The 144,179-nt window shown below is 38.9% G+C and overlaps 2 protein-coding genes across 3 annotated transcripts; one reads left to right on the top strand and one right to left on the bottom strand.

Moving 5' to 3' along the window:
• Nucleotides 1–43,795: 43,795 nt before the first annotated feature.
• STX18 (syntaxin 18) lies at nt 43,796–102,709 on the top strand. The gene is made up of 11 exons (XM_041402946.1): nt 43,796–44,080; nt 77,676–77,743; nt 87,179–87,294; nt 88,454–88,531; nt 88,632–88,698; nt 92,083–92,198; nt 96,622–96,710; nt 99,820–99,878; nt 100,636–100,705; nt 101,275–101,355; nt 102,594–102,709. The coding sequence occupies exons 1-11, from the start codon at nt 43,916–43,918 to the stop codon at nt 102,687–102,689; spliced, it is 1,005 nt and encodes a 334-aa protein (XP_041258880.1). The 5' UTR covers nt 43,796–43,915; the 3' UTR covers nt 102,690–102,709.
• A 355-nt stretch (nt 102,710–103,064) lies between these two features.
• Nucleotides 103,065–126,631, bottom strand: NSG1 (neuronal vesicle trafficking associated 1). 2 transcript variants are annotated; one of them, XM_041402947.1, is made up of 5 exons: nt 126,455–126,631; nt 125,883–126,034; nt 122,087–122,203; nt 111,422–111,532; nt 103,065–105,714 (listed from the first exon to the last, which is right to left on the bottom strand). In XM_041402947.1, the coding sequence occupies exons 2-5, from the start codon at nt 126,009–126,011 to the stop codon at nt 105,514–105,516; spliced, it is 558 nt and encodes a 185-aa protein (XP_041258881.1). In that variant the 5' UTR covers nt 126,012–126,034; nt 126,455–126,631; the 3' UTR covers nt 103,065–105,513. The 2 variants fall into 2 exon arrangements, with proteins under 2 accessions (XP_041258881.1, XP_041258882.1); XM_041402948.1 differs by lacking the exons at nt 122,087–122,203; nt 126,455–126,631 and having other exon boundaries at nt 125,883–126,011.
• Between the last annotated feature and the right edge of the window lie 17,548 nt (nt 126,632–144,179).

Genomic DNA, 144,179 nt, shown 5'->3' with positions numbered 1-144,179 from the left:
GTTCAACTCTGTACTGACTGAACATTTCCCATCACCAAATATTGCTGAGTATTCTTGGAATTCATAGGTGAAATGCTTGATTTGGTAACTATCTTTAGAAATTATGAGTTTGGTGGTTTTGATTAAACTGCCATATTTATGAGGTTTTACTAATGTCTTGTTAATATCTATTAAATGTTTTTATGACTCTTTTATTTTTCTCTGTCACCTAAACAATGAAGTTTCAAAGTTAAATGTAATTTCTGACTTTGTTCCAAGTATCTAGAATGAATTACAAATGCATTATCATGTGTACTTGTCTTCCCACAGCTATTGTTGTTTTTCCTTTTGCTGACCACCAAGTTACACAATTCCAATATTGCCTATTTATTGCAGATTAGCATGGAGGTTTCCCATACAAACAATAGTTTTATTACATTTTACCCATATTTACATTTTTTGAAAATCAAATCCTCTAGTATTTGATTCCATGGCAGAGAGGGAACATAATATGCTATAAAATTAGCCTTAAATCATGTAAATATCCCCTAATTCCTTTACCTCCAGGCAAAAGATGGTATCTCTGAGAGAAGAGATTTTTAAAGCTTAAGGACTCCTATTTTGCATCCAAGCAATAAAAGCCCCTGAAGTATTGCTGTTACCTTTGTATCACTATTTGTAAAGAACAAAGGCCTTTTTAAGCAGTGGAAAGCATATTGGTGCAATTAAAGTCTGCTAATAACAACTGAAATTATTTTCATAAGTCAGTGCAAACTGGGGTTTTAATCTTCGGTGAAAAGTTTAAATCAGGAATTTCTGTAGCACTGTAATTACTGTAAAAACTGCCAACTGGTAAGGAGTTAGAAAGAGATTTTATCTTGTGTTCATCTATCCTCTTTTTTTTCGCTTTATATTGCCTTGTAAGCTCCCTCTTTATCCACAGCTTTAATTTCATTCTTATACTGCTTTTAGTCTTTGGCAGAATGGAGTACGATCACAACTTCTGTCAAGTTTTAAAACTAGTTGGGCTGTAAGGAAACGCTGTTTGAAAGTGCGTTGCATTTTAAATGAAAGTGCAAAATAAAAGCATTAAGCCAGAAAGACACAAGATGAGATACAGAGTATAATGCAACGAGAGCACGGGGAGGCTGGACGTCACTTCAGTAGGGTTTTGTGGGAGCTGGCTGGGGGGGAAGTTATTCTCTCTGCTATACATTTTGCCAAAGGGACAAACAGTCCCTGACATTTGGGAAAGAGCCAGCAGCGTGCAATAACGCCAACAGACTCAGTTAAAATAATTTATAAATACTGGTATTAAAGAACTGCTTTTCTTCTAGGTGTTTGAATGGCTGCAAAGCCCTCATATTGCAGCATGCTGGGTAGGTATCAGGCAGATTTTTTTTTACATAGGCAGCCAGAGGCTTGCCCTCAGAAAGCTTTGCCTTGCAGAAGGTGTTTCCCATGCCATTCTGGCCTAGTTTAATGCTGAACTGCACTTCACACCAGCAGCCATGCTGAATTCATATGGGGCCTTAAGCCAAAGGACACAGGGAAGGACGGGAGGCAGAGGAGTCCTGGAGGCTGCCCTGCATGAGGGGTTGATGGGAATGCTCCCTTTCCCCTGCATCTTGTCAGTTCCTCTGCGTAGAACGTATGACCTCTAGACAAAGGAGTATCTGCTCACAGGCCAGCCTAGCGCCCCGGAGCAGGCAGAGGCACTTTGGTGGTGCCCAGCTCCCTCATTCCCTGTGTGTCCATGCAGGCCAGGCAGGCTGATGCTGCTCCACTGCAGAGCAGCCACCTGTCCCTCTGTCACCAAGGGCTCGGTTCCTGTGGGCACAAAGCAGAGTGGATTACCCAGCAAATCCACCCTCTACTTACAGAACAATTTTGGAGTGCAGGGTCAGTCTTTTTAAGTCTCCTGGTGAAGACATTTTCTCAATTTAGACATAATTTGTTTAAAACTGGTTGGTCCTACATGAAATTTAGTATCGGTGTCAGTGTTTTCTTTGAGTCTGGTTACACATAATGGTAATCCAAACATATTAAGATTAGGCCAGTCTGGCACCTAACTTTAACTCTGCCCTTCCCTGATACCACAAGTAGTGAAAACATAGGATTGGAGAATCTCATCTTCTTTTTAAAATTAATTATAAATATGAACCGCTTTAATTATATTAATATAATTACCACAGAGTTAAAGATGTGTGAGAGCCTTAATCTTTGTTGAGCACCTTAATGAGTGTATATCTTTTAAGTTTAATCATGTTTTCCAGCTTTGAATTTGACGCGATTGAAACAAATCTGAAAAATATTTTTCCTTGAATTAATTGTTTCCTTGGGTCTAACACCATCTCGATTTGGTTTTTTATGAGGGTATACCAAGTAATTAATTTCTAAAATCAGTAGCTATCAGCCTACATCAATGGAAAAACTCACTTTTCAAGAGATTTATACAGAATGTCAAAGAAAACTTTGCTTCAATTGAAGTTAATACACTAGCAGTAGGAAATAAAAGGAAATTTATTAACTTTATAGCTCAATAGGCATATCTTCATGTATAATACGAATGTTTGCTTTAAATACAAATCTCAACTGCTTTTCACATGATTTAATTTTTGTACATGTTTCCTAGTGTTACAATGTTATTGGAATTTGATAACAGGGTGTATTTCACTAGGCAGTTTATAAAGCAGTACACAAAAGTGTTATAGCAGAACACAAAAAGTAAGTTCTAGCAGGCAACATTGCAGTTTATATGTCTGTATCTTGGAATTGCCTTGTCTCTGGTGTAAATAGGTTCATTTTCCATATGTTACTACAAATTGGTCTGTCAATAAATGCCTTTGATCAATATCTAGGGAGAAGCACCACCCTTTGATTGTGATATCTATTTCTTTAAGCCGCTCAGTAGTAAATGTTGATAAGAACAGAGATGAAAGTTTACCAACAGCCTGAGGTTTGGAATGTAGTTGAAAGCTAAGATACCCACAAATCTGGGGGGTGCTGTTTGAAGAATGGGATCATCCACAAGAAACACTAAGAGTGAGTGTTTTGCATGTTATGATCACGAGTGCTATCCTTGCTTGTTATCTGTGCTGAATGACTAAAGACCAAGCACTGCACTTCGAAAAGGCAGAAATTTAAGGTGGAACTTTTAGGACAAATCATTTATGCATAAAACTGTTGTAGATAAACTTTTGTCTGTATACCAAAACCTGTCAATCTAGACAGGTTGGGCAGTAGCAATAACTGCATTTGTGGAGTCGCAGTCAACTGCAGGAACATGTAGAAAGGAAAGGTTTGACTCAGTGCTCCCAGGCCATGCTGCAGCCAAGAGGGGGGATTGCAGCCCCGCAGTCAGACCTGCCAGGTGGGCTGTGGCAGTGGTTCATACGACAGAACACTGCCTCCCTTTGAAGAAAATGAGGGTGACAATGACAGCCATTAGCAAGAACATTTATACAGATTTCCTTTTTGTCATAATTTCTTTCAACGCAGCTGGCAATGCAGTATGGTTCAGCCTGTGCCACCAAGCAATAATGGTACCTTACTCTCTGTGCTCCCATTGCTTGGAAAGGGGAAATTCAACCTCAATCCACTGAAATTTAGACAAAAGGCACCATCTACATCCTGATATGAAGTTGATTGTGATGCCTGCTTTAATGCTTTGCTGAATGAGGACTAAACAAAAAAGAAAGCCAAGCAGTATCTCAACATTATAGGGTGGATGGGAAAAATCAGTCAAGCTCTAAATAAGGAGACACAGTTCACTGCACTATATAGGAAATATCTAATTTTGGCAGAAGCATTTTACAAGCAATTGCATAATATGAAGAGCAATGACTATATGAGTAACAATTTGCTCTGTTCATGGCGTTCATTTTCTCTTCCCTGAAGCACTTTTTCACAATGAAAAAATATTTGAAACCTTTATTTTCTGATTATGTAAAACAACATAGTGTGCTCTAAGCTAAAATATGATCTACACTTAAAGTTTCTGCAAGAGTTTTCCATGATGTCTTTATTGCTTCCTCTGACAGGACACTGGGCATCAGTTTCAGGGGTATTTTTTATTGAATGCCCACAGAGGCCCACAATATGGTTGAACAAGTGATTATACCCAAAACCTGAGCCTGCTCAATACTCGTGCTGCAACAAAGCCGTGTCTGAGAGCAAAATTGGCCCTGCCTTCTGGCAGTTTCTAGTCCATTCAGGATAATTATTCAGGTATTCACAAAAGAGTATTAAAATTAATACTTTGTTTATAAATACATATTTTCCATGAAGCTCACCATTACTTCTAGTCACTGGGAAAGCTCTCAGAGTGATAGCAAAGCTTAAAGTATATCCCTAGAAGGCAAGAATATGAATATTAAAGTTAAGCTAAGAAGCAGACAGTAGTACAATAATTTTTCTGAAGTTGTGGCTGAGCTTGTTTTACTTCCTAGCTACATAGTAGTTAGCTATTTTACACATATGATTTAGTTACTATGCAGTGCAGACTGGAGTAGTCATTGAATAATTGTGTTTGTTTTATTTAGTTGAAGCTCATGGACTCAGCAGCTTTTCTTCTCACTTCAAAAGGGCTGAGTTTACCTCCAGCTTAGCAAGCTCCCTCAGCTCCCTGGAGGAAGTGAGAAACTGCAGATGGGATTTATCTTACCTAAATATAGCTGCCTTAAGGTGAGGAGTCTAGTCTGCACCAATTACCCAGGCTTCCTGTAGAGAAAAACTACACTCATTTTATGCAATAAATTCCATCTGCCTCCCTCGGATGCTTTATTACAGTTCCAGCTACACCACTATGAATCCCCAGCTATGCTCCCCTAGAACACCATGGAGTATGAGCTGTTCCTTCCAGCTTCTCTCAGCCTGCAGAACGCTTCACTCCAGGGTGCTCCTGAAGTGCTGTCTCTGTGAGGATAGCTCTGCATGGCCTTTCCTACCTTGCTTTTCTTTTCAACAAATGCTGGGACTTCAAAGAAACCCTGTTGATGTTCTTTGCTCCCAGACACAGGCCGTGAGACGATTAAGCTAGACACACAAATGTCTGAGGGGGCAGGAGGGGCTGCGGTCAGGATGCTGAACTCATGAGGCTGAGGCAGCCCCAGCGGCAGCGGGGCAGAGCCACGGCCCAGGCGTCTGGGAGCTGGGATTTTGTGTAAGACCAAACTGCTGAGAGGCCATACACGAGAGTTTCCTCCTTCATCTCTCCACTGTAGCTATGACTGTATGGATAATTTATTCTATTTCAGATAACAAATGGGTAAGTTTAAAGCTTCCTCCTCAGCAGAGACTTCAACTTCTTGGTTTGATTTTGTCTTAAACAGCCTTGTAGACACCACAGAACATGCTAAATTACTCAACTGAGCAGCTGCTATCTGAAAATCAGCATCTCTTAAACCATTTTCATATGAAGATTGTGTTTTCAAAGCCAAGCAAACCTGACAGGTTAAATTACTTTTGAATTTAAGGTAATATCAGGTTAAGCAAGTACTTTAAGATGTTCCTTTCTGCTTTCAGTAGTGAATTATCACTCCTCAGCAACCAATACATATGTATATGAGGACTCACCTGGGAAAACTAATGTGACAAATTAGCATAATCCAGTTTGGGGTTTAGAATATAATTGATTTTTTAATACTAGTTAAAACCTTTCTCTTTATAAAGACATTATTCCTGGTAGACTGAAGGCTCTTCTGCAGAAGAATTCTTCCACTGAAAACTTTTCTTCCTCAAAGCATGTTATTTTCATCTTCTTGTAGATCAATAAATGGTTTTGTAGTCTCTCTACCTCCTGTAATGAAGATTCACAGCTTTTGCAACCATGTTTTGAGAAGAAGGAAAGACTTGAAAGATTGCAGTCTTAAGGGACCATATAATCTGCTGTTTTACTCAATCTTATCTTCAAGGTAAACTCCATAAACTGCCTACTCATGCAGCATCTAGCCTTGATTGGAGTTTCCAGTTGCTGCTGTAAAGAAAAGAAATCAGGAATTCTCAGTGTTAACAGCTCTCATATTTAAGAACAATTACTCCAATTTAAACCTAAAGATGGGTGGTAGAATCATCAGGGATTTATTTGAATGTGTTCTACTATTTCAACATTATCTAGAAGAAATAATTTAAGTAAGATGTTTGTCTAAATTGGCAGGAAGTGACTACATAAGGCTGAAATTAAAGGACATGTACTTATTCACTGGGAGTTGAAAGAGAGTTTGATTATTCTAGCGTAGTTTGAAGTTACATCTAATGTTATAAAATTACACTTGCAACCCTCAGATGGGGTTGTTCTAATCTTGGAGTGATTCTTTCATGTGCTCCCTGCCGTGCCACTTGCTTGGACCTAACAACCAAGTGACCTATGTGTGAGTTAGCAGAGTATTAGTTAAAAAGCTGTTCCAGTGGAAAAGTAATCCACCAAAAAGAAAAAAAACATTTCTCTTGTGTCAGTTCACTGGACCATTTTGTACTCTGCTAGAGCTGTCACAAAGAAGCGAAAAAAGCAAATGTTCAGGAAGGGAATGTGACCAGTCACTCCAGAGGATGCAGAGCTTTGAGTACAACAAACCTCAGATCTCAGTCTTAAAAATGCTTTCATTTCATCTGATAAGAGATGCTGCCAAAAAAGCCCAATAGCAATCTCCATGCTGCTGATAACATGTTCTCACATGATCCCCTGTGCTGGCATTGCATTTAAGTATACCTGGGCCAGACACCTCATGTACAGCAAAAGGGCTTTGCAGCACCAGAAAACCCAACCACTGGACTGAAAGAAAAAAAAAAAAAAAAAAAAAAAAAAAAAAAAAAAAGCGCTTCACTTTTTGGAATTATTATAGGCAAAGTGAAATATTGAAATTCAGGTACGTGAGTTCCCTGGCCTAGATAATTGTGTAGTTATCTAATTGGTTGATCTGGCACAGGAGGAAATGCCAAGTTATGAGCAGAAAAGTTTCCCTTTGGTAGTTCATTCCTACATCATCTCAAAGCCAACATGAGATGTGAGACTACACCCAGGCCACAGTGGATATCAGGTGTATTTCTGAAACACAGAGGATGAAATACCATCTGTACATGCAATACCATCTGCTGTAATTTTGTTACATCTCTTTGTGAATGTTGCCTGTTTTATGCTTTTAGGGTTCATCTTCTCTGCAGCAGCTGGTGTGGCTGCCCCATCCCTGGCAGGGTTCAAGGCCAGGCTGGATGGGGCTCTGAGCAACCTGGTCCAGTGGGAAGTCTCCCTGCCCATGGCAGAAGGTTGGAACTATTTGATCTTACAGTCTCTTCCAACCCAAACTACTTTACAGTTCTAGGATTCTGTAGTTCTAAGACAATTTTCAGCACGTGTTTTCTTTTCTCTACTGCTATAGTCATTATTCTGAATATCAATAAACATTACACAACATTCTGAATATGATTTCTGGTTTTGATCTGTTGATTCAAATAAATTGTGTCTTTAATTAACTTATGAAAGAAAATAGTATATATGTTGGGTAAAAAAATGCCATTTTTACCAGCCTAGACAGACTCTGCTCTACTAAAAAAAAATACTGTGCATAAATCCACAGTATAACATAAATACTCAAGGGACTCAGCTGTACATAAAATATGGGTTACAGGCCAACAGCTCCATGATATATTTTTGTGTTTATTTTGTATAATTGATTTTTACACCATGTATTTCTTCCTTCTTTCTATTAAACATGAGGCATAGGCCCCTTAGTGTAGAAGTTTTATTTCTCCTATTTCACATATTCTCAGGACTTTCCTGCTACTGATCTATGTCCTATCTTGCAACTTCCACCTCTTCAGGGGACAGAGAGACTTCACCTTCCACTCTGCTGCACCTTCCTCACTTCTGGTTGTTGCTTGCAGATAAAACAGGTCTCTAATTTTCAGCCAAATGTCTGCCTTCCCAAATTTGAAAATTAAGTCCATCTAGTAAATATAATGATCATAATCTGGCATTTTAAATGGGTATCCTTGCATACAGTTCTCTTAATACTTCTTTCTTTTTGCTTCCTGTGACAACCTGTTGTGAAAAAAAAAGTGTATGTCAGCACTGAAAAAAAACCTACATGTTTTAAAAATATGAAAATGCTTTCCAAGGGTGAAGACAATGAGTACAGTAGTTGTTTCATTATATAATTGTTCATAAAATAGAACAAGAAATCAGTAACTGTTGTGAACCAAAAAATAAGACACAGAAAAGTCTTAGTGGAAAAAAATGTCTAAGATGAAATCCTGACTCCTAAAGCATGTGTTTCCCATTGATTCCCACAAGGTGAGGATTTTATCACTAGCATTTGTGCTAATTATGCTTACTATGAACTCTTTCATCCTCCCCATGAGACAGTAAACTCTGATTTTCTTTTTTCTGTCTTAGAGCAGCCTGGGGATGTGCAGTGCTCACTCTCACAGCTTTCAGCAGAATCCAGGCCAGGGGTAAGCATCATGTGAGTGATGTGGTCACATTCTGAAAAATGCTTGGTCTCAAGTTATTGTGTTTGTTTTCTACAGGAGCTGGAGAGAGGGGTAAAATACAACACTTGGAGTTTACCTGCAGATTCTCTAGTGCATAAGCCAGGGAAGGGTACTTGGTGCAATGAGCTACTTTTAGCTTCAAGTAGCTGAGCTTCTTCCCATTTTTTACAAATGAAACAATAATGTGGGGCCTTTCATCTTTGTGAGCTTTCATGGTTTTCATTGTGAAACAGTTCTTGGGAAAACATGGAGCTTGAAGTGGTTAACAAGGTTGCCCTGGTGCCATTAATTTAACAGAGAAGCACAGAAGATGACTGTCCATAGTAACCACAGAAAAGATGCAAGATACTACTCAGCCTCTTTCATCTTGTGAGAAAACACCCTAAAATAGCTCTAAAATACAAAAAGTAGAGAAAAATTAGGAGCAACTTGGGTATTCATACTTCATCTGCAGTGCAATGTAACACCCAGAGAATTAGCATTATATTTCTTAATTTTTACATAGTCAAATTACTATTGTCCATTGACTCTGCTGAATCCTCAGAGTACAGAGGATTGACAAATATTTGAGTATCTATTCTTTTTACAATGAAAATTACAGAATTATAGCTTTGTTCATGAACCAAACACAATCCCAGGCTGCAGATCTGTATGACCAGCCATGATGTTAAACTTTTAGCACAATCCCTGGGACAATTTTAGTCTGTGCCAAAAAAAACCTTAATCTCCCAAACTGCATCTGGAGCAATGAACATTATCAACACAGAGCCTGGATTTGGCTTCCTGATACCAAGAGAATTCAACCGTGAAGATGTGAGCTCTGTCACAACACTTAACCATGGGGCCTCTTTTATTTATGGCTATAGTTATAATCTAAGTGGCAAAGAAAAGGAACTATATTTTCTGATGCAGATAAAGAAACCAAGAAGACTGATACTACCACATTCTTACAGATGGCAGCTACAATTACAAAACATTCCATAAAAATTAAGTAATATAAAAAATACACTTTAATGTATCTTAATGTCATGTTTATTTTTTATTATTTTCATTGTTAAAATCTCATCAAAATATCATTGTTTTTGACAAAAATATAGGCAAGGAACTATATTTTCTGATGCAGATAAAGAAACCAAGAAGACTGATACTACCACATTCTTACAGATGGCAGCTACAATTACAAACCATTCCATAAAAATTAAGTAATATAAAAATACACTTTAATGTATCTTAATGTCATGTTTACCTTTTTTATTATTTTCATTGTTAAAATCTCATCAAAATATCATTGTTTTTGATAAAAATATAGGCTGGATGTTGCTTTAAGAGCTAAAAAATTTGTCTTCTGACTTGTATCATCATTAGAATCTTGTTTAGTATGTTCATTATGCTCATCAAAAATTGAAGCATGGTATGTTTAAAAATGTTTGTGATCAGCAAATTCTTGCCCTTGAGCATTAGCAGCATCCTACCTCAATGGAAAAAAGAAGTCTATGTAGATGTTCAGAAGGAGAACAAACCAGAGGATTCTGGTAGTCACATCACTTGTCATTTGGAATGGTGTAAAAGTTGCAGGCTATTCCAATATCAGAGTGGGGAGAAAACAAATCAAAAGTTATAAGCTAGCCAAGATTTAATAGCACTATAGAGAAATCAAAGCAGTTACCAGACACTGTGTATTTTACATGAATTCCAGCATGTTAAAACTAATGTAATTTGCTTTTTAACATAAAGAGTAACATCCAAGCATGCATGTTTATCTCTTTTGAAAAGATAAGCGTTCCATCTGCCAGTAGGCTCTGCCTACAAGGTTGGGGTTTATCTTATTGTGTCTTTTCCATATCTAATGATCAACAGTGATCTTTGCCATGTGGAACTGCTTTAGCATTTGATCATTTTATTTTTATTTTCATTAGCACTTTCACATATAAAAAGCAAAATTAGGTTGCCAGTGTCTGGGTCTTAGCCATCATTTTGTTATGTCTGCTTTCCTGCTTTCTAATAGTACATAAATCACTGGATTTAATACCAGTAATTGCCTGAGTAATTTCTTCTTCTTACCCTTCAACTCTTGTGATGGTGAGAATTATGCTGAATTCTTCATTGCAGAAGGTGAGAGAAATCTGGCAGCAAGTTTATGCAGTTATAATGCTGCTCAAACTGGAAGCACCAATGCATGATATGCATATGTGATAACTTTTCTGAGAAGAAATATGATCAGACAAATCATTATACAAGCTGTGGTTTCATTTAACCTTTTTAGTCCGTGAACATGCTTGATGTTTTCTTAGAGCAAATTCAATAATTTCAAACATCCTTAGACTTTCTGGCCACCACTGTCCTTTGCTGGCACATAGATCTCTGAAACTTGAATAGCTGGAGGTAACTTACACAGTCTGTTCATGCTACCTTTGCTACTTACACTTTAATCCAGTATAAAGCAAATAAACTTTCATCTTCTAAGCACTTAAGCTAATTACATTTAGACAGAATCTCAAGTCCTGGAATCAGTTCTATATACAGCCATTAAAAAGACAAACATCATAAAATCCAGATGCAAAAAACATGGCAACTTAGTCTAACAAATTTTCTTTGGCGTGAAATATAAACAAAACTGTATCAACCACTGCGGCCCTTCAGATGTTAAACTGTTAATCAATGTCTTCAAATAAAAAGTTCTTTTACTATGGTTGTTATACACATATACATTACTAAAATGTACTTTGATTCAAATACCAGTGGATGTTAGCCTAACTTGTAGAATCTTTGAAAGTATTTTTGAAGAATAGTAATCATGAGTTATAGAATAAATTTCATTTTAATTTGATACTGTCTATTATTTTTTCCATTTAAGGATTTTCTGTATTTTCATTTCTGTGCCACAACTATTGGAGAATTGTTGGTTTTTCAAAACCTACTACTAGAGTTCATAATTTTAAAGTTCTTTTCAAATCTATCCAAGCTTCAACACAAGTTAACCCTCCAAGCTTTGCAGTACTTGATTGTTCTCTCACATTACTAGTGTAAAACTGCCCCATCTTCAGTGCTTTGGTTCCCAGACTCACATCCTAGTTCATATTGTTGCTCCTCACCTTAGGTTCATAAGGCTGGTTGTATAAAATTAAGCCCCAATTACTCTATTAAATGTATAGGTTCTATAGTGTACCATTTGAGATAGCTTGGGAGTTTTATGTCTTATTAATTAATAGAAACTTGTTTACCATTGGGTTAATTTAGTAGAAGGTACACTGTGAATGAGTGTGAAGTCCATCTCCTTTTATGTTACAAAAGTAATTTAAAAAATTATCATCTGGCACCATCTTGAAGGCAGCCTGTGAGCTTTTGAGTCATTATGAATCCTCAGTGCCTGTGAAGTAAAGGTGACAACTAGAGTTCATCAGGGATTTCCTGTCGTGCCATTTTCATCAGTGTCAATCAAAATCAAAATTTCTCAGTGGGATATTTGAGAGAAAAAAGTTCAGGATTTATATCTAGTAACTTTTTTTTTTAAGCAGCTCCTATAAAAAGGCTGAGAAGATGGACCTCAGAAGAAGCAGATGGAGCCATTCATGCGGGATTCAGGAGCCTGAGGCAGGCACAGCTACAGCAGGACATGCTGAAACTGTTACTTCTCCTTTTTGGCTGCAGACTACTGCCCCAGAGCTCTGCTGGAGGAAAGAATCACGTTCCTGGTGCCTCAGAAAGAGTTAAATTAAACTGTGAGTTTTTGGATATAGTTTGATACAGGCTAGAGAGTGCTTTTGTTACTCTTCCCCATCTTGCTGCTGGTGAAGAGAAATGAGATGAGGCACAGCTGCTGTTGCTTGAGCTGGAGGACACCATCCCCACTGCCTCACATTCCAGTCCCTTGGCTCTCACACAGTGCACGATGCAGGTTTCTCCTAATGCAGGTTTGGATCATAAGTACTGGTTGTGTCATTTTCTTCTGCTGTGAGATAGGAAATGTTGTTCCTTATTGCTCTTCCTGGGAACCGCTGCGTCCCAGAAACTGACAGTGAAAGGCTTGAAGAGCAGAAAGGTGAGATATTCCAGGATTCAATCATTCCCATGGCTGCTGCACTGCAAAATGCTTAAAATTTGACTAAAATCTGCCTAATTAAAACTTCTAAGCATATTCCATGATTTGGGCACCAAACACCAAACTAAATGCCAAGCCTAACTTGACCAATCCTCTAAGCTCAATAAATTTCTGAAACTCATTAAACTAACTTTCACTGTAACACATTTGTTACAGCTTTAAAAAAGGACTGATCAGGATTTGTCATTGTTGCTGTTGTTATGTTCCTGCTCTCATGCCCTGAAACATGATCATTTCAAGCACAAAACAAAGCCTTACCCTTTAAAAGAAAACAACAATACTTGTGTTTTGAAAGGAGCCAATACTACACAGGTTACACTCCAGCTTCTTTACAGGACACCGCCAAATTTTTTTAGTGCTTAGGGGAACTCCTTCCTTCACTTAAATAAGCAATAAACCAGCAATACAATGTTTATAACTCAGTTCTAACAATATTCCTTTTCCCCAGGAATGCTACAGGCCCTGAGCTTCCTCACAACCTTCCTGTGAGATCAACTTCAGGCATTTTGCACAGGGAAATGCTAAATATGCTTTATTTACACACTGCCTTGTTAGCACATCTCACACATTAGTACACATTAAATCAAAATATTCTAAGTTTTGACTTTCCTTATGTTTTAATTCATACTGTGCCTCCACAGAGGTTATACTTACGGGCAAGCTGTCCATATTATCCACATCAGAGCAAGCATGATTTATAAGCTTCTTCAGATATACCACCTATATGTGTCTGAGGAAATCCCAATTTAAGTGGATTTGAGTACGGATAATGCCTTACCTATATCAGAAATTAACTAAATATGTTTAAATTAATTACAATATTTAAACATTTATGTAGTTGCATTGGTGCAAACCTTTACTAAAATAAGCTTATTTATCATAAAAAATTTAGGAGAGCAGGTCTGGCATTTCTCAGGTCAATACAGACTTTTGCACAGTGAGGGTCAGAATTAGATTAAGTATGTTAGCCAGTCTCAGAGCAAATTTTGACACCACAGATCTTCAAATGCATGGGTAGTGGGTAGCACTGGATTACTTTCCACAAAAAGCCAACATCAGTTGCATGAGTGGTTTCCATGGCGCGGCGCTCTCTTCCTGTGCAATTTATTTCTTATAGCCATTGGATTTCTAACTCACAAACACCTTTTAAAGCAAAATAAAAGTAATTTTTCTTTCACACACTGCTCATAAACTCAGAACTTGATTTCTCCCATGGAGAAAAGTGGTCTACAGGGAAAGATAAGGCCAGTGACCAGCGTGCAATCACTGTAGAATTAAGAATCTGATTTAATCTAAGTATTTGATCATATCTGAAGTACAATAAGCCATTCAATGTTTTTATATAGAATGCTGTTGGAACGGTGTACAGACACCTAGAAGATCCCTTCTAGCCATATATCTTATTTTGGGATCAATTTGATGTTAGCATACCTTTGCCATAGTGCTTCAGTAGAGTTAAAATTCAGAGGCCTTTTTCTCCTCTGAAGTCGGGTCCCTGATGCAGCAAAGTCACATCTCCTTTCTGGCTGGCTGTGCAAGAGGGACTGTCTGACACAGGGCATTCAAGGACATTTATAATGGATGTTCAGCCAGTGAAGGAGTACCAGGCTTGAGTCACTCAAGCTACAATTCCCATGAGGCTGCTGAAGGATTCCTAGGGCAGCATGCCAAGGCTGGGCTTCGGGCTTGTATCTGTAAAAATGCCTCAGCTATAATTGTCTTGGCATTAGTGACATTGCATTCTGAAGGAAGACCTATTTCTTCAGATGTCTGCCCTAATAAAGGAGTTACTTGAAAATACATTTTCCAATACAAAGCTAAAGAGCAAAATCCTTAGTGTACTATTGAGCCAGCCATGTGCTTTGCTTCCTTAACCAGAATGACAGGAAAAGTAATAGTCAGCATTTTCTTAGACACTCACACATTCAGCTTTTCCAAATGGCATGGATATCCCATTGCAATATTTGAACTCTGTTAAGAACAGCCATTTCTTCTAAGGATGGGGGTGAACTTTCGTAACTACTTTTCCTTTTCTTTGTTTTTTCCCCCAAAATACATAGTTTTAGTGAGGGTCCAGTGGGCCGTTAAGGACTGTCTTTATTTTGGCTTTCCTTTTGACTGAGCCCTTTATAAGAGATGTTGTGTGGTTTCCCTTTAGAAGAAGAGGAGTTTTGTGAGTAGTTAAGGGCAAAAAATTGAATTTGTTAGTGGTGCATTCCACACTTTTATGACTAAGCCCATAGCACATGTCTATGTGACTGGTACATAACATGATACTAAATCAGCCCGCATAGCTAAATTGCAACATACCGTTGATTTTAGTCACTAATAAAACACATACATGTGTTTCAAGTGGTTTTAATTATCTGTTTATTATTAAAGCATGTTTGCTTTGCTGTGTTTTTATAAAGTTTTGATGTAAGAAAGAATTTTTCTTCCAAATTTAAGCTCGATTACTTGATACGTTTTTGGACCAGGCAAACAGTGTCAAATGGCCATTTACCAAACTATTGTTCTTTAACTTTGACCTCCTAAAGGTGGCACAGAAATCATGCCTGGGACTTGGTGTTCAGGGAAAGATAATTAAAGGTCTGATGGATTGCACTGATAGGACTTTGTCATTAGCTGCACAGAAATAAACCACTTCTTGAGCTGCAGCCAGAACAATCTGTAAACCTGACTAGCAAACTCACAGCTCTCTGCTCACAGTCTGTTCCCTTCTCTCTCTGATCTGATAACTCCTGCCTCTGTTATTCCCTGTCTTCCACTCTTCATTTGGTTTTTATCCCTTCCCTGACAGCAGAACTCTAACTCACTCCCAGTGCTCTTTTCCTCTCTTCCTGATCTTGCGCAGCACAATGTGACTTGGGGGTTTGGAAGCCTTTCTGTATCATAGATGTGTTTTCTCTCCCAGTTTTGCCATTTTCCTAAGTAACACTGTTCAGAGCAAATCTACTTAATTACAGCAATTTTTTCCACATCTCTGATTTACTCCTTAAGCTCCCCATCTTCCTGTACCCACTTATCCCTCTACTCAGATGGCAACTCATTAAAATCTTTGGAGAGGAAATCAGCAAAGGCTTCTGCTTTGTTTCGCTTTCTCTCCTCCACAACTTTCCTTTACAGCTGAGGCAGAGATGCTGTAGTGCTTCTCTTCTCAGAGCTCTGCTTTCCTCAGCAGTCCCATCCCTTCATCTCACTCCTCCATTATATCTTTTACTTTTCTTACAGCTTTTGGCACTTTCCCCTTCCAGTACAATCCTGCTTCACTTTATCCCACAGTCACCTCCCCGCCCTTGTCTCTCCAGCAGGTGCCCTATTTACCTCCTGCTTTTCAGGATCACTGAATGAAAAACTGAGCTTCTCTACTCTGGGTCCATCCAAGGCCAAATTCTACCAAAATGTTGATTGACAAGGTCTTTTAAAACTTTTAGATGATGTATCCTTATCCTTCTTAGGATCCTGCTCATCTCCCTCAGTTTCCATTATTGGCTGACAGATATTAACAGAAACAGAAGGGTGCTCTCTGCAGCTTATACTCACTAATTCCAAAACAAGGATCTACATTCCTCTTTCAGCTTTGTTCCTTATGTTTGGGAGGAGCTATTGACAAACAGTGACAGGATGTGGTTTCTTTACAGTCAGAATTCTCTTTCCTTGATCTCTGTGGATGATTAGGCAAATGCTAGATTACTGGCCTGCAGAGACCTTTATCACTACTTTTGATAAATCAATTTGATATTGCCTAGTTTCCCTGAACTCATTTGTCTGCATCTGTTCCTTTGCCTTATCCTTAGATGATTTTTGAGGCAGGACTGTGGGGTTTATCCAAACTTCATAGAACTCTTCCCACGGTGGAGTCCATGACTAAGGCACCACTTGATTTTCTTAGTAACAGCCATACCTTAAAGGCTTAGCTGAATTTCAGTTGTACCTAAAAGCACATAACTCTCAATAAACCAGCTCTTATTTTTATTGGAATTGTTTAAATTTAAGGCCTTTTCAGTAATTTAGTCTTCCTTGTAATTAGCAATAGTGAGAAACATATGGTTACTCCTTTTGATCTGAGCAACTAGCCATATTTTGAGATCTCATAGGTTATTCCCAGGGGATGGAGAAATTATGGGGTAAATATTCTTTGATGTTTACTTTTCTTTATTTCTGAAAAGGTTTATTTCCAAGAAATAAATTACGTTTTTCTTGAAAGCATCAGGATTTAAGCTGCTAGAAATAATGCATCTCCAAGTCAGTACCCAAGCAATAATACACTCTGTGGACTTTTCCTAAGGCATACATGAGCATTAATTCTTTTTATGTCTTCAGTTATTACTGAGCTTTGCTCTACTTCTTAATTTGAAGTCTCCATACACATATTTCCATGCATGTTCCAAGCTAAGCAAAACTGCTTCACTATTTTTATTTGGATTTCTGTTTTGAATCTGGAAACTCCTGCTTGCCTATATGGAGGGCTTGAATGACCTCTTACACATATTATAAATAAGCAGCAAGTTCATCTCTATGCAAATAATGCATCAATTAAATTGAGGTTTCTTTCAATAATTATACGCAGATGCTTTTACTACGGATTTTGCTTCATGGTCTGTAAAATCCCAACAGATAATAAAACTGGGTTTGTATTTTGGCTTTGTAAATATCTGGAAAAACTGTTTAACTCAAAAACATAAAGGATATTTCACAGATGACTGGAAATGCAACATTTACATTGAGACATTAAGATATTTTCATTTTAAAGAAATATTTTTTTATGTAGTAAGAGAGGCAAAAGTAGTAGAAGAGTTTTACTAACCCTCACTGAGCTCCATTTCAGAACCTGTCAGAAACCCAGCCAGAACCTTTGCATGCAGCTTTAGGCTTTGCTGTTTGTGTGCATTTGGAAGACTCACTTGTGGCTATATGGGTATGTCATGTGATTTTGTGGGGTCATGAATAAAAGGCACATCACAGAATTTATTATAGCCTGTAAATAATGTAGTACAGCCCTTGCCAAACCATATGTAAGAGCTCTGTTAGTTTCACTCACACATTCCATGATAGTATTTTGCTGTCACTTTTTTGTTAGCACATTTTAACTAAAAGCTATCTTGTAAAGTCTAATATATTGTGATATGTTAAAGAATGCATAATGTATTTCTGTCAGGAAGAATCCTTTTCAATTGCCTTCGTTATTCCTTTGTACTTTCAATTCTAAATTTGTTTGTATAATCTTCTGTACATACCCTGTGTGCAATTACTGTCTCAGTAGCTGTGGGGTAAAAAAGCTAACTTGGGATTTGTATCAATACCTTGTGTAATTTCCTTGGATCTTAGTTCATGTTGAGACACCCTTTGCTGCATAAATAATCCTACTGTAGCATTGTCATTTTGGCTTTTTTATTCATCTTTAAGTTTTACACCTCTGCTAGCTCTGACAAATAAGGGTCAGTTCTACCAATGCTGAGTTTCACCAGGTACAGGAACATGTGAATATACCTTCACAGACCCAACAGGCAGGTGTGTGCCCTGCCCTGCTTCAGGGATGGGCTCCTCCAAGCCTGCTCTAGTCAGAGCTGGTTTGTGTTGGTGCCACGTGCTGTCTCAGCAGTCACGTTTGCTGAGAGGTGCAGAGAGTTTTGGGAACAGAGCTCCCAAGTACAGTGATGTGGCTTCCAGTGGATTGTGCCCACCAAGTTCGTGGCAGCTTGTCTAGGCAGAACCACAGTTAACATTCTGTGGTTTATATTCTGTGTTCTTCACCTGACAGTGTTCAGATCACTGGGGCATTGTCTTTGTCCAGCCTTACGCAGGGGGGATGATACAGAAAGTCGAGTGACACCTGCTACAGCTCTATATTGCATCCTCAAATTATATGTGCAAACTTCTGCAGGCCCATGAAAAACATTATTTTTCAGCCTTATTTATAGTATAACAAAGTAGTTGTTATAAACTGTAACCTTTCAACACTGATCTTGATGAATATGCAACAAAAAGATAAGGGTTTTGAGAAAAGCAATTGCAATGATCTAACCTAGCTCTTGTACTGTCCTTTTCATCAACTGATCTCAGAGCACTTTAGAAAGGAGATCAGTATCATTACCCCCATTTTACTCATTGGCTTCATTTTCTTACAGTGCATTGTCCTGATTTGCAAAATGTATACAAAACTCTTTATATCCATCTTTCAGATCCAATGTGAAGTGGGAGTTATACTCACTCTGGCATGAGAGGGTGCTTTTTGCCTTTCACATCCTCCAACCCCTACGCACACAGACCCTTCTATTTTTTCCTGACTGAGTGATTTTGCAGAGCAGAGATCAAAAGGAAATTTATCAGTATCTGTCTCCCTTCAGACCATTGAAGCCAGACTTCTGACAACGGTGTAGCAGCCTTAAAGCTGAAAGAAGCATCAAGAACGGGAAAGAAAAGAAAGAAAAAGTCCCATGGCTACGCTGCCATTGTCAGATTATGGCAGAGGAAATTGCAGTGAGAGAACCACAGATGCTTTGAAGGTAGGGAGGCAGGGGATGGGGAACTCTGGCCTCACTAGATTGTTGGTTTGTCCAACCCAAAAAACTCCAGAGCCCCCAGTCCCCAAAGACTCCTGAGCTCTGAAGCTGAAACAACATCCTTGTGTGTTATACAGTGGTTAAAGGTGACCTACACTGCTTCAAACACATACAATTCATCAGAAAGTACCAAGTGTGTCACTTAAACATAGTCCTTCCTTCATCTAGCTACTAAAACTGGGGCAGTAGGATTCAGAATTTCCTTTGCTAGGAAAACTCTTGTGTATAAATGCTGAAACTTGGAGTAAAAACTTGCTAGCCTGAACTTTTCAAGACTCCAAGGGATTCAGGCTAGGGATTGTCTGAAGCTCCTTGCCTAAATACTCAGCCAAGACTGCTGAGGTGATATTAGACAGCACAGAGTGTTCAGCTAAACCAGAGGAAAAGCCAGTGGCTCCTTTTATGTCAGACGTGCTCAGAACCCATTTAACAGCATCCCCTATCCACTGTATTCCAAGTGACTTCACTGAAGTGCTGGGGAGTGTTCTGCTTCTTCGTTGCTTGAAATAATCATGTTAGTTATGTGATTCACTGATGAAAGAGGAGCAGATAAATCCCTGAGCTCTGAACTTGGATAGCAGAAAGAAATGATGGATGAACCTTCTGCATTGGCAATTCAATTGAGTTCAGATAATGAATCAAATGTTTAGCTGCTTACCCAGACTGTGTCCCCCCAAAACTCTCCAAACAGTTATATCTGACACTGGGATTTCATCCAGCTCCCTTTGAAATCAATTAGCAGACTCTCATGACTTCAGCTGGGAGGCCATCAGCCCTAGGGCTCAAACAGGTTTGCTCTCGCGTGACTTACAGATTGTTTGGCTTTGTGGCTGAGAAGGGGACAAGGCTGACAGAACACTAGTCAAAAGACAAATCTCCAGTCAGGGAGAAATGGGACAAGTGAAAATTCAAAGGACTTTAAAAATCCTCTAAGAAAACCTCTGGTGGCAAACCATTATCATGTATTTATTTTCTTTAGAAAATAGTTGATTCAGTTTGGCTTTGTGGAAAAAGAAAACTAAAGCCAAACCCAGACATTCTTATTTGGACTACTCTGGTTCACGCACATCAGTAAAATGCATTACATTTTATTGTCAACAGATAATTATTTGGAACTTGACTACTGAGAGATGCATTTTGGTAATGAGTAGGACCTGAAAGAACCTTTTCAAAAAATATTCAGAATTACCTTTGAGTTAAATAATGGGAGCATATCTAGCAAATTCTCCACTTATGGTCAGGCAAGAGTTTATATGTTCCACATGGCACCTTGCACCAAACAAAGGGAACCTGGTCAAAGAGGTAAATTAGTTGGGACACATTATCTCAAAGTTTTGCACAGTGTCATTACTATCCAGAGATACACAACAGGATGTGGTTGCATTTCATCTTCTTGAAATTTCAGAAATGTGTCTGAGCATGCATTGTTGAACCTTTTCAGATTTAAGAGCTGTCAGTCCCAATAATTTTGTGTGACAGTGTAAATAAGAGAAGGATAAATGTTTATAGGGAGGTTGTCAACACAGTGTTCATGTATTTACAGGGGGGAAAAAAAGCTATACATTACTAGCCACTAGCAACAGAATTGTTTTTTTCAGGAAATAACATGAGGGTTTAATTTTTTTCTAAAGAAGATGTAAAACATTTCAAATTGAAATATAAAAAACTTTAAATCAACCATTTTCTCATTAAAAAATACCAGACTGATCAAAAAAAGTCACTTTCTGATAAGAAGAAACTTCATGGCAAGAAAATGAGCCAGTTCTATTAATAAATCCTTGTATCATCTTCTTGGCATTTCAGAAATGTGTCTGAGCATGCATTGTTGAACCTTTTCAGATTTAAGAGCTGTCAGTCCCAATAATTTTGTGTGACAGTGTAAATAAGAGAAGGATAAATGTTTATAGGGAGGTTGTCAACACAGTGTTCATGTATTTACAGGGGGGAAAAAAAGCTATACATTACTAGCCACTAGCAACAGAATTGTTTTTTTCAGGAAATAACATGAGGGTTTAATTTTTTTCTAAAGATGTAAAACATTTCTAATTGAAATATAAAAAACTTTAAATCAACCATTTTCTCATTAAAAAATACCAGACTGATCAAAAAAAGTCACTTTCTGATAAGAAGAAACTTCATGGCAAGAAAATGAGCCAGTTCTATTAATAAATCCTTGTATTTTCATAACTACTTGACACATATTTCTAGACTCCATGGTTTTCATTCCAAATTAACCTTCTTATTTGAAGGGGAGAAAAGAACACAGATGTGTTTTGTCTCTGTGCAGCAGTTGGGTCACAGTTGCAGATCCTTTTTATCAGTCCCTTTGTCTGTAGACACCCAAGAAGGAGTTTGAAAGGCCTCAAAGAATTAAAGTTCCAGGTGTGAGTGTGGTGGTACCACTTTAGCCACCTCTGTGAGAGCACTGAGCCCATTTGGCACAGCTCACAGCAGCAGCTGCAGGGACAGCCCTCCACACAGTGTGGCCATGCACACTCATAGGGAAAGGCTCTAGTGTAAAAGACTAATATAAAAAGGCTACATAGAGCTGAGACAAACAAGAGCATACACACCCTAAAGTACGCATTTCTGACCCTAGCCTGCTGCCTGAGAATGGCTTCACGAGCTTCTGTAGGGTGACTGTGATCTGAAGATTTTGGGGAAGCTACAATTTAGTGTATGCCTGTACTAGGAGCCCAAATGCCCGAACCGAGACCAAAATGTTTTTTAATCCAATTTTCTTATTATTACCTTCCACTTGAGTTAAAGGAAAATGGAAAACAGAGGGATCCATGTTACTTTTTTTATAGCTGTTTACTTGCTGGTTCATAGGCTGGTTCTCAGGAACTCACAGAGGGTTAGCTGGGCTCACAGCACCGAAAGAGAATGCTCAAGTGCAAAACATTTCCCTTTATAATGACCAGAGGTCATGGCAATATTTCCATTTCTACTGTCTTTCAAAAACCAGCTTAATGAAATGTAATTTGAGGCCTCCAAACACTTGACATAGTCCTGCTAGTGGTAAAAAATAATCAGAAAAAAATGCTGGTTTACTGACTAGTTACTATTTCTGAAAGTTATCCCATATTTTTAATTTCCACTGGGTTGTGGAATATGTGAAAGTTCTTTCCTTGAGGAAAAAGGCAGACCTTACACTGGTTCTGATAAGCTGGCTTCACTGCAACTGATGCAGGAAAAAAAATAAAAATCAGGACATGAAGTATGTTTCTTATGACTCTTCTTCTGTCTTCTCTGAAAGTAATTTAATACTGGTCTTATCAGTAGCAGGTTACCTCTCATGTCTGGATCTGTTACTTGTGGTACAATGTACACAGTGGTGTAGAAGAAAAAGCATGCCTGATGTGTCACATCAAAACCACAGGAATGTCATAAGACTTCTTCCTTAGTCTACCTCTGTCTGCAGGAATTGGCCATGAATCCCAGTGCCCTGAATGTGCTCATCCAAACATGGTCACTGTGAGGTGCAGGCTGGCAGATTCTGTATCCCACGTGGGTCCAAAGTCTGTTCCAGAAACATCTCCCAAAAGTGGGCACAAAAATTAAATGGTTTCTTCAGAGAGCTAAACAGTGGGAACCTGAGGAAAAGGAGTCCTAATTCACAGGAAAGACTAAGGGAGCTGTTTGCACTCTCAATAACATAACAACATAAGACAAAGATGATAGTCTGTTCAGAACAGTTTATTATGAATGTCCAGATTGTACAAATATCACCAAAAAATTCTTCATTCTCTTGTGGTGTTTGTCACAACATAATGAAAGTATATTTAAAACTGTTTTGGGCACTTGTAGAAAACCATTTTGTGTTGTGGGTAAACTCACAACAGAATGTGTCCTTCCACTGAAAGTATTGGAAAAAGTAGCTTTAGATATACATTATCCTGCTGGAGATCAGGTTATTTGGGAAGACTGTGTTGACACTGTAGTTTCGAACCTGATGTCACCAATTCTCAGAAACATCTACTCTTTTTGTCTAAGATATGTATATGAAAAAATGACCATGCAATTTTGCTGATGGAGGATACCTTCTGAACTTCTCACAGATGTATTTCAGAAGAAATTCAAATGTAGCATAGAAACTCTATGTTCTTTAGATTAATTAATTAATTAGTTATAGAAGATGGTTTTTTACAAGGCAGTAACTGCAGCCACTGGGACATTTCTTTGTCTTGAATGTCTCAAGTGATGTAATTCCTAATAGCCAGGTCAAATCACACATTTGTAAGTCTAACTGCTCCCTGGAAATGCATCCATGAATGAATAGCAATTAAATTGAAAGTGGAAAGGCAAAACTGGATAGAAGAATGGCAACATTATGTATTATAGGCCCTTTTATTTACTGTCTTTAGCAGGCCATATGCTGAAGTCCTGACTCAATCCTTACTATCCTAGCTAAGCAAAAATGTCATTCAAGTCGAAAAGTAATAATTAAATGATTAACCAACAAAGGAGGTAGATTTGGGGATGGAGGGAATAAGTAGTAAGATTGATATTTTCACTATTGCATGCATTAGAACTGCCACATTTTTAAGGACATGACAAAGCGAACCAAATTTTTGAAAACTGGAATCCACACAGGAATCAATCTTTTTTCAGTTGGAAAATTCCTTTTTTTTTTTTTTCTTATTGTCTCCAGAACACTCTTCTCCTTTCTTCTTTGGCATTCTTTGCTTATTACTATATTCATCATGATTGTGGTGCATTTGAAGAAAGAGTATGTGTTGATAAACCTCCTCATTCATTATGGACCCAAAATACAATTACAGCAATTACATATAATAGTGGCAATATATTTTTTAAAAGCCTTGCTGAGACAGCTTTGAGACAATAATGAACACCCATGATTTAAATCACTTGTGTCTGAAATTAGCTCTTTTGCCTGACTTATTTCCTAGAAACGTTATGGGAAGTATTTAAAACAGAATAGCACAGAGCTGTCATTAAAGTTTTGTGGCAAAACATGCAAAAAGAATACCTAAAAACAGATGACAGTCACCTACTGCATTGCTCTAATTTCTTAACAGCTTATTCCCACATGCAGAATTGAGGCTCTTAGGAAATGTTTTAGGAAGACATTAACTCCTTCTGTGCCAAAATAAGTGTCTGATCTTCAAGGATTCAGCACCACTTAACAGAAGAAAATCCCTCCCTGAAAGTTGTATTCTTTGATCTGCTGCGTGCCAAGAACATTTGAAATGTAAGTCTCTTACCTACTTACCTGGTAGGTAAACTTTCCTTCTAGGTGGGTGCTGAGTTTATCTGAAATGCTGGTTCACTGATATTCTAGTGAGGATCTCTAGGAAAATGAAAAAGTTACAAATGCCTGTTTCCTGTGGTTTAGACTACAGCATATATTCAGGAAAAAATCCTGGTGTTTATTTCCTAAAAACACATTTAACTCTTACTTGAGCTGAAGAACTATCTGCTGACTCCTTACTAATGCCCATCAATCAAATATGTTTTCATCTTCCTTTATGTCAATCGATGGACATTTTATCAGACAGATTTTTCTGCAGAGAGGGAGCATACAATCAGCATATTGCCACAGTCTCTGCATTTCTGTGGGCCCATATTGCCTGACTCACTATATCTTTAGTGATCATCACCTCATATTGTTAGAAATTTTATAATTAGCACTTTACAATGCCTGGAGACTTCTGGAAAACTTGGGTGATACTAAGCTATCACAACCTGACAAAGCTTGCACATCCTTTACTCTGCCCAACCTGATGTAATGGCAGAAGGCATCTGCTTTAGATATGTATTGATTTGTGTATGGTTACAATGACTGCAGTATATACTGATGGTGAGGGTTTTTTCCATAAATAGGGAATTCTACTCCATAAGTGGCGCTCAGGTAGAATTAGCAACATTCTGTCTCACGCATTCTTAACCTGTAATCACCAGATAATAAACTGCATCTTTCTTCCTCTCTCATTGCATTTTTTCTTTTAAACCCCATTCTAAGTTATTTAACTTTGCACTGTACTGGAAGCCTTGCAGTATTAAGTTCTCCAGGTTATTTCAGAAGACAGATAACAAAATGTCAGCTACAGCACCATTTAGCATTATAACTGCACCTCTTATGAGACACAGCTCCTAAAGTATGGTAGGAGAAGCTTTCAGAGGAAGAGCAGGTAAAGCAAGATAAAAGAACACAGTTGAACGGTAATGTTTAAATCACAAAATTTTAGTCATGAAACATATATTAATATGTACCAGGTGATTTATATTCCCATGTAATTCAAATGCATTTGCACGTGATGAGGAGGGCATTGGAGATCAGGTGGGGATCGGTAAGTATCAGCAAGATTAGATTCATGTGATGTTTTCCTTAGAGTTACTTTTTTACTCACCACTAATCACTTCTACTGCCTTTTCTTTCCTAGTCACTTTATTTGTTTCAAGGGGACTGATAAGGCCCTTAAGGCAGTCCCATAATGATACTAATTAATTAATAATTGGTAGCAATTTGGGTGTGTTGAAGAGCTGACCTCAGATAATTCATGCATTGTGACATGATGTACTTGACAGTGCCAGCAGCAGAAACAGCAGGAGTGCCATCCTCCAGCTGCCAGAACTAATTATAAGCAGTTTGTCTTTTCCCTTAATGGCAGATTCTGTTTGTTTTACAACAGCCAATTTAAAAGTCACTTTTAATATCATCATTAACAAAAGAATACCTGGGAAAAAATGTGTTCACTTTTGACCAAGAAACTGCAAAATGAGTTGGATTTCCATGGTCAATTTTGCTAATTCCAACACTGAACAGAAGCTAAAAAGCAGATGCAAAGTTGAGCACAGGAAAACATAGAAACTGCTCTTGCTTTTGCACAGTTGATGTGGTGCTGATGAGTTAGTTAATACAGCAACTTAACATAAAGTCCCCTCCTGAAGCTCTTAGATTATGTGATCAAGCTTATGACAAAGGACCATGGGCTACATTTTCCATGAAAACTAATTCTGTGTAAGTCTTAGCAGGGATAAGGTGCTGAGAAAGTCATGTAGTCTTACAGAACTATCCCAGTGTCAGCTGAAGGTAATTCACTGCTATGAATTCTCATCCTTCCTATTACTTTGTAGGCTCACACCATTAAAATCCTGTCTTAAAATTTCATCCTTCTTCTATAGTAAGGTGAAAAGGTTAATTCCCAAGGGACTAATCCTGTGAGGTGCTGGGCTCTCTCAGCTCCCACTGACTTCAAAGCTAAATATTTGCTTCACATGAAAGCCTCTTTAATTCCCCATTACTGTAAGGTATACTTGTATACAACAGTGGGAGCAGTTGTCATTATAAATCAGACAGTTTATCAGGGGAGCTATTCTCCAGGGCAGAGCAGATTCTAACACACCAAGACATACTTTATTTGTTAGCCTTAGTTCCAGAGGAATTTTATTCAGGCAGACACCTCAAGGCATGCATCTTTTCAAAGTGTTTAGGCAGGAAGGGAGATTCAAATTAGATACACTTACGATGCAAATGCATTATTATTTAGTTCAAAACGACTGAGGCTGGGGGTTGTAAATCCTGCCATAAAGAGATCTTTCAATTACCTTCTGTTCAGTGAATCAGAGAAGAGGAACCCTTTCCCTGGCTTTTTCATGCAGAACAAATTTGACTCCCAAACAAATATCAATCACCATAATACTCTATATTTTAGCCTCTGTAGAGACCTAACTCCTAGCTGTTTTATATGGGGTTTTCTTTTAAGATAGTATCAAACCAAAACCTTGTATCTTTAGTGTGACTGAATCTGAATCCAGTCTTTAATGGCTCCTCCCTTTGTAAGCTCAGCAAAACTCCAGAGGATGTGCGAAACCTGGAGCCAGATCTAGATCTGATTTAGGAATTTTTTCTTTCCTTTGAAATTTCATTTCTTCCTCAGCTCATCCCTGTCCTTTGTTTCAAACGTCCAAACTACAGATAAAATATATTACTGCTTTCCCTGCAATATTTCCACAGTGTGACTTTTTCTGATGGTTCAAATTTCCCTTCACCTGTTCCTTGATATTTGACTTTTCTAACATTCTTCTTCTCTTCCTTTACTGTCCCCATCTGATACCACCTGCCTGTTTAAAACATGGCTGTTTTGGTCTTTACCTTGCATGAAATCCATTTGTTAGTTTCTCTCATTCCACCGCACCACATTCACACCTTATTTCCCGTCAGAATACCTTAAACTTTTCCTTTTCATTGCCTCTCTATTTTTGTGTTATATTTATCAATCTCACCCTTCTGCTCCCCAGCAGCCAAATTTCACCTTTCCATCCTTGAGTTTTGTGGCACAAACCACTGGGAAAGTTTTACGTTTGCTTCTGCTTTGATCTTCTGAGGAGGCAAAAGAGCAGACAAGCACAACATCACTTTTCACAGGTCTTTAAAAAGCGTGTGAACACCTGTGTCCACAGACAGTGCCCAGGCTGGAACTGTTCCTCTGCAGTCAGCATAAGGCTTCAATCAGTATAGTTCTAGGCATGTATATCCACTCTTTAGATTGTCTGTAGGAAAATTCAGCTTTCTCATTGCACAGTGAGAATTGCGGAAGTGGTGGTTTAAAGCTTCTGTATGACACAAACTAAAGGAAAGAAACAATTCCTCAGATACACAAAGCTGTCCCAATAAAACTTTGTAAAAAGTCTATTTCTCTGACATGGAGAGCCTGCAGACTCAAGTTTTAATTTGCTCATATTAAAAAAAAAATTCCTTAGATCCATATTTAAATATCATTTGAGGACACATTTATAACAAAACATATATTCCAGCAACATTTTTTTGCAAATATATATTGTATCTATGTTAGAATAACATTCAAATATATCTTCTTAGCAAAACCTGCTAGTGAAGCTCATATTCATCAAACAAAATATTGGTTTCATTCATCAGGTTAAATATTTAGATGTGTTCTAACTGTATATATGTATTTTCTCACAGAATAAATGAATAGTTACAGTTTTCAATGTATTTGAAATGAGACCATGCTTTCCCAAAACAAGACTGTGTGACTGCAGTGCTAGTGAAAAGTGCCAAACAAATGTCTGCAGAGCCTGCAGTTTCCTGTGGCTTTCATCTAGAGACTATTGCTCGACATCAACAACTGCAGAAGGTGCAGGTCCCGTGGTCAGGGAGTGGAGGCTGTGTCAGGAGGTCAGGCTTCCCTTCCCCACCCTGCAGGACCTGCTGCTGCACCTCAGGCCGCTCACCTGAGCTCTTTGGAACTCAGTTTGCCCATCCGTGAGGGGCCTTAATCTTTCCTACCTACTCCACAGGGCAGTTATGGAGCTTATTTTGCTAATTTGTTCATTAAGTGCTTTGAAATATTTTACTCTAAAGCAAAGCTTTTTTTCTATGGTGTTGGTTTTTTCCATAGAATTGCTACTACATTTAAAGTCATGGTGCCACCTATACAACACCACTAATAAACCTGAGTCCTAATGAGAAGTGTGGCTTCCATAATGTAAAATGTTTTTGGTTTTTTCTGTTTCCTCTTGTCCTGTCAGTTTAGGTGATGATTTCTGTGGTTCTTTTCGGGGGGTGGGCGTTGGTTCTTTTGCTTTGCTTTTTCCAGACTGAAGTCACGAAGGCTCAAAAGCAAACAATAAATCTTTCTTTCAACCAAAAGAAGGGAAATAAAAGTTTGGACTGTGTACATTCCCAATTATTTTTAAATTAGCCTTCATGAGCATGTATAGCAAGTAAGTGTAACCACAGTGCCACAGCTTCAAAGATAATATCACTGCTTCTTGAGGTTATGCAGGCCTGCTTAGGTCTTTATCTGTGATCCCACTATCTAAACAAAAGCTTAGCTTTCTTTTTCTGTCCTTATCTTGTTCGTCAGTTGATTGTTTGCTAAGTATCTCAGTGAACAAGACCCAAATGAAAATGACTGTTCGTGTATAATTTGTTTGGATCAGATTAAATTGGAAAGAAGGTAAAAGTGAGAGAGAAAGTAGAATGCACTTACAAATGAGTAGTGAAGGTCAAAATGAATAACCAAACATCGTGCTTGAAGCTTTCTCTTCCTCTTGTCTGACTTTTCTGGGCACTTTGTGGAAAGGGGTAGCTACAACAATTATGTGAATTTGAAATGTCTTGGTATTGTAATAAGAAAATATCTTGTGAAGAATAAATTAAAGCTAACATAGTCGGTTCCTTTGTCACACTGTTGCCTGCTGACAATTCTTCTGCCTGCTATTACTTTCTGTTATACACTGCATTTCTCCGCTGATTAATTTTAATTGCTGTATCAGTGCAAGTCTTTCAAATTGATCCTAAATTTTTTGCAATAAGTCTCAGAAACTTGACTGGGATGTGATTTGGAAGTAAGACACTAAGCACGTTAAAGTTCTCTGGATTTGTTCTCTTTTTGTATTGCAATAAAACCTGTTTGTGAGAGTTCAGCTGCTTTTTTCACAAGCAGCACTCTTACGACTTCATTTCAAGTAGATAAGATAATCACAGGATGCCTGGGGAATTAAAATCCTTGCAAGACATCATGACTTGCCAAAGGCACAGCAGGCCAACAGCGTCAGGGCCAGGATTCCAGAGATCTGTCGTGCTTCAGCAGAATCTGCAAGCTGCTATGTATATATATATTGATATTTATATATATATGTATACATTTTTCCACTTCTCACTCCCTCCTCAGCTCCTCTTTACTTCACTCTCTCATAAAAATAAATGCTGAGGGGAAACACAGTTATCTAGTCAATGCCCCTTCATCATCATACAAGCTGGATAATTTTATAGTGGCACCCTTCTCCCATTCCCTCTGACCTATTTCTTAATTATTACAGACTCAGACTTGTTGATGTAAAACCAAAACTCAAGCCACGTCACCCCTGTGTAACATTGCACTCTTGTGTGACGTCTTTCAATGGTACATTTTTTTTTAAATGCATGATTTTTTTTTTTTCCTGGATTTGGACACTTTCAGTTTCCAGATGTTGATTCTTGTTAAGTATTTTTCTGAGAGATTAAAATATCTCAACTAAATTGATGACTTTGAATGGTCTTAAGCTTCTTTTAGACAAATTGAATAATTAGGATGTTTTTTGTCATGCACACATCTTTATAGCTGTTTTGTATAGCTGGCTACCTTGCCAGTATTTCCCTTTGGTAAAACGAGTATCCAAACTTAGTACAATATTCTCTTTCTGCAGCAGTTTCAGAAAGACCACGCACAGTTGCAATATTTGCTTGTGTTTGCCTAGTCATCTGCTGACACACCTAGAGGTTTTCCAGCCATACCATATTCAGCTCATTATTTACCATGATGACAAAAAGCAGATAACCTGTACATGCCTCTGTCCACACAGATGTGCTTGTCTCCCACTGCTACAAGTTACAGATACTGCTTGAAGTATCTGATTTGACCACCCCATTTAAATGAATCCTCCATCAAGTTACCTTCCCTCCCATCCTAATCTCACAGCTCCCTATGTCCTAATTCTTTCTCTGCCTGGGCCTTCACTGAGCCCCAGAAACTTCACAGGTGATTTTTCTTCCCTGCTGTGAGCATGTCCAACAAGATGTGATCAGTGCTATCTGTTGGAAAATCATTTACATCAGACACAGCCCAAATAAGAAGCCCTAGCTATCATTGCTGTGTGTCTCCAAAGTCTTACTGTGTAGAAAGGAAAGGTCAATGGGAAGTTAACAGAAGACAAGAGGAAAGAAAAACACGTAGCAGTGTTCTTTCAACAAGATATTTCATCTTCATTTGTATGCTGTATATGCATATACTTTTAAAAATTTGCAGGGCTGTCAGTTTCCTTTTTTTGCCCATCTCATGGAGACATTCTCAGGCTTATTTAGTCTGACATGTGGTTCTCAGTTGACAAAAAACCATACTTATGCATTGACAATTTATACAATATTAAAACAGAAGTCCCCATCACTCGCAGGATGATGAAATCACAAGTAATATTGAATAGCCTTCAGTGCAAAAATTGCCACCCTAAAGACTCTGAAAGGATCTACTCTGACATTTCCAACACCTTGATCATCTCTTTAGGACTTCAACATCTACCACAGGGCTCGTTTCAGTAATTGAGCTCCCTCTTTGAGAACTTTAAGAGTCAGTGGCTCTCTCCTTAACTCCTGCAGGATGAAAACGACACAGTATATCCTTTTCCAAAATAATATGGATCAAACTCGAACATAAATTGGATATTTTCTTCCTTGTTTACTGTGATCTTCATGGAGAAGACTTCAAAATTATGCCAGAACATTGTATCGTGGGAGAGTTTATTTATGGAGAATAGTTTATTGTGTTGCAGCAGAGGACCAGTGAGTGAGACCCCAGATTGCCTTGGTGGTAATCGACTTGTTCTGACAGGTTTGTGCCACTGTGTAAACAGGAATGTTTATAACTATGCTGGAAAAGTGAAGAGTTTTTTAGTGGGACAACATTACACATGAATGCCAGCCGGGGTGAGTCAATTTTTGCCAATACAATTCTTCACACAGCCCAGGCCCTGGCCCTTTTGTGCCAGTCTGACTTTCCCAGCAGTGGTTTCATTAATCTGATTTATGTCCCACAGCCCTGGCAGCACTGAGCCCAGCCCCAGCTCCATCCCCAGCTCCAGCCCCAGCTCCATCCCCAGCTCCAGCCCCAGCTCCAGCCCCAGCTCAGCCCCAGCTCCAGCCCCAGCTCCATCCCCAGCTCCAGCCCCAGCTCCAGCCCCAGCTCAGCCCCAGCTCCAGCCCCAGCTCCAGCCCCAGCTCCATCCCCAGCTCCATCCCCAGCTCCAGCCCCAGTTCCAACCCCAGCCCCCAGCCCCAGCTCCATCCCCAGCTCAGCCCCAGCTCCATCCCCAGATCCAGCCCCAGCCCCAGCTCAACCTCCATCCCCATCCCCGCACAATGGCCCCGGGAATCTGGAGATCCAAAACGGCAAAGCTTCCTCTGACCCCTAAACCGATCATTATTCACTTGAAAGGCAGGCTTGCACAAACAAATATTTTGTGTAGCTGTTATGATTATTGTAAGTATCTGTCCCCATTGTTGAGGCGCAGGAATTCCTTTGGTCTCATAAATACTGAGCCCGGCCCTCCCCTCCCCCCTTTAACTGTCAGATAATTACACAGTTGGCTTTAGAGTTTAACTTGTCAAAGGAGTTTCATTACTTTGTTCCTTTTGGGCAGCTTCCACTATTGTGCTTTCTGAACACTAAACAGAACCTATATTAACTGTCAGTTAATTACACACCGTTTTTCTTCAGTATTTACCAGTCAAAGGGGCAGGTAGGCTGCAATCCTATCATCTCAATCACTGTCTCTGCTCACAAAAGAATCAATAAAGATGAGTCACTTAGTGTCACCCAGTGTCTGATACTCAAAGCCACCCATTCCTAATTGCCTTTAGAGATGGATGATAATACAAACTTTGAAGTGATAATCAGCCTAATGAGTGGCCTTGCTGAGAGGGTAGATCATGTGTCAGAACAGTTTGCAGATGCTTACAGGCAAACAAAGCCAGCTTTCCTTTTAGACCTGAGAGGACCATGGCGAGTCTGGTACCCAGAGCCCCGCACAATGGCAGAGACTGGAGCACAGCAGGACGCTGTAGCCTGCTGATCACAACTGACTCCATCCATCTTGCTCTTTGCCTTTAATCAGCACAGTCAGAACAAGTCCTCCAGATCCCTGCATGTTTATGCTGAATGTTTAGGCAATAACTGTGTAAAAGATAAGTTCTCTGATTCTGAGTCATTGGATTTAAATAATAGCGATTGGACTTGATAGGTAGTGGCCGGGGATCCCGGCTAAAACTACTGAGTAAATGTAATTAAATACAATCGGGTGCAGTCAGCCAGGCAGAGCCAGAGACCATAAAAGGCTCATTCAGACAGCAATGAAAACAAACAACGTCAGCAACAAAAACAAAACCAGTGTTTGGTTTGCTAATAAGAGCATGATCTGAGGCCTGATCTACACTCAGTTTTGGCACCCAACAATTTGACCAAATCAATAATTTGTAAAAAGCCAGCAACAAACAAATAAACAAACAAAAAGACTAATTAAATTGCTATAATCCCTTAATCTGGATGCAGTTATGTTATCATAAAGACATTTTCTTTCAAAAATAGTTAAGCTGTCATAAATTCAGTCAAGTGTGAACAAATAGTCTATGACCATGTTTGTGCTAATATGACTGTCTCAATGTAAAAGGGTTCCGTTGATTTGACAATCCTTTAGGAATTTAGCTAAATTTTGACAAGAGCTGACCATGGACATTGCTTCAAAATCAGCTCACAAAGACTGGGAATCTGCAGGATTGCATCAATTTGACTTCTAAGTATAAAGGAAATATATGTGAAAGCACATGTATGACTGGGTTAGCATGCTTAACAATTTGGATGCAACAATCTAAAATTCTTTTGGGGGCAAATCTGTAGTCACTTGGTGAAGGCTGGTGAAAAAGCTGAACAAGTGGGTTCAGGATTTACACTGTTTTAATTAGAAGCTGTCAAATTTTAATATTTTGTAGTCAACCATTTAGCTTGTAAAACCTGTCATGCAAATAAGGAAGTAATGCAATAAAGCAAACAGAAATTTTCATAAAAGTAAACCTACCCTTTAAAACTAAGACCAAAATTATTGCTGCTGTTTCAAAAACTACAGAATGAGGCCTCTTCAGACAAAACCAATCATATTTTCATATTTTACTAGCTTTATAACTGTCTGGCTTCCTTTCTTCAAGTCAGTGAGGAAAGTGCAATCTTTTGGGTCTGAAAGTACAGAAAAAACAGTCTTTTATTTTGTGTAGTTTGTGTATTAATATAACACACGTGCCTGTAGAAAGGCTTTAGAGTTTTCTGATTCGAAGTTTTGTTTTGAGACAGCATTTTCCAGTAAGTGATGTCTGGTAATACTTGCTGCATGCTGAAATGAAAACCTATGCCTTCAAGCTCTCTGCTGTAACTAATATCAGCAATTAGCCCAACCTAACACTATTTAAAACTGAATGCACTGAAGAATTTAATTTATTTTGCCAGAGAGTATGAGAAAGAAAATACTTCACGGAACTAGTAAGTGGGCCTTGAGGCATGTGTCCATGAGCACTCATAAGTTGCCCATGATCACACAGGTTATTTAAGGTTCCTGAATTCACAAAGCTGGAAACACACATGACTGTCTGCCAGTGCCCTGCTCTCACTCCTGTGTCAAACAAACTCCACTCTGCTCAGCTCCCTCAGTGGCAGCTGTGAACAACACAAGAGTTTTCCATGGGTTGAAGCTTTGGGTTTGCTCCCTATAGACCTACAGCTCCTTCATCTCTGCTCCCAAAGCACCCCAGAGAACCTCTCTGTTAGAGGCTTCTCTAACAACGCTACTTCAGAACTTTTGGGAAGTGGTTTTGAGCTGTGGAGGAGCCTCATGTTCCTTCTCACCTGGTGGAAAAGACCACCCTGCCCACACTTAATATCCTTCTCCAAGGAAAATTCTAATCCACAGTCATATTTCTCCCACAGGAAATATTTCTTTTAAATTCTCTTAACTCACATATTTATAGTTCATATGATTCAAGTTAATTGTTAAGCAATAAAGTCTCTGAACATGTTTTTTAAAATCACTGTATAATTCCATAGGCATATGCATTGGACTATATGTACACCATATATGGTTTCATGGTAATTTAGTTCTACACAAAGGCATTCACAAGCATGGAAGTCTAAAAATACCCTTTCAAGCACAAAATATTGCTGTCATTACATATTTTATCACTTGTAATCACATTCAAAATCTCCATTCGAGTTCTAAAGTGTGTTGGACTCAGGGAAAACTTACCTGTAGTCAGAGCTATAGAACTGAAGCTGATAATTTGTGATTAGTTAATGGAAATGTGTTGACAAATGAATTTGCATTTGCTAGTTTAAGCATGTATGTTGTAAGCAATTACGAATTGGAGAGGAAAGGAGACAATGAATTGAATAAATGGGTTTGGTGATGCATGATGGCTGATACCCACTCATTCTTGATTCAAAGTTTGGATTACAGGCAGAGATGTTCAAATTCACATTACAAAAGACACTGCAAGATATATCTTTCTAAATTTTCTAACTTTTCTTTTAAACTTTCCTAACTTTTAGAAAAGTTTCTATTTTTTTTTTTCAGAACAAAACAAATGGGACTTTTAATGTCTCTGATACTAACCTTAGAATATGAATTAAGTGTTATTTTGTTATCTCATATTTGTATTATAGCATCACATAGTCATAAAGAAGAGGGTTTTGATGCCCAGCTCTGTGTAGGTAACAACCAAATAATCCATGTCTAAAAGATTTCCCTAACGATAAAGCCCTAAGAAAAAGAACTGTAGCCAAGATTTTCAGAAATGTTGCGTGTGAGCTAAATTTGGGAACCATAAAGGTATCTGATTATCGGAGGATTTTAGACTTCACATGTTCTAAAAATATCTTAAATTAGACACCCAGAAACAAGGGCAGCCATAATCAGTAGTCATTCCACAGGTATGGTTTCTCTCTCAGTTCTCATCACCCTTGCATGTGGTCATTGCTGGAAAAGGGATTCCTAACCTCCTGGTCGCCTCTGCTTGTGCACCCTCGCTGCATTAAATATGCTGGCACTCGTGAGCGAGCCAATCCGACGGAAACATAAACCTGTGGAAAATGCAAGGCGATCCGCCGGTCTGGGCAGCCACACAAGCTGTGGCAGTGAGAGCCCAGGGCACAGGCTGCCCAGGCACAGGCTGGCAGGGCACAGGTTGCCAGGGCACAGGCTGCCCGGGCACAGGCTGCCAGGGCCGGAGCCGCATCAGCCCCGGAGCAAGGGAACTGTATCCCGCGCCTCGCTCCTCCCGCCAGCCCAGCAAGCTGCTGCTGCCTTGCCAACGAGCAGCCAAAGAAATAGAAACAGCACCATAAATAGTAACCTGTAATAAAATAGAGTGAGGGAAAATGTGAAAAAAGAAACTACTTTCTTGCTTTAATATTTTTATTTCATTGAGATTTCCAGTGCTTATGAATTTAAACTAGCATCTCCAAGGTCTTTTTTGAACAAGTAGCTCTAAGTGTTTCACTGATACCTACCTACAAATTCCATAAATCTTTCCATGAGGCAGCAAAACATAGCAGGAGCCAGTCACCTGTTAGTGGAAGGCAAGTACATTTTGAGGAAAATGCAGCAGGGGTAGTAAAATCTAGCACCACTATAAATAATGGAAACCACAGGATGAAATGAAGGTAGTTAAACCGCTACTGGAGATGAAATTTAGCCAGCACATGATGGTCTACAATCCTTTTCCCAGTCTCAGTCCTGTTAAAAACCGCCATGAAACTGGTAATTACAAAAAGGAATAGGAGACTTCTTTTGTCTCATCTGAGATCTATCTCTGGAGTAAGAAGCTTGCTTTTAAGATGGTTTGCTTTGTATTTATTCCCTCTGAGCCAGTGTAAACTTTACCCATAATTTTAATTGGACCAGATTCTTAGCATGTTACTGAATAAATTACCAAACCCACTTCCTACTTTTCTTGGAAATGTCTCCATACCCCATATCCACTCAGTTCAGCTCTTCCCTGAGCTGCAACTCAGTCCACTCTTACAAACTACTATGGCAGGAAAGAACTGGTACTCTGGAACTCTGGAACTCTGCACCACATTTTTGCATTAACATTTTTATTTAACACATGCTGCATGGCAGTATGGCAGGATTTTGAGCAGGTAAACTCTACAGCAAAAGTCACGCACAGAAAACCAAATGCAGCTTTTGCAAAGTATTTTCTTATTTTTTAAAAACCCCACTATATGATTGCTGTTGTGCTAAAATGCAGCCTGATTCAGCGCTGGGCTGTACTGCCTTCCCTCCCATTGACTTCAAAATGAATAAGCTCAGCCTGGGTATTTGAGAATTCATTGCTGTGAAGACATATTCTGGCAGGTCAACACAAGCATTATTCATAGGCCTCAATTCAGTCTGTCATCTGAAATGAAAGAGAGCCTTTCTTTAAAAAGCTAAAATCCATCTTTAATTTGTTATCCTAGTAACTGTATCAAAAAGTGTTATAAAACAAATATTAAAAATGAGACCAAGCTGATGAGCAATTGAAACACAGTAAAATAGATCTGGAAGTGCTGCAGAGCCACCAAATCCTTGCTCCAGCTATTTCAGACAACCAGTTTATATAACCTTTTTCATTAATATATCAATATCTCTCTTAAAAGCAGCCAGATTTATTTCTTAATTTACTGCTGTGGTACAGTTATTTGTAGTTCTTCCAGTTTGAGTTACAGATTCATAGATTATATGCCAAAGTGGACCACTGTGATCATCAAATTTGACCTCCGTAATCTGCAGGATTGCCCTGATTTCATTTAGGAAGCCAGTGATTTTGTAACCAGGAAAGGGCACAAGAGCCGTGATATCAGTGTTGACTGATGGGATTAATCAGCTCATGTTAACACACTGATTATCATATAGTAAAGGGAAATGTTTCAAAAGAATACTCCAGTCTGAAACATAAAGCAAAATCATTTGGACTTCCAGAGAGGTCATGGTTGAAATATCACAAAACTCTCTTTACTCAAAGCAGATGTTTATTAAGATTAATTTAGTGTGAAAAATGAACCAGAATGCATATAAAAGACAATGCCTCCTCAATTATGTAATAGGACACCTCCTCATTATATTGTGTTCGCTGAAGATGATGGTATTTTCCTAGGGGATGTATAACTACAGTTTGCCAAAGTCCTTCTCCCTCATTTTAGATTAAATATCAGACTGCAGAGCATGAAGCCAAGTGAACAGAAACAAGAGAACTCAAATAAACATAATTTAAATGAAAAAGAAAAGGCCTCTGAAGCATGTTTTCTGAGTAAATGTGTTCAAAATAGAAAGTTACAATGATGCCAGGATACAAATACAGAGAAAAATCACCAGAATTTAATATAAGCAAAAATACTTCTTTCCTACATTTGTACATGTATTGAAATGAAATGCAATCTGTAAGTGTAAATATTCACTGAACTTTTCACAGAACTGAAACAACTTCTCTTGCTTCCCACCTTTTCTCTTTTTTTTCCTGTCTCTTTCTGTGAGCTCCCTCCAGTGTTCTCAAGGAAGTACTGAATCATTTCATTTTGGTATATTACATTTTTATCACAGGAATCATAATGATAAGAAAGATTAAATTAATCTAATCTCCAAGGATGCCCAGTCTGGGTTAAAGGTCTGATCTAAACCTGGTCGTGAAAACAGGCACTGGAAGAGTAAGATGCCTCTCACCCACCACAGATGCCCCTTAGAATGAATGGCACAAGTACCAAAAGGGCTGCTGGCTGTAGAGGTGAGTAGAGAATGAGCTGACACTGTGTACCAACTTTGAGATTATTTAGAGTTAAGGAATATAAATGATTTCCTTATTTTCCTCTAGGGACTAACAAGAAAGATTTCTCCTCCAAACTGCAGGTTCATCAGTTGGAAAAGAAAATGACCAGGAAAACCAGGTCACTGACTGGTTCATCAACATGAAAAGACCCTGTCAGGTAAAGTACATTCCATATTGCAATAATAATGCCTTTGTATAAATCTAAGCTGAAAAGGGATATGATTACACTTTGGCAGAAACCAACCAGGGCACTGAATCCAGTATGCTGTGGACATGCCAGCCTGCTTGGAGCCAGCTCAGGGATCTCTATACAGAGCTGTTATGCCTGCCAAAAGTGCTCTAACACCTATTTACATCTAGTTCAACTCCTGCTCCTACCAAGACAAACAAAAACAAATACTTTATTTCTATGCCTCTTCCACTGGTTTTGTGGAGTTACTAAACAATCGAGAATAAAATTATTCTCTGTGAGGCTACTCTGCCTGGTTTATTTCTGCTGGTTTGTGTTTTAGTGTTTGTTCACTGACAGAACAAACCAGTCTGACCTGGGGCTGTTGCAGAGCCTTCCTACACTTTCTTCCACAAGCTATTTGTTCCCATCCCTTCCCTTGTACCCACAGTAGTGCTCTGGGCAACTGAGCCATGAAAAGGGTCAGAGAGCCAGGGAAATATTGGGAGAACATAGAGAAGCTTAAAGTAATAGAACTAAAGATAACTTGATTTTGAGTACTGCAATGTCAATTAATTTGTTGCCTTTATTGGTTCTTTAGTTACTGTAAAGGTGACTGGACAAGCCACCCTCCTGCTAATCTGCATGACATCCAGCAGATAGTGAGGCATTGCCTAACCTCAGAAATGTCCAAATGGAGCTATGGAATTACTCCAGTCCTTTGTGGGTTTGGCAAAAACCTTGTAGGATTTCTAGTGACGTATGCTGGACCTGACTCAAATCCCAGCAATGGAAATTTCTTTGATTTGGCTTATTGTTATTTCTGACCCTGTAAATGTGGGAGGCACTCAGGCATTAAGAAAGATATTGTTTCCCTGACATCAGTTGGTCACTGCTCATCAATCAATTGAACAGAATTGAAACATCAATTGAAACAGAATTAAAATTCCAGTTTGATTTTTCCTCTTTCAAAGCGCATAAAATAGCATCAATTCAATGCCCGTCCAGCTGTCATGTTGGATGGTTTGTTATGTACAGTGCAGGATTTGAGTTTCTTATGAGAAAATTGAAAAAAAAAAACGGTCAAGATCTCATAACTTCCTCCTATCATTGTCTGTAAATAACTTCAGAGACGCTCTTTCCATTTTTTCCCCTCTTCTCCTTTACAACAATTCTTTAAATAGGTTCTTTCTACATTTTAATTTTTCTACCCTTTTTGCATTTTTGTTTTACCCATCCTTTTGTAAGGGCCACCCTACCATCACTTTTGCATGTTGTTAACAAACTATCAATGGAAGATCACTCTCCTGCCAGCTGAACTGGTTTCTAGCAGCCAATATTTGTGACCACAGACAACACAAGTTGCAGTTCATATCCATTCTTTCCACAAAACTTTGTTTTAATGAAGTGACCATACTTTCCTTGCACAGGTTGTACTGTCTCCTAGCCTCACTTTTAAACACTGAAGAAGATTTCTCTGCACATCCACGAAGTTGTATTTACTTTGATTGTAAGCCAGTAAGTATGCGCACTACTGGCTTCAAATTGTCATCAATGGAGTTTCTCCCTTTCTGATTTGTTTTGGTTACAAATGTGCACTGTGAGCAAACTGCCTTCCTCTTGATAGTCTCTTCAGTTTGCAACACTGCCATCACATAAAGAAAGCTACTGGGTTTATGCCAGAAAAAATAAAAAATGTATAAAATGGACCACATGAAGCTTTCTATTGCCTGTGCCAAATTAGGACCTTTGTAACATTGGGAAGAAGTTCAGGAGTTTTTTCCCTCTTGTTTGTCTTTCACACCAAAGGAAATACAATTTGAGGAGTTACCTGTCTCTGAGACAGCCCCACCAGCCCCACTTTAATGGGCAATTGATTGATAATCACAGGGAAACATAAACTTTTCTCTGGCAGATTTTCCTAGGACTGCCTATTAAGCAGGTAGGTACACCAAGACCTGATGATCAGTTTGCTGTCCTCACACTGAACACAAAACTGTTGTAGTTTGCAATGTTCTAATTTCTTCTCTTCCAGACAGGCTCCTGCTAGGACACAACAGAGTGCACAGTGCATGTGGCCTCACCAGTTCACCTGCATTGCTTGTGGTGGGACTGTAGTGCTTTGTGTGTGTTTTTGGAATTTCACTCCAACCTCAAAATCTTAAATTTCAAGGTGAGTGTTTTTAGCAATTACAGGAAGCTCCAGCATGTACTATTGAAACATATCTGCTCCAAAGTAAGCTCTAAGCTTTTAAAAGAAGGTGGCTGTGGAAGTGCAAATGACTACTGAGGAGATGCAGTTACTGTATACAGGAAGCTCGGATCAAGTTCAAATGAAAGCTCTGGGCACCAGTTCTTAGCAACTGATTTTAAAGCAGTTGTAATCTCCAAAGGTATCTATCTCTACAGCAGAGGCCCTGGGTATTATATACCTAATGAGTTAGACCATTTGAGCAACCTTCTTTCACATTAAAAAGGTACTTTAACTTTTTCTTTTGCCAGATTAACTGTTCAGTCTATTTCTGACAGATGAGATCAGCTATATGGAATTTTAATATTCTGTTTCTTCTAAAATGTGTCTCTGTTTATTTCCTTGGGCTGGAATTGAAGTTTTAAGACTGTTGAGGTTCAAAATTGGTTGTGTAATATTACTATTACTGTTTCAGGGTGTTTTTCAGTAACTACTGGTCACATGCATAAAGCACAAATAAATAAGTAAAAGTAGAAATAAAGACATGATCTTGTTCCCAAAGAATTTCCAGCTAAGATCCTGATCCAGTAAAAGAGTTATGTGTGTGCCTTGTGAGGTTCCACTGACCTCAGTGGGAGTATTCAAAGTAGTTTAATATGTGTATAAACCTTTGCAAAATTAGGAGGTAAAATATAGCATGTCTGTTAAAATTTACTCTGCTTTAATGAACTGCAGATTCCTTTTTTTGGTCAAAATATCTATAGAGTATTCCAGCTATTTTAAAAAATCTAAATGTCATTAGAAAATAATTCAACTATTACTTGACACTATCACCTACGCACTAGTTTTTTTCTAGAAGCAGGAAGGGAAGGTGAAGTTCAAAATGTCAAAATAGCTTCCATATTTCTACAGTTTAAATGTAAAAAAAAGCAGCACTCTAATGGAAAAACTCTGTAGATTCTTATCCAATGGCCACTTAAATGAGAATACTTTAAGGGAGTGTAAATCTTTACTTCATTAAATATTGGAACAAACCATATAGTTGAATGTGCACAAAACCACAGGTTGGTGCTACCACCTACACTTTCAGCAGCATACTACCATGGGCCAAGATGTGTCCTTCTTATTTCTACTGACAAAAACTGACCTGTGCAAGTGCCTGTGAAAGAATGTGCATGTGGAATGAGTTATTAATTATGATAAGGATGGCAGAACCACAGCACATGAAAATTACCTGAAAGGTAGCATTCATGAACATGCCTCAGATGTGTCTTCAAGGAGTCTAAGACTAAGGATGTCAGCATGATCAAGTCATTCCTGAAAGTTTATTAAATGTGACTGCTCAGGTTTTGGTAAGGCAAGGAAAAGAAAATCCATCAATATTGGGAACATACCTGAAAGGATCTGATTTACTATGTGTGTGTTTTACATAGCTTATTAAACATGTCCTAGGCTGAAGTATCATTATACTGAATTTCTTAATCTTGCAAGAGAAAGCATTTGGCTCAGGGTTCAATCAAGTACTGCTGGCATTCCTGGAATGACATCTTTAATCTCCTTCATTGTCCACTTATTTAATGCCTTAAATATATTCTCGTGGTAAATCCAGCACCGAGGACAGAGACTTAAAACAGTTTATTCCTTTAATTAGAAATATGCATCTGTACCACAATAAAAACACAATTTAAAATAGAACAATAATAACAAAGTATGAATGAATGCTAATTACAATATAACCGTGAGGGAACCACTAATATATAGCTAAGGCTGAATTGATGGGAACCGAACTGAAAGCAGAGTAGTAATCAACATGAGAAGAAAGCCTGATACCCTGGAGTAGATAGGAAAAATAGTTCTGGTTGATTAAGTTTCAGTCTGCTGGGGTGAGGTAGGATTTTGAAATTGTGCTCTTTGGAGACTGTGTGAGGGAATGAATGTGCTTCTGGTCAATGAAAGGACAGTTAAAAACTACATGGTGTCTGCTGGATGCCAGCATTGGGTGGCACATATGTATGCATAAACACATTTATATAAACACCACCACTAGTTATTTGGTCAAAAGCTTTCTCCACTGTGCCAAGTAATCTCACGTGGCTAGGCCACTGCACAGAACACTATAATAAAGTTGCATCTATAACAAAGGTTATTTCACCGTTTATTCTGGAATCAGACTACAAGCATTGTGATACATCTTGCAGGTACTGATGTGACACTGTCCCATGCAGGACGGCAGCAGATGGGGGGACCTGGGAAGTCAGCTTTCTCTTCTGCAGAGGAAACCATCGCTGCACACTCCAGGTGTGACAAGGGAGCTCTGTCTACACAGGGATAAGTGGTCATATACATGGAATCACAGAAACACAGAATATCGTGTTGGAAGGGACTCACGAGGATCATCGTGTCCAAGTCCTGGTGCCCCGCACAGGACATCCCAGAGTCAGCCCGTGTGCCTGAGAGCAGTGTCCAAACTCCCCTTGAACTCTGCCAGGCTTCGAGCTGTGGCTGCTTCCCTGGGGAGCCTGAGCCAGTATCCATCTCTGGGAAAAGAACATTTTCTAATATCCCACCTAAACCTCCCCGAGACAACTTCAGGCCATTGCCTCGGGTCCTGTCGCTGTCACCACGGAGAAGAGAGCAGAGTCTGATCACACCTGATGGCATTGCCTAGGGAAGCCTCACACCAGCGCCTGCCCCAGATCGCAGTGCAGATCTCGTTAATATGTACTAATCAACTCTAATTAACCTGCCTTGCACCAGCACTGCTTGGCTACACCTGGCAAGACGCCCTAGAGCGGGGTCCTTACACCGTACGTGTTCTATTTTCCGCACAGCGTTTACGTAGCGCTGTTTACACGTGCAGGCTGTGCCGGGACACGGCTCCCGTCCCATCCCGTTCCCTCCCGTTCCTGGCAGGGCGCTGTTATCCCGGGCAGCCCCAGCCCGGCGCGGCCGGAGCCGCTCCCGCGCCGCCGCGGCCTCCCCGCCCCTCAGCCGGAACGCGCCGCACGGGGCCGCGTTGCGCGGGGAAGGGCGTGCGGCGGCACCGGCGGCCGCCATGGCGGTGGACATCACCCTGCTCTTCAAGGCCAGCGTGAAGACCGTGAAGACCCGCAACAAGGCGCTGGGGGTGGCGGCGACGGGGGACAGCGCCAGGGATGAGCTGCTCAAGCGGGGCACCGCCCGCTCCAAAAGCGACTTCACCAGCAGGGCGCGGGAGGTGGTGAGTGCAGCCCCGGGGGGGAGGGCGAGGGGCAGCGGGGGCCGCCGGCAGCGGCTCCTCCAGGGCGGGCAGCCCGGCCCTCACCGCCGCCTCGGAGCGTCCAGCGCTCCCCGGGGAGAGCGAGCGGGGCCCGGAGTTGGCCGCAAAGAGCCCCGGGGCAGCGCTTTCCCACACGGGTGTGGGCTGGGAGCGCGGCGTGAGAGCCGGGGCCCGGCGCGGCCGTGGCGGCTCCGAGCCCGCCTGTCGCCCGCGTTCCCCGCGGCGCGGCTTCTCCCGGGGGCTCTGCGGGCCGCGGGCCCTGCTGCCGGGGCTGCGGTTGCGTCCGTGCGGATCCGCCGCCTCTCCGGCCGTGCCTGCGTGCGCACGGCTGATTCCTCCTGCCGGCTGCCACGTAACAGGGCGCTGCCATAGCACATGCGTCCGTCTGCGCTCGCAGCGCTGCTCCCTACGCGCCGCCTTTGGCGTGGTTGCTTCCGCTGTCACGCCGTGTGGCAGTTAAGTGCCAGCCCTAGGCAGATTACATGTACAAAGGTCATCGGAACGTTTTAAGACTTGCAAAGACAAACACTGAAAAGTTAAGGATGATCGGCATTAACAGCAGTCCTCAGTCCGTAGTCGTTCTGTAAAAACAATTTCGTTGCATATGGTTTTCCTCCATTCTGAGTCAAAGGCAGGGTTTGAATAACATGTGTTTGATAAAGCACTGGGACTGCGTGTTGAAAAACTAAGGAGCTCTGAGGAGGCAGACTTACAGAATGGCTTGGCAAGTTTGGGACTAAATGAGAAATGCACAAGTGGTTTATAGTAGCAGAGGAAGCACAAGGAAATCTGAGGTTTTTAGGTATCCATTCTTGATACTCTTATAGCCACAGATTTGTTTTTCCCTCTGAACAAGCCTTTTGCCCCATTGCCACTAATATTTTCTCTGTCTGCATTTTGATTCCTCCTTCTCAGTTTCTGTATCTGTATTTCAAAGTATTTACAGTCTCAGACTAGGTTCGTGCCAACCTCTTCCTCCCTTCTAGTCTTTGCTCCCCCTTCTCTTCCTGCTACCAGGGCTTCTTTGCTTTTGCCTATTCCCAAGTTTGGTTTTGTTTTTTAAAGTTCTATTCATACGCAAGCCTACCCTCACCTCCATCTTCTCCTTGCCCTGCTGTGGTCCTGTGCAGTGATAGCATGCTATAGCCATGTCCTTTTTTTCTGCCCTGATTCTTTGGCTTAGCCCTGTTCACAGCTGCTGTTTCCTGATGATCCCAGTTTTTTCTCTGCACTCCTCACCCTTTTCTCAGTTTCCTCAGTGCACTGTCCAGACAACAGAAAGAAGGACAAAGGTGTGGAGAAAAATGTCTTGTTTAATTTGTAAGAGCATCAGGTGAAGTAAACAGCTAGTGCCAAGGGGGATGAGCTGAACCGTCTGAGGGGGACAATGGTTTTAATTAATGGTACTTGTATAAACGTGACTTTGGAGAAGAAGCAAAAGCTGCAGTGTGTTGCTGTGTGAACACAGGGTGCCTGTTGGCAGCTGGTCAGTGAGAAGGAGCAAGGTGGACTGGCCTTGCTCTCTAACACCTGTACCTTTGAGACAGTGAGCCAACAGCCCACCAGACCACAAAACGTCATTTTAATGCGTGAATAAAACAATGAAACTGCAGCTAGAAGAATAAGATTTATAGTAAAATAAATGATGATTTTATCTGTTTATACAGATACAAATACAGTTCATTTGATCATGTATGTGTCAAACCCTTTTTCAAATATTTTATTATAGCCTTTTGATTAAAAGTTTAACTGTTTCAACCAAGACTATGCACCTTGTCTTGGAAATGGAATCTTTGACAGATGCATTAATTCTTTAACATAGTTATTTTTTTAAAAGCTTTCCAAAAGCTAGTGAATTCCTGTCACTGTAGAGGATTTTTGTTTATTTTTTAATCTGAGAAAGGTATAAAATGTTTAACTAGCGTTGTCTATAAAAGTTTTAATGATCAACACTGGTCAGAATCCATACGGGATAATAGTAAAGACCCTGAATAAGCTACATTTAGTCACCACTTTCTTTATGCCGTACTTGGTTGCAGAATAGAATATTTCAGTTGGAAAGGACTTACAGCCATCATCTACTCCAACTGCCTGACTCCTCAGGGCTGAGCAAAAGTTAAGGAAGTTATTAAGGGAATTGTCCAAATGCCCCTTGAACACTGACAGGCTTGGGGCACCAACGACCTCCCTGGGAAGCCTCTTCTGATGTTTAACCACCTACTCATTATAAAATGCTTCCTAATGTCTAGTCTAAGCCTCCCCTGTGCAGCTTTGAACTATTCCCAGTCATCCTGACCCTGGATACCAAAGGGAAGAGATTGGCACTTCCTTCTTCATGTCCTCTCCTCAGGAAAATGTAGAGCAATGAGGTTTCTCCTCAGCCTCCTTTTCTCCAAACTAAAGAAGCCCAAAGTCCTCAGTGCAAGTTCTCCATCTGACATGCAAATGTGGAAGTAGTGAAATAATAGAGTCTACACAGAGAACGACTCCTTTCAGCATTATATTGTGTGGGTTTGCATCGTGTCTTGCAGGTGGAGTCGTGCTGATGCTGCTTGTGCTCCAAGCTCCAGGAGTAGCAGCCAGTTGCTCACAGCTGGAGTGTGGGACTGGGCAGGCATTCAGCTGTAGGATCAGAGGTCTCTCTAGCCCAATGCACAGAGGATTTTGTATCACATAATTAAGGTGTTTGAGCACTTTTCTGAACTGTATTAAGTGATATAACAATCATACATTGTGTGTTCTCTTTCTCCTTTCTGCCCTTGAGGACTGTGACTTTTGCTGTAAGATCCAAGGACTGTGGAAACTTCTTTGGGTTTTGACTTCTTTGTATACGGTCTCTAAGTGATGTTTGAGGGAAGATTGGAGGTACTTGGTGTTTGGAGGAGAAGTTCACAAAATTGTAACCAGTAATCCTACACAGCTTCTGTATTTATGGTAAAGGTTCATTGCACCCAGGAGATAAAGTTATAAATTCCTATTTTACATTCTCAAACTTGACATGATTTTTTTAGGTGGATTGAAGGAGGCACAGAGAATGTAGAATATAAGAATTTTGACTTGAATCGGTACTGTGTGGAGAAGCTAGTTCAGAGATGTGTGCTCTTGGTGTTTTGTGTTAATCACAAGAAAATATTTCAGCATTCTATATTAATTTGTATTTTTTTGAAGCTGGCTATTTTATGCTTAGGTATACTGTGTTGCTGCAGTCTCTGGGGAGCTGATGAAGGTTTTTGTATTTCAGACTAAGTTGTTAACACAAGTATGTTATGAGCTCATCTATAACTGGCGTTGGTGATGTTATTAAACTGTGATAAAATTGTTCCATTCATATAAACAAAGATGACTGTTATGGCTTTGAGCTGTTGAAAGGATTGGGGTTTTTTTGGTCTGTCAGCTGTCATTGTACAACCATTGAGTTGTCTGATATGTAATGTGACTTACATTTTTTTATGGTGGAAGTTTTTTACACCTCTCAATCTCTTCACCATCTGCATAATGTCTAGGACCAGGTAAGAAATTATTGTTAAGGATCATCAGGATCTTGTAGCTACAGGAAAGCTGCAGTCACAGTGATAGACTTTCCATTACTTGCAGTTTATAAAAGACTTAGAATTTATGTGTATGTTAGTGCTTTTTAGAGAATGAAAACAAAACATTTTCTTTCTCTTAGACTTTATGGTGACATGGCTGTTTAAAATGCAGTCCAGGGTTACTAAAGTTTGCATTTCTTCATACTTTTATATAGGCTTATGTAGTTGTAGCAGTTTGATCCTGACTGGATGCTAGGTACCCAACAAAGCTGCTCTGTCACTGCCCTCCTCATCTGGGCAGGAGAGAGGGAATGGAATGAAAGGCTCATGGGTCGAGGTAAGGACAGGGAGTGATCTCTCAGCAATTGGGTCATGGACAGCACCAACTTGAGTTGGGGAAAATGAGTTTAATTTATTACCAGTCAAAACAGAGGAGGATAATAAGAAATAAACCAAAATCTTAATATTTTTCCCCCACTCCTAGGCTGAGTTCTTCCTAGGCTGAGGTTCACTCTCAGTTCTTTACTTCCTTCCCACCTGTGGCACAGAGGGACAAGGAGTGGAGGCTGAAGTCAGTTCCTCACACGTTGTCTCTGCTGCTCCTTCCTCTACAAGGGAGGACTGCTCACACTGTTCCCCTAATCCAGAGAGGGTGTCTTCCACAGGAGACAGTCCTCTGTGAGTTACTCCAGTGTGGATCCCTCCTGGGGTCCTGCCAGCAAAACTGCTCCAGTGTGGGCTTCTCTCTCCACAGGTCCTGCCAGGAGGCTGTGCAAGCTTCCCATGGGGTCACAGCTGCCTGTGGGCATCCACCTACTCCGCCATGGAGTCTCCATGTGCTGCAGGGACACAGCTGCCTTTGCCATGGTTTGCACCAGGGGCTGCAGGGGAACCTGTGCTCAGGCACCTGATGCACCTCCTGCCCCTCCTGTGTGCCAGCCTTGGTGTCTGCAGGGCTTCCTCTCACCTGTTTTTCCTCTCTCCTGCTGCAGTTGCCGCTGTGCAGTAGCACCTTTTCACCCGTTTCTTAACTCGCTTATCCCAGAGGAACAGCCACTGTTGCTGCTGGGCTCATCCTTGCCAAGGGTGTGCTCGCCCTGGAGCCAGCTGGCATTGCCTCTGCTGGACATGGGGGAAGATTCTGACAGCTTCTCACAGAAACCACCCCTGTAGCCCACCACTACCAAAACTTTGCCACACAAATCCAATACATTTGTTCCTTGGTATGATGTCAGGTTTGGGATTCAGCTAAATGATTGAAGAATTTTAAAGATAAGAGCAGAAGTATTTAAGTAAAAAAAAGCAAGTGCCCAGTGACAAACATAAGCAGTTCAGAGCCCCAGTTTATGTGACACTGGTTCACTGCTTTACAATGCCTTAAGTCTGTTGTTTGGATGTTTTAAAAGATTGTCTGTTTTGCAAAGTATTTGGCATTTGAGCTGCTGTTTTAGGACAGTATTAGGAAACGTGACTCCTAAAGGCCTTCCCTTTTACTTTTTTATGGCACATAAGAGCAATTGGGAATATCATCTGTCAAATATACTTCTTAGATATTTGAAAATATAGAAGGAACAAGAACTTTTTATGATTGCTGACTGTTCAATATGTGTTTGTGAAATGGAATCAAGGCTGATACAGCCGATAAACAGAAATAAATATAAATGAACAATCAAGCAGGATTTCATGGTGGATTTAATTGCAGTCTTGAATAAAATTTGTTTTGCTTTGGGAAATCATCTTATTTAAGGTTTTGTGAAAAGCTAAAAACTGGAGAGTTGGAACAAAAATTATTCAAAAACAATATCGGGCATATCTGAATAAATATCTGTGAGAATGGAAATTTTTAAAGGTTAAATGCTTCTAAATCTTTAAGTGCAACATTTCAGAATGATCAAATGTCCATGTTTGAAGCTGTTGAGCACATAAGGATGCCAGATTCATGAGGCTTCAACATCTGTTATTCATATAAGTTCTGCGTATGGATTCTGTAGGATGATTAACTGATTCTTCAAAAAAAAAAGAATGGTACAATAGGCCAATACTCACACAAAAATTATGTTCAGCTGCTCTGTACAAATGTGTAATGAGGAGGAAAAATCCCCACATAAAACTTGTCTCCAAAACTAGTTCTTGTGAAAGCCAGAACAAATGACATTGAATATAAATTTTAAGCAAACCTTTTAACTACAAGGCCATTTCACTTCTGTAGTACATTTCTTTGGCTGCACATAGGGCAAGGGTGACTTTATAAATTTATTTTACTTTTTATATGTAAAACAGCTATTCATATGTACCTGTGAAAGTCTTAACTTATTTCATATTTTGGAATGCAACCTATGGGATAATTTAAAATAGCAGTGCTGTTAGAAGAGATGGAGAGCTGGTTTTTGGTTCTTGGTGCCAGATTTGAGATATTCCTGCACATCTTTGTACAGACTGGTATTTAGAACATTCCCCTAGGACAGAAGAAGGTAGGAGTGTTTGTATATGGAGTTGTGGTTTATTCATTGCCACTGTCACTGCATTAAATAAAGCCTAAAAAAGGCATGGGGAATGCCCAAACCAGGAGCAGGTCCCCCAAACTGACTACAAAGGACCACCTTGAATAGCATGATGCAATTGCTGACATAGGACAACTAAAAGGGAGTGGTTTTAAATATATATACTTTCTGATCCCTTTCAGAGTGCTCAGGATTGTTTGAAGAGGTACCAAGGATAAAACTGAGCCACAGAAATTGTGTAATGTACACAGTGCTAGTAGAGAAAGACAAGACTTGCTGGAAAATTTCTAGGTGTTTACAAATAGAAAGTTTGAAAAATATTAGTAGATCAAATCTAGAGATCTAGATTTCAGAGGATTCCTTGTGCTAACACAATTCCAATATGATAAAGAAAAGGTTGATTTTTAGACTGGGTGGTCCACAGGCTTTTCCACTGCCTACTGGTTTCGGATAGATCATAACTTCAGTGAGTGGCAGGTACCAGTGTACTGGTGCTGGGAGTAACACCATCCCTGTTCTAAAAGTGAAAGGTGTAGAAAAATAAAAATGCCAAATATTAAATGTTTTATTGGCATATACTGTAATTATTATGATGCTGGTTCTGAGTCAAGTTCAGGTTGGTGACTCCAGAATGAGTCAGGTTATATATGAGCTTTTCAGAAGACTGGGAAATATCCAAAATAATGAAATAGTCAGTTTGCTGTATTAACTTTTATGAGATAGGACACTTATTCTCCAGGTCTAAAACAGAACTGAAAAGGACTTAATCCTTAAAACTTCCATATCAAGAGTGGTAGCACTGTGGGCTAACGCAGGCAGAGCACCAAAGACTGCATGGTCATGTAGTGAACTGCTTCTGCTGTAATTGAATAACTGATTCTTACCAGTGCTATGAGGGAAATGGCCAAAAAATGGCTAGTTGTGTGCTTTAATGGTTTTGGTTTTATACTCCCAACTAAAAAATTATAACCTGATTTCATAAGGCTATTTAATAAGATTTTTTAACTCTACTGATTACATAAGAATAACTCCCATGAGAGAGTATTTGAAGGCAGGGGAAATATATACTGTTTGTGGTGTAGCCAAATTAGAGTCTTTATTAGAAATGAATGACTGTGCCAAATTTTGGACAGTGAGTGATTTCAGTTCACTTAACTTTTAATGAGAGATAAGTTCTATTAAATTGGGCCCATTGCTGAGGTCATTAGGATTAATTCCTTCTTCTCTCATGAGCAGTTAATGAACAGTCGCTCTTTCCCCCAAAGTTCACTGATGATGTTGCATTTTGTATTTATTTACATGCACATGGGTTTCCCTCCCCCATGTTGTAGGCAGAAAATATAATTTTAAATTGTACTTTTTCTAATAGGGTGTTACAGTGTACTGCTGCCTAATATCTCAGATTTATCTCTTCCCCTGTGCAAATTACAGTTAATGTTAGTTTTTTATTATGAGCATTTATTGGTTTTACTTCTCATTTCCTTCATCCTTGTTAGAGAAGTTTAGTCTGAGAGACGGAAGGGAAAGACGATAATTTTAATTAGTAGATGAGAAACATATAAAAAGCTGGTTAAGGAAATAGCAGAATAAAGATTGGGGGAAAAAAAAACTTGGAGAAGAATGAAATGCTGACCTTGTTCAGTACATTAGGACTAAATGCCAAATCACTAATGTTCCCCATGTGATGCTTCTGGTTTTAGCAAAAGGCACTTCAAAAACAGTGAGGAGGGTATTGGCTGGCCTTGGGGAAAAGTTATGAACTCCTACATTTTGGGAAATGTCTGTGCAAATGTCTGTCATTGTTTCCCCCTGCTTTGTTTGTTTGTTTTAAAGTACATTCTCAACTCCATGGGAATTATTTTTTGAATTTAACAGAACAGCAGGATTGAAAGTTGGCTTGGGAGACAACTTTCCTTAGCTGCCTGTTAATTTTGTTTTGACTAACTGGACCTCATGTGGTGCTGAGGAGTCCAAAAGTATCTAACACTGCAGTTCTCATTTTGAGAATGTTGTCTTCGTCCTCACCTCACCTCCTTCCAGGCTGGTTGTGGGAGGTTCTTTCTTGGCTTGGAGTTGGAGGAATGGTTGTATCCTGCAACTGGTAACTATGAACTCTTTCCTGATTGTGGTGTTCCCTTAAGATGACGCCTTTTGCAAGTTCTTACTTTTTCATCCTCCCACAAATAAGGATAACATTTGTGGAAGTTTGTAGAGCATTTGTAGAGTATTTGTAGAGCAAATGTTGGAAGTGGAAGAAAGCTGAGGTTTATCATGGATAGCCTTCTTCTTTCCTTGAACATAATTTAAATTAGCATAACCTCTGAAGGAGAAAGATGGGTTAGGGGCAAGGTGGTGGGCCTTGAGGTGTCTGAAAAGCTGGAGAGATACAGTGGAAAAGATAGACAACAAAAAGTGTGCATGCATAGCTGGAAGAAAATGGAATGATCGAGGTTGTAGAAGATACAGTCTAATATTAGATGTAGAGATATGAGAAAAAAAAAGATAATTAATATCAGGAAATTATATGAGTTTGTGATATAGTTCATCTAAATAGGGAAGAGAGGAAGGGAAGTGGAAGAAGGGAAGAAGGGAGCAAAAAGCTGGAATTTCATATTTTCAGGTTACTGAATTTAACTGATGCATTTATACTTTTTGCTGTTTCTCTGAGTTCTTTATCAAAGATTTTGGAGCAAATTAAGAGCTCATTATTTTGAGTACTTTTATGCACTGCCATTGCTATAAGCCTTGGGCTCTATATTTATGTATTTTGAAATATAATCTCTTGTTTGGAACAGAAAAATGAACATGAAAACAAGCAAACACAAAAGAATATCGGTGTGATTTGTTAAGTGATGCCACTGTGGGGTTTATTTTTCCAGCTGTTAATACTGAGGCCAAAATAAAGCTAATTTCCCTGGAAGTTGGTAACTTTAAGGTGTCTGATTATTCTCCTCCTCTGCTTTTTTTGAAAATAGAACAAGTTAGGTGAATAGCAGCCCAGAGAAGGTCTTAGCTGTGACTCTTCCCAGCATCCTGCAGTTCTTTCTGTGCATTCTGCATCCTGCTTCTTCACTTAGGTAGAGATGGATGTTCTTGGACACTGGAAAAGTAACTTCTTTAGTTATCTTCTACTAAATCGAGTCTAGGCTGAGTTTTCTCCTCTGTGACAATTATCAAACAGAATTTCTGAGTCATCACATATGTTGATTGGTTTAAACTCTGAAGCATATTGAAATACTAATAAAATGGGGAGATATTGTTATTTAGAATGCAAAATATGCTTCAAAAAAACAAGTTTAATCTCAGAGAACAGCTATTTTAAAACATAAGGGTGTTTGAACTTATCACAAAAGTTGGTTACATGTCATTGCTTTCAATAAGTAGTACTCACACTTGTGTTTTTGCTAATTGAGACTCATTTTGGTCATCAGGCCTAGTTATTGCTGTAATGCTGAGCTGATAGCTTGTGATTTTTTGGTAATGAGTCGATTAAATTTTTTTGTGTTTCACCCTAGATAAAAGGATACAATTTTTCAGTGAAAGATTATGTAATTATATGCTCTGTCTTTGAAACTTCAGTCCCCAATACTTGAAAACATTTTTCAAACTGCCAAATACTAAAAACTGGCGTGATAGCTTCAGCAGTTAAGAGAGCATTTAAGGGGTGAAAATTGGAGGTATGAATAATTTCCGGTAATTCGAGGAAAATGTTCTTTAGTGTTAAAAATATTACACTGTGATATAATTGCATAGAATGCTAAATGATGGATACTTTTTTGAAAATTCAAGTTTCCTAGCTTCAGGGTGGTTTGTCAAGACTTTCTGTCTGGCAAAAAATTCCGTTTCATAGTGATTGGGTGTTTGTTGTCCCTTTTTACCCTTTCATTCTTACCCTGCCTTCTCTTTTGATGGAGGTTGGTGAGAACTGTAGAAAAGTGTGTGTGCTGCATCGACTCAAATTTGCATATATTCTATTTCTGCAGGTATTGTCCAGCATTTGAAAAGCAAACAAAACAAAAAACTGATAGAATTAAATGTGATCAAATTTTCTTTCACTCTTTGATTTTCCACTATTAATGGATTACTTGTCATTTCACGCTGGATATTTTTTTTTTGTGGACTTCTAAACAGTTTTGAATATGGAGGTAATCACACAGTTCTAAATTGAATATTTCATTTCTGTATAGAAGTTTCTGTAGCTGCAACTGACTGGTGTTTCCCACCTTTCCAGTTTTTCAGCTGTGTAGGAAGAGTGTAGTGGATTTCAAGTGAATGTTGGGAAGTTCTGTAAGGATATGCATAAGCTCTCAAATGTTATGTTGGTTAGTGGTGGAAAATAAGAGAAGGGGTCTTGGTTTTACTCCTAAATTTATTCAACCTCTAATATAAAGTATTATTCTAATATTCTGACCAGAATAACTATAATTTTAATAAGGTTGTTCTGTACATTTTTTTATTTTTCTTATGGTGAAAAAATCTAAGGCGTCCAGTGTTCAGCCAAGGTGAAAGTAAATTCTCACTATATTTAGAAGACCAGAAATAATCTTGCTGAAGGACTTGTGGGGATTCCTGGAATAAAACACACACCTGAGGCGTGTCAGGTAGAAGAGGAGGTGTGAAGGGAGCATCAGGTTGTACGGGAGCCCCCCATGGGTGCCCTGGAGTCTCCTCCCTGCCTCTGGCAGCAGCGTGCCTGAGAGTGCGGAGTAGCCAGAGTCACCAGCCTCCAGAAAAGGGGAGAGTTGATTAAAAGGGTAGGAAAACAGGAGTTTGTCAGTTATGGGTTGAAACCAAGGTGTTTGGTGTTTTCGGGAGGAAAACAGACTCTTGGAGTTCTGAGTTATAAAAGTCTTGTGTCATCTGCTGGTTTTAAGACTGGCGGGTAAAATCTGGACGTAATTGCATGATGGATTTTTTTTTCTGGACTATTTTCAGATGATTTGGATGTTTTGAAAAACAAATTTGAATTCCCAGGACATACCAGATTTCTCTCTCTTAAAATTTCTAGCCTTCCTGTGAGAGTTTTTGGGTGAGCTAGTGGTCTCACTTTTCCCCTGTCTCCAATTCAACAAGTTTTATTTCCTGCTTTTACTCTTGTTCTTTCCTGGAAAAGAAGGAAAACATTGTGTGAGCTGTAGAAGAACATACTGCCCTTAGGACACTTTGTGTGTAACATACAGCATGTTATACATGGTATCTGCCTTTTTTATTACTTGTTCACTTATATTAAAATAAACACTGATAGCAAGCAGGCGTGAAAGACAAACATGTAGTGGTGATGAAAACCGTTTAATGATTAGTAGAGAAACATATTTATTGAAAATAAAAACCATGTCTAAAGGCTCTAATAGTGACTTCTCGAAACACTACCATGTTGTGGTATTTGCAGTGCTGTATGTCCTGTACAGTAGATATTGTTTAAAATTGCTTGGGAACTGGAGCTTGCAAGAGTGAGCTTGGAATGTCCTGCAGATAATTAAGTTGTGGTCAGGCCTTACAAAAATAAAAAGTTCTCGAACTATGATTTTATAAACATGCTACAATAACATTTCTTTATATTTAACAGTTTCTTATAGAAAGCTGATACTCTCACAAGGCATTGACTAAAGGTAAAACATCAAGAAAGAAAAAATATTAAATTAAAACTTCACTTAGGATGTTGACAGTTGGCTTGTAATATTAAACAGATGTGTGTGTTCTTAGGATATTCTTCTTTCAGAACCTTGTTGCATACTAGTTTTCAAGTGACAGCTACAAATTTTTTATTAATTTAAAATTCTTATTTCTTCAGTTGTCTTAGTTATTATTTTCTTTGGGTCTATTCAGCTGGACAGTGTGATGCCAGCTGCAATTTCTGCTGTGATATTCAAGGGAAAGTGTTCCTTTTTGTAGGCTTAAAGTGAGGCATTCCTCATTCAACTATTCAGAAAAATTATTACAAATGTGCAAATGTACTTTTATTAAATACAAGTATGTATTTCTTTGGCATGATGTTACCTTTGCATGTGTAAAGGTGGCATTTATTTGTTCTGGTTGTGCCTGTAGTAGGGCATAATTTGGCGGTTTTGGTTCCTAGTAAATATTGCAGATAGAAGCCAATACCAAAATAATGGAACTTAAGTTTTTATAAGATGTAAGTTTAATGAAACATAGAGGGAATGATCACTTAAAGAGAAAGTGTAAAGCACTGTTAAAATGGCAAAATGTTGTGTCCAGTTCTGATGTTAACCTTTTTCAGAAGTTGGTAGTGGTGGGATGTTGCTTTGTTAGGTTTTGGGGTTTTTTTTAACAGAGCTACAAAAATTATCTAAAGTCTGAAAAATCTACCTTGTCGTGAGAAATCCTTTAACCTTATTTTGTTATGACACACGATCACAGATAAAAAAAGTCTGATTTCTTCATGGATCCTATGAACAGCAAAATAAGATACAGTGCTGCAAGTAGGATGCATTATTTGAGGTGTGATTCAGCTGATCCTTGATTTAGTAGTTTCTGTATCACTTGAAATCTCTTTAAGTGCATGCATTTCAAAATACTCATGGTACTCTACAAGTAATGCAGTGATTAATGCACAGAGATGGCTCTGGATTCCTTTTTACGTATGGGATGTGCATATCCTTATTGCTTCCTACCAAAGCAAGGAATTGGATGCTGGTTTTCCAGATCCCAGACTGCTGCTCCAGTGACCTGTGACTCTGATCAGTCTGACCTTGGACTGTGCAAATGTATGAATGTTCTCTTTTCATTTTTAATAATAAATGAACTTACAGGAAACAAATCATGCTAAAATATTTCTAAAATAAAATAGCTGTATTTTACTTCACAGGGTGCTTAATCTATCACAGAAGTTTGTTGCTGTGCAGTAAACAACTATTTTTAATGTTTGGTTTTTTTAATTGTCAGATTTTTTCACCACAGATTTCAGGGGATGAGTGGTGTACAAAGATGGTTAAATTTTATTATATATTTATTTTTTTTTTAGGACTGAAGGAATCAATATGAGGTGATTGTTGATTAAATAGTGCCACATTGCTGTAGTCTGCATACTGACTGTTTAATATACATTAATAGGATATCTTTTTTTTAAAAAAAAGTTGTATAAGGACACAATTATACAACATAATGTGAGTTGAGACTAGCTTGTAAGAATGCACTTTGTTTTTCTTGATTGTGTTGCTGTCAGTTCCCAAAATTTTTAGCTCATTGTGGAATGTATTTAAGTATAGATATAATACTTATGAGAGCTCAGATACAGTTTCCAATGGGTTTTAATATTATGTAAAGGACTGTACAGCAAATACTTACTACAGATAGTGAAAATGTGAAGGAGAAAAAAAGGAAAAAATACCAAAGAGCTAATTAGTTGGTCTGAAACATGACTTAGTGTAACTTCTCATATTCTATTTATTTTCTGACATGTTAGAGCACACAGAATGTGTAGTGCTATGGCCTGGCTATTTCACTTACTTGACCATTTCTTCACAATTTATTGTCTAAAAAATTACGGTAGTTTCAGGAATAGTATGTGGATTTCCACAATACACTTGAAATACTTAGTTTTATTTTTTAGAGGAAATAAGGCACGCGTATTTTTTGAAGGAAACTTTGCTGCTTAGAAGGAAGGAGAAGAAGCTTTTTTTATATAGCTCTTAAGTAAAGATTGAGACAACTGAATTATGCCCATTCTCATGCAAATTCTATATATGAGTATTATTTCAATTTTAAAGAAATATATTCAAAACATCCATTAGAGATGTGGGGGAAGAAGGAAATACAAATATTAATGGATTTTGAGTATATTTGCATGCTCATTTCAAAGACCATTTTTATTTGCTTATAATATGTTTGCTATGTAATGGTCTTACATTTAAAAAAGAGCTACTACTGCAGAAACCCATAGTCTGCTTGCAGGCATTTTATGGATTGAAGTGTTTTGAACAAACTGATTTGTGTCAATCAGTTCTCAAAATGCAGCAGAACAAGTTTCTTTTTTCGGTGAGACTTGTAAGTTGTGGTGGGAATTCTGTGCAGTCTGATGGTGATGGACAGGATCTTCTGTCTGAGCAGGCACACAAATAATTTGGTTATTAGGAGGTCTCTTTCTGCTGGGGCTTTGTGGTGGTTGGTTCTGCCTTCAGGTTTTGTCCCTCTTGTGGACAACTTTGAAATAATATGAATAAAATATTAATAATGGAAATTGCATGAGATAAAGTGTTTTTTCATCAGCTCACTCAGAGACAGAGGATATTATATTAACATAGCTCCAATTATCCTTATTGTTGGTGCTTGAATACTTAGGCTCTGGCAGAACAACTCTGTAGATGTATGTCTAGATATAGATCCTACAAAGATAACTTGTTTGACTGAGACTGTTGTAGTGAGATATTGTTCTTTTAAACACAAATGTATGTTTTAACAACAAAATATTTTTTATTGAAATTTTATAAGGAAGAGGATTGTTGTAATACAAAGAAACTGAAACTCTTGAATAGTAAGTTGTTTGGAATTAAGTTTCCTACCTCTTTTAAGACTATGAACTGAACTATTATATTGCCTTCTGATTGCATGGTGTGTTTTCTGCTTTAAATTGCTATTACAGTAACTCTGAGAGTCCCTAACTGAGAGCAGAGCTAGATTCCCTTTGCAGAGCGTTTGAACTGTTAACTGAGCAAGACATTGAATGATGCAAGATGAAATCCTGGTTGTACTGAAACAGGCAGCAGAGTTATGCTTGATTTAATTGAAGAAAATACTGTGCAAAAAATTCTTAACTGAGTGAAAGTTTAATGCTTGCTTGTTGTTTGTTCCACATTTTATCTTGGCTAAGAACGAGGATGAAGGCTCAAATAAGAGATTGTGGAAAAAGAAGTATTCTCATGTGTTCTTAAGGATTTTTTATTAAGATGTATTTCTCACTCTCTCTATTTTTTTTTTTTTTTTTGCAAGAAATAAACTGATTTAATTGAGACTATTCAAATATTGTTCACTTGGGTCCTAAGAGAGCATCCCCCAAATGGGAAGGCATTATGAATAAGGACATTTCTAATTTGTGTCACTTATTTGTATTTCCAAAGATATGCTGTATCCTAAATCAAAATAATTCTGAAAATATTTATTCGTAACAGTTGTTGGGTAAAACTAGCAATTTTCTGAAAAAATGTAGTTTTGAAACTCTCTCTGAGTTGTAGCAATTAACCTACATGCACATTTATAATTCTAGAAAATGGACAGCATATTACATTCAAAGACTGGATCTGATAGACTCAAATTGCTTAAAACATCAGTTATTGAAGATGTCCCCCTGGGACTTTGAGAAACTATTTAACAGATGAAAGTACATTTTGAAAAGTCTGACCTTACAGGCAATCATAAAATGAATCAAAACAGTTCTTTCCTCTCCTGAAATGTACAGAGCCCATCTGTATCTAATCCAGTAATTATAGACTGAGTTCAATTACCTTTTCAAACTTGGAGCAGACTGGAGACTAGGCAGTGAACAAACACAGGGTTTTGTCTAGACCTCAATTGACCACAGTCTAAAACTTGAATTTATATCTAATTTTATTTTTAGTGTAGCTTGATAGTTTTTAAAGGATTTATTTTGCTACCTAGTTGCTAGATCATGAAGCTTTTTATTGTTGACTTAGTGTTTATGGTGACATTTTTTGTTCCAGTGAAGTTAATAAAATGGCACCAAGTCCTAAAATTTGCTGTATAAATAATTTTAAATTTTAAAAAAGTGGATTTAACAGCTGTTTTGAGTCTTTAATATTGCCACAATCAAATTATGAAAGAATCTGAACAAAATTATGTAATTTAATGTCTGTACTCATATCCATATATTTAATATTCAGATTGAAACACCCACCTTTGATGTTTTTGGCTCTTTTAGAAATATGGATCCCAACTATCACTGCAATATTACCAAGTAGTTGACACAGATTAGAAACTTCGCTGAAAATAAATTTTCAACTATTTTTAAAATTTATTTCAGTTAAAGCAAGTAAACTATCTGGTCAGCCAGAGGCGGTGTTAAAAAATACATGCACAGCTACAAGTCATTGCAGTTAGTGTAAGTTATCACTCTGACCACCAAGTTGAAGCTCAGGCATCTTTTAATATTACCCCACAAGCAGAACAAACCACATAATATATAATATAATAAAATATACATCTTGATGAGAGCAATCTCGTGCTGCATTCACTGTCTGACATAATGTTTCCAGTATGGTGGTGTTACTCCACATAGGGCAGCTCTGAGCAGCCTTCTCTTGGCAGGCATTCTTCACAACAGAGCTGTGTAGTTTGCAGAGCCCAGTGCAATGCACAGGACTGGGGTTGTTACAGGAGAACATTTCCTATCTCTTGGGTAGCAGTGGAGGAGCAATGATTAAGGACAGAATAAACTCTTTATTTTTAACTTTTAATTGTGCAGTGTGCTTTTGACAGAATGGCATTTCTTGGCAAGTAAAACCTATGATAATTAGTGCATTTAGTTTAACTTACTTATTCTTAATAATAATCAGTATTTGTAGCAGTTGCTGTAATTAGTTAAGAATGTGGTTCATGGTGACTTCCAAGTCAACGCGTATTTGATGAATAAGGCACACTGTTCCAGTAAGTAGTAAATTTGACATGACAAGCTGGAGTCTTTTGATGTTTAATTGGCTTTCCTTGTAACACTTGAGGAAAAAAATGATCTAATGAATGTTGCATTGACCATAAAGCTGAAGCCCAAGAGATTGCGTGGAATGTATTTTGTCTCCATATTTTGTAAGCATGGGAAAAACTTTCTAATATTTCTGTTGTGGCGTGGTTTTTTGGGTGGGAGGTGTTTGGTTGGTTTGTTTGGTTGGTTTGGTTTTTTAGTGTATAGTAGTTTTCTGGATGAAAGATGCTGTTCTGAAGAGGTAATATGGAAATGTATAAAATTATATTCGTAATCATAATCTTAAAGCAAAATTTGTAGTAGTATATTATCAGGAAACATAGTATATAACATCAGTCAGTTTGTTGTTTTGGTTTTTTTCCCCTCTCAAAAAGGAAGGACTGTCATACACTCAGAAGTGAGGAAATCCAATTTTAAATTTCAGTCCTTCATCAAAATCCTATTTACGAAAGCATTGGGAAGTTCTTTATTTCTCTCTGCCTTAACTCCACATCAGGAGCCAAGAAGACCTTTCAGCTGTTGCTAATAGCAAATGTCATCATCTGTTGCACAATCATATTTGTATTAGTAGATTTATCATAGAAGATATGACCATAATCTGCTTCCAGTAAGTCCCCTAGCACTCTCTTTTCTTCCTTCTTACCGTTATGACCATAACAAATGAAATTCACCTAGAAATTCTATTTAAGTTTATGCTGCCATAGAATATACCACCAGATTGCAATGGAAAATAGGGATGGTTGATGTAAGTTTCTGAGTTTTTAATAATTCTATGTTACAGCTTCATAGGAAAAATCTGCTATGACCAGGATGCTGTGACCTGTAGCCTGCAGGTTACCTGAAATGAGAAGTCTAGATTTAGCACTGTGTTTATTCGGATCTGGATAATTTTAAATCTAAGGGGTAGTGACGCTACTGATCTCAAATTCTAAGGCTGCTAACAGTAACTTAGGAATTGTGCTGGCTGCAATAGACAGAATTTGTGTTACAAGAAAAAAGACTCTTTCCTAGTCTCAAGATTTTTCATGACTACATCAAGTGTTTTTTCCATGTAATGGTTGGTTTGCTCAGTTGCATCTCTTTGCTCATTAGAAAAAGGACTTTGTTTTGTGACTGTTGCAAGAGAGTACTGTTGATTTTCAGTTGCATTCTGAAGACTGCCTGATAGATTTTCTGCTGTGTGCATTGCATATTGTAGTGTAAGATCAAAACAGTATTAAAAAAATTTGTGTTTTTAGTTTAATGGAAAGAGAAATTTTAAAAGTGAAAGCGCTTGTCCTTTGTGCTTCAGTGGCTATTTGTGTGTTGTTTTCAAACCAGATCACTTGAGTCAGCTCCTGTAATTGTACATGTCTCCTGCCTCGGAGCAGGCACTCCAAACCCGGCAGGGAGCACGCATCTCTTAGCTGCCTCTGTTCAGGGAAATGCATTGAATTTGCCTTGCAAGATCATTTTCAAATCTAAAGAGAATATTAACTTTATTGTAATCCCTGGTATTAACTTTGAAAAAAATTGAGGTTCTTCAGGAGTCACCCTATTTTGTCCTGTTTCACTTATTTAAAAGAAATACTTTTCTTTTGCCTTAATTTGTTCCTTCCAAGTCTTACATTTTTGATGTGTGCTTTTCTTTCTGGTTCTGTGTATTATATTTTCTTAGGTTTCTGTCTAAATCTCTCAAAATTTTAGTGCTGCTCATTTCTTGTTGTTGGTATTCTTAGTTTGCTCTCCATTTGATTCCTTTGTTACTATATTTATTTTCCAATTTTTTGGCTGATTTTCAATACATTACAGAATTAGTAGATGCTTGTTTATTTAAGTGGTAAGAAACTGTTAAATAGAAGAAGGATAATTCGGTTGCCCATGAATACCTAGTCAGTTGTTTCACTTTCTGCAGTAGAAGGGAGGCTTTTTCCTCTTGTTGCTATCTGATTTGTTGTATGAGACAAAGGAATTCAAAGTGCCTTCCATGTGAAGCTTAATCTTTATAAGTAATTTTTCCTTTGTCTTTTTTTTCCTCTCTTGTCCAGCAATTGCTTTTTGGACTTTTTCCTTTTCTTGACTCCGTTTGTGACATTAATTACCATTAATAATGGCTACTAATTAAGCAATAAAAGTATGCTTGCAGTCATTAAAGTTATGCTTTTAAAAAACTTTCTAAAGTGGAAAGTCCTCAAATAATTTTAAATAAAAGAAAAATGATGTTGTGTTACTTAAGCTACATAAGAAGTCCCAATACAGCTAATTTGATACAGTGCAATGAGATAGAACTAAACAAAGTTATGTGAGTAAAACTTTCTACTTCAACATGGGTTTATGTTCCTTCTCTTTATTTTTCCATTCTTACTCATTTTTGTCTCTGCCATGCTTATTGATGCTGTAGTCAGACACTTGAGTTGCTGATGCAGGAACCACATTTGAATTGCTCTGTAGGGGACTGAAGAACATTCAGGACAAAAAAGATGAAATATGTTCAAACTAGTTTAGATATCCTGACTTTAAGGATACACTGCTGCTATACACAGTGTTCAACAATAAGCTTTTCCATTGGTATGACATTAGAACTACAGGCATTTGAAATTGTTTTGTGTTTCTGTGGGGAAATTGTAGTTTTGGAATGCTCTGGTTCTAATGCTGATGTGCCAAGGAATAGAACATGTTATTAAAACATGAGGTCAGGTTAACCCTCTCCTTTCTAGCATATATATAGCATAAAGTCTTTTGTTTAGGCTACTTTGAACACTTTCAAGGATAATATTTTACATCCTAAGAGATTTAATAATTGCTTTGGGAGTTTGTTTCTTTCCCCTCTAAGTGTGGAGTTCGGGTTTGTTTTGCTTTTGTTTTGGTTTACTACAATAAATAAGGGTCCGACTCTTCCAATACGTGCTAGGCTCTTGTGTCTCTGATATCCGTCTCTCCTTTGCACTGTAATTATATTTACTGCTTTAGCCTGGGTGTACCTTACTTTTCATGGTTTTTTCACTCTTCAAACCTTACCCTTCTGCTTCTGTTTCTAATTCCTCCTTCCTCTGCAATTCTTCCCTTCCTTCACTTCTCAGTGTTTCTCTTATTTTTCCACACTTGTGCCCCAATGAGGTTTACCAGCTCCTGTTCCATTTATTCATACAGTCAGATATCTGCTTGACATTTACCACTTAATCTTGACCGGTCTCTGTATAATAAATTCTCTTGCTTGTGTTAAGTTTTCGTATTCTAATTGTGATTCACAGCTGTAACATTTTCATCTTAAAGTTGCTAGTGAGATAGCTCCTCAGCAGGGAGGTACTTCATGTTTAGCTTTCTCTCTTCCTAAGCTCATGCCAGTGCATGAGCAGACTACTGAAATACTGATGAAATGTATTTCAGTAATACTGACTCATCCGTAATGCAGAGCAGAGCTGTGGAGCAGTGGCATGACATTTGTTAAATCAGGTGTTTGTAACTCAAATAGAAATGAAAATGTAGTATCACTTCTGTCCTTGACATGAGAGACTGTTCACTAATTCTGTAAGAGCTGTGAAACATTGTGGCAAATTGCAGTGGCATTTTAGCCTAACCTTGAGTGAAAACTGTATAGAAAGTGAAAACTGTATAGAAACCAGTATCCATCTTACTAGAGATACTCCAATTTCTCTGTATGCTGTCTGCTGAAATACAAGTATTTTTCGTCCACTTATTCTGCTGTTTGCCCACACAATGCAGTAGCATTTAGCTACTGCAACCCAGCCTCGGCAATCTCTTTATTATGGCAAAAGACAGAGATAACACTGATTTTTTCACTGTGTATGGGTTGGTGAGGTACAATGAAACTGATAGACACTGAGTATTAACACAAAGGATCTTAGAAAGTTTTATGGCTTAGTCTGTAAGCTGCTGGACAGTTTGCGTGTGTTTGCTTCGTGATGTGGTGGTGGTTTAGCTATTTGATGGTTCCTTCTTGCTCTACATGCTACAGCAATGGCCTTGTGTATATCAGCAGAAGGTTGTGAAAGGAAGGCCTGTATGAAAATAGTAGCGTCTCTGAAATGTGTGTGCCTCAAACTGTTGAAAAACCATGATGTTGCCTATGAAATAAAAAGTCAGACAAGGGAAAGTAGTCCCTGTTTTAGTCTCTCTAACAGAATGTTTCAAGTAAAATAAGAACTCAAATTCATTTTGCAGCATAAATATTTTAATAGATTTTTGTCTTCTGAAGCTCTTCTGATTCATTAGAGTTTACAGAGTAAGCACAGTCTTTTTCATTGCATTGGTTGTTTCTGTCATCTTACGTGTACTTAGGTGCTGGATAGACAATGCAGCTCTCACTGCCAAGTCCTCGTGAACGGGAGCCTGTCAATAAATACATGGCAGTGTCTTTGCCACCATCTTGTTTCATAAGATTGCCTCACAGCTGGCTGGGCGCTTAGTAATTTCAGAATGGAGACCGTGTTCCTTCCCTGAGCAGCCATGAGGATAATGCTGTCCTTTACAGCCCTCTCTTCTTGGAGACCCTTTGGAGTTGGCTGCTGATTGGAACCTCAGACTTAATGCAGCAGTATACAGTGGTGGTATGTCTCAGTGCAGATGCTATTTCATTTTATTTCAACCAACCCTTTTGTTTCCTTTTCTTGTGTGTCTTGGTTTTGCCTTGGTTTTTGTTTGTTTGTTTCTGTTTCTCTCCCTATTTATGCACTGTGTACTTTCTTTTCTGTGGATGTGTACTAGCAAAAAACCACCTATGATGTGAAGTTGTGGGTTCCTATGAATCAGAGACTTTCTAGGGATAGATAAAACGCTTTCAGAAATGTAAACTGTTGCACGGAATGGTAGCCAATTACGGGATACAGGTCAGTTAACTCAGAGACAGGAACATGTTATTGTACTTTGAGGTGTCTTGCATGATCTTGCAAAGTTCACTTCAACAAGTCTCTTCTGGCATTTGTATTACAAACCAAGCTTTTTTATGCCCATGTGAGCCTTAGTTTGGCTGAGTCTCTCTCCTACAGACTGAGTTAAGAGGAGACCAGAAGCTCTTATCTCTTGAAGTTTTCAGAGTTTTACTAGACACTTTATGAACAGTTATTAGAAACTTTTTACTTTTAAGCAGCTTAATTTTCTTTCTCTTGTTTGTTAAAGTGTTTGTCATTGTATAATAGAATAATTGAGTTCACAGTTTAGTTGTAAGTAAGGCTGAACTTTATTAGTTTTTTCATTACTTTTCTGATGTGATTATTTCCTATTGATATGGTCAAGGAAGGCTTACATGGTGACTTACATACAGGTTATATAACCACCACAAGTATGTTTTACAGTATACTATACAGAATAGTATACTGTAAAACATACAGGAATTAGAGAAATTAATTGTTAAACTGTATTTTTTAAAATAAAGTTTCCTTCTACTTTTACTTCAGTATTTTTCACAAGTTTACATGGTTGTAACAAATGTTCCCACAGGAAACTATTTCAGTCTATTGTGATGTGAAATTTTTTCTAGATTTTGGGCTATGTTTTTTGTTTTGATTTTACATTGTAAAGTACATCAAGCTTCCTCATGTGAACTTCAAGTTCTTTTCCTAGTTTTTTGAAAATACAAAAAATGCTGTTGCTCTTTTAACTCTTACTTAACTGACCTATAAATCCTGAAGTAGTTTAACCTTGAACTTCTTTATGTGGCACAGTTGTTATTGAGGGTAAGCATGCTGGAATGCTTCAGGCAAACTTGTAAATACTTAATCTATAGGAACCACTATTTCTGAACATTTTTTTAGCTATGCTGATATATTAAATGCTTTCTAGTTTATGCATTTTTATTCTTCTCTGCTACTCCCCAACTTTTTATATGAGAAACTCATAAAAATTTTTGTGCTGTTTTCCTTTTGGCCTTGCAATGTCAAAGCAGTTTCTCATCATTAAAGATGTTTAATATATTTATTTTAGCTTTTTAAATCTGAAAATCCTTAGCTTCTTTTTTTTTTTAGTGATTGACATTTATATCAAGTGAAATTAAAACTCAGATATCTGAATGCTTTGTTCAAATTGGTTAAATGAGTATGATTAAGTTGTAAGAAGTAGCCCATCAAGTAAAATCTTACAATTGCATACAAAGCTGTCTGTTGAATTAAAAAAACAGAAACCCAACTTTCATTTGCAATAGCACTGTTCTGATTTTCATTAAATAAATTATGTTTTACTCTATTTTGTTTAAACTCTAGATTAATTTCTATGGTTACAGCGGATATAAATCTCTAGATTGCCTTTAAAAGGGATTGTTTATTCAAAACAGGACTGACAGTCTCTCCTCAAGAGAAGCTATTACTTAATTTTATTTTTCTAAGTTTAAATGCTTAAAAAAAATTTGTAATGATACCCCAAAGGCATCATAAAATTGTAAAAATAATTATACTCTAAAATTACCAAAATTACAGGAAGTGGACATTTAAAAAATCTTACTGAGATTCATGGCTGAGAAAAAGTGAGGCAGGAAAAGTGCCTTACTTCACAACTTGAAGTCTTGTCAGGGATTTCACTTTCAGTGATTAAAAATAAATGTTTGAATTGTCAGTATTACTCAGATATGAGAGAATAGCATTGACTTCCCTTTTAATTACAGCTAAAACTTTCTCCTCACAAATTCTGCAAGCGCTTTCTAGAGAGAAATTTTTATGTGACTATTTTTTTCAGGTAGAAATTATTCTCCCCATGGTGGGGGCATCTTTTTTATAGGCAAAACAGCTGGCAAATACCCCATGGCAGATGAAAAGCAGCATGAAAAGCATTTTATTATGAGTAAATCCTGGGGTTCAGAGATACTTCTTTTGGACATTTCATGTGTTATCTTGGGAATGTGATGACTATTTGGTAGTTAACTTAGTGTAAATATGGAAGGACAATGTGCTCTAAACAAAGAGGTTCTTCTCTTGGACTTGGGTCATGTCAGAAGATTCTCGAGTGGGAGCAAGATAAGATGTCTTTCTTCTGTGATGCTTTTATTCCCACTTGAGCTCTGATAATCTTCTAGCCCTTGCTGCAGAGCTGAGAACCTGTCATGGTTTGCCTTGATAACAATTTATAAGACACTTAGAAAGGGACAGAATGAAGGGAATTGGATAATACTTGCATTTCAGATTGATTTAGTATTCCTCTCTGGTCCAAGAGTTATTAAAAGGATTATCCTTTTTTTTTTTTTTTTAAGGCTGTATTTTTTTCTCACCTCAATTTGCTGTTATAAAGACTAGCGGAGAAGAGTTATTTTCCCCAGGGATGGAGGTATTTTTTTGTATGGTTCCATTTCCTAGGTGCTCTAACAAAGGAGTTGTGACTAGCACAGAAAAGGCAGTGAAGCAGAGCATTTGAAGTGGGGCGGAGGAGGAGATGTGTGTGCCTGATGGAGAAGCTCTGTCTGGGTTTCCTGAGGATGTGAATGCCTCTCTCAGTGTGTCACTCCCGCTGCATCAACCATGGAAGGACTTATGGCTACCAGGGCCCACCCAGGAGGTTCTACCATGTGGGACAGAGGATCCAGCTCTTGGGGTTTCCTGTTACACGAGAAAAGGGGGCAGAAAGGGACCTTTGTCTTAATTTTTATGCTGATACCATAAAGCACTTGGATTAAAATCTTAATGCGTACTGAATTGATGTATTTCCAGTATATTTATTTGTTGCTTTTGTGCCTGATCTATGCATGGTCTTTACATAAGGATTCATAAACATCTAATTTTTAGCTGGGTGATTTTTTTTTTTGGTGTTTTAGTGAGGGAGAAACTTAATTGGTATAAATACTAGAGCAACCACTGAAGTAATGTTCAGTCTGTATAATACAAATTAAAGTGTTCAAACATAGTAAAAGTATTTTTGCACTGAGAACGTTATTGTAAAAATGATGAAAATCCAGGAAAATACTTGCCTCTGAACCGTATTTGACAAGAGTTGTAGGATTTTGAGACAGAATAGGTGTTGTGTCGGTTCGTGCTCTATATCGCTGTGGGTTTATGAGTGTAAGCACGCCGGAAATGCAGAGCTCTGAGTGGAAGGGCCTGGCAGAGGGGCTGCGCAGCCTGAGCAAGGCTCCGCTCTGGCCGCGGCTTCAGGGAGCGCGCCGGCTCGGCCCCGGCCCTGGGCTCTCGGCCCCGGCCCCAGGCCTGGGCTCGGCCCCTGTCCCGGCCCCGGGCTCTCGGCCCCGACCCCTGTCCCGGGCTCAGCTGCTCTCCCGGGCTCTGTCCCGGCCCCTGTCCCCGGGCTCATCTTCTGTCCCGGGCTCAGCTCCTGCGGTGCCCTGCAACGGCCTTCGGTGAAGCAGATTCAGCTTGGTCCCAAAGTGAAGCACATGCACATGGAACTCTCTGAATTGTAGTGCAAAATCCTTTCAGGAAATCAAAAGATTTCATAATAATGGTCAGAAAGAGTAACCATTTATTACTGAGTGTCTGTTAAATGAGACTGGACATCTCTCTTTATATCGTAGAACATCTTTCAGTCAAGAAAATGTAGTACTAAAATGAGCTCAGACTGAGAACAAGAGACAAGGAAAATATCTCTTACAGAAAGACTCAAGCAACGTTGAATGCAGTTACTGAAAGACTGTAAACAGAGCACTTTGAACAGCAGTGGTAAAGGCCAATTATTGCAAATATGTATTTTGACCAATTTCCTTGTATCTCTCAACCAAAACATTCCCTACAATTGTTGTGGGGTATGTGTTTTAGTCAGTGAGGTTTTGGATGATTGTGTAAAAATACAAATGTTAAAGAAAGTTAAGATTAGAGTTTGACAATAAACAAGAAAAAGGGAAATAATAAGTTTTATTAAAATCAAATGTTGTGCTCTTTCTTTTTTTTTAATTCAAAGTATTTGTTGCTGCTGATAGTAAATGAAAACTAGTTACTAAAACCATTTAGCTGATAGTAAAATGAAAACTAGTTACTAAAACCATTTAGCATGATGATACATTGTAGGAAGCCTACTGTTAATTTTTTCAGATCATTTCATGTTCCTGTTGATTGTCTATGGACCATTTTCAGAATATCTAGATGTGCTTCTATATGTGATGATACCAAACCAGTGTGTTCCACAAAAGCTAGGGAAACAGTGGCAAAATTAAAGCAGACCTCTATCTTAAAGTCTTTTGTGTGTTGTATTTTTCTGGTTCAGAGTTGAAATTCAGTATTCGTAAGTAATTACCCTAAAAAATAAGACTTTTTTTCCTTTCTGTTTACAAATGTCTAAAGTACAAAGCATTAAAAACAGTTTTAAGGATATACAATATATTCAATGATAATTTCCTTAAAAAAATAAATTAGTGACTTCAAAGTAATTTTTCTGTACAGGTGGAGTTTGCTGTCAATACCATACACATTTCTAAAACACCAGCCTTATCCCCAAATAGCACTCCAGTGAAACCTTCATGCAGTAATAATACTGAGTTTTGTGATCAGTGGGGAACTGGAGTTTTTGAGCTCTTGGATCTTAATTTTGTTTGACTCTTATTAGAAGTCTTGAACAACAAATGTTAGGAGTTGTGTCATAAAATTGCAAGAATATTTTTTTCTTGGTGTATTTCGCTGAATCTTACACTAACTCTGGATTATTTTTATGGCAGGCATAGTAAGATGAAATGTGAGACTTTTAGGCTGATAGTGAGTTACTGACTACCAAATCTTCCATTGCAGGTAATTAACAATGAATTAAAATTAAAAATAATGAAATGCAGATCAAAAGTGCACTTTAGAGGCAAAGTATTTAAATGTAAACTGACAGTAGTATAAGTCAATGAAACAATTGTTGAACCACAGGCAGTATATATAAAAACATGTTAAGCAAGAACTAAAAAAAACCCCAAAATTAAAATAAATGGTTTAGAGCCAACTTGGTTTTGTTTGTTTGTTTTAATGTACAAGACAGTGCTTTTTCACTTTTTCCTTTTTGACGGTTTGATATTAAGCAAAATGAAATGTCTTCTGCTCCAGACCAGGTGTCAGGAAATTGGCTTTGATTCTTACTGCAGTTTAAAGATTTCTTAATCACATTGTTAATGTGCACCAAATACTGCCTGTGGTATTCTGCAGACAGGTTTTGACTTCCAGTATTCCACAATGACTAATGAAATCTCCTGCAATGATTCCTTACAATTTTGCATTAAAATATGTGTTGTTTTAAATTACAAAAATACGAATAATATTAAACATTAAAAAAAATTAAAAAATTTGTACTGTCTTTACCTTGAAGTTTGAGTAGCCTCACTCTTCTTTTTCATGGCTTTTAATTCAATTAATTCAGTTTTGAATGTTCTTATCCCATGTACTACGCATTTTTTTAACATGACCCCCCCCCCATTCTTGGTTAATTCCTTTGCTTCAAATGCAAGACGACTAATAAAATGCAATAAAAAATGTTTCTCTGCCCGCTGCTGTTGCTGTAACATGTATGCTGATGTAAAGCAGAAACTGAACAAAGTCACAATTTTCCTGAGATTAGAGGTAGCCAGGCTGGCTGTCTCCCCGCTTCCAGCTCCGGGCCACCCCCACGCCGCAGTTTAGATATTATTTGCTCTTTCGGGTCTCAGATTACGAGAGCAATTGATCTGCGTGACCTATTTTAGAAACTTTCACGTTTGCTGGGGAAACCTAAACCAAATGTATCCCCTCAAGAGACAAATCATCTGCAAAGCGGCCCGGCCGAGGCGTGGAGGCAGCGGCGTGTCCCTGCTGTGCCAATCCTGGGGGCACAGCTCCGCCTCACGGCGCGCTGGGAACTCGCGCCAAATCCCTTAAAGAGCGATCTTCACACGAGTCAATTCAGACTTCCGCCTCCTGATTCAAACTTCATTTCAGTGGGTTTGTCTCTGTTACATTGCACTGCACCAGCGAATTGTATCATTTGCTCTTTTGAAGGTTTCAGTTCTGAAATGTAGAATGCAAGTAACAGTACTTTAAAAACAAAAATCTTGTCAGTTCTTAAAAACATCTAGCAAGAACCCGTGTTGATTCAATGTGCTGACAGTGTTTAAAATGTAACCTATGTAAAATATAATCAGTGTGGAACCTGGCCCGTCCTGTGTTGTGTTTTTAAAAAGTTCATCTGTCTAGCCAAAGGTAGTTTGTACTGAAAAAGTTCTCTATAGGAGTAATTTCTGCATCAAAACATTCCTAACTAGTTTTCAACTGTAATAGTTTAGGTAAGAGCTGAAGCTCTTATTTTAAAAATTATTTAATATAAATTTTGCTTCCATTTATAGTATCTATTCTGTTTGGGTTTTTAACCTTCATTACATGCACTAACCATGGAAAATTTCCTTTCTCTCGCTTCTTTTTTTTTTTTTTTTTTTGTTTGAAAAACAAGTTTATGTTCTTACACTAATTACTGTATCTCCTCCTAGTACTGAAACTGTACTTCTTTTGGTCAGAAACGTGTAGTTCCTGTTCATAAGCTGATGCTTTACTGAAATTCAGAATTTCTCTAGAAATAGGCAATGGGATTGTTTGGCTTAACTATATGTTTGGAATTGAAAACAGGACAGGTGCCTAGATATTAATATTATAGCAATCTTAAATTTTACGCTTCTTGCCAAGAGCCTTGTAGAATATAGTCACCTTTTTATGAATCTGTAGATGGAATCTATTTAGGTAAGACATTGGAGATAATGTTTTTCAAACATATTGGAAAATTAAATGTAAAATTTTCTTTAGGGTTTTTCCCCCCCTGTTTTAAGGGATAGTTTGGCACTGTAGTCAGCAGTGCTTGTTAGTGCTGCTGAATCAACAGTAAATACCACTCTCACAACTTCTACAAAAGCCCTTTTATTATGTTTTGGTTTTAAGTAATTTTTAAAGTTTCTTTTAACAAAGTATTCCTTTTAAAAAATTCAGAGTGGCAATACAGCGTGAAGTGTAACAGTCAGTTTTATATGGTAGGAAATAGTTGGGCATTGTTCTGATGGAAGAGTAAATTTGATAAAACGCTATATTTGTTCAATGAAAATGACTATTCAGCATGGTTGAATTCTCTCTACAATATGTCACGGGAACCTACTCCAATCATTTTAATCGTAAACAATGCTGCTGCTTCTTGCAGTGGGTTAAACGCATGCAAATTGGACCCTACTGTTTCATGAGTGATCAATTCTTTGTTGGGAGTGGAAAGAAATGCTGTATGTATTGCTAAGAGACTGAAGGAAGCGTAGTCAGCGCCTTCGTTCTAAAGCCTCCGCGTCTCATCAAGATGCTGCTTTGGAGGCAATGCTTCCCTGTTTCTTATCTTTTTAAATAACTTAGCCTGCTCTGAAATCATTAGAAAAATCTCTAAACAGAGGAACATCTACGATTTCTACTGCAGGCCCCAAGTATAAATAGAGCTATGCATGCCACCTGTGGTAGCAGATGGCAGCTATTCACAGCTTCCTTTTGTGTCAGACCTGCATTAGATGCAATAATTGCTTTTATGCTTTAGTAAGAGTTGTTTAAAAAATTTGTATTGGCAACAAAACACAGATATATGTATTAAAGAGGTAGTTTACTGAGGATCAAGTGGTAACTGGAACCTAAAGTAACTTTTAAAAAGTTATGTTACAGGCTTTAATGTGAATTTATAGTGGTTTTCACTTGCATGATGTTGGTGCTTTTGTTTGCCACATAGTGGCAAACTGCTGCTGCTTTACTGTAGAGAGTCAAGTGGGTTTTCATTATTAGAACTAGAAATTTGGAGTTTTTAAATAACATCTGGAGTCTCCAGATTCAGTAACTGAGCTTAGGAGGTTACCATGTTGAATTTTTTAGGTTGTAATTAAATATACCTTTTCCATTCACGGCAGATGCGTCTTGTAGGAAGTTCCCTACCAGGGCTATTCAGCTCCTGCCCTCCTTTGTGCTGATACAGGTATTTGTGGAACTGAAATGAAAGAAACCAATTCTTTCCAGAAGAGTAATTTAAAAAAAAAAAAAAAGTCATTTCAGTGTTTTGGAGTGTGATATTGACCCTCAAGGGAGTGTCAGTGGGAATGGGAAGAGAAGAGGGAGAGCATGGAGTTTCCTAAGTAGTCTTCATTCTTAGAATGAACGTAACCCACCGTATTCTGGGAGTGCACAGAAGCTCAAGAAGATGCTGTTGCTGTAATGATATAACTGGTGCTCACAATATTGTGAGGAAAGGTATTTTATTCCCTGATTCCCTTAGAAATGTCAGTTATTGGGAAATTCAGCAGTGTTCTTCCCTGTAAGATAAGTTTAGTTGTTATGTAGTGCAAGAGTGCTGCAGCTATGAAGGGTTCTTCTCTAAGCCCTCCTGTCTCTGCAGGGGTTGGGGGGAAGGAAATAATTTCTTTATTTCAGGGTTGAAGGAAAGGCTTATTTCTCTGCTGCAGACTTCAGGAGAAAAAGGAAGTAAATTTCCAGATGCAAAGAATGAGAACCATGAAAAGAGGCCAATACTCAGATGTGTTTGTGCTTCTTCAAATTGCTCTCATCTATCCTTTTGACACCTGTGTCAAGTGGTGGTAAAAATGTTTTGGAAACAGGCATGGTGAGCAAATTGGAAGTTGCAGTTATGATGGATGGGTAAATGGAGTGGAAAAATGGGTGTGCTGAAATGCAAGTGGGATTTAAAATTCTACTAGATCTACTTGAAAGATTAATTAAGAGAGGATACAAAAATTTATCCCAGAGGCAGTGGAAAGCAGGGTGAGAAAGACTGGCCAAGAAAACTGTTACAAGAAGGGAAGACTTTTTTTTTGCAGAGATAAAGTTATGTTTGGCTAAGTTCACAATGAGTTGCTACTGGTATTCAAACCCTCCTAAAGTTAAAATATTCTTCAGCTGTTTTAATAAAAAAATTAGTAAAAAGTGTGGATTTGTCATGAAATTGGAGTATAGATGAAGAATAGTTTAGTCATGGACTCTAGGCTAAATTAATAAGGAAAAAGCCATAGACCTGTGGGGTAAAAGCAAGATGCATACTGGGATCTAGAAAAAATAGTAGGGGGGAAAAAAAGTGTTTCCAGTAGAAATAGTTACAAAGTAACCAACAGCAGTGAATGCCTTTCTAGTCATTTGCATTGGAAATGGATGGATAGAAACTGGAACAAATGCAGAGGGAAGCTGTGGGTTCTGCCACTTCAGAACTGTTTTGTGAGAAGGAAATAAAAGCTTGGGGTTATTTGTCTGGGCTACAAAAGTTAGAGATAGATAGATAGATAGATAGATAGATAGATAGATAGATAGATAGATAGAATGAATTACTGACAGTAAAGTCAAACACACATGCAGGGAAGCAGAACTTTTAAGGAAAAGGACCATTCTGAAGCAAGAAGAGACATATAGAAGTTGGTAATCAGTAAACCTGGAAATTAGACAATAATTTGACAGTAATAAGAGGAATAGCATTCTAATAAAGCCACTCAGTTGAAATAGAGGGAAGCTTTATTCCCTTTAGGCTGAAGCTTGGTGACTTTGTAAAGAGTGTATAGTGGGCCTCTGATAACACCAGAATAATTGTAAGTTGATTACCCTGGAGATATCTTCAGGATTTATCTTTGTATAATGTGGGACATTTTGTATCTACAAAAATTTGAGCATCATACAGAAAACCAATCAATTTTGTAAAATAAAATTAGCACTCCCTTCCTTTAATACTAGTGAGACTTTCTTTTTAATAAAACAAGTTAATTTTGTTCATATGGTTATGACAAATTGAATTCAAAGATATGCCAATAGTACATGGTAACAAAAGGAGAAAGAAATATCTGCAGTGCAGGATTGCAGAAGGTGCTGTTAGAATTTGAGGGAAACTAAAACAAGTCTCACTTCTGATGCAAATCTTGGGAACTAAGAGCTTGATGTGAGTATGGGCATAATGGTGTCATTCTAAATTCATGAAAATAGCTTTACAAATGAAGGAGAGGCAAAGTGGGGTCAGTGCAATTCAAACACATCATGACAATTTTAGACTAAATAGAATGCTCTTTGTGACTAGATGAATTAATTACTGTAAGACAGTGCTCTTGCTTGTCATTCTGATTCTTTCTGCTTGTTAATCACTCCTAAATTGTAACTATTGCAGTAATATTAAGATTTATTGCTTACAAAATTTGCTTATATATATTCTAGTTTAGTGTTTTCTCATGCATTAATATAAGTGTTTTGGAACATTTCTTATTTTACATTTGTTTTGTCCTCTGCAGTACTTTCTTTCTGCCTATTAAGTAGTATTGTTCCACTGGAACACTGTATAACTGTTCTAGATGTTTCACTTTCATAGTCAAGCTTGATTAGTCTATTCAGCAAATTTGATGACATACCAAGTTTGAGCTGAGAAAGAGATTACTGTACAAATATTAAGTTCAAGTGGAGATGAGAAGGAACATCTGTAGAATGGTTTAGCTTACTGCTTGTGCCTCATTGGTCTTGTAGCAATTGCAGTATTTCCCTTCTTGCTGTGTATAATGGTGCTAACACACTTAGGGAAACTCCTGAAGGTACTGACAGAACTCTGTTTGCTATGAATGGGATGAAATTTCCTGTGATAATCACTCAAAAAACTTGAGACTTGAAAACTGGGAAAATCCTTATCCAATATGATGGATTATAGTAAAACTGAAACAGAGCAAGTAATAGTAATAGGGAAATGGAGTCTTATATATTTGCATAAGGAAACACTTTTCTTGAGTTGTACAAATTACTGTGATGTTACTAAGTACATTTTTCCTTGCACTTTTTTTCAAAGAGCTGCTTTTGAAAAAAAAATAATTGGGGGAATTAATCTTCTATTTATCCAAACAATTCTGTTCTTTCTCTGTGGTTTTTTTGTTTGTTTAATTGCATAGATCATTTGCATGAAAATGAGATTTTAAGACTAGAACAGTTTCTGATACTTTTTCCCAGATACGTGGAGTAAACCGTATTTATTGTAAATTAAAACAACTTTTGTGTTGTAAAATGCCTTTCATGCTTTGTTTACACTGAATTATTAATTAATATTTGAGCATATAGTTTTAAAAGTTACCTCAGAAAATATATATTGCTAATGTATAGAATTCTCTTCCCTTTTCTCCCTCCCCATCGTGTCTTCTCATTTCTCTGGTGAATTAAGCTATACTTCCGTAGTCCCTTCATTCTCTAAAATAAGCAGCATCTTATGCTACACCAAATCTTTTAAATTAGACTGAAGTTTTCAAAAGTTGTTTCAGATTTCTTTTTTTCTGGCTTTCCAAAAGATTTTTGTAAAGATTTCTTAAAAAATAAAAGAAAGCGATATATAGTAAAAGTTATCCAGATTGAGGTGGAAATTCAGAAATGGAAATCAGATTGTTATGTGTGATCTGGCAAAGCTTACTAATGATTATCAGATAGTAGAGACATTAGTTTGGGCACAAACTGGTCACTGTTTTAGGGCAAAAGTAGAAGGGGAGGGTCAGTACCTTGCCATACAAGTTTTGATAGCTGGACTTGAATATGTATGTCTGATCAGTAAAGAGTTGAAAAATTTCTTGTGTGGTCTTCCAAAATTAATTTATTTCCAAAGCTTACATGAAATTCTGGAATCATTAAATTCTGGATTGAAAATTTAGATCATATTTTGTATTACCTTGTTTAATATTTTTAATGTTTAATATTGTAGTTAAATTTACTGCTTAGTTTATGTTCTTTGGGAAGAAGACACGTATTTTTACTGCTGTTCTCCAAGGTGGAACTTCATACAACAGATCTTTTTTTGCTTATTTTTATGTATTGACTGCTTGGAAAATGTGAAAATTCTAGTATAAAAGAGTACATTTTATTAATCTATTTAATTATAGAATAAGAAATGTATGAATTCATGTTTGAAGTGTGGAATACTGAACTTCAAACATAAAATAATCTGAAATTTAATTATGATTTCTTTTTGTTTAGATTTCTCATATTGGAAAGCTGAAAGATTTTCTTCTACAACACAGAAAGGATTACATTAATGCTTATAGGTAAGTGTGCACTGTGTTTAAATGGGTTTATCTAATATTTATTTATTTATCTTAATGCTTATAAAGTGAACAGATTTAAAACCTATAGGCATAATGATTGAAACCAAAACAGTGAATGTTATTAATTGGCTTACTGTAAACCACTATAAGATGGAAGAATAGTGCTGTCACAAGAAAACAGGGCACCTGAATAAAATGAGGCTCAGAATCTGAAGAAGATTCAAAATTGCTGTATGTGTTTACTTGTTGGTAACTTTAGTAGTAGGATTTTTAGAAGATTAAAATACAAGTATACAAGTTGGTGTTTGTAAGAAAAACATAGTATCTTCTGGTCTGCAGATACTAAGTCATGTTATCATAAGATCTAAATGTTAGTGCAGTCTGTATTTTGGTTAACTCAGTACAAATAATTGTAGCATTTGAGAAATGTAAAATTTGCTTTGTAGTGAAACTTTGTTACGTGCAAACTGGGTGAATCAGCCCTGTCTGCCTTCCGGTTCTGACACAGCCCTGACTAAAGCTGAGCTGTTGCTTCAATCATGGTAGATAAAATGTAGCCTAAAATCACTTTGGGTTAAAAGCTTCCTAGATACCAAATAGAGGTGCTGTCCAGACAGATATCCTTTCCCAGGAAAAGACAATAAGAATAGATGAGCCATCTGCTGTTCCTTAGGCTCAGTCCATATTGGAGGAACAGTTTTTCTGAGAAACAACTCTAATCCTGAAAGGGTCTGTCGCAGTAATAGCAATACTACCTCATCAGTGGAATCAAAGTGTGTTCTGAGTAAGTTATCAAAGACTTCTGGCTTCCTTTTTTGTCTCCACAATAGTTTAAAAGCTGTATTTTGTTATTTTAAGAACAAAACAAAAAAGGAAAATGGTTTCTTTTATAAGTGAGAGGCTGTGGGAGCTATTCAGTCAGTGCTGGTGAAAATGCTGCTCGGGGTGTGCACAGCTCTGTGTGTGAGGTGGGTCAGGGATGCTGTTTCCAAGGAGCAAGCAGAAGTAGTGCTCAGCTCTGTCTTATGACTGGCTCTCTGCTTTTCAATGCCTGTAGGAATAGAGCATGAACAACACTAGGTGGAGCCAGCAATTTAATACTGACAAAGCTGCATGTACTTTGTGAAAACTTAATGTGCATGCAGAGGTTGAGAAACTGCAAATAATTCCAGTAAGAGCAGTCAGGAGCAGTTAAATTTTGGGTAGTGTTTGTATTTTATTAACAAAAGTCTGCATAAAATGGAAGTTAGAGTAAAAATGTGTCCAGGTTATTTTGATTGCCAGAAGATTTAATGTTCTTTTTGCAAAGAAGTTGCGACAAGTTATCATGGTAATTCTCAGTGCCTTTCACTTTCCTCTCCCCCCACCCAAGTCTTCATTAAGGAGAGGAAAGAAGTGTCATTTACTTTATTAAACCATAAAATAATCCTGTAGATCTCATCTGTGATTGGAGTTGATTATGTTCTTAATGTTCAAACTTAAATTGCTTATGTTTAATTAGATATAAATATATCAAATTCCATGCTAGATTACTTGTGCTGTTCTACTTCATGGATACAAAGAGCATCATAGCATCCATGCTGTCAGTCTTGCAGTCTTAGCAAATGCCTCACTCACTCAAGACAGCAGTTAACAACTCTTCAATACTTAAGTAATGGGGACAGTTTTTGAACAATTTAATACTGAAAGGCTGTGCTGAAATGTATGTAGGAGATGTCAAATTTCATTAAGAAAATTATTACTCTGTCAGTCCTGCTGTTTGTTTTCCCAGCTGTAGCACAATGTGTTGTTGAAATTGAGCTTTTGAGTTACCAAGTTGTATTATTGTGTGCCTTTTAAAACTCCTTCATTTTGTGTTACAATCAGGTTCTTGATTGCTTCTTTGACCTTACCTTTGAAGACTATGAATTCTTTAATAATGGTTTTTAATTTTGGCATACATGAAATATCCTGCTACAGAGGGTATGTCTTTAATTCATTTTTAGAGGAAAATTTTTAGCAATGAGAAAGTCAGTTGGAAGAGTGGTTATTTGAAACCAAGGTTCTGTCCTATTTATCAAACTTTAACTACTTAACTAAACTACCTAAAGTGACTTAGTAATTGCTTATTCACCTTCTTTCTTCTTGATTTGGCTATTACTTACAAAATATCTAAGTGGCAAAACACATGAAATTCTTGATGTAGTGATCTAAATTTGCTGGCTTACAGGCCACCACACCTTCATCCTCTCCTGTTTATTAGGATTTATTTCCTTTCTTTTACATGTAGGGTTTTTGCCTTCTGTGATAAGGAATTTTTTGTCATTGTTTTAACCCTAGCTGGCAGCTCAGCCCTACAGAGCCACTCACTCAGTGCCCCCATAGTGGGACTGGGGAGAGAATCAGAATAGTGAAAGTGAGAAAACTCATGAGTTGAGATAAAGGCAGTTTAATAGTGAAAGAAAAAGCCACATACCCAAGCAAAGCAAGGAATTTATTCTCCATGGGCAGCCATCCCCAGGAAAGCAGGGCTCCATCACATGTATCAGTGACTTGGGAGGACAAATGCCATCACTCCAAATGTCCACCCCCGCCTTTCCTCTTTTCTTTTCCCAGCTGTATGCTGAGCATGAAGCCATGTGATCTGGAACATCCCTGTGGGCAGCTGGGGTCAGCTGTCCTGGCTGTGTCCCCTCCCAGTTCCTTGTGCACCCCCAGCTTCCTCACTGGTGGAGTGGGATGCAGAGCAGGAAAGGCCTTGGCTCTGTGTAAAGCACTGCCCGGCAATAACAAAAACATGCCTGAGTTATCAGCACTGTTTCCATCACAAATCAAAAACACAAACCCTGTACTTGCTGCTGGGAAGAAAATTCATTCTATCCCAAGCAAAACCAGTGCACACAAGCCGATCACTCTTCCTGGAAAGGAGGAGGCAGGGACTCTTGAGTCCTGAAGCTGTTAACAAGATGTGGCCACTTTTTCATATTTCTTATTAAGCAATAACTCCTTTCAAATGAGGTACCATTTTTAGTATATTGACTGCTCTACATTCTGTGTTGTTCCTCTCAGTCCATTTGCTATAATGCTTTCCTACACTGCTTTTTACACTGTGCTAGGAGAGATCCCATCTTCGGTCTTTGGTAACTTGTCTGATGTCTCATCTGTGAACAACTTGTGCCTTTGCTTTTCATCACAAGCTCCTTCATGTTTTTGATCACTGAACCACGAAGACAATATGTTTGTGTTAAATATACTTCAAGGATCTACCTGTACTGCCCTAACACCTGGAAATTTCAAATTATCCTCTTGGGATTCCTTCACAGCCTTCAGTTTCTCTGAAGGATCTTTCAAGGTTTAGGCAGTTTAAGGGCCAGTCATTATTTATAGTGTTTTAATGAGACACTGGAAAGAAATTGACAGAATTCTAGATTTTTTTTTTTTTTTCACAGAACACCTTATACTTGGAAGAAAAATACTTGAAAGAAGAGCTTTCTATCTGGGATTATTAGACATCTAATTAATTGTGTTTTGCAACTGCAGAGATACTTATGTAGTTGATCAAAGTAGCGTAGATGACTTTTGAATAGAAATGTCACTTTTTCCACCAGAAAGGCTGCATGGGTGGCTTTTGATGTATCTTCATTACATGCTTCTGTAGTCCTTCTGTGCAGTTAAGTGCTTGAACATTTGTTGTTAATTGCAGATAATATGCCTGGAAAAATTACTAACAAATTATCTTTCTGTCTTAAAAAATAATGTTAGTGCCCAGTAGCTATGCCTCCTGCCCTGGCATTTATCTGTCTTAAGCAGTAAATTAGTTACATCATTTGCCACTTAATAGAAAATCATTGAATGCTTACAACAGTGTTTTGTGGAGAGTGTTTCCTTGTATTTAACAATAAAAGAAGTAGCCACTAAAGGACTCTAAAAATAGTGTTTTACTGACTCCTGTACAATGCCAGGCTGCATTCTTTTCTTGGCTTAGTCATGTTTTTACAAGAAGTAAGGCTTGCTTTTTGTATTGAGGTAGTAAAACATGTAGATGATCTGTAAATACTTTTTTCCTGGAGGTGTATATTTTTCTGTTCTCCGGGGTATTATTTTCAAATTATTTATCTTCTTTTTTTTTTTAATTGACTAAATTAATATATCACATTTCAGAAATAGTAATTTTTCATAGTAGCACTCTGGAGTATCTCAGCAATATTTTACAACACTGAAGATGCTAATTCAGGTGTGCCTGTATTGCCTATTCTGCTAGCTGAGGCTTCCACACAGAATTAAAAAAACATATGTAAAAAATGTTGTGGAATGTTTTGTCATTTGAATCAAAGACCTCTTAGCTTGGATTTATGTCAGACAGCATTTGGATGGAAAAAGGTGGTAAATGGAAATGCATAAAACTAACTTAAGTAAGAAATCAAACAATTTTAAATATACTAGATGCCCAGAGGGAAGAATGTGACTGCTGTATTTGCAGCTAAGCTTATCCATACTCATATGGGCAGTTAGCACATGGGTAGCATTTCTGTATGGATATGCTAGGCAATATGTGCAGGTGGTAAGTTGGGCAAATCTCTACTATTTTACAATTGATTTGTTTCTGCTTATTGCTACTCTCTCTTTTCTAATACTCTGTTGGAGGAAAATAAAATTTTTCTTCTTGATTTGTTACTTTTATTGGATTAGTAAGCAGAAGTTATTTTATGTACCAGCAGAATTACTAATTCCAAAAGCTAAAGTAACATCAGCTTTGTTTCTTTGTGCTTTGCCAGCAAAATAGAATCACTGAAATGTTAGGCTGAAAGGACCATGGCTGAAACATCCAAAAAGAGAATGACTAGTGTTCTGCTTGCTTTTAAATATTTCTTTCAGTAACGATTTCACATTCTCATTCTGCTTTTTCCTGTTTCCAATCCATGTTACTAGAGTAATGTGTCCCATTGTAATGATGACTTTTTATGCAACAGTATGTTGCTGTTGTGTTTGGTTTATGATCCAGTATGATCCCAGATGACTTTCTGAAGAACTGTTCCCTAATCAGTTGTTCCCCATTCTCTGTGGGTTCAGATAATTGTTCTTGATGCAGCAAAGAGCTTCTTACTATTCCTTATTCAAGTTCTTCGTGTCATTTCTCCGGGCAATATTATTTTGAATTGAAGTCTTGTTCTCTTGATACAGTTTTAATTTGCTTAACTTTATGCCTCTGAAAGTTTAGTAAGTATATATTCCATTCTGTTGAGTTATTAATGAAAGTATTAAATGGCATAAGATTCAGGACAAAATCCTGTGAAACACAACTCAGTGTTTTCCTTCTGTTTTGGTGTATAAGTACCCCATGTTCAACTTTGCAGTTTCACGTTCCTATGGTGCTTATTTCTTCTAACTCATTTATTCACTGGTGAGAATGTGAGATGATAACAAGAGCCATACCAATATCCAGCAGTGGTTGCTTTTCATCCATCCCTAAGACCTGTTACTGCATCTCAGCAGTAAATTACACTGCTTATTATGTACTACTGATGCATCTTGGGTACTGGTAATCTTTTTGTTCTTTCCTAAGTGCTTAAATATTACTCATTTATTCCTGTACTTTCCTAGATTGAACGGTCTACAAGTCTTCTGCACTTTTTTGTCCCTTAAACCCTATTTCCAAAGATAGTTGCTGACCTTCGTCTTTTTATCAGTGTGTCATTTGCTACTTATTCTTTCCTAGTTCTTGGCAGTGAGGATTCATCTTGTCATTTGATGCATTTCCCATTCTATTCCAGGGCTGGGTCTCCTGTCTCTGCCCACTGTTTGAATGTGCACACGCCCTGGGCTTTTTTGGAAGTTGGTTAGTTCCGTTCCAGAGCACAGCTTTGTCACACAGATAGGATGGATATGCACTTCACCAGGAGCCACTGCACCTCAGGTACACTTGTGCTATGACGTGGTTCATGTAGCTTTCTCTCTCACACAGTTCACTCAGCAGCCTGTTCACTAATACATTATCTGACACTTGCTGTTGCTGATGATAATATCAGCAAAGAATTATGATCTTTTTAAAATGACAGAGGTATTAAATTTGGCCCGGATGACTTAGAAGCAGTAAGCTAAAAGGAATAGTAACTGCAGCTTTCAAGCGACATTCGTGATGAAAGTTAGTGCAAAAAAACCCAAAACAAAGCAATAAACATCTAGAATTAATTCGTACTCTGCATATAATTTTGTTTCTCTGTTGAGTAACAAGCCAAGACCACATTCTTAAGTGTTTCTTATAGTAATGTTTGCAGAGCAATCTCTTATTATCACTGGCATCCCTTCCCAACTGTGTCTCATCCTGCACTTGATCCTCTTCTGAGTGTGTCCCTGCATGCTGTGTTCCCTTAGAGTTATCGATAGAAATCAGAACTAATTTGCACTTTGTATTCTGATCTTTCTGTTTGAGCTCAACAAAGCTCAGTTGATCTCTCACTGAATTGCCTACTCTTCCTTTTCATCAAGAGCAGAATTGCAAATTATAATGTAATTTCTGTATGAAAACTACCAGTTCATCTGAATTCTTTCCTTTGCTTTTTTAAGTTTGAATTTTCTCTGCGATTTGACCTACTCATTTTTCTAGACTGATGAAATCTGCCTACTTGATGGTCACTGTCTTTCTTGTACTCTTCACCCACTGTTAAAAATCACAAATAAACCGAGTTGCCTTCTAGCCTAAGTTTCTTATGAAGTTTTCTCATATTGGCAAGGATGAAAATCCAGACGAACTTCTTTTCCTCCTTTCTCCATTCATTTTCTGTGCATATCTTGCTAATTTTTCTGTTTGCTTCTAAAAAACCTGACTTCTTGGCCCTTCTTGATTTAGTGATGGAAGAGTCCACTGCTGTGGTACTGCCAGTGCACTTCTGAGCATGCATTTGTATCTCTGACCTACAAGACACAGCTGGATTTTTTTCTGTTCTGTTGTTTTTCGTTTGATGTTTTTATGTGGTTTTGGTTTTCTTTGGCCTGTTTTATTTTAATGAGCTGTTCCTCTTCTGGTAGAGGATGGTGATTAAATGGATTTTCAGTATAATCTCTGTGTGCAGATTTACTGGGGAATGCAGTAGGGACTTCAGTACCCTGTTAGTACTAGTGGATGCCATATGTGTTCTGACATAATGGGATGTGATTGTATGACTCCATTCTTGCCTTCCCAAGGAGGTTGTGTTTCAGGTATCCTTCTCTCTGAGTGGCTTGACTCATGTTCAAAAGCACTGCTACCAGACACTATGTAAGCTGTAAGCAGTTATAATAGAAAAAGTATTCTGTTTCTTGTTTACTGGATTAAGCTGCATTATACTAGCTTTGAAGCTGTGAAACTACTATTTAAGAACTTAATCTACCCTGTTTTTCTATCAGCAACTAGGAAAAGTAACTTAACAACTTCCCAAAGTTAAAAAGCTGTTGCAATTGTCCTCAGTGTATCACTACACTACCACTAGTTAAACTGTTAGTAAAAAATGAAGTGTGCCTGAGGCAAGTTTTTTCTTATTTATTTCTAAGTCTGATTTAAAAGAAGATTCTGGTTTGCGTTTTGTAATCTTAATTTTACCCTCTTATGTTAAAAAGTACATGAAAAGTGTAGAACTCTGCAAACACTCCAAAGCTGGGAGGGGTACAAGAAGCTAGACATATAAACATGGAAACTTTCTATGCTGTTCAACAGCAGACCAGCCAGAATTTATTATTGTAATCTGAAATAGAAGAGTGGATTTTTTTCATCAATGAGCTGTTACTCCATCCTTATTTCCCACCTAAATCTCTGTGCCCTAAAATGCTCAAGTAACTCTCTAGGCTGAGCTCACTGAATGATATTATGAATTATGCCATACCAGAGTCTTAATAGTCCCTTCAGTCTTGGCCTGTGTGGAGATGCATATAGGAATGGATTTCCTGGCTTTACACATGCTTAGAATTATAAATGGAGACAGTACTAAGGAATAAAGAATAATTTTATGACATTTAGAATAGTTTTAAACAGGGGGAGGGAAAAAAGCCCTGATTTTTAGATGTCAAATACACGGCAGTTTTGGAAACAAACACATAAAATATAGAATATTACTTCTAATTAGTTTGTCTTACTGTTTGCTTGCCCATCTGTACTTGTGTACTAGCTGACCAATAAGCAGAAACTAATTTTCAAGATGAACCATATGTTGATTTTTTTATGTAAAACCAGTAATGTGGGATGGGAATGAGATTTTGGTATAATACTTGAAGGGTATTATAGAGTATTATTATTTAGAGTATACTTAAAGCTTTGTGGAGGAGATCTGGACCCGTGCTTGCAGTACATTGGTGATGCAGGAGGGAACTGCTGAGTTTGTATGGGATGAATTTGGGAGACAGGGTTGTGTGAGCTGTGGGCTTTCCTGTGGCTGGGATTGCAGCAGACATTGAGGAGCTTTGCCATTATTACAGTGACGTGTGCAAGAGATCTCTAAGGATATCAGGCTAAATATTGAAGATCTTCTCTCTTTACTTGTATTACTGCAGTAATGTAGTTGCATTACACGTGAGGAAATTTTCACATATTAAAAAATTAATTTCAAATGTAGGTATGAGTTAAGGTATTCTTTCCTTTTTAAAGAGCATATATAATAGGCTGTGATCACTACATCACCAGGAAACACAAGATGAACTTTTTTTTGCTGTAGCAGAGTTTTATCCTGTCACCCATGGCTGTGGAAACACTGTTAAATACCTTCTACAGTATGCCTTTCTGCTGTTACCTACAGTGAGTTAATCTTTTAAGGACAGGCCTCCATTTTTATTCATTTAGCAACAAGAAGATTTATTAATAGCATTAGAAAATACTAAATGCATAATGTATAATCTAAAATTGAAATAAACAATGGGAACAGGTTTTAATAAATACTGCAATTTTTTGATATGATAATTGTGCATTATTTTCCAGATTCTTCCTCTAGTTTGAATTCACAATTTCATAGTACAGCGACTTCAAAAATGAAGAACTGTATTTGGGATAATGAAAGTTCCTTTTTTTTTTTTTTATATACTTCTTTCAGTAGTTGAGCTATTCCTTTACCTGAATTGGTTTTGTGTTTTTAGGACACTTTATAGGAATAAGTACCAAGGGCAATGATATATTTTCTAGCTGTATTTTCTCCTTATCTGCTCTGTCTATGGTTATGTACAAGATAATAGGTGATACTGCTTTTTCTACATACTTTACTAGTAAAAGTGTTCTTTAAAAAAGCCTCCCAACGTTATAGGAGTGGCATTTTTATCAGTGGTAGTTACTGATATATACTTTCTACTTCTTAAAAATACTTTTTATTATTTTCCTGTGGCAATCTGTGTTGCAGAAAAGCTCTCACACAGATGGTAGGTCGCAAGAAGGTCTAAGGTGTGTACTTGTGGATTTTATGTTGGGGATTTTTTAAGTGACAAGTTTGTCTTGTTTCTCAGCCATATTATGTCTGATTATGTGAGGATGACGGATACAGAGCGGGACCAGATAGATCAAGATGCCCAGGTGTTTATGAGAACGTGTGCTGATGCCATTCATCAGCTCAGAACAGAAGGTAAACTAAGCAACTCTTACGGTTTTTTTTTTAGTTCTTGATAAAGGCTGAGGTAATGCTGAATGTTGGTGAATAATGGTGAATCTTAAATGCTTTAGGAAAAAAATAGGGGAAGTGTCGTTGCCTTTTTGTTTGCATTGGTGTAATTCCATTGGCTGATTAGTACTGTAATTCCATTTTCTTTAATGATAGTGGAAAAAGAAGCCGCAGCATAAAATTTTGTTTATGTATTCAAATACACCACTATTTGAACTTCAAAATTTGAGTGATAGCATAGAAACACTCAAGGTTAACAAGTGTAAAAGAGAGTCTTAAATATTTGCTACTTGAGTAGTAATTCAGCACTGTTTAGAGACCTAAACCAAAGCTCATCCAAATGTGATGGTTGTCTTTTACTAGCTTGTCTACCTGTAAGGTATTACAGGTATAGTACTTCCAAGTCTGAGATATTTAAAAAACTTTAACAGAGTCCTGGTAAATTAAAAGTGTTTTTGACAAATTGAATATGGGATCATACCTTTACTACACGATCTTGTGAAAGTCGTAGAGAGAGAATGTCTGTGTTGCCATTTTCAAGTTGACTTGCTGCATCTCTGTATTTTATTGATACACAAAAGATTTTCATCAGCTATAAAATGCCATCTAAACATAGTTGTAGCATTAATCAGAATCATTGAATGTCAGTCATGCATGGGAACGGCATACTATGAAAATAAAAAATATCTATATATGTAAATTAAAAGGATTTGACACAATAAATCCCAAAAATTTCCACACAGTCTGTATACCAAATTTGAGCAAGTTCAATAATTTAAGCAAGTGAAATCTCTAGATTTATTCTGCTGTTCTTAGGATGTCACTTATTCCTGTTTAGAGTTTATTTGACATAATAGAACTCTGTGGCATATATAAAATTACTACAGGACACTAGTTATTTTCACTTTTTGGTTCATTGTAATGACTTTCTGTTTTAGAGAATCTATATTTAAATATAGCTATGTTTAAAAGAAATACTAATATATAACAAATATAAAATGTGACTAGGCTTTTGAATGTAACTTACATATCAACTGAAAGTGCAAAGTGTTACAGAATTCAGTAAAAAGTTTATTTGTTTTGCTTTAAAAAGATTGTTTTATATTTTTCTTTTGTATTTCAGCACACAAGGGTGTCCAGTCTGCTCAGGTGAAGGAGCACAGAACAGCTGTCTTGGACTTCATTGAAGATTACTTAAAAAGTACTTAGTATTTACTGAATAGTTACAAATGGATGATTGCATTTTCCAAGAAAGGAATCTTGCTATTTTAACCTGAAATTTTGTTTACTCTCTTGAACAGGAGTGTGCAAGCTGTATTCTGAACAAAGAGCCATCCGAGTTAAGAGAGTGATAGATAAGAAGAGACTGTGAGTAATGTCAAAAAATAGCTTAACTGTGCCTTTCACTTGTAGGACATTCAACAAAACCATTGTTCATGTTTAGATTCTAAGGAGATTGTTTCAATGGAAGTTTGTGGTTGGATGAGCAACTTCTGTGGTCAACAGGTGCATTCCAGGGCTCTTTACGCTTCAGACACGTGAAGTCAAGTCTGAAAGTGTCAGAGTGACATTATAGGGTTGGAGTTCTCATTTAGGTAAAGGATAAGAGCACCAAATCAGTAAAATGCACGTTAATATTTGACTTCTGCAAATTTTTTGGTTTTTGCTTTTATTTAAAGGTCCTATCTTTCTGCTAAACAGTGACTGTGTTGTTAATAAATACTGCTTGAGATGGCAGGTGTTCATGGCAAGCAGAAACATAATAAAAATAAAAAACTAGAATGTAACTTCTGAACTGAAACAAGAGCTTCCACTTCCTGTAGTGGCTCTTGTTAAGGCTGCCAATGTAGAGCTGAACATGTCTAGGAGACGTTAAAGGTGGTTGCTTGCTGCCTTTTGGTCCGGTGGGATTTTTTTTTCAGTCAAGTTTCAAGCCCCGTACTTCTTCACTTTCTTTTTCTTTGTACTCCCAGTTCTGAGAATAATAGGGAAAGTGAGCAAGTTTGCAATTTATTTAATACCTAAGAGGCTTTCATGTCTTCTCACTCTCCATTATTTGAATAGTAACCTCAAGGTCCATTATCTGTATTTTAATTTTAAAAAATATAGTTCTAGAATGTGCACATGAATAAATTCTTGAGCGTTTTCCCAAGACTTGTTGCTGGTTTATCAGTTTGGTGTTTGGGTTTTTCAGTTACAGTTACATTAAACCTAGAGAGATGTTTTCAGAAGTTCATAAGTATATTTTATTCAGAATGATTCAGCCTGATTAAGCACAATTAGATTCTCTCAAGTATATCCTCATGAGACATAAATAGTAGTACATGTGGAGGATCAGACTAAAAGCAAGACAACAAAATACCCCAAACCACTTTTGAAAAATTTGGTAAAAAGCAATGAGAGAAAAGTAAAGCATTGGTGTTTTTGTAGCTCCCATAACTTCCCAGAAAAAAACTCATACAGAAACAAACTGTGATATTTTTAATGTGTAAAAATACAGAATCTTATCAATATTCTTCATGTGAAAGAGCTTCAGAGAAAGAGAGCATTGTTCCTGCAGTCGAAGCAGTAGCTAATGAATATCAGCTCTTCTCTTAGTACTCTTACATTACTCTTTCCATGTGAAATTTCCAGGATTTCTCAGATGAATAAACAGAGAAAAAAACCTCAGTTTGATGCATTATTTCAGCAGTTAGAGTACCACTTAACTAAGAAGCAATAATGCATTAAGAATTAACCCAAAAGATACATTCTTTTTATTGGAGGGTCCCTCTGTACCTCTCTTTACAGATGCAAGAACTAGAAAACAGATGCTGACCAGGTGTAGTCTGTATGCATTGCAGATGTGATGTAATGGCTAAGTTGTCATTTAAATTAAAATTCAATTCACATAAATCACAGGGCATAACCCAGTCTTTATTATGACTTAAAGAAAAATAGTATAATTGATTTGTAACTTCCCTGAGGATTTCAGTAGATGCTTTATGTGATAAGAACATGTACCCTCTCTTAAAAGAACTAGGTATCCTTTAAACAGTGCATCCCAGACACTTTGTTCATTTTAAATTGAAAGTTTCCTGTATTCCTATACCGTGCCTAATAAGGACCACAAACAATAAAGGAATATGTTTCTTTAGAAATAAATTAATCCTAGAGCAGCTCTTCTTTCCTGCAGTTTAGTCAATTTAAAATATGTGTATATCAGACAATAGTGAAAAGTTTGCAGTAGAAACTTTCATCATGTTTCCTCCTATATTGATAACTATCCTAAGCTCTTCAACAAATTGCCTGAGTGTTACAATTTTCTTACAGAGGTTGCCTTTATGTATTCACTCACATATTTTGATTTAAAAGTTCTGCTGGTTTGGACTAGTTTCACAGAAAGAAAAGATGAGAAACAGAAACACAAACATTTCTTTCTATAAAGGTACTTCGTTGTGATTTTCAATTTTAATGTTTATTAGTATTCAAGATTATATTTAATTTCAATTTTAAACTTCTTTTTCCATTAGAAGATTTAGGAAATTATGTGTGCAGTTATTCAAATCAAGCTGATATTTTTGTTACCTTGGGAATTGGTGTTTTATTAGTATTAAAACTATTATTTGAACTGCACAGATATGTAGATAAGTTTTTTTTTCTTATTATTAGGCAAATTTGAGAGGGAGGAGATGAGAGAAGAATTCTTCTCTGTAAAATTACCAAAAGCCCAGTACTTGCAGAGGTTTTAGCACTAGAAAAGGTTCCCTGCTACTGTTAAATAGCAATCACTCGGTGATGACAATTGCATTATATTCTGGTTTTCACAGAATTTTCTAATAATGGGTTAGAATTTAGACACAATGCAAAGAAGGAACACAAAAAGCAACACCTTCTGTTAGGCACACGGGAGAATTGCACATCATAATGAGATTAACTGTTGATTATATTTGAGAGGGTAGGAAGTGATAAAGGGTAGGGTGGAATCACCTGGCACAGCAGGTGGTTCCACCCATTGGTTTTTGCTTCTTTACCTTCTTCAACAGCATTACTAAACATATAACTGCTTGCTTGATAAAGGGTAGGGTGGAATCACCTGGCACAGCAGGTGATTCCACCCATTGGTTTTTGCTTCACATTACTAAACATTTAACTGCTTGCCATGTAGCAGTTTCAGAATTCATTGTAGACAACAATAAGCCACAGACATTTACTGGAAAAAATACACTACCACTAATTTTTTGATGCCATGCTGAAACATACTTGAGAAGTACTTAATATATAATCACTGAGTAAGCTTCTCATGTTTTGCATTGCCTTTGTATTAAAATTACCTAATAGGGACTTAGAAGTAGTATAAGAAAGCTAATTATATTGTATATCCTTTATGATAATTGAAAATATAAAGCAAGATTGTCACTGTTATTTGAAAAAAATAAAGAAGTAGTGCTTGGCCGTTGTTACTAAAATTTTTTCATATGACCTAAATGTTGGCTTAAAAAAAAAATAAATTATTACACTGGATTTTTGAAAGCAAGTTTAATAAAAGTGTCAGTATTTTTATGCTGTAGCCTCCAGGAATACTATTCACTCTTGCTTTGCCTTTGTAGCAATATTTCAGTGGCAGTTGCTAAGTGCATTTTGTATCTCGACTGGAAAATCTTTAATGTGAACTTCACAAGAGTTAAAGTATTGAAAGTAATCTGTGTAATCTGTGTTTTTTCTCATTTTAGAAAAATACATCTGTAAAATCATTGGCTCTTGTACTTCTAGGTCCAAACTTGAACCTGAGCAGAGCAATGTGTCCAAATCATCTCTTTCCACTGAAAAATCTTCACAGAGTCCTTTAGAGGATTCTGAAGAAAAACTTTCTGCTGAGGAAAGCAAAGGTAGGAATAAAATGTAGTTTTCCATTTTATTTTTTCTGGTAAGACCTGTCTGGTTATAGTACTTCCTTCACTTCAGAAGGGCCAATTGCTATGACTGGCATATTTTCCATTTTCATCTTGCTTGAGCTGATCAGGCTTCTGTGAAAGATATTGTGAGACTGAGGAAGCAAAGTCTTAAAGTTTTTGACATGACAGCTAAAGAAATCGTATGCTTTACTGAATTCTTCATCCTCTTAATAACCTCTTTATGTACTCTTTCCTTTTCATTTATTTTTATCAATATCATGTCTTCTGAAATTTGTCTAATTTTTCCATATTCCTTTCACTGAATGCAAGGAATTAGAAAGTAGGTCGATGATTCTCTTGGAACATTCTGTAGTTTTTAAGCACAGAGACCTTGAGTTGGAGACTCCTACAGTAGGAACTCAAAGGTTGGAACATGCTCACACAGAGGAGGTTACTGGCTGGTCAGATCCAGTAGTTTTGGGGCTTTCTTCTTGACAGCATTGAGTTGCCCTGCTGGGAGAATTTCATCTCATCTTTCAGGGGTCAGGAGATAGCCAGAAGTCCAAAGCAGTGTCTCTGACCTTGGGGTCATTTCAGATTGTGCAGATCTTGGTGGGATTTGTGAGCATTGGTTCTCATTCCTGGTTGCCTGCTTCTCAGGCTGAGAGATGGAAGCCATTTCAATTCTCTTAGCCATTTCAGCCTGTCCTGGGATGTGGATGCTGGCTGAGCTTTGGACCTAAGTGCCTTTTGGAGTACTACCACTATGCAGGTAATATCAGGTTTCATAACTAAAGAGAAATGTTGTTTCAATGATTCTCAAATTGCTTTCCCTGGCTTGAGGTCTCCCAGTCTTTGTCTAAAGGAGACCAAGGTACCCTGTGATTTACAGCAGGAATTTTTTTTTCTAATTACATTACGTTATGATAATGCTTTGTCAGGATAGAACAAATGCAATGGTTGGCTGTATTATTCTGATAAACAGTTGCTGTTTCTTCAGTGATTTTATGAAGAGTAAAGTTCTCTGTTCGGTGACTCCAGGGCCATACAGAAGGTGGATTCCTGTGAAGTGAGTGCTTCACTTCTGGATGAAGTCTCTAACACTGAATTACCTCACAGTGTCTGAACAACTTCATTTTCTGATAATGGCTTTGCTTATCTTCCTAACCAGTTTGTACTTCTGCAGCCCTATCAGTGTGCCTTTTTTCCTCCTCTAACACTGAATTTATCGTAAGAGGCACAGGTTTTGATGATGTGTTGTTTCTAGTGCTTACCTTTTTATAGTGTGTCATAAGTGATGCAGCACACAGGCACACAGATGAGTTTCACCTTAACCTGTTATCAGTGTTTTGCAGCTGTGAGCTGGTGCCACTGGAGGAGCAGCAGCATAGTAGCATCTTCATTGCCCTGTGCTCTTTCCTTGTTACCAAATGTCCCTGCATTCTCCCACCACATAGTGTCATTACAATTTTTGGCTCCAAAAATCTGTGCCACAGCATGGAAAATACTGTTCCTTCGTTGCCGTGGACACAGCAAACCACTGCAGTAAATAGAAATGCAGCTATTTTATTGCACATTAATTTTGATTACTCCAGTAATCACTTTCATGAGTTTTTGCTTTAATTTTATGAGAAAGTAGGGCTCCTGCCACACAAGTGGTGCTGCTACAGTACTTATGAGGGGTTGCTGACTAGACTTTGAGAAAACTATGGAACTTGTGTATCAAAATAAATCTGTCTGGAACAATATGCAAATGCACACAGCCTGTGATTCCTCACATAAGGGTAAGTGCTGGTTGCTGCTGCTTATAGGAATCAGCCTTGTGACTTTGCTGGTAGGTGGCTGTTAAAGTGTGAAAATAACATGAACAAGATGACTAGGAAAGAAGATGCTCAGTTTAAATCTTACAGCCTTTGATTTATACTTTTTTTTTTTCAAGTAACTTTTTAAATTTTTGGAAGCCAGAGAAATGCTTGCATTTTGAAATCAGCTCTTTCTTCTTCAGGATGTTGGGGTTTAGAGAATGGTGATAATTTGTTTTTATGAATTAGCCATCAGCAGCATGCCTAGGTCCCTTGGGTTAAATCTCATGTGTAAAGATACTTTTGAGAGCAGCTTGTGGTTCTGTGCTTTGTTTGAACACTATGATCAACAGCTGAATGTGCTACTTAATGTGCTGAAGCACAACTTGGGTTTTTCTGGTTTTTTGGCAGAAACCAAAGCAAAATGTGATTACCTTTGTTTTGAGGCAAAGCACCTGTTTACATTAGAATTTTAGTGGACATGCCTCATGATAGGAAAATAGTCTCTCTGGAGAATGCTTTTATATACTGGCAGTATTTATTTGCATATTACAAATTTGACATTTAGTTCATGGAAATAAATGTAAATAATGAGTAGCTTTTGAACTGGTCCACAAGCTTAGCAGCTGTCTCCTTTCAGCATGGAAAAAGGTTCAGAGCATTTGATCATTTTATATCTTTGTCATGAATTGACTACTTATCTTTCTGAAATAAAAATGTAGTTTGGCTTTTGCTGGCTGAATTGCAGAAAAGCATTAATGTCAGCTCTATGAAAGCTGCAGAAAGCCCAAAACATAGCACAGTGACAGGAGGGACCCTGGGGAGATACGTGTTTCTTGCTTACCTCTTACCATAAGTATATTTGCTTATTAGCCATCACATTGGATACAGGTGCTGTTTTTTAACAGTGCTGGCAAGGCCTGAAACTAATTGGTTCCTCTGGGTTTTCTCTTTTTTTTTCCTCCATAAACTAATTATCTTATTTTGTTTGAATACGGTAAATAATTTATTTTCATTTTGATATAATGTAAATGCATTGATTACCTAAACAAGTAAGTTTTGTGATTCTGTGAAATGGATTTGAAATACTGATAATACCCCATGGAAAAAAGCCAGTTGGATGCTTTCTAAACAATCTTTAAAGAGATTTTTGGGTTTGTATTTTACTACTAAAAGAAAGAACTGATCTATTTTTTGTTTTGGGGTTGTTTTTAAAATAAATTTATTATATTCCATATCAGCATCCCCCATTTGTAACATTGTCATTGTTTATGCATCCTGGTTAGCATAAACAATGTTGTTGGGAGGCCAGAAAAAAAGTTTATAAAGGAGACATACACAATGCTCTTTTACAATATTGATGGTTTCAAGAGTTTGCACAAATACTATCACGGAGGATAAAAGGGAAAATTTCTCCTTGTATTTCTTTTCATATATGTGTTCATAAATAAGACTACTCCTTTCACAGGTTTCCCAAGACAAGTCAGTCTCTGAATGATGATGCATTAGTGCTGCTTAAGCAATTGAAAAAAATTATGTCTAGGAAGTTATAGCAAAACAAATTAAAATACACATAAATGCTTAAAAGATTGACTGGAATAAATAGGAGGTCTGAAATATATGAAAAATGAAAAACTAAATCTTCCTGTGTTCTTATTTGCAGCCTCAAAGCAGGTTGAGGGTTGATTCATTGTGGGTGGTACAGATCTCTCTTGGGTTTTTTAAGATCGTTACAGCCAGTGGGGAGAAGAGAGGCTCTCTCTCAAGGCTGCAGTCTTACAAGGTTTTTAAACATTCATGCTAGAACAGCTTCAGAAACAGTACATTCATGAAGCACAGTTCCTTTTCTCTCTTCTAACATTCTTCCTCTATAACCAGAAGTATATAATTAAGCCTAAAATTAAATCTTCCAGAAGGGAATATCCCAGAAATAGCCCTTCAAGATCTTTTATGCCAGAGTTATACAAAGATTTATGCAGATGAATAGCTTTAATCAAAGGGAAAATACTACTGAAATGAATGCAGCAGCTTTGATGTGTTATGGTTAATTTGTGGCCTTGGAGCTGATTCCTGTTATGTGCTGGAAGACCCCTTGCACAGTGTGGTGTGGGATTTGCACTGTAATAGGAAGTTTAAACAGCATGACAAAATCGAGTTCGTCTGTGAGTTGTGCTCAAAACATCTTTGAGATTCTGTCTTTAGTTTCTGAAAGGAGGAGCTGGTGGTTCTGTCAAGTCTTACTGGAAGATAATACTTTGCATATAGGCTGTCATTTTGAAAATTGTTTTATCAGTTAAAAGACAACTGCTATAGTATTTAGTGCCCTAAAAGCTCTTAGTGCATGATGAGTTGTTTTACTTCCTTCTCTGTCAGTGTGTTAATGGAACTCCCTTTAGTTCACAAAATTAAACCTACATGAAGACTTTTGGCCCCGTTCAGAAATTAAAGGTTATTAATGTAATTTTGTGCTGTAAATACAGGGTGAGTCTCAGTAACTGACAAAGGAGATACAACAATTTCATTATCAGTCTAACATGGGTGAAAAATTATTTTTACTTTACTGTTCATTGCCCTGTGCTATTCAGTGTCTCAAGTGTTGGGTGGCTCTTTTACAGACAGGAATCTGCCCGATGCCCAAAGTAACCTTGGATTATGGGGGGATGGCAGAGGTGAAGATGAGCTGTCACCTGAAGAAATACAAATGGTATGTTTATCCTGTGTCTAATTGTTCATGTTGTTGTATTTTCTGTTGTATTCACATGTGGTAAAAAAAAGAAGTACAGATTCACCTAAATTAACTTTTAACATTTTATGCAGAATAATGCTGTAAAAAGATAGACCTTTTGCTTGTGACTTCTTGGTTCTTCTGGTAGTAGCTAATATTTTAAAATGCTACAAAACATTTACATGGAGACATGAAATTAGTAAAAACTATCTTTCAACAATCGAAATTAAAATTGTTTTCTACCATTACAATCACAAATTACTTTGTTTAGTCAGTAAACAATAGAAGTCAAGGCAACATCAGACGAATCATTATGAGACTTCAGAAAGAATAAATTGTTTGCCTTTTTTTCTTGGATAGGTTCTAGAACATAAATAGTTGTACTGTTTTAACTATTACTGTGAAATTATACTTCATTTTATTTCTTTTTATTTTTTTATTGTCAAAATCAGATCGGTTTCCTAAAAAGAATAGCTGCAAGGTGTCTGTCAGAACAGAATTTCATTAATTTTAACATTTTTGCATTTCTCTGCTATCAGCATGTTTATAGATTGATGCAATTCTGCTTACATTTGAATATGAAATTTCTGACATAGGTATGATTGCTGACAGCCTGTCAGATTTTTTGATATTCCTAAAATTTATCATTTTAAACATAGCTCAGAATTCTTAAAAACCCTCTCTACATTAGCATACACTGCCTTGGGTTTATATAAAGAAGGAAAAACTGATTTCAGTCAGTAGCTGTGCAGATATCAGAACAATGAGCTTTACAGGGCAGAGGGCTGCAGCAGTATGACTTTGTGAAGCTTCCTTGGCAGGGATTCGAGGTGTTCCCAGACACAGTGCACATCTTTCTTCCAGTCAGAGATGACTAAGTTGCACACAATTATGGTATGGCTTGTTAAAGAGAAAATGTTCTTCAGAGGCTGCTCTCTATGCTCTCATTTTGTTCTTGAGTGCCAGTCTAAAATCTAGAGGCTTACTCCTGCTTTCTGTTTTCTTTTAAATGATAATTCTTCACATATTTTCATTCTCTTTTCTTTAGGCACAATACTGTTAGGCCCCTTGCTGTCAGCTTCCAGTGAAACAAGGGAAATGAGAGTTGGGGATGATGGCTCTGACAGGGCCTTCTGACTGAAAGCCAATGCAGGTTGTGTTTTGTAGGCCTGATCATAGGAGAAATCTCCTCTCTGAAAGGCTTTTTGAGCTTTGGAACAGACTGCTCAGGGAAGGGGTGGAGTCACCATCCCTGCTGGTGTTTCAAAGACATTTAGATGTGGCACCTAGGGACATGGCGTAGTGGTGGCCTTGGGTTATCTTCATCTGTAAGATCTTTTCTATCCTAAACAATTCTATGAAGAGGATAGTTTGCAATCTGTAAACTGCTGTGTTAGCTTTAAATTGGGATGGTTTGTGCCATATCATACTTAGGAAATCCTCAGTCATGGTTCCATGGTCCTTCATGTAGATAAAATAATGAATTAAAGCCCTGTCACTGCTAAAGCACCTCCTATTACTGTTTTACCATCAGGAGAGAGCTTGATGTTGTTCAAAATATTTGCAGGCCTACTGCATGATTTACACAATACATTTCAATTTATAACTCCGAATACAGGTATATTCATGTTTTTTACAGTTATTGTGAGCAGATGTCTTGTGATTGTATTGAGTAGGAAAAATCTCTCTGCTGTTTGGAGTCATGAAAATATCTACTTTTCTCTGACTTTATCTTTTTTTGGTTGGTTGGTTTTGTCTTAAATTCAGAGACAGCACATCTAATGACTTTTCTCATGGAATAACAGAAAGGAGTGGTGATTATTTCTTTTATGCCTTGGATTTTTTAGCCATATATTAAGCAGTTTGTCACTTTATGCCATACTTTGGTAACAGAATATTTCACTGTCATAAAAGAGGCTACTTCAATAAGCCATAAATCACTGAGCTATACTGATTGCCAGAGCTTGGTTTTATGTTCCCATCATGTAAATCCCTTTGTGACGCACTGGTGTATGATGTGTTCAGTGCTCAAACCCTTTGTTCAATTGCCTGTTTTAGCATATCTTAACTGCTGTCTGTGCAAGTGCTCCATCAGCCATGATTTCAAATTGCAAAGATCATTTAGCAGTTTAAAAGGCAATCTGTGCCAGTGGACGGTTTTAAATATCAAAGGGAGTTTTTGAAGAATACTTTCTCAAGTGGATTTGTGCTATTTGTAAAGGATTAAAGTCATTCACTGTTTCTTCACTGAAAATTTGTCTTCCCAATTAGTTACCATCTGATTTTTAAGGCAATAAAATAGGGGATTTCTAATGTTGAATATTTGTACAGCTGTCCTTACAAAAGCCTGAAAAAACAATTGCAGCACGGTGGCCCCACTTAGTCACTCAAGGGCCAACTGGCGATGACAGCACTAAATCTCGTGGCTCTGTTTCATTGCTCTGTGCCTTGGCTTTGTTGTGAGGTGACTCCACCAGAACCAGACATACAGTAGTCCTGAATGCAAAGCAGTGCAGTGATGAAGTACAGCATCTGCTGCTGTGAAGTAAATATAAAATAAATATAGTTTAGGTGATTATATTTTCAAAAATGCTCTGCTCTGTAGGTGGTGTCACTACACACAGCGGTGACAATGACACTTGAATGTATTTGCAACACTGGTGTTATTTCATTTGACAAAACCATTGGATCTTTAGAGTGGAAATCAATAGAACTGTGCAGTATGTTGCTTTCTGATCCCCTTCAATTAATGGAGCTGGGCACCTTCCCTGAGACCTCCACCCCACAGTGAAGGTGGCAGTGCCCAGTAACCTTCCTCTTAGACTCTGTGGAATCCTTTAACCCAGGAGAGAAGGCTGTTCTTTACCAATGAGGTAGGCAGTGAGCCTCTAGTACAAAACCAAATCTGGATGTTTAAAGAAATCTGGATGTTCAAAGAAATAAAAAAATTTTCTTTATGATAGAAATTGCCTATGTCAGAAGACTAAACCTTTCTCTGTGAGATACTGTTACCCTGTCATTTCAGACTCACTTCTGGGAAGTTAAACCTATAAATTTTGTATGTAATTTCCTTCTCCCCTTTTTCCAGTTTGAACAGGAGAACCAGAGACTTGTTGGTGAAATGAACAATCTCTTCGATGAAGTCAGGTAGTTTTCTGTCATTTGACATACCCATGTCAATCCTATGCCCCAGTCAGTCCCTGTGTGCAGGGCATTGGCTGCAGGACACCTTCCTGTTCTTGCTCCAGTGGTGTGGGAGGAGCTGGGACAAATCCCCAGTGCCCAGGAAAGGAAGCGTGTGCTGTCCCACAGTGTAAAGAATAGTAGCACTAGTTACATTTGGAAGGCTTACATTCTCCCTTACCCAAGTTTCAAAGTATTTCATTTTCCATTTCTGTCCTGTTGTCTGCTGGATATCCAGATGGCAGTAGGGGAGGTGCCATTGCTGACCCCATGCAGTGACAGGCAGTGGTGCCATTCACTCTCCCCAGCTGTGCAGAACACCCAAAGGGCTACTCAAGCTAGAAATTTACATCAGTGCTATGCAAAAGTGAACTGCACACATCAGAGTAGCATATGAAAAGGGTGTGTCAAAATCAACTGCTTAAGGCCCAACATGGATGTTGTTATATGAAATGAAAGAAGGGAGACAGGTGAAAAATCCTGGCAGTGAAAGCTGCTCACTGAGCATTTCTGGGGGTGCCATTCTCAGGGCTCACTGTGGGCTGGTTGTCTTCCAACCAGGCACTGTCCAAGCCCCAGTCCCAGGCTGTTGCTGCCTCACAAACTACTGACAGAACAGTGGCCTCCTGAGCAGCCACTTACTGGGCTGGAGGGTCTGAATCTGCAGCAGCAAGACATGTTTGCACTAGTTTCTAATGGAGTATTTCTGTTCTTTGCCAAGACAAATTGAAGGAAAAGTGGTGGAAATCTCCAGATTACAAGAGATATTCACTGAGAAAGTCTTGCAACAGGTTAGTATTAATTTAATACTACAGGAGTAAATACAACTTGAGGATTTTTTTTGGAGCATTTTGGTCTTGATTGCCAACTTGTGAATATAAAATTAACGAATCTTCAATGCAAACGTGAAGGAAAATACTTTTGTTTTTCAAATTCAAAATCAAGATATTTACTGGTGTTACTTACTAGTGTGTACCAGGAAAATGAGAGGTAAGTGTTAGAATGATCGCTCTGCCTCAGAGCTGGTGTCCTGTTAAACATGTTATATAACAGCATCCTGGAAATGTTGGCACCTCTTCCAAAAGAGCTGGGAAAAATCAGGTTAGGTTTGACTCTAGATAAATGGGAGACTTCCTGCTGGTCTTGATGGTTTCCATTAAGGTTTGTAAAATCACCAATAAAGAAATTACAGCTTTAATGTATTACTCTCTGCCTTTGCATCAATGAGACAAAGATGTTAGTAATACCAGATTTTATTTTACTTCTGAGGTCTGCTTGTTCCCCAAGTCCTTGGAAGTGTTTTTTTGGTTTTTTGGTAACATTCATTGCTGTTTCTCAATTTTATTTCTTTTTTAAACAGGAAACTGATATTGACAATATCCATCAATTAGTTGTGGGTGCAACAGAGAATATAAAAGAAGGCAATGAAGACATAAGAGAGGTAAAATCTTGAAGTTGTGTTTTAGACTCATTTCTCATAACTTTCAGTTTTTTCCAGGTGTTGCTTTAAACAGCACATGCAAGGTCGCCCATAGTGCAGTGAGTGTTGGGTGTCAGGACCCAGGGGTTTGGGAAAACTCTTCAAGGTAACTGAGCTTCTCAATAGTTCACACTTGCTAAGCATGATCTGAATAGCTACACAGGACTGCAGAAATCTACTTGGCCTCAGCAGTTTTTAAATATGAAGGTCACCTGGCTTGCATTTAAGCACCTGTGAAGTTTTTTTAAAACAAAGAAGTGGGGGGCAGAAATTGCAGGCTACCTTTATAGGACAGTGTTGAAACGGTTGAAACAGAATGCTGAGTGTTAGCAGAAGAGACTTTGAACACCTCTTGCATGCTCCCAGTAAACAAACCTCTTCCACTTCTACTAAGTAGAAGGAAAAGATGTTTTATTTTGGGAACTGAGATTTCAATGAAAATGGAGTTCCTAAATTTGGCTCCTGATTAAATGGCTCACTTCTTTCTCCCTCCTACCTCAAGGATGAGTTAGCCACTGCTCTGCTCTTCTGAAAAGTGCACCAAACATGACAAGAACTGAAGCTATATTTTATTTCACCTTTCACATTTTTAGGTAGAACTAAGTTTCCTAAACCATCCTGAGAAACAGTTGTGAAAGGTGGTAAAATAAACTTTGTTACTCACATTAATGTTTGTATCATATTTAAAAAATCCCTTATGTAAATCTAAAAAATGAGAGCAGAAACCACGTCCCCTGCTGGTCCAGTTTTGGAAAGGAGTAGCCAAGAAAAATACTGGCTCTGAGACTGAAATAAGTGACTGAGTTACCTCCAGAGGTGTCAGGGATTTTGTTTTTCTTTGTTGTTTGGTTTTGTTGTTTTTTTCATTGGTTTCAAGTCAGGTATTTATTAGAAAGATGAAGGCCTGGTTAGTTTTAATCAAGGAATTTCACTTTTGAAATTTAATGTTGGAGCATGTATTTTGTGATATATAGCTCCTGGAGTTTGATTCGTGCAATATTAAGATTTTGAGTGTGACTTCAGTGTGATAAATCTAAAGAGGTACCAGACAACCTGACTTATATTCACCTGAAATTAAGGTCAAATTTTGCTGTTTCTCTTGTGGGAGGGAAGGGTGATGCCACAAACAGGCATTCTGAGTTACCACTGTTGAATTGTATTTTCTGGTAATGGTAACAGGGATAACCTTTCCCTCACAGGCCATCAAAAACAATGCTGGATTTAGAGTATGGATCCTCTTCTTCCTTGTGATGTGTTCATTCTCCTTGCTTTTCCTGGACTGGTATGATAATTAATTAAACATATATTGGCTCCATGCTCTGTTTGTAAATGTTCTGACTTTTTTTTAGTGGAGCGGGGTATAACAGCACACCTACATACTTTATGCATTTTCTCATACCTCTATGATGGAAATATTTTCCAATAAATAAGATGTGCACATATCCATTAGTACATTGATTTAAAATCCCTGTATCAAACATAAAACCACACTTATCCTCTGGAGAACATAAAAGTCTTTGAAAGAGCTGTGAAGAAAGCTACAAGCTGGAGCAGACCTAACAGAAGAAAAAGCAACAGTACTGGTTTTGACACAGCCACCCACCTGTGCTGTGGAAAGTCCAGCTCCCATCCCAGAGCAAGAGAAAACTGTTACTGTGCAGAAGCATCTACGCTGTCTCAGGCCTTTATTTCATCACACCACTTCAGTACACAGTGATCACTTTGCACATAAATGACCTTCACTTCTAATCCTTTGAAACTACTTGTCTCAGAAATCAGCTTGATGTAATGGTACCAATAATGATAAGGAGTCAACAAAAGAGCTTTACTTGTAAGTGAAAAGTGAGAATACAACACAAACATACTGTGCAATGAAACAGATGTTCTGGGATGCTGGAATAAAGCCAAAGGGTAGACAAACTCCTCAAAGTACTAAACCTGGGAGCAATTTGTTAACTAAAAAAAGTCTCAAAACCAAGTGTAGGTAAGACTCAATAAACTCCCTCCTGATAAATCAGATGGAAAATGGTTTTGATTTCAAGAAGCATAAACAATCACCTGTTTCTCCTAGATTGTAAGGCTTACTAATTTTTATTGTTTATTGTTACGAGGAGAAAAAGAAGTTGTTTCTCATCAGTATTTACTTTTGCATTAAAGTTTTTATTGTCCTAAATTTAAGGGGAGGAGATGTATTGTGAATCATTTCTATTTAGAACAGTCTTGGGAAACTGACCTTTCCATCCTGTAAAATCTGAATGTCCTCTATAAGTATGTTGACATTAAATGTGTGTGTTTTCTTATCTCTCTTCTGAAATGTACATTTCTATACATTTTATGCAACAGGTAGCATCATTCTTGTTTACTATGCACAGAGTGAAAATGTCAAAAGTTACATGTGAATTGATTATATTTAATAAAGCAGATGCCTGTTAGAAAATGCAAACATGATATGTTTTAAAGATCTTAATATAAGCCTGATATTTTTAATTGCAAAGAAAAATTTGGCACATAGTTTATTGCTTCTTAGGCATTCCACATACCATGATGACTTAATAAAAAGCCTTTTACAGTTGCACTGTGTAATGCACATTTCCTATCAAATTCAGAGCACTGAGTCATAATGGTTATTTTTACTTTATTGGGATGACAGGCTTCTGCTGGAGAAAAACAGAGGTAGAGCTGACCACATTTTTTCTACTACAGATCTTGAGAAACACCCTGATGTTTTCCCTTAATTTTTGTACAGACTCTTAACAAAAAAAACCAAGGAACTTTTGACATGTCCACTCTACCTTGTCCCATTCAAGTTACATGAATAAAAAGGCAACTAGCTTGCCCAGATGCTTCACACACTTTTGTATGTTAAATTAAGATGTCTTTTTATAATGTATATTTAAGATTTATAATAAAAATGAAAACATGATTTCACACAAAGAATAGGTAAGTTTGTAATTACAATGGAACTTCAACGTGCATCCACAATACTATGTTCTTCTACATCTTTTCCCCTCCCAAGCCATACACAAACAGTTCTACTCTTCACTCTGTTTCACATGGAGCTTTAACAGCCAGTGGTGGTATCTAACACGCTACTGTTTCACTTGTGATGCTCCCTCCATGTTTTTAAAAGTACAAACTGCAAACCATATATAAACAGAAAGCTCTTTCTAACTACTAAAAAGGGAGAATGTGAATGTAATACAGGAGAAAATTTAGACATATTACTCCTTCAGCTGTATCCAGCAAATGACACAGTGGACTACATGTACTGTGAACAGGCTTTCTGCCTCTTTAGTATGATCAAAAGATGTCATTTCTCATTAGAACATCCTGAACTGTATATTTTTTACACTATCCTCAACACCCACCACTAAAACTGCCTGTGTTTTTCCGTAAGTCTACCTAGTTTGTGTTTCAGTGCACATCCTTACCAAGATGCTAAAGCCACAGTGGAAATGCAGTTAAAGCCTGCTGACAGCAATAAGAAAACATTGAGCATGCCTTGTTGCAGAGAACTTCATTATCACTTACAAAAACAGTAAAGGAAATGTAAGGAAAAATGCGACCTGACAGTTTCTTTCTCCATACAAGTCATTACATTATGCCCCAGTGTCAGCACTGACTATCATTCTTGCTTGAGCCCAAACTAAACATTACTTACAGCTTTCAGCTAAACAAGAGATCACTCTAGTTATGGCTGGGGTGTTTCAGTTTGCAAAATGACAAAGAATTCAAAAACTTAATAAATTAAGTATCTGTTCAGACAACAGAACACATGACTTATCTAAGGTCCAAGCCCTGAAAATCCAGTGACAAAATCTATCAGTATCCAATAAACTGCAAGAACATATCTAATTGGATTTTTTTAACATTGAAAATGGTGTCAAAGCTCTACAGCAATGCTGATATGCACCTGGGGTTATGCCCATGAATGTTCTGCAGCAAGTTTTTGTTTTCAGTTTTTTACTTTTTTTTTTGCAAAGCAGATCAGCAAACAGAAGCAGTTACACCATAAACATGAGTAACCTCTAAATTATCCATAATTATACTTAATGAAAAGTTCCTTGAAGTCCCTTAGTTACCTTCAAATGACATAGTTTTAATAATTAGCTTATCATCCTAAGCTGATTTCTCAGCAGCTTCAGTCTCCTGTTCAGACAGTTTCTCTTCTGACAGTACTGTCATCCACGGGGACACGGAGCGCGTGATGGTTTGTTTGGCCAGGTTGTAGTGGTTTATGACTGTGTAAAATTTCCCTCGAGCGCTGGAGTCTTGTTCAGAGTAGTAGTTTTCCAACCCAGCTGGAATGCACTGATTATTCTGAAAAGAAAATCCATTGCTTAGATTTCAGATACAGCCCCCCTACACACACATAAAGCAGATTAGGGGCTTTTTCTCCTTTTTTGTAGGGACCCCTGTGGCAGGGAGGAATGATCAATCTGACTCCATGTTCTCAGAAGGCTAATTTATTACTTTATAATACAGTATTATGTTAAAGAATACTATACTAAACTATACTAAAGAACACAGAAAAGATACTTACTCAATGCTAGAAAGGTAATAATGAAAACTCGTGACTCTTTCCAGAGTCCCAACACAGCTTGGCCCTGACTGGCCAATGAGTCAAAAGAACCCACCCCAGAATCCACTGAAACAATCACCTGTGGGTAAACAATCTCCAAACACACTCCACACGAGCAAAACAGAGGAGAAGCAAATGAGATAAGAATTGTTTTCCTTTTCTCTGAGGCTTTGCAGCTTCCCAGGAGAAAAATCCTGGGCGAAGGGATTATTCCAGAGAATGTGAATGCCACATTTTCCTTTTAGTCTAAGCCAAGAGACACTCTCTGTGAGTCAAGATGCAACACACATCAATTAACTACAGTATTGTTCCACTGTGTTCAAAACGTTCCTCCCTGCAATCCTTAAAACTACTCGTGCATTTGCCAGGAAGACCAATCTGGGTTTATATGCCAGAATAATTAACACACAAGAAATGTGCTTGCCTAAAATCATTTTGAAAAAGTATTCAGTCTCCAGTTCCAGCCACATTTTGCTGTTTATTCCTGCCCACCAAATTCCAACTGTTTGGTTTACAATTACAGCTGTCTGTATTGTACTGTTAGATTAACTTCAGGCAATTTGCCCTGGTGTTTGCAGTCTGAGGGACAGAAATTAATACAGATATATTGCTGCCAATGTATGAACAGTTTTACAGCCCAGTAGCTCACACATTATAGGGAAAACTCTGTGGGTGGCCAAGCATATGTGGAAGTGTGTACACACATACAAAATACTTCACTCCTCATTGTCAGAAAGATGTAGCCAACAGCAGGCTTTTAAAAAAGCTCTCTGGAGCTGTGAGACTACATAATTTCATTTCCCAAGACTGTAGGAGCACTAAATAGAACCTGCTAGATGCTCAGAGCTTTGGAAAGTGAAACAGATAATTTAGAGAGTAAAATAAAAGTCAAATCCACTTTGCTGTCATCTTAAAAGCCAAAGTGAATGTGCCTGTGCAATGCATTTGTTGCAGGGATCATCCAGCAACTCTTCCAGTCACGGTGCAGGAACAGCCTGCAGAGCAGCTCGTTGCACCAAAGAAAAAAGTTATTTAGGCATATACTGTGACCCCCAGGCTTTGCCCCAGAAGGTCTTGGGGTCTCTCTGCAGGTCCTCTTGCCACACTGGCTAGTCCAGGCGGTCTTGCCTGATACTTCAACGTGTTAGGGCATGTTGAAGCACCTGAGCAATTGAATTGACTCTTGTAAGGTAGAAGTAGCTGCAGCTGGAAGAAAAATTCATTTAGTCATTTCTACTCTGGCTGTTTTGAAAAGAAATAGGGTATTCAGTCTTCTTGCGTCCAGCACTGGAGGACTAAAATTTATAATGCTACAGCACAGCAGCTTTGAACTGCTACTGTTGTACTCAGCAAACAAAACTTTATATTGGGAATTTCTCAGCAGAAAAACACATGCAAAAATTCAATGGGTTTTAGGACCAGATTCTACCTTAAAAGTGTCCACATTTACTTCTGAGTAAATTACTTTGACATTTGTCCATGTCAAAAAAAAAAAAAAAAGGCATAAATAAGCAAGAGCAACAACTGTTTCAAATGGATTTAAATCATAAAGCAAAAGCTGGGTGAAGACCCAGCAGACAGTCTTGGCTTAATACAAATTCTTCCTCCTAAAAAGGAAAAAATCATCAAAAGGTATGAAAGAAGAAAGGAATACTTGTCAAAGCAAGAGGCCCACAGGTAGTCTTAGAAGCTGTCTGCCCCAGACAAGTTCAGTCACATGGCACGTGTGATGGTGGCTCAGACACGCCTGGCTGCCACAAGACTGGCAGCCCTCCCACGGTCAGCATCTCACTGGCTCGAAGCCGTGGGTGTGACAGAAACCCCAAAGCACGTCAGACTCACAGAGTGCCCAGAGTTTCCACGGCCACCCTGGTTCCCTTCATCTGTAATCTTCTGTCAAGGTAGCAGCTGGGGCAAGTCTCCCAGTTTTGTTGAAGTAGCACCACAAAGCAGATGGGATTTAACTCTGGCTAAATAGCACCTGTGTCAGTTCAGCACTCTAAGTCAACAGAGGCTTTCCTGTGCTCATAGTCAATGTGTGTGCCAGCAGCAAGACTGGGACCTAGATTTATAAAAACATAATCCAGGAATATGGAAGAGAGCTATTTGAGATGCATATTCATGTACATCAACCATGTAGTCTTCTGGAAGTATTATCCATGTTTTATCTGGGATAACTGACACTACTTCTGATGTGATAAAATGACTAAGAAGCACATAGACACAGACATATGTGTAGTGATTATTTCACTTAGTCATGGGATGTAATCACAATTCTAAGTATTTAAAGTGGGGAAAGGAACACAATCCATTGAACTAATGAAATCTGCCAAAGAAATTCAAGCAAATATAATTATTAGAGCTGAAGACAAGCCAAGATTAATGACAGTCTGAAGAAAAGCTACAGAATCCTGTGTTGCCTTCAGAAGCAATTTGCTTTGTAGCAGGCAAAAATGACTCAGTAATGTTTTCTGCTTTCTTTTTTTTCGGGGGGAGCCTTGTATTGCAAACTTGCAAGACATCTGACAGAAGAGCCTTAAGAAACAGACATCAGTTTCCCTCTTGACTGCATTTTTGCTCCCAGGGTTTCATGCTTCTAGAAGAGATGGGAAAACAACCTCTCCTTTCACTCACTGCCCCTAGTGTACTGCCTAAGGACAGCCCCTTGGATTAGTTCCCAGTCAAGGCAAGCCATGCAGCACTCAGTGATTGAGTGATGGGAAGATGGGAACTGCTGCTGATTCTTACCCTGCCACTTTCAGCTATGTAGAACATTTATTTCCATCCTTTTTATTTGTTTCCATGGTTTCCAGGTGAGAGAAGAAGGAAGGCCATGAGGAGAAACTGGGATTCTCCAGAGTAACTTGCCAGTCTTCTTTTTTTCACAGCCCTTCTATTTTGGAAATTAGTACAGGTTATGGCCTTTGATGCCAGAGAAAGCCCTGGTTGCCAGTCTGTATCTGGCTGAATTAAGAGGATTCCTTTTGTTCCTTTGACATCAAGACCCCAGTGGAATTTACTTATAAATAGTATCTTCTGTCATGTTAACTTTGTTGGGTCAATAATTCCCAATTTAACAGATGATGGTGTGAATGCACTGAAGTGACTTTGTTGTAATGCCCACAAGCCTGTCAGAATGCAGGTGCCTTGGCAACAAAAGCTAAAGGGTAACAGACAGGGTACAGAACATACTGAAACCCTGGGGAAATTGTTCAGGATGTAAGTGCGCTCAGGTTTTTGTGGTAAGCCTCACCAGTAGGTTCTGATGAGTGCTCCAGAGAAGCAATCTGCACAGCAGCAGTACTAAGGCTGTCTCAGAAAGCTCAAGCAAGCACAGAAATAAGACTGCTGTTCAAAGGAAAATGAGCACCTTTTTAAGCACACCTTCATGCCCTGGAGGCGTAGTACAGCAGAAAGCTTTGGAACTGCTCCATGTATGAGAGCATCAAAGCAGAGAAGAGTGAGGCTGACTCAGAGCTGTGGTTAGCTCAGCCTTGATGCAGAGATTCCTGCAGCACCAGGCTTCCTGAGGCAGGCACACCTTTGCCCTTAACCAGGAACTCACATCAGCGTCTAAAGCCTGGGAACATCCAGGCCAGATAATGTTGTTGAGTCCACCTAAAACATGAAGCCAGTCCGCAGAGACACTGGTCACAAGGTGACAGACTTCATGTTTCCTAGGACATCTGTGCCAAGCTGTGCCATATCGTGGACTCTACCCAAAAAAAAAAAAAAAAAAAAAAAAAAAAAAAAAAAAAAAAAAAAAAAAAAAAAAAAAAAAAAAAAAAAAAAAAACCCAACACGAATAAATACAAAGTCATCTCAACAGTGGCAGTTTTCAGGCCTTGTGTCATTTGCCAACATCCTTATCCTGTAGAACTCTTTCTTAAAAGAGGTACATGACCAAAGATGCTCTGTCTTCTGGCATTATGCCATCAAGCAGCTGGAAACAAAACACCAGCTCCAAGAAAACCACCAGGAGAGTAACCATGACACAGCTCTGTGCATGTGCTGCACCTTATGAACAGAGCATGAGCTATGGGACATTTTGCCTAATTTCTGTCCCAAACACAACCAGACTCTGGTCACAGGCAACAAACATAGCTGAGAAAGTGTTCTTTCCTTAAATATTTGTGACACTGGCAAGAAAAGCCACAAGAAGCCAGAAAGCTGCAACTCAAAGGAAAGAACAACTTGTTGTGAAAGGAGGCAGAAGCAGGAGGCTGTTGCTAGACTCACACAGGAACATGTAACTGGCTGTTCCTGTCAAGTCAGGATCACATCAAGACAGGCTTGAAAGGAACATAACAGTCCATATTCCAAACTGTTTAATGACAAGAGAAAGCTTAAGGGGAAAAAAGGCTTGTTGTCCCCTGAGACATGAACACAGAGGGGTTTCAGTGCCTGTCTGAGAGAACACAAAAAGCCAACAACAGAACCAAAAGCTGGATCTCCTGACTTACAGCCAAGTATTCTAACCACAGTATCTTTTGCCCTTGAACAAAGGAGAAGCAGTAACCAACTGAATGCTTGAACCTAAATTAATTCAGAAGGGCATCACTGATTATAATTCTGAACTAGATTATTGTAAGATATTTATGTGCTTGAAGTGACAGATAAAATCCTGAACAGGATTGTTGAGGAGTGCTGAGGCAGCCATCCCTTCTAGAATGCTTTTGAAGTTCATACTGGGTACCCATTTAAAAAATTCAAGGGAAGAATGCCATTATCACTGCTACTTTTCTTACCTAATTACAGCCAAGTTCAACTCTGCTAAATTTACAACTGGGAAGTTGATGTTACTTTTCTGACTTTTAGCCCAGGTCATAGCAAAGAAGCCAGCACCACCATCTCACACAAATAGAGTGAGCCCAGCCTCCTTTTGGTTAGAACCAGTATTTTTTACAATAAATGTGTTTTCCTTTTTTTGGCATCACTTTTGGCAGTAGGGCTCAGAGGTCACTGTTCTGGAACAAGAAGTTCTTAGTACAAAAATAAGCCTGAAGTAACTCTACTACTCTTAATGAGAACATCAGTCTACTTTTTCTTTGACACATATTCCAGATTTTTTTTCTCCACATTTTATCATTTTCTCATTTCCTAAGACACACTAATTTGGAGGATCGTGCAACATTAAACCATATGACCCATAAATGAGGGTTTTGTCCAGACAACTGCAGGTGAAGTTAGTTGGAGAGACACCAGTGTTTAGACTTTTGCTGTATTTTCAATGTTTAAAGCATTAGCAAAATAACACTATTAATATTGTACAATAGTACAACTTCAATTATAAATTACAAAGCAAAAGCATAGCAGGAAGCATGCTAACCTATGTAAAGAAACACCAAATCTATGCAATACAGCATGCCTTAATCAAGGTTATGCCTAAGACAACACAGAGTATTACATACTCTACTGTTTCTCTAGAATGGGTATGCAATTTACCTTGAAAACAAATCCTTCTGGACAGGTATGATCATACTTGTAAACCTTGTAGACTACCAGAAATACAACACACGTTAAGAATGCAAGGGCAAAAAGGACCAGCACAGTTACCTGTAAAGAAAAATAAAACATGCTTATGTTAGTGATGCACTGCTTATTGTACTGCTGCTGGTTACTGCAGGCAGCAAAAGTCAGCTGTGAATGCACTTTACAGTAAAATCAAGTAAAGGATAAAGCCAGCTGTTTAATTATTGAGAGAGAACAGGGAAGCAGCACATAAGTGCTTCTACCCTGCCCTTCTCAGAAGAAAGAGGATCATCTGGGCAGTGGCCCATTGCCTGTGTACTGCAAGGCTTTTTTTTACTGCATTTCTGTTCAAGGCACAGAAGGCCAGGACACGCCAAGGTAGCTTGTGTCTGCTGTTTTTTCAGTATGTGGATGATGTAAGTCTAAGTCCAGTTTGTGTCAGCTGCTAAGCATGTCTGTGTTCCCTGAGCCTGTCCAAGAATGGAGTCAGGTGATAGTAAGTAAGCACAGGTGTCATCCAGAGGTGACTTGCAGGGCATGGACAAAGTAATGTCAGCCCTCTCTCGTTAGGATTAGAGGTCATTGCACCTGCTCTGAACTTAGGGATAGTTACACCACTAATCTGCATTCTTGGTTGCTCAATACTCCTTAATTTATAGGTTGAAAGAGTACTGCTTCATCACACAGAGCCTGTACAGGAGTAGTTCACTGCCAGATCCATAAGGAAATCCCCCATGTTCAACACTGGGCTGATCTCCAGGAGCTGTGTGGCACCTCCTCCCACGTTACACACAGCCTTACACGGCTTTTCACCACGTCCTTCAGACCTCTCTGCCCCTGAGCTTGGGCTGCAGACAAGTCCAAGACACACCTTAAAACAAACCTGAAATCAGCGTCAGGATCAAGCTAACCTTTCCCAGGTACAAACTCTGAGCAGCTGGACACCAGCAGCCTTCTGGTGTGTCACAAGACAGAATTACCTTTAGAATTACATCACCCACTGATGAGAGGAAGCACAAAATTTTGTCCTGCAGTTACAGTACAAAGCTCTCTAAACCAGACCCATTTTTGTGGAAGGTGTGAGCTGAGCAAATAGCATTCGTTACCTGGGAAAGTATGCCAGATGTGTGTTTTTTATTATTCTAAAACTTCTACTGATAGACAAATTAGTAGGTCATGGAGACTAAGAGTGATTAATTTTCTTTTGGCAAGTTAGACAGCACACAGGCATGTGCTACAGCATAAGATACAATAAATAAGTAATAAACAGAAACAAACAAGATTATATGATTAATTTTTTAAAACAAAGTGATAAAATATGATCTAAATTTAAAGTAAGATCAGTAAACTAGCTATATACACCTCCTGAAAAAGGAATTTAGTCATATCAGGGTCAATTAATTGAAACAAGAATAATCTGGTATTTGGAAAAGCCAAAACAACAAAAAATTGTGGCTTTTCCTCTTCATAAAAACAACCACCATACATCCCCCTTTTGATAAAGCTCTGAACTAACAGAGTTTGCAACACTGCAAGCTGTGTGTGGCAGTGGTCTTAGGACATTTCAGGACTACAGTAAACTTAAGGGACTTCCCATCCTGTGAAAGCAATCTCATCACAGGCAGACAATAGCAAGTGCTATATTTCCTGGCTGAAACAAGGTTGAGTACAAGGTTGAGTGTTGCTGAAGCCAAGGATTTATTAAGGATTTTTGATAGGAAAAAAATAAGGAAAAAAAAAAAAAAAAAGGAAGGCTGGAGTAGAGGCAAGGAGAATTGCAGATCAATAAGTAATTTAGCAGCAGAAATGTAGATATTAATGTAACAGTTGAAATGAGACATGGAGCAACATGTTTAGTTTCTCAGCAGTTACTGGAGTACAAAAAGAAAAAAAGTATTAACCTCTGAAAACATCACACTGACAACAATTTTCATATCTAGTTAGCCTTTCTCCAAGTTTATTACTTGTTTGCATACACAAAAATTAACATGGACAGCTCACTCTGTCTTGTCAACATTGTATGCTCTCCTTACATCTCCCATGCCTCCATTCCCTGCATGAATCCAAGGGACAAAGCACATTTTCACCTTCCTTTCTGGTCATTCTCTGTGGCCCAGTTTAATAACAACCAACATTCCCACACATCCCCATTCCTGGCCCAGCTGTGCCCTAGCTCAGCCCTTCCATTAGGTTTTTTATCAGGTTTCTGACTCCACACAGCCTTCAGCAAAGGCTGCTCCCTTTAGGAACACAGGCCTGTGACATGGGCATCAGGCAGAGCTGCTGTGGCACAGATCAGCTCAGCTCGTATTCTCCACCACAGACAGGAGCTAAGAGTTTTAAATGTTATGAAAAATATTCTTGGAAAATATATTTGAAAAGTATTCTACACAGTTATTTTAACCTTGCTTCCTGGTCCTTCTACTAGCAGCCAGCAGTAGAATTGTAGTGTTATTTCCACACTGTAACCATTCAGACATACAGATGAGACCTCAGGAACATACTGAGGCAACATACTAACAAGCTGTTTTGTAATTCAGACTAAATGTTAAGACAGTAAGGAAAAACTGTATTTCCACAATCACTGCAGGATCGCTCTTCAAAGCTTTGAAACTGCTCTGAGAAGTCGCTGCTTTTTAAAACAAGATAAAAGCCCAGTGTTGTGTGGATTGCTGGAGCCTGGCAAGTTGCAGAGCCGTGGTCTTGGGTGATTTGCTGAGACCTGTTTTCAGTGGGAGAGTGGAGCTGTGAGCTCTCACTGCTTGTACAAGAGCTTCCATTGCCACACAGTAAGCCACGGGAAGAGTTCTCAGGGGTCCTGCTTCAAAAATATCACAGAATTTTCTCTCTTACTTACTGTATTTCCTAATGTTACTAATTTTGGTATTAACATGTAAATTTTTACTCTCATTATCTCCAGTGATTTGCAATCACACTCCATTTGCAAATCCCTAATCAAGTAAGCTCTTGTCTCCTTCCTATTAGGAGAGAAGCTCCCTTCTCTTACCACCCTTCAGGACACAAGTAACTTCTATTTAAAGACAGTTGCAGATGAAAATGGCACAGATGGAATCTAGCAATGGATTTCTTTCCAAGGTGATTGCCATCACCTATTAATCCAATCCATTTCTCCCTTTTAAACTGAAAATTCCTTTCTTTCTTCTAATAGCCATTTTTCTTCATTCTCATAGTAACACACCACTGATGGCCCACATGGACCATTTCTGAACCTGAGGCAGTCAGCTTCTCTCCCTAAGACTGTGCAACCCTACCTCTGTGCCTCACCTTCTGAGCCCTCTCTTCCCAGCTGCTTTTCAGAAACAAAAGCATGAAAAAAGAGAATGCAACAAGCAGCTCTTCAGACCACAAGCAACCCCAAAGCTGTCTTTCTGTTGCTTTCTTCCACAGCAACTTTGCACACTCATTATAAACGAAAGTTATTTTCTTCTTCTTCTTCTTACCAACACACTACTCACAACTTGCGCTCCTCCTCAGGCAGGAGCAGATGCCATGCATGGACAAGCACCACTTCCCTCCTTCTGGAAGGGAATCTTGAATCTCCTTTTTGTGGCAGCCAGCTGGCAATGCAGGACCCCACACAGTACAGTCACAAGCAGAACTCTTGTGAATTACTCTGATCATTCACTGCCAAGCACATCCTGCAGAACTCCAAGGTGACTGTCACACCTCAAGAGTGATGGGCTTTTAAAATACTTTTCTTGATGTAACTATAAGATAGGACAAACAACCATTTCTTTTAACTAGGAATTCAAAGTGTGATTTTGCTTTCATCTTGAGTGTGACATTTAACGTTAGTTTTAAGGGGATCTGGCAGCAAAACGAAGCAAACAGAGAAGATGACAAGATATTATGTATGTGGCAGATTTCTGAATAGATTGTAAGTGAAGAGCAGAAGAAGGACAACGTCTAGCCAGAAGCCATTAGAGTAATCAAAATGAGAGATGACTAATGAATGAACTAAGCATACCCAGAACAAAAAACCTGTCTTCAGACTCAGTAAGCAGTTAACTGAACAAATGAAACTCACCGTATCTGACAACTACACTATCATGTAAACAGCTTGTGCTAAGGCCTTTGCTGTAAGATCTAGCAGATCTTCCCCATCAGTCCATGCTACTTTGCCTCAACTGTGAAAGACTACAAGCCATATTTTCCCTGCCTGGCTACTGCAGTCTCCTCATTCCTCACTCCACTCATGTTTACTTGGACTGCCTTTTTAATCAAGCTGGAATACTACAGCAAAACTGTACCAACAATGCCTGCTTCCCTTCACACCATTTCCTGGTTATATTTCAAGGCACGCACAAGTCTACCCATTTTGCTCCTCTCAGCTCCATCCATTTTGCTGTTTCTTTTATCCCACTGTCCCACTAAAGCCTGGGTACCATTCATTTCTCCCCTGCCTTCACTTCTACTCATCTAATCCTTCCTCTTGCCTGAGATTCTTTCATTAAGCCACTCATACTGTGCTGTTCTGCACCACGCCTTCCTTCTTGCTTTTTCTTCTGTCAGCACACAAACCCATGTAGAAGCATTCCTCTTATTAGAAGAACTAAGAAGATATGCAATGATTTTCACTGCTCAATCACTGGCTCTTGGTCACATCTCCTCTCTGCTCCACATCTATGCATTATCTATTTCAACTGCAGCCTCTTGGGAGCACAACTTCCATTTCTGATAGGTTTGTGAAGTGCGAGGCACAGACTTGCTGCCAGCCCCGAACAAGAAGAGTGAAAACATACAGAGCACCTTTCATAGGAAATGATTTAGAGCCAATTAATGCTTTGCTTACCAGTAAAATGCAGAGACCTTTGGGGTAAAATACAGCAACTCTGTACAACTACTTAGGACAGAAAATTGAGATTACTGCTATCCAATTTAAACTAATGAATTTTAGACAAATGGCCTGTAATTACAAATAGACTCTGTCTGGCTACTTCCCACAGACAAAAATTCGTAAAACATTGCATTGACTTTCTTGCTAATGGCCATGACCTCCATTTCACCTCTCTCCACTAAAATCCTGCATCTCCAGCTACACAGTACCCTCTACCAGCATGTTAGAGAACACAAAAATCAGCTTTCCACTTATCACTGCTTCTGCAAAATTATGTCCTTGTTTGCTATTACCTCAGCCTGTTCCTGGAAGTTGAACTGTAAAACATGTCTGAAACAACACACTCAAGGATTAAGAAATGTTAAGAAATGGGAAATGGCAATGTGAAAGAAAAAAGGAACATTTACATCCATACATGTAACACCTGACTCGTATTCATTTACAGAGCAATGCAAATTACACCCTGGTGCAGTGCCCTGCACTTGCTGTGGGAATACACAGGATGGCCTGTGACTCCAAAAGACAACCAGGTGCCTTGTTTTAGAAGAGTATTTCTCACATTACATGTCATGTTTAGCTGCATGACTGGTATCCATCCACTGAACTCAACTGCTTCACCACGACATTCCCATCAAAACTTTGTGCTCAAAGAGGATGATCGTTTGGGGGAAGATTGTACAAAAAAAAAAAAAAAAAAGCAGTAGAAATCAAAACACTGTCCCTCTCAAATAGAAATTATAAAGAGGAGAGAACTGTTTTGGATGCTTACCTGGAGATGACTGGGAGTAGCAGCAAAAAAATGCAAAAAAGGCAGGCAGATTCATGAGGACAGGAAGAGACAAGAAGCTACAGAAGCAGAGCTTATTAACAGCGACAGTGCAAGACAATGGGACCAGTCTGCAGGGGAATTGATTAATGAAACCTGAGGGACACACTGTTACACAAAAACAGGTTAACAAGGCACTGGCCTTGAGATCCTAGAACTGCAGCTTAACTCAGCTGTTCATGGCAATGTTCCTGTCATCTCCTATCACACAGCACCACACACTCTATTTCTTAAGAGGGATCTGAGGAAGCAGTTCAAGAAACCCTGTGGCACCAAGATAAAAATCTTACTACCTTCTCATACAAACCCAGAAGATACTCTTGAGGCCAGGAAAAAGGCTGGATAATGTTATTACAGAAGAGGAAAGGTTATTTAAGTGATGCGTGTGGAGAGATCCAAAACGTGATCTGTGTCACCTGTGTGACTGGTTCTGTTCCAGTAAATGGGTTTCTAATGGAGACAGTGGCACAGGACACCTGACTTATAGCACTCTACTTAAATCTTCCAGCTCTGACTATAAAATTCCTTTCAAACAAAAATTTAGCAGGAGGATTATCAATGTAATATCAGAGAATATCAAACATTAAAAAAGGAAAAGTGACAGTTGCCATGCAATGCCTTTACTTGCATCAATTATTTTAAAATAATTGTTACATTGAAAGAACCACCTCCTTTATTTTTCTTATTTGAAGTAGTAATGAAAAAAATTTAAAGCCTGCCAAACACTTATACTTACTTATACTTGTGAGCAACTTTAATCCTGTGAGTAGTTCCACTGGAGAAACAGAACTACTAATGACAGTAAGTACCTGTCACTCTTCCAGCACTGACTGACAGACACAGAATCTACTTAGGAAGTGATACCTGTACAGGAATCAGTTGACATCTCCTGCTCTTAAAAGACTTTTAAAGTGGAAGCAAAGAGCTACTCGACACACAAAGTAATCACACAGCAGCAAAGAGAGAACTGCTTTCCTTGCTTCTGATTATTTCTGCAGCAATAATAAGAAGAGGCATCACTAAGAAGAGGTACAAAATTGCTGAGGCAGAAACATGTTTGAAGGATGCCCCTTTTAAGATAGAAAAAAAGCCCTGAAAGTTAGACATATGGTACACACATTTTTGCAGTCTTCAAGTGACCAGGTAAAACTGCAAGAACTGATCTTGAAGTTTCAATTCCTCTTCCATAAATTCATGCAGACATTTCATCAGCTGCTTGCTACTTGATAGTACAGTTTGCATGGTCTTAGCACAGAGATAAGCTTGAGGCTTTGGCTCTGCAGTTAGATGTGTGTAGAGATGTCAAGGATAAAGTCAGAAGAACTGAACTGCCTTTGAACAGAAACCAAAGGCTGAAGGCATATGAGAAGCTTGGGTTGATTTAAGGGCTTCAAATTTATTATGAAAAATCAGTGTTTGCTTTCAAAATACCTCTAAATGTTCTTTATTGAGGTTTTCTCAAAGACAGGAAAAAAAAAGTCACGCTTTGCTACAACAGATTTTTTTTAATTGTTGTGTTTGTACACAACTGCCAGCTGTAGCCCAATCAGTGGGTGCCAGAGTAGACATCCCACTACAAAATCCAACTGGAGGTTGTAAAAATGCTGCTCTGTCAATGGGGGAGGCAAAGGTTTGGCCTTGGGTAACTCAGACCATCCATTTTTTTCTGCCCTAACTTCCTCCTATGTTCTGGTTCACTAGGATCCTTTGTTACTCAGTAGAGTGGACAATCTACAAGAGAGAAAAATCTGACTTGTTCAAAGCTGCTTTCCAGATGTGAAGAACCAGCTCCCCACATCAGCCTACAGTGTTCAAAGAACAAAAGCAAGACTTCTGTTTCTCAATGGGAAATAAGCTTAAATGAAAAATCACATCTTCCTTGGTGTGGTTAGTGCCATAAGAATAAATTAAGACAACAGGGTTCTCAGAATCAGGAAATCTTCACATTCCTTTCAGAGATTCTGATTTGAATTCAGAATGTGGCTTCACAGAGGAAAATTATACTTGCAGTTTTCTTTGAAAACCTTCTCAGCTCTGTTATAATATCTGTGGTAATGTGAATTGAATGCAGAAAAATACATTTTTATAATTGATTATTCACCAGGTGTCAAAACAGCTAAAACACCAAATGATCTACATGACATATGCACATGCTGGAGTGACTTAATTTGTTATAATGTGTAACTTCTCAAGAAGAACAGCTTTAGATGATCTGCACTGCTGAATCCCAAAAATGCAATCTGCTCTGTCATTATTTAAGGAGTACATCCTAGAATACACATGTGAATTATTTGTAAATATGACTGACTCACTTGCTTTATTTTTAGCACAACACTTGGGCTGTGTCTTGTGGCAAGCTTTTGCAGTGGTGATGTACCATACTGAAGTCATTAAAATGGCTTCTGAAAGTTTTTTCATGAACCCAAGCCAAAGTCAATATCTCACCAGTTAAATAATGCATTTCATAATTACAACAAATATTTAATTTTCAAACAAACATCTTTTTGCTCTCTCAGAATCAACAGCAGAAGTTAACATGATGGTTCACAATTAATAAGGACCCAGGAGAAAACCTGACACAATCAGTACTTTTCATCTGCATATTTATGAAATATTATCAACTATTCATGTAATATTTACTACTGGGAGTGGTGAATATGACAGTCATCCCCACTGGAGAGCTAGTCAGTTTTGTTTAAAATGTTGCAAGCAGCATAATTCAGTTCTAAAATTGTTATATAGAGATCAAGGGACATTTTTAGGACCCGAATGTTCTGCATGAACATTGTTTTCAATTAACTGAACCAAAATTTTCCTAACTGATCAATCCCCATACTCTTCTCTGGAAACCTAGACTTACAGCCACAATGTGAATCACCCTGCAATTCCCCAGAGAGAGCAAATCCTACAGAAACCTCTCTCTGATGCAGCAGTTACCTAGCAGCAAAACCTAGCAACCCTGTAGTATGAGATTAATCCCAGAGCGATCATCATAAAGTAATATCTAAAGGATATTTTATTTAAGTATGCCATCCAAAGGTATATAAAAATGCAATGCAAAAATCTTCAGGCTTTTAGCTGTTCAGCTACACAAATTAGAAAAGACTACCCAAAAGCACAACAAGCTATTTATGTGTTTTCAGCAAGGTCTCATTTGCTCAGCTCTCCCAACAAAGACAGATAACCCCCCCAGGTTTACAGAAGAATGCACAAGCCTCTTAAATGTGACTAAGATAGTCAAAACCTTTCCTTAGCTACAATTCAATGTTCCAGCTGTTAAATCCCCTAGGCCCTACTGCTGAACCATAAGTGCAAAGTTCTTCAGGTACAGGCTCTGCTCAGCTGCCTGGAACCAAAGTCCTATCAGGGCATTCAAACTAAAAACTGCTTCTCCCTTCCCTTCTACAACACAGTAAGCATTTTCCAATCACCTTAGTGTGACCAGGACACGCACAAAGACAGCCAGACATAAGCTCTCCTTGTTCTGAGCTGTCCATTTGCATTTACCCTACCCTCACCTGAGAGGAAGGGGATTACTCTCAAGGACGGGACCTTGGTGCCAGGAGGATAAAGAGAGAATGTGAGTCAGAATGTAGCATTTTCCTGGGGGAATGGGATGTCCTTGCCCCAAACCAAGGAACAGGAAAAGCTAGAACTAGGTTTTACCTCCTTACAAGCCTACCACAGCCCATAACATCTCTCCGTGGCTGTCTGGGGTGCTTCCCCCACAGCTGACTGGGAACCACATCCTCCACTGCATGGCTGAAGACCACCAGGTCAACGGCACTTAAAACATTTGTCGCAGTAACACTCTGCGAAGTTCCTTTCCAAATATAGTCTAATCCCTCCTTGAGCCTTGCCTTTGTTTGTTTAGCATGCTCTGATTCCACTGAGAGCTGCACATAGACTTCTGAAGGTCAGCTTGGGCCTGGGCAGCTTTTAGAGCACTGCTGAGGCACAACAGTACCAAAATCTCTGCATGTGCCCTGAAACTCCTTTCATGCACACAGAGTTTAGAACTGTGCAGTAGAAAGAGAATCCACACCTTTACTGAAACTCTGTATTTTCCCCTCATACTAAATGTTTGGCTTTCCAAAGGTATTTGTACTTGTGCATTGCAGTGTGGATGCCTACTGCTTAAAAATGCTTTGGCATCCCTGGGTAAGATGCAAATTAGAAGCACCAAAAACTGCAGTCTTATTGTTAAAAGGATAGGGGAGCACAAGCTGAAGTGCCAACTTTCCTGCTTTGCTTTAATTACACAGAGCAAGAAAAACTATCCTCTAGTGGGAAGGGGAAAGGATATTCAAGCCTTGCATCAGTTAAGCCCTCAGGTTTCCTATGGGACTACTGGAGGGAGTAGTAAGGGTGTGGACACAATCTGAGTCAGATTCTTTCTGAGCTGCCATGTGACAGGAACAGGCACCACCAAACCGTAAGATTAAATGGGACCAGGAAAACTGATAGGAAGGAGCTCTGGTATATATCCATGGGTTGCCAAGTCATATATTTAACTATAAAAAATACATAAATGGACTATGACAGTGCTTTTAAGAGAATGGTTTGGCCACAGTGATAAAAAAGAAGCCAAAAAGAAATGTTCTGGTGGTTCTTGTCCTTCAACACGAAGAGGAGCTTTAACCATGCCACGAGCACTCCCCTGTGCAGCCCACACACACCCTGGCAAGGCACATTCTGGAGCCCACACACTGACAGAAATGCCTTTGGAATGCATCTGCCAGTGAGGGATTACAACCAATAAAGCTGCAAGATTTGATTTTGTTTCTAATTGTTCAATATTGAACTATTACAACATTGAATTATTTTTTCTCATGTCCAGCTATATCCACAACAGCACTCTGTTACAGCCAGCTCTGACTACAATCAGCAATTGATTTTAAGCACTTCTGCAAACACCACTGAGACATTAACATCTTCACATAGCACTGCTTACCTTAAATCTTTCTGAAACCCCTTCAGTGATGCTGATTGTGAATTCAGCTATTTTAGGAGTACGGAACTTTCCCTTCTTGCGATCAGGTTCATATTCTGTTTTTGTTTTGACCACAACCTTTAAGAAAAAGAATCAATCACAAAACTGTCAACTAAAGCTGGCACAAAAACCTTAATTATTCTTTAACTCTTCTCTTATCTACTTACAAGCACATCTAGCACTGTATCTTTCCCCTCCCCACTTGGTGTAATTCTTCTTTGAAAGTGCTAAATTATTAATTATTTTTCCAGTATATCAGTCATCAACTAACTTACCTCTCAAAGTGGTTTTGATGGACCTGCAGCAAGACTTGTTATGCAACAGTTTCATAAAGGTTCCATTTTTTTTCATCTGTGGTGATACTGTGCTCTTATACTAAGCAAGGATAGGTCAAATCCAAATCATGGACCTTCCCACTTTGTACAGTTTGAAAACAGCCACCTCGATTTGCTTCAGGGAATTCCATTAATGGGATTTCAAACTGGACACCAACAGAAGATTATTGAAGAGTACCCACAAAAATCTTGCAGATGACAATGCCATGTTCTTTGATGGCAGGATTTTGAGTTTAAAAAAAAAGTGAAAGAACCCATGCAGTCTAGCTGCTATTCACCATGTGACAGACTTTGGCCCTTGGCACTCTTATTTTTAACATCTAATTTCTGAATTATCAGCTGCAAGCAGCAAGATGCACACGAACCCTTGTGTTAACGAGATTTCTGCAAACACCCAAGGCTCTTCAGTTTGTTCCTTGCTATCAACTACTGCCCCAAGCTCCACAATTTAGCACCTTAGCCGTATTCCCAAAATACTCATTACGTCAGTCGTATCTCTAGCGTTCTCCCAGGCATTCTAATCATACAAAATTTTCACATACCTAACCTATTTGCCTCATTTTTGTCTTCTGCATTTTTCAGGAACTTTTTCCAAGTATTATTCTCAAGCTAGTGTACAGTTTATTGTAGTGATGGCGCTATTACAATTTGCTCAATTTCCTCTGTTTTTCCAAGGAATAAGTATCTACTCTTTTAGATTTCTGAAGATCAAGTTCTATCTTTAGCACAGCCCACAGTATTAATAGCAAATACATTAATCACAGAAAGGCCTGGGTTGGAAGGGACCTTGAAGATTATCTTGTTCCAACCCCATGCCCCAAGGTAGTACCCCTTCCACTAGACCAGGATGCTCAGAACTCCACCCAACCTGGCTTTGAACACCTCCAGGGATGGGGCATCCTCAGCTTCTCTGGGCCCTGTGCCAGGGCCTCAGCACCCTCACACTAAACCTACTCTCTGTTTAAAGCCATTCCCCCTGGTCTGTCACCACATCCCCTTGTAAACAGTCTCTCCCCATCTTTCTGAAATTAAGACAGTGACAGTTCAGGTAGCCAGACACTGGAATGACAAGCTTTGGGCTCCCTGAGTGATGCCTGGAATTCTGTCTGTACCCAGACTCAGTACTAAAAGTTTATTAGACACTTTCACAGTATTACTTGTTCAGGACATAGGTTTAAAACCTACTTGCCTATTTTCAGCTACAATTAGTAATATAGTAATATACTATTTAACTTTATAGCTGCCCAACAGCATCATGGGAGTTAACCACCTGATGATCCCTGAAATGCTTTTTAACATCTTAGTTCCCTTCCTCCCCCCGTTATGTTACATAATCTCAGGCAACTCAAATCACATTCAGCTGACACTGAATGTACAGTTCTAACTGCTTGGTTATGTAATGTCTTCTTTTGTTTAACGTATCTAAATATGAATTTAAATCACTTCATCCCTTTAATTTAGAAACTGTCAAAATCATCAAATCCTTAGTGCTGTAGTCACTACTGTTCAAGAAGTTATGCTTCACTGCCATGCTGGAGCCTTGCAAGGGGATAATAAGCATAGACATGTGAAGTATGTACTTCTATTCATTATACGTGAGTGTCTGCTCACGTATAATGCTCATTATACGTGAGTGTCTACTTCAGAATTTGATCTGTGTGTCAATCTTTTCTTAATACAGTTTCTTATTTTCCTGTCAGTTGCTCTGCTCCTGCCTTTGAGTCTCTAACAACCAGTAAGAGACACTGACATGACTAACCAGTTACAGGAGGACACCAGCTGGACCAATAAATTTAATTTTCCCCCTTTATGTTTGCAAAAGGAAAAGAAAGCTAATATACCATTGGACAGTGGCGAGCAGAAGAACCAATCAAATATTCCTTTATTTAAGTCTCTAGCTTAGCTGGACATTTGCTTTCATTCAAGGCAAATGCCATCCAGGTGGGAGGAGCTGTGCCCCATTCTGGCAGGAGCAAACGGCACAGAACCCCCTGGGCTCAGACAGAGACACTGCTCAGGTTAAAGCTATTACAGATCTCTCCTTCAGACTTCTGCTTAGCAGTGCAGGAACAGAACAAATTCCTTTGGTCCTTGGTAATCGGTTATATGCAGTCACCAGTTGGCAGATGTATCCGACACGGTAAGACTCAGCTGGTTCCAAAGCCTCAGGGTGCGATTTTGTCCTCAGTTACAAGATTTACACCCATGTAACTGAGGGTATAAAATGGACCCTCAGGCTCCTGAACAGCTGTTATGGCTTATTGCATTTGTGCCTGCCAACTGGTCACCACACACAACACAGAATGGTGTTGATAGCAATTAAAATGGAGTCACACATTTATTTGTATTGCCTACAAGCAACACTCTACCAAGGAAAATTCTACAAGCTAAAACTCTTTACCCTAAGTTATGTGGATTTTTTTTGAGGTTTGAGGAATGTGTAGCTACCAGTTTATCTAGAAGATGAATTCAGCTTGTGGAAGACACAAGGTCAAAAATAAAAACTGCATGAAGACCACAAAGCTTTTTATTAGCAGATGCATGTGGGAAATTACAAGTAAGACTCCTATTAAAAGAGGATACTGAAAACCCTGAAAAAATCCTACTCCTATGTGCCTCACGTGTAGTAGCACTTACTGAATTCTTTATTGTGAGGACAATAAACATATTTACAGGCTATCGCATCACCTTTCTAAATATTTAAAATTAAATCCCTAATAATCAAGGCATTTAATGAGGAATGCAGGAAGCACATTTCCCTTCCAACCTGCAAGCAGCTCACTGGACTGCCCCCTTCCAGCTACAGAGGATATCTGAATCACCTATTCGGAGGGTTTTGAAGAAAATAAATTGCCAAGGAGAAAACTCAATGGCCCGTTCTCATCTCATTATTTCAGCTTGTCTGAGGTTAGCATTAGTTTCTTACTGAAGCACAAAAGGAAAATGGAAGTGCCCTCTGTTGCTAGTATGCCCACCTTACAGAGAAATAAGGCAGGGCTCTATTCCCCCATCAGGGGGGCATCTTCTGGACAGAGAAAATTCGTATTATTCACAGACAATACACAGGACCTTCTAGATGCAAGAAAGAAAAATACAGAATAGGAAGGGCTATGACAATACAGCACAGAGAAGCTTGCATTTGTATAGTATATGTTTCATATAGCAGCACTGAGATCTCTACATGTTACAGCTACCATTTCACACTGATTTTTAATTCAAATCACCACATTCAAATTCAATCACATTAGTGGATTTTCATGAGCTTAGCTGTTTGAGTTTTTCCCTAGAGATAACTAGCATGCATTGAAACACCCCATATTTCTTGTCATTCCTAAGCTGCTCTCTACCCATAACCTATTCTTTTGTTGTTTGCCAGAGATTTGGGTGTGATTCTCCAGGGTGGAAACTAAAGCCTACTGTACCTTATCAGGAGGTGGGAACTGGAGCTGATTGACATCCAGGGGTGTGATCAGGGGGATGGTGTCAAATCCATCCTCCAAAAGGGGCTGCTTTGTGCTCTTCTCGCTGAAATTATTCCCCAGTTTCACCATTCTTCCAGGATAGAGGGATTTTTCTGCTGGCACACACAGGTACACACGCAAAGAAATGCAAAATATCAGAAACCAGACCTCTTCCCAGCCCTCGGGGACCCGAAATACCTTCTGGAAAAAAAAAATTAAAATTAAATAAATACGTGTTGGTCGCTATGACTCGGTTAGCTACTAGCGTCCTGGGAAGTACGAACGACGACCAGAGCTTCTACTACGGAAATTAACAAAACCCCAACCCAGCAGGCACACAAAGCAGCACCCCAAATCCGCGGCACGCCAGCCTGGTGCGAGCGATGCCGGCGGCGCGGCCGGTGCGGCATCGCCCGCGGGATGCGGGGGCTCGGCAGCCCCATCCCGCCGCTGCCCTCGCCCCCTCCCCGCCCGGGCTCCCCTCGCAGGGCAGGGCAGGGCCGGGCCGGGCAGGGGCCGCGCTCGCCACTCACCGCCGCGGCTGCCGGCCCTGGCTCGGGGCGCGTCGTTCCGCCGCGGCCGCGCAGCGATGGCGGAGCGGGGGGCGAGGCGCGGCTCTCCCTCCGCGGGTGGCTCGGGGCGGCCGCAGCGCCGGGGCCGTGACGCAGCCGCCGCCTGGCTGAGGCAGCTCCGGAGCAGCAGCAGCAGCAGCAGCAGCACAAAGGGGCCCCGCGGGGACGAGCGGGCGGCGGCTTCCCCAGCCGGCGATGGCGCAGCGGCAGCAGGTGGAGGGGGCGGCGCGTCCCGCCCGGGCGAGGGGCCCCGGCCTCGCCCTCCCCGGCCTCGCCTTCCCCGCCCGCTCCTGCGGGAAGGGACGGGCGTGCGGTCAGCGCGGTGCGAGCCCGGCCCGAGCCCGCTCTGCAGAGCGGGGCGTGCGAGCGCCGGGGCGTGTTGCGGAGCCTTGCAGCCGGGAGACAGAGCACAGCGTACAGCTCGGCTGGCTCGGGGCGGAAAAAACCCAGAGCCATTGGTATTCACTGCGCTGTCTCCTGTAACCCAGGGCAGGCAGCATGCTGCTCTTGCAGTCCTGCAGGTGCATTGCTTCCCAGCCGGTGCAGGGAACGCGCTGTGGGCGATGCAACAGGTGCCTGCGGTGGGGGGCGGCTCGGAGAGAGGAGAGGCAGACAGGTGCTCAGCCTGGAGCCAGTTTCATGCTTCAGAACCAGCCACGCTCTTCTCGCAGATGCCAGCACGAGCAGCCTCTCTGCGTGGTGTATTCCAGTTGCTCAATCCAACACGCATCCCGTTTTCCTGAGATCAGTGGTCTCTAATGCTAAAGGCCCTTTCTGGCTTTGGCACAAAGCAAGTTATGTCTCCAGCTATGGATCATCCTGTCTATCTCATTTGTTTCTCCCATCAGTGTTCTGTCCTGAGTAAATAAAGTGTAAAATAAGCTTGTCTTACCTGAGTAACATTTCATAAATCATACTTGCATGTGTTAAGTAGAAGAAAAAGGGTTTCATTTTATATAGAAAATTGCACCTGTGAGTTGAAATGAAGGGATTTCTCAGAAAACAGGAAACACTTGAATTATTTAATTTTGGCAAAGCCCTTGTTTTACAAGTGTTCTTGAACAGAACAGATTAATAAGCCACAGAAGGATGAGTGTAATCCCTTAATTTGTATGTGAAGCCAAAGTAATTCAGAATCCAAATGACATCAAAAGTCCAAGCGATGATCAGAAGTGTATTTGACAGTATTCTACAGGGAGCCCAAATAACACAGCAAATGGTTTAACAAATTGACTGACTAGGTTCTTTCATCTCTAGCTTTTGTGATTTTATATTTGAGCCCTATTGGCTGAAGACTGTCAAAAGCTTAGGGCAATTGTGTATTAAGTGTGTGCCCGAGGAAGTATCAGTATTGGATTAAGATGAATGGATTTCAATTCCCCAGCTGGCTGGTGAAGTATTTTTTTTAGTTATGTGAGCATGTGCACAGGTTTACTCAGTTTCTGTTGTAGAGAAAAGGAGAAATTGGGATAGCCTGTTTACAGAGTGAGTTATTCTCTTTGCCACTGTGCATTAAAGAATGGTATCTGCTTTTGGTCGTAGCTGGTTTTCTCATCTTTCAGAAAAAAATCTTTTTGTTAAGCAGCTGAACACTAGACTTGTTATCACTCAGTACTTACACTCAGTGTACACTAAGTACCCTAAGTCCTCATTTTCATTTTAAGTGCATGTCACCCCATGTACTGTGACATAAGAAAAGGTCAGTGTTTTTATGTGCATGTACATGCACACACAAATGTCTGTGACTAATAAATGTCTTTATTTGCCTGCTATGTAAAATGAGCCATTAAGAGGCATTAATTTCTGACACCAAACAGCCAACTCTAGCTTGCTACTGGTGGTTTTAGAAGAAAAAAAATGAAGTAACTTAGTTATAAAAGCTTCCTAGCCAGAAGTTCCTGCCTTAACAAGGCAAAAAGTTGTATGTTAGCTTAGACATTATTTGAAAATAAATTGACTCCTGGAAACTAGCACACCTCTTTTCTCCAGGGCTCCTGCTGTAGGTCATTTTGCTGTGGTTTTAAAGGGGTTTTAAATTTGGGGAAGAAACTGTCCTCTATCTTCTACAAAGTAACTCCGTTTCCAGGTGCTTAACAAATAATCCACATCCTTGCTGAGCCACTGAAATGTCATGGCCAGCTATCCTTATCTCCTGTTAGTTATCTCTGAGGAAACATGGGAGCTCCTTGTGGGTATTTGGGCAGCAGGAAAAGCAGCCAACACACAGAATTGATGACCTAGTGGCTCCTCTCATTAGGTCAGATTGTAGCCTGATTTACTCACTCTGAAACCCTGATGGTCTCAGTGAGGTTAGAATTCACCGTGTGTGCCATCAGCCTGACTAGGAAAGCAGAAAATTTGCACTTCACCATCAAGCAGATGGAGTACTTCCCAAGGAAGTAACTACCAGAGGAAATAAAAAATGGAAGTAATGTGGAGCTTGTGTTTGCTGGCACTTGATCTAGGAAAAGATACAGAAGTCTTTTTTCAAATAAGAATAGGCCCATGTCTCATAAAAGCTGGAGAAAGAGCAATTGCATGGGACAGCCTACATTTTCAGCACTTACCAAGCCCTCAAGACTTTATTCTTCATGTTTGTTTGAAGCACAAACATGAAGTCACACAGTCTCTACATATGGAAATTAAGGAAGTGTTGTGAACTGCTGTGTTCCATAGGGCTGGACTTCTGATTCATCATGGGCAAAACATCTAGAAATTACAGGGGTTTTTTTTTCCTGCAGAATAGTTTTTCTAAAAATGAGGCCGAAATTGTGACAATTAATCTATTATTTGTGATTTGATGATGCTTTATTCAGGTTGGCCACATGTCTTTCTCTCTGTGGGTTGTAGTTTACTGACACAATCAACTGAAATGGCTCTTCTGGAGCCATTACAATTTGTTGTGTGAGTGCAGCTGAAAACACTTCAGCGTGCCATGTGTCACGCTTTGTCAAGTTAACAGTTGATGGTTCCAAATCAGGATTAGGAACAGTGCTGATGCAGTGAAATGCTGCAATTGCTTGTGCAACATAAGCATTCATGAAAGGGAACAGACTCTGCTGAAGGAGAGCAGCACTACCTAGTGCTCTTTGTCAGGTGTCCCAGCAGCTTTTTTCCCCTAAAGCATCCAGTCCCTTTGGTATCTGAGGCTACTTACAAATACCAAAGAAGAATAGCATTCCCACCAATCCATTTTAGGAAGGCAATAAACTTCAGAAACTCTATTAAGCTCTTGGGCATCAATAGGGAAACTTGGATTAAGTGATGTACCAATGGAGGTGCAGGAGATGCATGGTGAGCCAGCCAGGTAGAGCTGCATGGCCACTAGCACATGATGCAGCCAGGAGTTCACCTCAGCAGGCAGGGCTTAGTTTATACAGCCCCTTTAGTCCCTCCCTCTGCCCAGCAAATCCACACTGGGAGAGCAGGGAACCTAAAACTTAACTTTTTCTTTAGGATTTTATACTTGGATTTCTATGTGTGAGAGGCTTATGTGTGGACAACTCTAGAATTGTGGCATTCATGCTGAAATGGGTAATGGATAAATGAAGAGTGAGCCTGTGCATGAACAGAAGTGATACCTTTGTGGCAGAAAATAGCAATATGAAAAATAGTGGTTTTCACTTGCTGCCAGATTTGTAGAACTGTCAAATGAAAATGAAGGTGTTGTTACTGAGAATGCACATCTGTTATTTCCAAAATTACTGGAAAGGATGGGTTTGAATTCTTTGGGGAAAACTGAGAAATGGTCACTGGAAACCTGTGAAATTGTTTAAAACACAGAACCATTTTTCAAGTCTGCCATCCTTAAGCTAATCATACTAAATTCATACATAGTTATCTAAATAAGATTTTTCGGAAAGAATGCAGCCCACATTGGAATAATGCTGAGACAGAACAAGTCCTAAGCACTCAGATTCTCAAGAGCAGTATTTCTCAATTGGTGAGAAAACCATCAGTGATACACCCACATAAAACACAGGGCAGTAAAAGCCAGAAGGATTGCTCTGAGAATCAGTGCTCTGAGCCTGCAGGTGCAGCAGAAGGGATAAATTGTGCTGCAAGGCAGATTATGTCCTGTGCCTCCTCACACCATCTGTAGGCCTGCAGGTTCATCCCTCAGTGAGGAGAAGGTGCCAAAATACAGCAGGGAGATGACAGCTCTGGGGCTGGGGAGAAAGGGAGGGGAGAATCAGCACAGGCAGATGCTTTGTTCTCCAGGTCTCCTGATATTCCCAAATATCTGACCCACCACTTGGCTAAGGTGGGGCAGAGAAGTGACAGTCCTGTGATGAGGAGGCAAAGCTCTGTCTGGCAGAGGGATCTGGGGAGACAACAGTGATGGGATATACTTAAACACAAGGAAGCACAGCTTTAGGGGTAAAGTGAGGTTGATCTTTTACTGATCTCTTCCCAGGTTAATCCTGCTTATGATTTAAACAGTCATTTAAATGGCTAAAGTTACCTGATTTAGAGAAGCAAAATAACATTTTGGCTATTATACAAATGGATTTCAAACAGCATCTAAGTAACACAAGGTCATGTAGTTCAAAACAATCCTCTATTAATTTAGAGTATTACATGAATTTAAAGGATAAGATCAATTCCAACAGAAGCTTGACTTAACCACTAAACCATTTATTAAAAAAAAAAAAAAGTGCATAAACAAACCTTTCGCCAGGAATGCTAGAATGTGATCCTGAACTTCTCTTTGGCCTTGAACCACTTCAAATTAATTGGTTTGCAGCCAAAGGAGGTGCATAATGTAACATCACAATTTATATTTAGGAAACCTGATTAGAAATGAAAAAGTTATGTAACTCCTCAGAGAAAGCAAAAGAAATATAGGACAAATTATACTCAAACACTGCAGTTAAATTATTTTAACAGCAGGGTAACTTTAAAAAAAAACCTGTTAGGACAAAATCCTACATAGCATGAGGAAAAAAGCTCTTATATCTTACTGTAATTAGAAACTCATCAGGTTAATGGGACAATTTTTCAAAAGCTGCCATTTAAGTTTTTGCACATGGCATTGATCTTGCTTTATTTCAGCTTGCAAATAGAACTTGGCCAGAAGGAGAAAAAAAAGCAATCAGACATTTTCTAATGTGCATGTAAATTCAAAGCTCTGTATCTTTTGTGTCTGTGCTCTTTCATTCAATTTGCACTTGTGATGGAGTTCTAGGATCTCACTTTTCACTTCAATATTCACTGACTGAAATTGCTCAAAGCACCAAGGGATTTTGTGGTATCTCAGTCTTTAGCAGGGAATCTAACAGGCTTCAAGGGAAAAAAAGCCAGCTCACCAAGATTCACACTTTATTTGGGCACTTAAAATCTGAGGCATAGGAAATTAAAGATCACTTTTGATAATTCAGGTCAGCATTTTAAAAAGACATTTGATATTTAAAGATATGATAAGAAGAAATGCTGAAAAGATGGAAAGGGGTGTAGCATTATGGGAACAGTTGTCCAAAACAGCCAAATGACAGAGAAGCCTAAATCTGTAGGCAATTCTGTTACTGACTATGGCAGGTTTTGGGGATTCCTAAATATGTTATTTACACAGATATCTAAATGTCTAAAGACAAAAGAGGGGGATGTACAAAACATCTGTTCACTCCAGATGACTAGCAAGTGAAAAATAAGAGGGAGTCTGCAAAGCAACTCATGAATGAGCCAGACACCTTTACTGAAAAGATTAATTATTCCTTTTAGAAAGTAATGAATTATTAGAATTAGGTGCCTAGAATGCAGTAGCTGTCCACTGATATATATATATATATTTTCAAAGCTTTCAATGTGGTACATTGAAAAAAAAAAACTGCAGAGATGTTACTAAAAACCAAGGTACTGTGCTTACTATTATAATAATATTTTTCAGGGTGGGTGGAGCAAGGTAATTATGGGAATGGAATAATGGTATAGGACAATATAGAATAGAGTATTTCAGCTGGAATGGACCTAAACTGATCTTCTAGTTTAACTGCCTGACCTATTCAGTGCTGAGCAAAAGTCAAAGCAAGGTATGAAGGGCAGTTTCCAAATGCCTCTTAAACACTGAGTAGCTTGGGGTATCCACCACCTCCCTGGGAAGCCTCTGTGTTATTTACATATAATATCATTAGTTTTATATTCGGAATACACATTCTTGGCAGAGAAATGCCTCCTAATGTCCAGTTGGAACCTCTCCTGGTGCACCTTTGAACTATTCCCACATGAAATAAAGTAACTCAATGAATGAAGCAGAACTGTGTAGCTAATTAACTAATATCAGAAAGGTACTCTTGGATTAAAAATGTACTGCTATTTCCATACAATATTATTAGTTTTATATTCTGAATGGAAAGGGTTTTACATTTGCCTGTTATTAAGAAGTGTAAAAGTGAAAAGCTGTGATGTGCAGTGCAGCTTATTTGCACTGCATATCACACTCATCTGTAAGATTAGAGCTTTAAAACATCTGAGTTTTCCTATCCTGGTAACCCATTTTGCATTCCTTTAAACTGACAATCCATGCAACAGGAGATACTTTGAAAAACAACAGCAAAAGGATGTAGCAAGCAATTTCAGTAGTAACTTCAAAGAAATAGTATTAACCCTGCAGGATCTGGTTGCCACAGGAATAATTATTTCCCTGCTAGCTGAAAAAAATCAAACCCAAGACCAACTACATCCAGACAGCACAGATGTTGACTACCACAGGATTACTGGTACTCACAGCAAGAGATCTAAGGACTTAAACCCCCCTATTTGTATTCTGTAAAATGCACAACATTGTCAGCAGTGTACTTGAATTACTTATGTTACTTCAGGGAACTGCAGCTGAGTGCATTAAGCACCCTACATGCTAAGAAATCTAAATCCAGTACTTAGGAATTTTAAATCAATCAAATCTCTAAACATGGTGCACATTTGAAAATGAAATGAAAGTTGAAATGAAAACACTGTGAAAAACAGAACCTAAGAATGACAAATGAGGAATAATTCTAGAAAGACGGGATTCCCACTAAACATTAAAGTACATCAGCTGAAGAAATCCACCAAACACATTCAAGAATACCATAAATTGGGTTCTTGAATCAGTTCTTCAATTACACCTGGCAATAAAGTCATCCAGTTGCCTTCTGTGGACACAAGGGAAGAGAGATCTCCTTGGATGCTCCACTGAGGGCTGTGGAGAGCAAATGTTGTTTTAGTTTGCCTGAGGAGAATATGGGTAATTGTACCAAGCAGCTTCAAAAAAAATTTTATATTTTCAGAGCACTGGACAAAGATGAACTAACAATTCCCTGTTCCATTTCCCATTACAGACAAAGATGAATTCCAAAAGAAAAGCAAAGCAGGCCTCAGGCTTGAGAGATGGAAAAGGACGATTCTTCAAGAGTGTTGGGATGGCCAAGCTAGCTAATAGTAGTAGTTTAGTGAGAATCTCCTGGTCATAATTCCTACAGAAAAGCCCAAAGTGGTATATTTTAATACACTTCCAGCTGCGTAACTGCATTTTGCTTGTCTGGACTCAATCCAGCTGGCTCATCCCAGCAAAAGAATTTTCAGATAGTCACAGGATCGTAAAGCAACAGCTCAAGGGACATAGAGAGGAGCAGGTGGATATTTTTGTTGTTTCCCTGTAGTCTGCTCTTGTTTTCATCTGTCTCCAATTACCACATGTAAATGCCAACTCCTAGAAAATCGAAAAGGAGTGTAAGGAAATACTTGGCAGTGGCAAGGAAGAATCTATCACTTCTCCTAAAGGAGGACATCAGCCATTCAGGAGCTATCCTCTCAGTTCTGCCAGTCTAGTGCTACTGGGCAGCTCGGGATATTGGACAGCATTCTAGAAGGAGCAGCAGCAAGGACTGGGAGCCTTCTTCCCACTGCAAGGGAAGAACTTTTAATCCATATAGATATTTTTTTCTTAAACTAGATCACATTAAGGTTCAGTAAGTCTAAATCTCCAGTATTTTCTTCTGGGGAAAACTTGTGATCTTAATGCATAGAGGCTTTTCATTACTTTCTTAAGACGTTTTTCTGGAGGATCAGCATATTAAGTCATGGAATTTCACTGAAATTTAAGCCTGGTCAGTGCATGATTTTTGCTAAGGCTACAGCTATATGAGTTTGGGACACAGTTTAGTTTTTAATAAAGTTTTAATTAAAAAAAAAAACAAAAACAAAAAAACCCCAAAGAGTGTCATACAGAACACAACACACAATGGCAGTTCCATTTCTGCAGAGGCATTTCATCGTCATCAGGCTTCCTCTCTTTTGGGAAAAATTACATTTATGTATGTCAAGCATAAATAATGACTCTAAATACAGTGACTACAAATAGGCAGCAAATATGGACCCTATATTCATTCAGTAGTACAACTAACCCAACATGCATTTTATACACAAACTCTAAAGAAAACCAGTGACCAGCTCTGCTAGAAACTCAAAGCCAACTTTTAGAGACATTTTTACATGTTTCTATGGTTATAGGTAGGTACAGGAGGGTGTATTTTTAGAGACATTTTTATGTATTTCCATGGTTATAGGTAGGGTGTATTTTTGAGACACCTCAGTGCTTTCACAATTCTAACAAAGAGCCTGAATATCCTTTACATCCAATGTACATAACTCATTTAGATTACTTAAAGAAAACCCAGTAAACAGAAAATACTATTACCAAAATATTAAAAATATTTGGGAAGTAATCGTTTTCTAGAAAATAGTTGGTTCAAGTTGTTTTAGAATGGTTGTGTGGAACAGTATTTGAACAGATCTGTATTACAGAACCGCCTACTAGCAGAGCAATTGACAGTTCTGGTAGGGCTGAGTACTTACAATATGATAAACAAGCAGTGGTTTTCATAACTTGTGGTTATCAGCTGCTGTGCACTCTGAAATCTTCTGAAAAATGTTACTCTGTGAAAGCACAGTGCTTTCAAAGAGTAACAACGTGCAAATAAACACAGTGACATTTACTCAAGATTTCCTTGGAAAAATTCAACTGAATGGAGCTGAAAATGCTGCAGCAGTCAAATCCCTGTTGGAGCAGGAGGGGCACATGCTGTATCACTTTTGGCAGTCTGCTGTTCTGCTGTGGCACAGGTACTAGCAACAGGGCAGTTCCACCACAAGTGCTACAGCAATGAAATGTAGCTGGGCTGTAAAGCTGTGCCATTGACAAAGTCATTCTGTTTGACCCACAGCACCTTACAGACACCTTTATTGCTTCCAGATGTGTAAGTAGATTTAAAAGTAATGATAGTGTTTGATCTGTATCTATTACCAAGCTGCACAGCCAAAATCACACAGCCAAATATTGAAACTCCATATCAGGACATCCTTGGAAATTACATGTAGGGAACAAAATCCATACTTTTCACTTTGCTATTAGAGTTTAGTTTTTGTAAATTTTTAAAGAGAATTTCTGCTTACTCTTACAGGAAATACTTTCAGATTTTATTATTATTATTGTTATTGACCTATTCTCCTCTTGTTTTGGAGAAGACATTGCTGAACAATTTCAGTTTTGCATTTCCCCCACTCGTACTGTAATTATTCTGAACACAGGCTTCTCACTGTTTATGCTTTGTCTGGCTTCTGCAATCCCTGCCCTTTCAGCCTGAACACATGCAGCTGTGCAATATTTTTATATCCTTGCCAGAAGTAGAAGCCAAACCACTTTTGTATAGGGGGATTTAGTGGGGAGTGACTCCTAAGCAGGCAGGTGGGCATCCTGCAGTCGAAGAATGGCAGAGGTGGCCACCAGTGAGATCAAAATAGAGCAGTGCAGTTGTGCTGAGCGCTTTCACTTCATGTGAAGGAAATGGTTAAGGGTTTGTGTAAAACATAGTATCACGAAATGTAAGAGGACTCGAGAGCCCACGGAGCTCTGCCAGGGGGTCAGTGTTTCCCTAGGGACCTCTGCAGGAGTGCCAGGGAAGGCTTACCTTGTGTAGCAACCTGCAGCAAGAGAACAGCTGGGAAGGGCTTGGCATGGGGCTGGAGCACACGGTCACAGAGCAGAGATAAACCCATCACAGAACTAATGGTGTTCAGATAAAACCCACCCCAGAACCAACGGCGTTTATGTCACACACCCCAGAACTGGAATTGTTTGTGTCACACTCCCCAGAACTGGCGGTGTTTGTGTCCCACACCCCAGAACTGGCGTTGTTTGTGTCACACACCCCAGAACTGGCGGTGTTTGTGTCACACCCCCCAGAACTGGCGGTGTTTGTGTCACACCCCCCAGAACTGGCGGTGTTTGTGTCACACCCCCCAGAACTGGCGGTGTTTGTGTCACACCCCCCAGAACTGGCGGTGTTTGTGTCACACCCCCCAGAACTGGCGGTGTTTGTGTCACACCCCCCAGAACTGGCGGTGTTTGTGTCACACCCCCCAGAACTGGCGGTGTTTGTGTCACACCCCCCAGAACTGGCGGTGTTTGTGTCACACATCACAATATCCTCGACACCGAGGCACAGCCGCGCTCTGCCCGTCGCCGGCAATGCAATCTCCAGCTCTGCTGGGCAGGAACGCCCAAGGGCAAGAAATCGTCCTTGCAGTCTATTAAAGATGCGGATAACAAAGCAGTTAACACATTATCGCTTCCTAACTAAACCGAAGGAAGTTTATCCCTGCTGATAACGCTGCAGCCCGATTGCCGCGGGAGTGCGGGAGGCTGGCGGGGCCGAAGCTGAGCTGAGCGGAGCAGCCCAGCCCAGCCCAGCCCAGCCCGGCTCGGCTCAGCCCGGATCAGCCCAGCCCGGTTCAGTTCAGTTCAGTTCAGTTCAGTTCAGTTCAGTCCAGTTCAGCCCAGCCCGGCTCAGCCCGGCTCAGCACAGCCCAGCCCAGCCCAGCCCGGCTCGGCTCGGCTCGGCTCGGCTCGGCTCGGCTCGGCTCGGCTCGGCTCGGCTCGGCTCGGCTCGGCTCGGCTCGGCTCGGCTCGGCTCGGCTCGGCTCGGCTCGGCTCGGCTCGGCTCGGCTCGGCTCGGCTCGGCTCGGCTCGGCTCGGCTCGGCTCGGCTCGGCTCGGCTCGGCTCGGCTCGGCTCGGCTCGGCTCGGCTCGGCTCGGCTCGGCTCGGCTCGGCTCGGCTCGGCTCGGCTCGGCTCGGCTCGGCTCGGCTCGGCTCGGCTCGGCTCGGCTCGGCTCGGCTCGGCTCGGCTCGGCTCGGCTCGGCTCGGCTCGGCTCGGCTCGGCTCGGCTCGGCTCGGCTCGGCTCGGCTCGGCTCGGCTCGGCTCGGCTCGGCTCGGCTCGGCTCGGCTCGGCTCGGCTCGGCTCGGCTCGGCTCGGCTCGGCTCGGCTCGGCTCGGCTCGGCTCGGCTCGGCTCAGCCCAGCCCAGCCCGGCCCCTCTGTAGCCCGGGCTTTCAGTGCCACCCCGCGGGCGCTCGGGCTCCGCCGCCGCCGGCCGGGAGCGCTGCCCCGGCTGCGCTGGCTCTGGGGATTCGCGGGGGAAAATCAACTGCTCAGCTTGCACTCATGGAGATGTTTTAAAATGCTTTTTGTCTTCTGATTTCTAGGCACTTAAAGTGTGTTAGGCTTTTCTTGCAATGACAAGGGCCACCCCCTTTCAAAGGTCGGTTTTATTTCATCCTCTTTTCAAAGGGAAGGGTTTTTGAGAACAGCAAGTAGCACAAATCATATAATTAAGATTCTGAATAGTGGTGATATGATTAGTAGTGGCTGACAAAGCTTCCTTATTTAAAACAAAGCTTTCCAGTGATAAAGCTTTGATGATTCCACTACAGCCAGGTTTGTCAGAAAGATGAAATTATATACCCAGGGCAGTCAGAGTGCTCAGTGCTCATCCATATCACAGTCCACAGATGACAGCACTCCTTATCAGAAGTACATTAGATAGTTTCCAGACTTCGAGTATTATTTAGTGTTTTGCCACAGAAGAGTTCTTCTAAGCACTTTAAAAAGGGATGTGACATCAAAGCAACAAGAAAGAAAAGTTCCAGATGCAAACATGAAGTGGAAGTATGTGGCTCATAGTTTGTATAACACTTTCACTAGGACTTCAGAGAAAAGCATCCTTTAGGATTACTGCTTCTAGTCTCGAAAAGGTAAACATAACTTGGTCCTGGGTATTTAAAAGCCACATTTTATTTGGAAAAAGAAAATTATTTTCAGCTCGGCACAGTCAGGATTCCTGTTTTGCCCATGTGCCAAGGTAATAATTTGGAGCTGGAGCTCAAAAACTTGTATTCCTGACAAATATTAAAGTTACCAGAAGAGTCATTTACTAGCCAGTAAGAACAAGATTTTCTTTCTCCTTGACTTATTACTGGATGGTTCCAAAAGTTTCCAGGCACTTAGCAAAAATCCTTGGTGCCCTAAGGCCCCAGTGGGCATCCTTCTGCCAAAGAATAGATGAGAAAAACAGAGAAGCTTTTAAGATCAAAACCTTTTTGGTCAATTAATTTTCCTGGTAGCTCTGAAACTCATGATTACAAGAAAAATAATTTCTCAGCTCCATGACTATGTTCTCCATTTCAGGCTGTAAAGTAACTGCTCTGAAGCAAACATGACATAATCTAATCTACTTTACCGAAACAGCAGCTGAACTAAGCTTTGACTGTGATTTTCTTTTTGTCTGCTCAATTCTTAAACTCAAAGTGAAGTTTGAGCTTGAGAGGGTACAGAATACAATGGCTGAAACCAAAGGCAAAATTTGTATGAATCTTAATGAAGTTGAATTCTCAAGCTTCAGGCAACTTCAAGTCTTCTGCAAGTCAGACAATATCTGCATTACATGAGAACTTGATGTAACATTATGATACTCTCACAAGTACAAAAGGTTGCATTTTCCAGTACCTGATTCCCCTGTGACCCAGCTTTTAAAGTCATGATTCTGAAAGGTTTGGGCAAATGAAGGAAGTGTATGGAAAAACAGTGCAAATTGTTTGCTCAACAGCATTTGCTTTTAGAGCACGTCCAGAAGTGTTAAAAATATGCTTCAGATGATGGGAGTGATTCATGACTAGACAGCTGCTGAGAGAGACATCACTGACAGGAGAGAGAGGGGGAGAGCGTGTGTGAGAGAGAGGGAGAGAGATTTGACATGCAAATTACTTGGAGAAAAAGAAATTAAATACCATTTCTTCTGAGCTTTAGAAATTAGGAATTATTTTAATAACTTCTGAATTGAAATGAAGTTGCACTTCCACGAGCTGTTGGAATTTCAGTGCCCCTCAATCTGCTCCACAAGCTATAGTTGTTACCAGCTGATGCTATGACTGTCTGCCATATTTTCTGGGTAGGAAAAGGTAATATCCTTTTGTCCATTTTGGCATTTTTCAATATTAATAGACTGCTGCATTTCCTGGCAAGTCCTAACTTCATAAATAATGCAATTTGGACATTGGTGTCAATCTTTAGTCAAAAAATTAAATAGCATTGGCTGAAAGCAAGATCCTGCTCAACAAGTAGAAGGGATAATTTCCACTGTCTGCATCCACGGAACAAATCCAGAAAGTGATTGATTGAAATCCAAAAACAATGGCTAAATAATTTAAATAATTGAGTTTGAACTTTGATATTCTAGTGATATACAGCATTCCTCATCTAAAAAATACCCTGGCAGAAGTTCCCACCTCTGTGTTGTACCTCCAGTCCCACTGCTTTTCCCTATCCATTTAGCATGGATCTGCTAGCACAGCCCTCAGCCCGTGGGCACAGGACTTTACTGTAGCAGCAGACCAACAAAGAGCAATCTTCATTGATTTTTCTGCTCTGATATTGCTAATTTCTTATAATGTTTAATTATAATGTCTATATAATGTCTAATTTCTTATATGTTTACAGTGATATATGATACAGTGAAGGCCCAAACTTGAATTTTGGGTATTTGTCAAAACTAGTCAGCCTTAATCTTGTCATATGCATGCCTTCTGGATGATTTAATGTTTATGATTGTTCTGTTGGCTTTTTTTTTCCTGAAATACTATGTCTTACTTTTTGTGCATGGGAATATGTGAATATGTGGAGGGCATTTACTCTGAAGTGGAAGTAAACCACAGTAAAATCAGCTAGAACTCTCTCCACCTCAATTTTACAAATTTTCAATCACTTCCAAAATAAGAATGTTAAACATTCATATATTTGCATTGAAAAAGCTAAGCTGATTTTAGAAAACCAAAATGATTAAATCATAGGCAATTTGTGCTGACCACCTCCTTTTTAGAAAGGGCTTTTTATCATGCTCTTTGTTTCACCAGAATACAGATTATCTATTTGAAATACATGAACTGAAGGGACTTCCCATTGAGGTTAGTGTATTCTAGCATTGTAATAAAGGTTATGAAAAGATGTCCGAGCACCAGCTGGCCTTCCTTTGATCCTCTCCATTCTTGTGATGATACATTTTCACACTTAAGATGATTCCCTTCTACCTCAAAGGCTGAGAGCTGCTTTGGTCCTTACAAATATTAACTGCAATCACAATGACCTATCTTTCTGGTTCCAGTCATCTGTTTAATATAGAGTGGAAGGTCAGAACTACATTAAAAGGGTCTGAAAGGCTTTATTTCAGTATACTGCCCCATGCAGAGCTTCACAAAAAGCTGGCAGACTTGTAGTTCATGCATGCACGCTCCTCAGCACTGCATTGTGTGCTTCTGTTAATGGGCTTTTGTAACCTTCCAGGAAAAATTCCCTCACCAAGTGAACAAAACTGTTGTCAGATCTGAACACACATGTGAATATCAACTACAAAAAAGAAAAAAAATTATATTTAAACAGTAGGGGTACTGTCTTCAGAAAAAAAGGATGTCTGAGTCACTAGCTTGCGTCTTCACTAGGCAGTGTTTTAAAGGTGGTTTTTATCTATTTTCTAGGATGGAGATTTAATAGCAGAGGTGGAAACCAAGTGTTTAGAGAAGGCAAATTCAATAATAGATGTCAGTAAGGATTAATGAATAAGGCTATGGACAGAAAGCACAGGCCTGTGTGTACCAATACAAAGAAATCTATTTGCAGCACAGTGGAGCACAGGTCACTTTGAAGTCGTTAGCATATTGAATTACCAAATAGCTGCATCTGAGGCACTTCAGTTGTCCTTAGAACTCATTTCCCAAGCTATCACATTTTTCCCTTTGAATGTGTCTATAAAGCTCATTTTTATTTGCTTTCTATTAAGTCTTCTTCTCAAGCAGGACCATCTACATGTCTTGCCATGTTTATCTAACATACTACTCCTCAAACAAGGTCTTTAGCTAAAGAAAACTAAATGTCCGAAATCCCAGCACACCCTCCAAAACATGGAGCCTGGAGAATTTATAAAGTTTTACAACTCTGTTCACCTATATGCCTCAACACTTTTCCTTGCTGAGCTTGAATACGTTAACCTCTGGTCTGGATTATGAGGGGTGGGTAAGTGGCATGAAGTGAGCAGCAAGAATTGAATGCAGCTGTCCACGTATGAATGGAGCTACCCACAGTGGGGAAGACAATGCAAGGAAAGAAAAAAGTGGATTCCAGAAGCAAATGGCCTATGGGGCCAGTTCCACTTGCTTCACACTGATTTTGTCTTAAATTTGGCTTGCTCTCGTATATGCCACTTAGATGTTTTGGGAATACTTCATGTGTAGCAATTACTTCCCTGTAAAATTATCAACAGGAGTTTAAGTGTATTTGAATTTGCTGAAGAAGCCATGGAAACAAAGCCCAAGTGCTCTGTTCTAAAGCCTGACCTTTGAATCTGAGAAACATCCAGTAGGCCAGGTTCAAAAAGAGTGTGAGAGAATGCAGATGAAGTGTTAGACCACAAAAACACTCTGTGCTCGATGGCAACAGGTAATAAACAAGCAGTGAGTCCTGCCGAGTAAAGTTCTTCTTCCTTACCCAACTTTTTCAGTTCTAACTAAACTAGAAAATAAGTCTCAAGCAGAGGACTTTTTTTGTGGAAGGGGAGTTATTTGAACTTAGATGTCATTATATGAGGTCTTCTTTTCCTAGGTATACACAGTAAACACTCTCACATAAAAATGGCAGGTTATGTTTTTGCACAATTTTAATGCTCCTTAATAAAAATAAACAAAAATCCAATCAAAATAAATCAAAACAACCACAGTAATGCCTTCCAAAGTCAAAACAGTAATTTGATTTTTAAAAAATATTGTTCAGGAGCCAAATGACAGATATGTCTGCCCTGAACAAATCCAAACAAAGCCCTGAGTGGTCACCTGCACCTTCTATAAGAAAAAAAGTTATTCTGGTTTGCAAGACAAGAGCAGCTCTCAGCTGCAGGATGATTATTGCAAGAAATAACAATTAGTAGTCTTCCAATTTTACTAGTCCAGGTTGGTTAACATCCTCTTCCCAAAACTATTTATTTATTTAAATAGCATGTCATTTACATCAACTATAGCGGCACTACTGCACTGTCTGGTACTGGCCAGGGGACCAGTGCTCACCCATCCCTCAGCACCCTGGCCTGGATATTTGTGAGCAGCAGCTATGGATGGGTGTCTGCTGCTTGTAAAACATCCTTGGCTCAGCACTGGTGTCACGGTTTCCACCTGCTCTTCAAAGCCACAGCAGTCGCTGCTCCTCTCCAGCTGTGCCAGGTTTATGGCAGCATCAGGACTATCAAACCTGATTTGCTATTCCCACTCAAACATCCTCTTCATTAGAGACCTACAGGCTGGCATAGGTAATTATTATGATACAGCAAAGATCCTCTTTCAAGGTCATTTTCTGCTGATGTCTCCCTGAGAAGAGCTCAGGCAATACTACATTGACAGACTGTATTTGATTTTGGAAACACAACAGCAAAACACACTTTCTTGCAGTCAGGCAGTGATATGCTCACTGCAGAGCTGCAGGGATGGGGCTTCTTAATCCTACTACATTGACAGACTGTATTTGATTTTGGAAACACAACAGCAAAACACATTTTCTTGCAGTCAGGCAAGTGATTGCACTCTGCAGTGATATGCTCACTGCAGAGTGGCTGCAGGGATGGGGCTTCTTAATCGAACATTTTTACTCCATACATAAAAATTCATTCTCTTCCATCTGACTCCATTCACCTACTAATCTTTTGAATTTTCTCTCTTGCTCAGCTTTTCCTTCAAGCCAGCTAGAAACAACAGTTCTTAGTGCTCCTTCCCAGTGCTGTAACTCCTCCTTTTTTTCTGGTTCCAGCTGCACAAACTCAGATGGAACAGTTTCCTCCTACCAGTGTTTGCTCTACTTCTTTCCCAAAGATGCCACATTGCAGCATGGTGTTTTAGCAAACCCTCCAAACTGCAAGCAGCACTCCCAGCCTGGTAGCAGTTCTGAGAACTGTCATGTTTCTGGTGTGAAACAACTCTCACAGAAACTCTGCCAAGCAAGAGGAATAATCCTCAATGCAACAGAGCTGTCCTCTTAGCACAAAGCACCTGATACTAATCCATGATCTGACCTTATCTATGTGTTTAAAAGTATCTCAAGTTGCCACTTTCCCTTTATGACAGTCTTACACATTCCTGCAGACCTCCAACACACTGTTAGAAGAGCACAAAGGTTGCAACACAATTTGATTTAAACTTATCCTATAGTGACTCAAAAATACAACAGAGAAAGCAAAATCACTGTGGAATCAGAGACAACTGAAAAGTTAGGAGGTTTAAATTGCAGATCTATCTTTCCAAGCAACAAAATCCTTGTAGGAACAGTCAAATTTCTATTTTCTCTT

This window comes from Onychostruthus taczanowskii, unplaced genomic scaffold (assembly GCF_017590055.1).
Source record: "Onychostruthus taczanowskii isolate IOZ18803 unplaced genomic scaffold, ASM1759005v1 scaffold2, whole genome shotgun sequence".
In the NCBI taxonomy this organism is placed as follows: domain Eukaryota; kingdom Metazoa; phylum Chordata; class Aves; order Passeriformes; family Passeridae; genus Onychostruthus; species Onychostruthus taczanowskii.
This window is presented reverse-complemented; position numbering and strand designations above follow the sequence as displayed.

What these genes read in the sequence shown, in the direction of transcription:
- NSG1 (XM_041402947.1), bottom strand. Translation starts at nt 126,011, where the DNA reads ATGGTGAAACTGGGGAATAATTTCAGCGAGAAGAGCACAAAGCAGCCC. An exon ending in AGTTCCCACCTCCTGATAAG is followed by an intron (nt 122,204 to 125,882) that starts GTACAGTAGGCT and finishes TTTTTCTTAAAG; the next exon opens with GTTGTGGTCAAAACAAAAAC. An exon ending in CAGAAGGATTTGTTTTCAAG is followed by an intron (nt 105,715 to 111,421) that starts GTAAATTGCATA and finishes TTTTCTTTTCAG; the next exon opens with AATAATCAGTGCATTCCAGC.
- STX18 (XM_041402946.1), top strand. Translation starts at nt 43,916, where the DNA reads ATGGCGGTGGACATCACCCTGCTCTTCAAGGCCAGCGTGAAGACCGTG. An exon ending in CCAGCAGGGCGCGGGAGGTG is followed by an intron (nt 44,081 to 77,675) that starts GTGAGTGCAGCC and finishes CTTTTTGTTTAG; the next exon opens with ATTTCTCATATTGGAAAGCT. An exon ending in GTGATAGATAAGAAGAGACT is followed by an intron (nt 88,699 to 92,082) that starts GTGAGTAATGTC and finishes TTGTACTTCTAG; the next exon opens with GTCCAAACTTGAACCTGAGC.